Source organism: Glycine max, chromosome 18, assembly GCF_000004515.6.
Source record: "Glycine max cultivar Williams 82 chromosome 18, Glycine_max_v4.0, whole genome shotgun sequence".
NCBI classification, from domain to species: Eukaryota; Viridiplantae; Streptophyta; class Magnoliopsida; order Fabales; family Fabaceae; genus Glycine; species Glycine max.
In genome coordinates this window covers 17,289,598-17,433,776 of record NC_038254.2, presented here as the reverse complement: position 1 = coordinate 17,433,776, position 144,179 = coordinate 17,289,598, and the positions used below count along the sequence as shown (strand labels likewise).

The following is a 144,179-nucleotide window of genomic DNA, read 5'->3' as shown; positions in this document are numbered from 1 at the left end:
CGACAATCTGAATAATTTTCTTCTTTGTCCTACTGTCAGAAGCTTCAAGGATTTCAAATTCCGCCTGACAAACAATAAATTAGGTTTTATTGTAAGTAAATAACAAATTTAGACTATTAAAGAAAATCAATGAAGAAAACTCAAATACCTGAATATCCTCCCATATCAAATCCTTCTGAGCAGTAGGGACTTCCTTCCAGGTGTCATATGTCACGTCAACCTTATCACGAGTGACAATCCCCAAATATGTTCTTAATTTCTTCTTGTGGGGACCGTCGGCCTTGCCAGTAGCAGGATTGACGTTGACCACAGGTCTTTCTGCCCTAGGTGGTCTAGTGGCCAATGATCATAGCCGTGTCGCCTTGCGTGTCCGCTTCAACGTAGATGGAGACGCTGATGCGTCTGCAGGAGGAGGAGGAAGAGGAGGAGGAGGCGAGGCAGGTGGAGTAGCCATGGTCCTTTAAAGAGAAAAAGTTGAGTTAGTTAATATTATAAAAAAAAAACTGTATGAGTTATGTAAATGAATGTACCGAAATGAAATATTATATTAGAAAATTACGTTAGACGATGTTAATTAATTCTCCATCATCATGATCATTACGATTAGCATGAACGTCGTCAGCTTCTTCTTCTCCGACGCTGTTAGAAGTCATTTGTGTAGACAAAGGACTAACATAAGTGTCCATGTATGAATCATCATCTTCTACATTAACACCAATTGTTTTCCCGTGTAGAACCACAGACCACCTTTCATCACAAGGGTCTTGCACATAAAATACTTGCTTAGCTTGTTCTGCCATGATGAAAGGGTCATTCTGGTAAGCTAGTTTCTTTAGATCTACCAACGTAAATCCTACATCATCAGTCCGCACACCGGTGTTGCTGTCAACCCACTTACATTTGAAAACACAAACAGTAAATTTGACATAGTTAAGCTCCCATATTTCATCAATAAAGCCAAAGTAAGGGATTGAAGCTACACAGGGATTGTCATCATGTACAGTTGCAAAGTGTTGAGATTCAGCCCTTAGGGTGACCCCGCTGTTTTGCATTGTACTTTTGTCGTCTTGTGCTTTTGTGTAAAAGGAATACTTGTTTATGTCGTATCCTTGCCAAGTTATAACATTTCTTTTAGGCCCATGAGCTAGCTTTCTTAATGTTTCAGAAGCATTTTCGTCAGCAAAGATTGTATCTTTAAACCAATCAGAGAATATCTTGTTATGATTTTTCAAGACCCAGTTCTTTGACATTTTTGGATTACTTTGTTTGACTAAACATTCATGCTGAACTATGTATGGCAAAACTTCATTACTGTTGTTCAACACATACAAGTGAGCTTGTAACAAATCTTCTACACTTGGAGTGATAACATGCAGTCCTCTTGAACCCTTACCGCCCACTCTGTCGTCATGGCGAGACTCAGGAAGGCCAACAGGTTTAGCCTTTTCAATGTACTCTAAACAAAATTCAACGGCTTCTTCTGCGATGTACCTTTCAACAATAGATGCTTCTGGATGATGTAGATTCTTGGTATACCCTTTTAAGATCTTCATGTAGCGCTCAACCGGGTACATCCAGCGCAGATAAACAGGACCACAACATTTGATTTCTCTGACCAGGTGAATAATTAAGTGGACCATGATGTCAAAGAAAGCAGGAGGAAAATACATCTCCAACTGGCACAGTATAATTACAGCCTCGTTTTCCAGGTCATCAAACTTGACCAGATCAAGGACTTTGCTACATATGGCATTGAAGAAAAAGCACAGGCGAGTTATGGCTAACCTGACTTTGTTAGGCAAAATGTCTCGTATGGCCACGGCTAACAATTGTTGCATCAACACGTGACAATCATGAGACTTTAACCCCACCAGCTTAAGCTCCTTGAACTGCACAAGGCTCTTAATATTTGAAGAGTATCCTTGTGGGACTTTAACCCGGCGTAGACACTGGCACAAACTGATCTTCTCCTTTCTAGATAAAGTATGACAAGCTGGAGGAAAGTATATTTTTTTACCATCAGACCTTGGATGCAACTGCGATCGTATGCCCATGTCAGCTAGATCTTGACGGGTATTTAGACCATCTTTCGTCTTGCCCTGAATGTTAAGGAGTGTCCCAATGACACTGTCACATACATTTTTCTCTACATGCATAACATCAATACAATGTCTAACATCTAGATCAGACCAGTACGGAAGATCAAAGAAAATGGACCTCTTCTTCCATATGTAACTCTTACTTTTATCCTTCTTTTGGGTCTTTCCAAATACAGTATTAAGGTGTTCAACCCGCTGGAAGACCTGCTCACCAGTTAACGGTGTCCGCGCAATTTCGTGCTCTTGACTTTCATTAAAAGCTTTTTTTAATCTTCTGTAAGGGTGATGAGCTTTTAGAAAACGGCGATGTCTAGTGTACACTGTTTTTCTACCATGTTTCAGTTGTATGTAGCTTGTGTCTTCTTCACAGATGGGGCATGCATGATGACCCTTAACAGTGTAACCGCTGAGATTCTCATATGCTGGAAAGTCATTAATGGTACAAAAAAGCATTGCACGCATTTGAAAAGTCTCCTTGTGAAACCCATCAAACACTAAAACTCCTTCATCCCACAACTTTCTCAGGTCTTCAATCAACGGACTTAGATAAACATCAATGTCATTTCCTGGTTGTCTTGGGCCCGATATCATCATAGACAACATCATGTATTTTCGCTTCATGCACAACCAAGGCGGAAAATTGTAAATTACTAGTAGAACTGGCCATGAACTGTGTTGAGTGCTTAAATTGTCATATGGATTCATTCCATCACTAGCTAGTCCAAGTCTAAGATTTCTTGATTCTTTGCCGAAATCCGGATACAAACTATCAATCTTCTTCCACTGGGAGCAATCAGCTGGATGACGGACCATTCCATCAGATTTTCTCCCATTTGCATGCCAGGTAAGATCTTTTGCGTCATCCTCATTAGCAAATAAACGCTTAAACCTTGGAATGATGGGAAGATACCACAACACTTTCGCTGGAGGGCCTTTCTTTGAGTTTTCATCAGAACTGCAGTCCTCATCATCCTTCACCTTGTACCGTGACGCCCCACACCTAGGGCATTTCGACATTTCTTCAAATTCATGCCTGTACAGTATGCAATCATTAGGGCAAGCATGAATCTTCTGATACTCCATACCCATCGGACACAATATCTTCTTTGCCTGATAGTAGCTTTTAGGCAATGTGTTATCCTGTGGAAGCAGATCGTGCACTATTTGAAGCAATGAAGTAAAGCTTTTGTCACTCCATCCATATCTGGCCTTGACATTAACCAGACTTAACACCGCCGACAATAGCGTCAAGGAATTGTTACACCCCGGATACAAAGGCTTCTTTGAGTCACCCTGCAATCTTTCATACACAGGGGCATGTGCTTGCTAGAAAGACTCTTGTCCAAGGTCACGAATCATATCCTCCAAGTGATCTCCCATTTCTACATCAAATGGTTCGGATTGTTGCCCACTCTGCATGTCTGTCATTTCACCATGCCATATCCACGTCGTATAATTTCTCTTAATTCCATCACACAACAGATGCTCTCGTATGTCATCCAGTATTTGTCGTCTTCCATTCAAACAATTGATGCAAGGACAATAATATTTTCCATCTTCATCCGGTTGACCTCTTTGTGAAGCAAATTGTAAGAATTGCTCGACGCCTTCCTCATATTCTGGGCTGATGCGACTTTCATTCATCCAACTTCGATCCATCTAAGTAATAACTCGGTCATACTCTCAAAGTTATTCGATGCATGAAAATCTCACTTTTTTATTAAAGGTGTGGCCTTATCCCATTCGGCAGGACCGTCTTTTATGGTAGCTTCATACATCAGGGTTAATTCTATTTTGTTAAATTTGACAAAATTTTGGCAGCATTTCGCATTGGCTCTAAGTACACGACATGAAATCGGTGAAATTAATTTCCCGATAATCAAGTATGCAGTCAGAGAACAACTAGAAATGCATTACCAAAATTTCATCAAATTAAACAAAATAATTTCATCAGAGGGATGATTATTGAAATTAATTAAGCCAAAAACTTATGTTAATACTATATTTTGCACCAAATATTCAAATGAGCACTTGGGTGTAGTGGTAAAGGAGTGTGTTTTTCACTTTAAGGCCTCAGACATTTTTAAATTTCTTATTTTTAAAGATCAACTTTCTAGTCTAGTCAATGTTTAAAAGTTAACCGTCAATAGTTTATGGGAACTTAGACAGTGAATTTTGAAATATAGGAGGACTCAAATAGTAAATTAAAAAAATAGAGGGACGGATTTTGCAATTAAGCCTTAAATTAAAGTCAATTTGCGATTTTAGTGAATGCATAAGTTACACATTACATCTTATTGGGTTTTGCTTAGTAGACTCCTTCTTGCTCCCCACCTCGGAGGCCCTGCTGTGGTTTGAACTCGGCACGTGCACTTGCACCACCTCCTACATGTGATCCCTGCTCATCGTTGGGTGGACACTTTGATCACATCAACACAAAACTCATCCCCCAACCCGACCATTTTGAACTTCCCACAAAGCCCTTCGTTGTTGGAGAAAGATTATGCGTCGAACTGCAACATGGCAGCGGGGATTTCTCCCTGGAGCTTGTTGTTCGACATGTCCAAGGATTTTATGCCTTACTTAAGCTCCGGGACCAAGGCGAAGAACTGGTTGTTCTCGAGTTGGAGTTCGGAGAGGAAGCAAAGATTGGTTAAGGAACAGAGGATGGGCCCGGAGAACTTGTTGCTAGAAATCCATATTTTTTTTAGGGAAGCTAATTGAGAGAAGAAATTGGAGGGGATTTGGCCGAAGAACTAGTTGTGAGCTAAGTAAAGGGCCTTGAAGGCTCCAAGTTTGTTGAAGGGAGGAATTGGGTCGAAGAAGGAGTTGTTGATGAAGCTGACTGAATGGAGAGTGGGGATTTGCGTGAGGGCTCCATGGTATGTATTCTTGGTCCATTTCTCTAATGATGTTGTGGATGTCCTATTTAATAGCTCCACAAATTGAATATTTCATTTTTGTCGTAGTCTCAGTGTTATACAGAGATTTTTTTGTGCTTTAAAGAGCAGATTCGGATAGTGGAACTTAATTTTCCCTTTAATTTTCCTTATAAAAGTTGTAAGATAGTTTTTATGTGCGTCATCTTATATATATATATATATATATATATATATATATATATACACACACACTACACTAGATGGGGTATGTCTTGTAATATCATAGCTTTCCCTTTTGTTTTTAACTAGCAACTGACTTGCCTAGTTCATGAAATTGAATATGTCAATAGTTGTAGGTATGATTATGAAAACATATGGATTCCATGTATTGAGAGTTGGTGTGGATAACTAATAATTTTTATTAATCAAAGTATAGTCTTAAATGCACATAAGAAATTGCAATTGGTTACTATTAAACATCTTTTGGTTGCAGAAACTTTCTCTTTTAATCATTGAGTCATACAAGGATGCACACTAGAAGGGTGTCCAGGTAAAAATCTCTATATTCAAGAGGAAGATTGGAAATTCATTTGTGTAAGTTGTTATTGGTTTTGGAAAACAAGTTCCTATTTAGGAATGCTGCCAGGGCTCAATGAGGGGTTGAAGTCATGACATTGACAGTGAGATGAACCTCATTTTTGCATACAAAAACCCTGTCAGAAAAGGCTTATTTGTCCTTTGATAGTGATTTTGATTTTGCAATCATATTTATTCAAATTATGAATGAACAACTGGAAATGGTGGTGAACCTTCTTTTCCCTGTTTCTTTTGTCCATGTCCTATTTTGTTTAGTGGGAAAAGTCAATTTTATATATATATATATATATATATATATATATATATATATATATATATATATATCAAAATGGGTTTTTTTTGTCCATTTTGAGAATAGTTTGAATCTGAATCAAAGTCCGAGTTGGATGAAGAACTCCTCTTTTCTTGCTTACCCTTAATCTTTTTCCTTAACTTGCCCGTTAGATGATCATATTGTGCATACAGTGATTGGTATTGATTGTGGAAATCTTCAATCAGTTCAATAAGTGGTTCCTTCTTAGAATGTTCTACTAGGGTACCATCCTCTTCACGGCTGTCCTCTTTAATAAGTTTCAATATCCTTTTCACTTTGTCTTCAATTTCTATAGGAAAAGTAGAAAAAAATTAAAATCATACGTATGATCATAAGGTGATACATCATACATGCAAATCATAGTAAACTCTTCATCACTATTTTCAATGATATCATATCATGATGTCATGGTAGTAGCTGAATTTAATTTTTCATAAAAATTGTACCTGTTTTAGCTTCCTGGAGTTGCTCTTCTTTATGGGTTGTTAGCTATATTGAATTATGTTTAAGTAACTTTATTGCAGCTAATATTAATATATAAAACCAAATGATTTCTAAGTTAATTTTGGGTAATGAATAGTAGCTGATTCTATACCAGCTTATTGTTTTTTATGTTCACTTGCGGTGGATTTGCTTTGTACCAATTACAAGTCAGGATTTGATCTCCGTTTACTCACCATTTGATCATGAGAGTAGAAATTGAGTTGGTCCCTGTAATTCTCCACATGATATGGATTGGTGAAGAAGACAAAACATCATCTCCTCCCCTATTTTGTGTGCATGACCCTGAAAAAGTTCAATGTTGGACATGCTCTTGGCACAATTGACATTACCTTAGTACGTTAGATGTTCAGAGTTAGGTCAGGTATTCAAATTCTATTCCAATATGCATAAAAAATTTTCACGCACCTAATGTTAAAAGAACTTCTACATATCAATTTATTACTATGTACCAAAAAAATGTGGAAGCAAAGCTTCCAGGATTATTTTGATGATTCCAAAGACTCAAGTCAAGAATCAAGAGTCAAGCAAGTTTCAAGAATCAAAAAGTCATTTAATCAAGAATCAAGATTCAAGTAAAGAATCAAGAGAAGACTCAAGATATGCAAGAACCATTAAGATAAGTATAAAAAGAGTTTTTCAAAAATATTGAATAGCACAATTTTTCCAATAGAATTTTTTCAAAGAAAAATCCTTTTACCAGAGTTTTTACTCTCTGGTAATCGATTACCAGAAGCCTAAACAGTTTTATAACTGTTTTACAAAGGAGTAATCAATTACCATGGGCATGTAATCGATTACCAATGTTTTGAACATTGGACTTCAAATTTCAAGAGTCACAACTTGTGATAAAACTTTTTCAAACTTGTGTAATCGATTACACAACATTTGTAATCGATTACCAGTGTTTCTAAACGTTGGTTTTCAAATCTAAACATGAAGAGTCACAACTATTGATGTGTAATCAATTACACTATAATGGTAATCGATTACCAATGACTGGTTTTGAAAAATAAATTTCCAAGAGTCACGATTTTTAAAGTGACTAGTTTTTGAAGAATTTGCCAAGAGTCACAACTTTTAAAGTGACTAGTTTTCAAGAGAGTCACAACTTTTAAAGTGACTAGTTTTGAAGAAATTGCCAAGAGTCATAACTTTTAACATGGTTTCTTCAAGAGCCATCAAATGGCTATAAATATGTGACCATGGCACGAATTTCAAAAGATACTGATTACTGATTTCATTCTCAACATCTTTCTAAAAGTTTTTTTTCAATACCTGCTTTGTCAAGAAAAGTTCATTGGGCAAAAACTTGTGCTATTATATTTTCTTCCTCTCCTCCATTCTTACAAAAAGATTTTCAAGAGACCTACTTTTGGTGACTATTTTTCAAGAGAAGGTCTTCTTGGTTAAACACTGGACTTAAAAGGTTAACCGCTTTTGGGTTCATTGCAAGAAGTGGGTACAACTTCTTGGTTGTTATCACTGGACTCAAAAGACTAACCGCTTTTGAGTTCATTGCAAGAAGTGGGCATAACTTCTTGGTTGTAATCACTGAACACAAAGGAGGGGATTCCTTTGTGGTTCATTGCTTGTAAAGGATTTTACAAGGATAGTGAAAATTTCAAGTGGGTTGCTTGGGGACTGGATGTAGGCATAGGTTGTGGCCGAACCAGGATAAATCCGGTTTTGCATTCTCTCTTCCCTTATCTCTTTTACTTTTTGTTGTCTTTACATTTCCGCAAGTTATTTTCCTTCATTTATTATTTCAGTAACTTGCTAACAAAGAAATAATTGAATCTAGGGAATAATTAAGAAAGGGAAAATTTCAATTAGGAATAGTCAACGAAATCTTAATTCAACCCCTCTTCTTAATATTTTCGAGGCCACTTGTCCATCAAAAAAGAATTATCAATTTATTTCCTTCATAAGTTGGGAAACAACTATTCTTTATATAAAGGACTCATAAAACCAAGAAACATCAAGTAGCACGCAAGTCATAGTAGCAGCTCTATAAGACTTTAAATTAACATGTATAAGAAATTTGAAAGAGAGATAAAGAGAATGAAGGACTCATAAGAGCAATGCATTAATGCACCAAAGGCCTACAGTCTAAACAAATGTTTTGCCTCTCTAATAAAACAAACATTTACTACAACAAATTTGTTTGTTTTGTAATTGATTGTTCTGCTTCTCAATGAAAAATGTTGTAAATAGATTTCATACACTAAGTGACATTCCATACATATTCCATGGTGCTTCTGGACAGATGCTATGTGTTTTTGGTATGGTATCTACTCCTAAATTGATACTAATAAAATGCACAAATGTTAATAGTTTAAATTCTCTAGTCTAGTATTGCAAATGATATAGTTGACAGTACAAAATGAGTAAATACTAAATTTGAGTAGTGTGTACAATACAAGACCCTGCTCAGTTGCTCTAAATGATAATTATGGTTAGAGTGAAAATTTTGCTTTTGTTCAGCCTAATGGTATCCATTAATCCATGTATTTGATAATGAATAGTAGAATAAGGTTAGGATATAATCAATGTATTTTGTGTACAAGATGTCTTTTAATACTTTTATTACTAGCCATTGGTAACTAGAGAGTACAGAAAAACTGTAATAGTTGTCAATTTCAAAATTTATGAATGGTATTGGTTTGAGCAGTTCTTTAGAGAAAAAAGATTACAAAGAACTACAAACTCAAACATTACAAGTAGATATAATTGTTCACAACTGACTTCGATAGATGCAGTCCTTCACATGCAACATTAAACAGTTGGTTAATGAATAGTAGCTCATATAGTCTTCTTTTATAAAACTATTACCTCTAAATTAGACTACTGATATTGTTTTAAAATGATGTGTCATACTTGTTTTGTTTATTGCTGAATTGAACATAGTCTGTCAAGTATAACAAAGTTGTGTAGAACTCTAGATGATTTAGTTAGAATGTGATTTGGCACCAATTAAACTACATAAATTTGGTGTAATGAAACTTTGATGCGAAGATGCCCAATGAAGATATTTAACCATCAAAGGGAATATTGTATTTGGATTGGTGTAATGAAACTGCACATATATGTATTTGATTCTAATATACTTTTTTTCACTCTAATCTTGAAATTATGGTTTTGGTCACTATGCTTTTAAATTTTGGTTTTTAGTGCCATAGGTTTATAAATTTTAAACAATTATATACTACTGGATTGAAATTATGCAAGTTTAATCTTTCTTTAGAATTTAAAAAGAAATATGTAAATGAAGAACTAGCAAAAACAAGCCAACAAAGATATGACAAAGAAGCAAAATTTAAAGGATTTTTTAAAAAACACCAGTTCCGGTAGTTAAGCCTATTCCAAAACCAATTCCAATTGTTAAGCTAGCCTATTCCTATTCCAGTATATAAACCTATACCAAAATCAATTTTCATAATCAAGCCTATTCCAAAGCCGATTATTACACCAATTCCTAATGAAGAAGAAAATTTTAAAGGACTTTTTCCAAAGCCTACTCCCATAGTGAAGCCTGTTACGAAACCAATTTTTATTGTTAAGATAATACCAAAACCAATTCCTATTTTAGTATACAAGTACATACCAAAAATCTGTTCCTATTATTAAGCTAATTTCTATTGTTAAGCCTATGCCAAAGTTAATTTCTGTTGTTAAGCCCATTCCAAAACCCATCCCCACTGTTGAGCTAGATTCTTGGATTTTCTTCCTACACCATACATAATCTTTCTACACCCAACATTTTTAATAAAATTCCAAAGTTACCCCTGTTAACTACTTCTTCGTTTGTTGGTTCTTTAATTTTCTTCATACACCATTTATTTTTGTTTTCTTTTGGCTGAGCTCCTCCTTCCGTGTCATGGTTGGTTTGGTCGAGGTGAACTATTGTGGTGGTTCGTTCGCAGTTTGTGATTGTGATCATGGTGGGTGTTGCGGTGCAACGGCGGATGAGGTTAGTTTTTTTCATCTACAACTTCAATTTTGATCTGTGCAAATCTGTAAGAAACATACAAATTTCCAATTCGTAAGTTTTCAATCCGTATGAACCTTACGAAATGTCAATCCGTATGGTTCTTACGGATTATCAATCCATATGAAACTTACGGTTTGTCAATCCGTATGAATCATATGAATTGTCAATTCATATAAGTTATACGAATTGTTAATCTGTATAACCTAAAAAAATTTAAAAAATAAAATAAATTTTATTTTTAATGTTTTTTTAATAAATTTAGTTATATTTTTTAATATATTTCTATAAATATTATTACATTAAATAGTTTATGCAAGTGTATAAAATGTGAAAATTTAGATATAAATTTTCATATATATGCTTATCAATTTCAATGTAATATATTAGTATATGCAGTAAAAAAATAATAAAATTGTGTGATAGTATATGTTAAAAAAACATATTTATTGATATGTCTGCATACTTATCAAGTGTGGAAGATTTTAAAATAAATTTCAACATGAAAGTTTTTTAAAATAAATAGATTTATTTATAAATAATTAGAATTATGTATAGTGTCGTTAGTTGTCGTTAGTTTGTCATTGAATTTTTTTTAATATTTTGTTAAGATGGATGAAGATCAGTGGATACACGAGAGCATGATTTTTTAAGAAGTTAATATGAATGAAGACAATGAAGAGGAACTTAGTGTGTTTGAAAATATTGATTGTTCTGATACCTTCAATACTTCTCAGGTACTTATACGATTTTTTATTTTGGTAAAGTAAGTAAATGAATGTCCCTTGAAGACTAAACATGTATTATCCCTTTTATAAGTGTTTGCTACCCGTGATGATGTTTTGCATTAGGCTCACTCTATTGCATATGATATTGGTTTTGTGGGTATGATAATGAGGTCAGACACAGCTACTGGAAAATATAGAGCATATAAGAAAGATTTAGTACAAACGGTGACTGACAATAGAAAATGTAGGTGTCCCTTTAAGCTGCAAGCGAAACCAGTCTTAGGAAGTGAAGGGTAGATGGTAAAGTTAATATGTGAGACTCATAATCATGCATTGACTAATTCATTCTTTGGACATCCATATGTTGGTCGACTAATTGAGAATAAGAAGATTATTATTGGTGATATGACAAAATCAATGGTCAAACCAAAGAATATTCTTCTCACTTTGAAGGAGCACAATTCCAATAGTTGTATAACAATGAAGCAAGTATGTAATGCAAGATATGCATATTGTTCTTCTATAAGAGGCAGTAATAGTGAAATGCAACAACTAATGAAGCTTCTTGAACGCGATCAGTATATTCATTGGCATGAAATGAAGGATGAAGATGTTGTGCGTGATATATTTTGGACTCATTCAGATGCAGTGAAATTAAGCAATGCCTATAATTTGGTATTTTTCATAGATAGTACCTACAAAACAAATAGATATTGGCTGCCTTTACTTGACATTGTTGGTGTGACACATATTGGGATGACATTTTCAGCTGCATTTGCCTATTTGGAAGGAGAATGTATAAACAATGGTGTTTGGGCTCTGGAACATTTTTGAGGTATTTTGCTAAGACGTGATGCAATCCCTCAAGTTATTGTTATCAACAGAGATTCAGCATTGATGAATGCTGTGAAAATTGTTTTCCTTGAGGCAACTAACTTGTGTTGGTTTCATAATGATAAGAATACGAAGGTAAAATGTAAAACCCTTGTGGGTCAAAAAATGCATGGGATTATGTCATGGAAGCATGGGGGAGTCTGGTGGATTATCCTTCTGAGCTAGAGTTCGATGATTGTCTTATGAAGTTTAAAATTGCTTGCTCACCATGATCAATGTTTGTTGACTATGTCAAAAAAACATGGTTGATTTCCTACAAGCAAAGATTTGTTAAAGCCTGGACGAATAAGGTAATGCATCTAGGAAACACAACAAGTAACACGTATGAAAATTGTAAATGTATATTGGTTTTACTAACACATCAATGGATAAAAATAATTGTTTGTGTTTTGCAGATGCAAGGTTGAGTCAGCACATTAGGCCTTAAAGAGACTACTACATAATCGCCTTGGAGACCTATGTAGTGTTTATCTAAGCCCGAAGTTTGCATAACCAAAGAGATGGAAGTTGTAACACCCTGAAATTTCAATAATTGAAAATAGATGTTTGATGTTTTTATTGTGTTACTTTATTACTTGATTAATTTGGATGAGTTAAGCTATTGTGTGAATTATCCATGTGCGATCTGCTTGATGTGAATGTTGAGTTATGTGGACTTTTATTGACTTAGGTTGAAATTATGAGATTTCAAGTTTTACTTAAACCTGTTCCACTAAAACCACATCCTGGATTCGTTAACCGTTGGATCTCTTCCAAATATGGATTGTAGGCTCGCAACCCAATTTTGCACATTCTTACCGTTGGGATTTACAATATAACATCTTAAGTATTAGATATGATATTTTAACCGAAGTAGTAAAATTTAAGTTGGATCAGCTCGCCCAGGCAAGCCAAATTTTGTCTGGGCGAGTCTTGTAGGCTATAAATAAGTCTAGAAGCATAAAAGAGTCATTTCTTTCTCCTTATCTTCCATTAAACTCTCCCCCAACACCCCGAACCTCCTCCTCCACCACCACTGACCACTGGTGACCGCCCCGAGCCGCCTTTGCTTGTCATCAGACCACCGCACGGAGAAGAACAGTTTAATCGGAGCGGAATCTTCAAAATTCAACTCTTCTGACTTGGGTACCATTATTGGATTTTTTACTTACTTTGAAAAACCCTTGAAAAAAAAACATTGTAAAGTTGCCTTTTTATAAAATAGACTTTTTTTTGTAACATTTTTTGAACCCTGGTCACAGTGGCATGATCAGAATTTCAAAATGACCTCTCTTTGATATGAATCTCAAAACACCCCTTTAGCCCCTTTTTAAATTGAATAGGTATTTAACCCCAAAAATTAATATTAACCTTGTCTTTGAAATCTATATTGAATTATCTTTGATTTGGTATATAGAGCTCTGCATTTGGACGAACGGACGTGAACCTAAGAAATCTTAGAACAATGCCACAAGGAACTAGCAAAGAGATATAGATAGGTGAAGGAAGTTTATTGTTTGTTTACAACTTTTGATACCATAGTTGGGGTCAAGGAACCCTATTATGGGGATGTATGTTTGTCCCTGTGCATGATTGAAATTGTCAATGATGTTGTTGTTGTATTGATTGGAATTTTTGGGAAAAGTCTTAACTATAGAGGAGACTGCCCAAAATTTTATGTTTTTTCTTCTAGTTACTTCTTTATTAAATTTTAAATGGGCATAAGAATTTGTTTTGAATACCATAGTTTTCCTCTTTAATTTAGAATTTTCCTTAAAAATATGAGTCTCGTGATACCATAGATTGTTGTTGTGTGAGGTTTATGTTGCCTGAAGACCTGGGGAATGTGAATCCCGGGCATGAATTTGTATGTATACATGTAGAATGTGATTGCTTGTGATGTTGATGATGATGTTGAGATGAGATGATGTTGATGTTGATGATGTATGTTATGTATGTACATGGGGGGTGTGGTGACCATGTTGGATATCCCTAGAGGAGGAAATAAAGTGTTTTAAAGAGTTTTAAGCATTCCTGGAGAGAGAAGGGGATGACTTAGGGTGTGTTTGGTTTGTATTTTCATTTTCTGTTTTCATTTCCTGTTTTCATTTTCTGAAAACTGTTTTCATTTTCAAAAGATTAGAATTCTGAAAATATGTTTGGTTTGACTTCTTGTTTTCTGTTTTCATGAAATAAAAATACTGAAAATTTATGATATATTGACTTCTTGTCTTTTTGTATTTTTAGATTTGCTTAAAATTACATTCATTGTCACCACAATTTCATTTTACCCGAAATGAGGTTTCTGTTCTCAACTAAAAACACTGAAAACGGAAATTTATTATTTTCATTTTCTGGTTGTTTCCTGTTTTTATTTTCACTGAAAATGTTTTCAGAAATCTAACCAAACACATTTTCATCACCGTTTTCTGTTTTCAGTGAAAATGAAAACAGAAAACAACCAAACCAAACACCCCCTTAGAATCTTTAACTATCCATGGTCAGTGCATTGATAATGCTCATGTTTTATACTTCATATTGCATGGAAATAGTACAAACTTTGTCAATAAGTACTCGTAGTTTTTCATGAGGAAAAATACTTGTACTTGGGGGCATGTCACTCGGTTTGAAACTTCCTTGATATAAGGTTAGAGACAAAATCCGTAGCCACTCTGCTAATGGAGACATTCCATATGAGAATTTAAGTTATGGTCAATTAATCTCTTATGTCCAGAAAGTGGCCCTAAAATTCTGTCAAGATGACAAAATTCAAAGACAACTAGCCAAAGAGAAAGCCCAAACAAAGAGAGATTTAGGATCCTAAAATTCTGTCAAGATGACAAAATTCAAAGACAACTAGCCAAAGAGAAAGCCCAAACAAAGAGAGATTTAGGATCTTTCTGTGAACAATTTCGACTACCAGCTTGTCCCAAACTTAAGAAAAAACAAAATTTTAGGAAAAAACCCCCCAAGAAAATAAAACTATCCATAAAAAGAGATTTTCGAGAAGGAGATACTCACACAAACCATCGACTAGTAAAGAAATGGAAACTCTTAAACAGAAATTAAAATCCAAAATAACATGTTACAACTATGGAAAACAAGGCCACATTAACAAATACTGTAGGTTAAAGAAATAAATTAAGAAACCTTAACCTAGAACCAGCCATTGAAGAGCAGATTAATAATTTGCTCATAGAAACTTCGGAAGAAGAAACAGAAACTTCATCCTCCATACTCTTCGATGAAAACCTCAACATGATTCAACAAGATGACCTACTATCATCTGCGAATGATGATAATGAAAAGCAAATCAACACTCTAACAAGAGAATAAGATCTCTTGTTTGAGGCAATCAATTCCATACTTGACCCCCAGGAAAAAAAGATTTTTTTAGAAAAATTAAGGAAAACCCTAGAAACTAAACCCAGACAAAAAGATTTTATTACAAATAATAAATTTGATGTTAGTCACATATTCAAAAGATTAGAAAACACTTTAGTAAAACCAACAACAATTCAGGATCTCCAAACAGAGATTAATAATTTAAAAAGAGAAGTTAAAGAACCTCGTCAACAACAAGAAATTCATCAAATCATCCTTTGTCAGCTTGAAGAAAGCAGTGATTATGAAAATACTGAAAAGGATATAGAAAATGAAAATGAAAATTTAGAAGATGAAATGTTTATGGGATTAATCAACAAGATTAAAATCCAAAAATTGTACATAAACATTAAAATCATTATTAATGATTTTTTCTTAGATATGATGGCCCTATTTGATACAGGGGCTGATTCAAATTTTATTTTGGAAGGATTAATTCCTACAAAATTCTTTGAAAAGACTTCAGAAAAACTAAGTACAGCAAATGGATCAAAATTAAAGATTAACTATAAGTTATCTAACGCAATTATTGAAAACCAAGGCCTTAGGATTAATACAAACTTTCTTCTGATAAAATACCTTAAGAACGAAGTGATTCTAGGTACTCCTTTCATTAGAGCTATGTTTCCTCTTCAGATATCTAAAGAAGGGATAACTACAACTCATTTAGGCAAAAAGATTACATTTGATTTTTCTACTAAACCAATATCTAGAAATACAAATCTTATAGAAATCAAAATTAACCAAATTAACTTCTTAAAAGAAGAAGTATCTTTTAATAACATCCAAATATAATTCGAAAAACCTCAAATAAAAGAAAAAATTCAATCTTTATTGCATCATATTGAATCAACTATCTGTTCTGATTTGCCACATGCATTTTGGAATAGGAAAAAACATATTGTTGATCTTCCTTATGAGAAAGACTTCAGGGGAAAACAAATTCCTATGAAAGCTAGGCCAATTCAAATGAATGAAGAACTCCTCCAATACTGTCAAAAAGAAATCAAGGATCTGCTTGACAAAGGCCTGATAAGAAAGAGCAAAGGCCCATGGTCTTGTGCTGCTTTCTATGTCAATAAACAGGCTAAGCTTGAGCGGGGTATGCCTCAATTAGTCATAAACTATAAACCTTTAAATCAAGCCTTACAGTGGATTAGGTATCATATTCTCAACAAAAAAGATTTACTTAACAGACTAAATTCTGCAAAAATATTTTCCAAATTTGATATGAAATCTGGATTTTGGAAAATTCATATCCAAGAATCAGAAAGGTACAAAACAGCCTTCACTGTACCTTTCGGGCAATACAAGTGGAATGTAATGTCATTCGGTCTGAAGAATGCCCCTTCAGAATTCCAAAAAATCATGAATGACATTTTCAATCCTTATTCAAAGTTCGTCATTGTCTACATAGATGATGTTCTAATCTTTTCTCAAAACATTGATCAACATTTCAAACACCTACAGACCTTCATCCATATCATCAAACAAAATGGTCTGGTAGTTTCCAAATAAAAAATCAATCTTTTTCAAACTCGAATTAGGTTCCTTGGTCATAATATATATCAAGGCACAATCATTCCAATAGATAGATCAATAGAATTTACCAACAAATTCCCTGACCAAATTTTGGACAAAACCCAGTTACAATGATTCTTTGGTTGTCTGAATTATGTAGGAGAATTTGTCCCATATTTAAACAACATTGTCAAACCATTGCATGATAGGCTGAAGAAAAATCTGCCTTCCTGGTCTAACCACCATACTCAAATAGTCAAAGATATCAAACTCAAAGTCAAATCCATAAAATGTATGTATCTTCCTATCCCACAGGCATTCAAAATTGTTGAAACTGATGCATCCAACATAGGTTATGGTGGCATCCTCAAACAAAGAGTCCATGGCCAAGAACATGTCATTGCATATACATCAAAACATTGGAATTTTGCACAACTAAAATATTCAACTGTCAAAAAGAAGTTTTTGCAATTGTTTTGTGCATTTCCAAATTTCAATCGGATTTGTTAAATCAATTTTTTTTAATCCGGGTTGATTGTAAGTCAGCCAAAGATATTTTACAAAAGGATGTTAAAAACCTTGCCTCAAAACAGATTTTTGCAAGATGGCAAGCAATTTTAAGCGTTTTTGATTTTGATATAGAATATATCAAAGGCACCTCAAACTCTCTACCTAACTACCTTACCTATGAATTCTTACAGAAAACCGGTAATGCCGCCTAAGGCAGCAGGGAACTCCCTGAGGGGAAGCAGGAGTTCAGGCAAAGGTTTTAAGTTGGCTCTACCAGATCCAATTATCAAGAAAAGTCCTTCAATATCCTCTAGGTCACCAACCTAGGCTAGGTCTTCCACCCAGATAACTAAAAAAGAAGGGTCATCGACCCAAATCATCACTATAAAACCTGAGTCATCCACTCAGGCATCCCCCAAATCGGCAACCGCCAAACAAACATCGGCCGACTATGCTTGGTCAATTCAAACACTTCAGGCCCTCCAAGAAATGGGTCTGACCAAAGTTCCAAGGTTAACCAAAAAGACTTGGGTAGATATGGCCTCAGAATCCGACGATGATTCTGAAACAAACTTACAAAACATTATTCAAGAGGCAAAAATTTCAAAAACAACCAATTCCAAAGGGAAACAGGCCCTAACCCAAACTCAAACACCACCCACCAAACAAACCAGCAGTTATATCTATAAAAATAAATTTTCAACTGTTTTGCAGATGGAACCTGAATTCTGGATAAAAACCCATTCAAGGCGACAGCCAAGGCTTTCCCGTCAGGATTTCATTTCAAACCAATCGCCATCAATAAAACAAGAACTTTTTATGAACTTATATTGGTAGAATCAAATTCAGTGTCTATCAAGCACTTCAAGGACCCAATGGATCAATCGTTGAACATTCACTCAACAATTCAAATCTTAAAAGTTCTTCAACCGAGACATTTTGGTCCAGACCTAAACAAAGGCAAGAAATTCTCAGTGCCATTTGATCCTGTAGGTTATACCTATTAGGATTACGTTGATGCTTGGACCAAGGTTTTTTGGCACCAGAACACCCGCTTCAAGCACTCATGGCTGATATATTTTAAGACTAACACAGTCAATAACTTCCCAAACTGTTTTTTTCAATGGTGGGATTTCTTTGGCCCAATACCAGAGATCTTCCCAGAGCAGGTTCAACAAGGATTTGCTCAATTTAAAAAACAATTCAATTCTCAAGAATCACAAATTCCAGTAGACCTTAAATATTTTTCTAGTTTTGCTCTGTCATGGATTTTTTCATGGCAATATCGTTACAGTAAAACAAAAAGAACAAATCAATTTCCATCACTACAGAGGCATGCTTTTGTGAAATGGTGGACACAATTTGATTCATCAAAGGCTGACCCAGAACAAGTCAAGCTTTGGTTCCAATCACATCCAGAACTTCTCAAACCAGTTGATCCAGAAACTACGATATTTCTAAACCAGAAGTCCTAACTTGTTGTGTTTTTAGCCGGCTCAAAATCTAAAGAAAGTCTGGCTAAGAATCTTAAAGAAGTTCTCCAAATGTTACAACAAGAAGAAGCAGGCTCTTCCTCAAAGAAGGAAGAAACAAGTTTGTTAGAAGAAGAAGAAGACCCTTGTTTCGCGGCAAAAACTTGTTTGTGAATAATAATCTACGAATGATAATCAACAAGTGTACTGAGTCGCACAAGTAATATAAAACGGTAAGAACAGAGTATCGAATCACAGGGAACTTGTTTCATTCAGAAAATATGCATTCAACTGAGCAAACATTTGTCTAAAGCTAGTAAATAATCAAAAAAGGGTTTCTGTCTACAATTCTAATTAACTACAAACTAAAGTATCTAACAGTGAGAGGTGAAAACAATTAAGTAAAAGCGTTGGGTCATTCTACTGAACCTACTTTGATGTTACTAAATATTTTTCTCTATTTAACGTTGTTTTAGCGTTCTTATGTTGAAGCAACTACCCAAACCAAGATCCCTCAAGTGAATGGGCCTAACTTTATTTAAACTTCGTCCTTGATCCCTCAAAAAACTTGGTCTAAACCAGTTGCATTAAGATTATAGCATAATATAAACTAAATCACTGCACTTCGTCCCCAGACATACAGTTCTCTAGCCTGCTCTATCAAGTTCTAAGGTTTTAAAGCACTTCCCAGTACTAAAAATCCTAACTTTACATACAAATGGGTGATCAAGCCACAAGCATGCAAGAAATAAGCACAGATAGAAGCAATGAACACATAAAAATAACTATAAATAGATAGTAAGAAGATATTACATCAAGTGTTCAACATAAATCCCCAACAAGAGGTTTAGCCTTCCATTGCAAGCTAGTAACTTTCAGCACAAAGGATAGATTCTTGAAGAAAAACTAAGGTTACAAATGGATGAGGATGTCTCCTCCACCCCTAGAACCCTAAAATCACTCCTAAAACCTAAACTCTCTTGAAGGCTGGAGCTTTGCTTTGTTTTTCGTCTCTCTTGGTGTGTCTCTTTGTTTCCTCCCTCTCTGTATATCTTGTCTTACGCCAACTTCAGTGTTTTAAAGGCTCCTTGACGTTTCAGATTCTGAAGGCTCGCTTGGCTCCATTTTCTCGCTAAGCGCGAATTAGTGAATTTTCGCTTAGCGAGCTGGGCGTGCTAAGCGCGAGAAGGGACAAACGACTGGCTGGGTGAGCTGACGGTGCGCTGAGCGCGGACATCTGTGACTGATCCTCTTCTAGGGTTTCCCCACGCACTAAGCGCGGACATCTGTGACTGAGTGCCTCGCTTAGCGGATGTCACTCGCTAAGCGCATATGCCTCGCTTAGCGAGACACCAGTTGCTAGACCTTCTCTTCATTTGGCCTGAAACTGAAGTTGATTCACATTAATTCACAAAAATGGGAGTATCTGCTGAGCAAAATCAAACTAAACATGAAAATATGTACAAATCCTACAAAAAGAACCATAAATTGAGGGAAAGATGTTAATTTCATATAACTATTCAATACAAAAGTTAGTCGTAAATGACGACTAACAACCCTTTCTACCAGAAAGAACATGATTGTTTTGATATTTCTTTGAATGATGATTAAATTGTTAATTGTATTATCGATCACATAACCTATTATATGTGTTACTGTAGAAATAGTTCCGGTCAAGTAACCGGTACTGTAGCAAATAGTGAATTTTTCAGCTATAAAATGAGTCATCAGCCATAATGTAAGACACCCTTCCAGATAGCCATTTTCCAAGTTTTTAGAGAGAGGTGCTCTGCATTAGGAAATCTTTTGTAAGCTCTTCTTTCAATTTCTATTCGAATAAATTCAAAGTTTCTTTTATTTCTCTTCTCCCCCCTCACAGATCCTGTGCGGCTCTGTTGCCGCTTCTGTTTCTTCTAATGTTTTAATTTATCTTACTCTTCTATTTCTCTTTTGTTTTCAAAAATCTAAGATTTGTAAGCCTGCAAAAGTGTGTCCTTGATATCTGCTCTTGAAACTGTATAATGCATAATCTTTCCATTATATTGCATTCTTACTTCCTATCTGTTCGTTTGATCCCTTCCACAATATATATATATATATATATATATATATATAAACACACATTCTATTATTCTATAGATTATTTTAAAATACACTAATGTAACAATTATCCTAAAGAAGTAAGGATCTATACCTTAATAAATGTTAATGGATTTGCTAACCTACGCATCCTTAATGTTAATGAGTTAACAAATCATAATTAACGGATATCTTAAAATATATTAATAGTATAACTTTTTAATATATTCATACTAAAAAAACATAAATGTATAAGTATGTACATCAGTAAATTCACATATATAGAGAGAGATTTATTAATATACACGCTCTTCATTTTTAGGTGAGTTGGAGTGCATTATCATTATGCAACAAAATATGTATGAAAAAAAACCATTGTTTTTATTTTAATTTATTTATTTTAAGAATAAAATAGTAATTTATGTTTAATTTAATTTAAATTAAAAAGTCTCGTTTCTCTTTCTTTTACATGCTTCACACTTTTCAACCCATTTCCTTTTTCTTGTTTTCATCTTCTCTCACCACCACGACTTGCACATGCCACCGTGCAACAGTAGCCACTCCAACCCATTATAATTAAATAAAATGATAGAAAACTTTAGTCAATTGAATGAAGATGATGAGCAATTTACATATACGAATAAGATCCCAACGAGAACGATAACGCAGCTTGCTTTTAGCAACTTTCAATTCTGTTGTACAATCTGCCTGCGTCGACATCGCCACTTCCATGTGCTCTCCGATCACACCGCCGTCGTTATGCATCACGTTCCTACAACCACTAATGCACGCGTTGGGGGCAGGACCATGATACCAATGCTCAAAGTCAGATCGGCGTTGCATTGTGCGTAGTTGGGGCTTAAAAAAATAATATATATATATATATATATATAAACTTTCTAATTCTCTAAAATATAACGACTATATTAGCACTTTTAAGCAAAGCCAGCTACCATTGAATCTTAGAGAGACACTGCTATTGAAAATTATTTTTAGCGATTAAAGAACTAGTTCGGTGATTACAACGACGAACAATATCAGCACGAAAAAATGGTAATAGGTATGGGTATTATTATAAGGAGAAAGAGAGGCATGGAGTGCTTCTTTACATTTTTTCAAAGTACAAATAAAATAAAAAAGGAAGATAAAGGAAGCTAAATAAAAAGTGAGTGTACAATTAATTCTATAAGAAGAGAGAGAAAGAGAGTTAAAGCAAAATAAATTATTGAAAAACATGGTAGTTATTTAATGTAGGGGTTATTTAACCCAACCCGTTAATTTGGTCTGATATGGTCTGATATGAGGTTGATTTGAATGAGTTCAAAGCTTTGAATTTTGAAAATGGATCCGATGCATTTTTTTTAAGACGAGCAAGGATTAGGTTTTGGGTTGTCCTGATAAAATTAGTATGTCTTAAAAAAATTAGTCAACTTGGACTTTTCTCATGTATTTTAGATCTTGATCCAATTCAATCTAGTTTGAGCAAGGATAAATCTAATCCAATCACTTAATGAGGCCAATGCTCACACCTAACTCAAAGAGAGGTTTATTTAATAAGAATAAATGACAAAAGTGTTTAGTAAAAAGTGGACATCAAATTGAGATATACCCATTATAATTATAGTTATTAAAAGACAACATGTAATGTAAACAATTCTTCTTGATCCAAATATGATCATTATGAATAATAATTTTTCTTAATTTATGTCACTTCAATTTTAAACAACTTAATTAATTTTCTCTCCAACAGGTATGTTTATTAACAAATTGATTAGCTCACAAATATTTTATTTCTCTCCTATATTCAATACAAAGTTAGCAATTCATGAGCAATAATTATTTATATAAGCAACTCTCTAATTTTAAGCAATTCAAAATCATATGTGACACATTAAAACAATTTTTTTTTTATTAAACAACCCATTAATCAACACTCATTGTGGATGTTCTAACGCAGTCATAAGGATGCCCTTGTCAACCATGATATGCTTGATAACAATATAATGGATCATCTTTACATTGTTTGATAGGTTGAACTGGAATGAAAAGAGGAAGAGAGTGAAAGTAAAAGAATGTTGGTGCTTAATAGATTGAAATGTGAAGAAATTAAAAAAAGCAAAAAAAAAAAAAAAACATGTGGATCACACATAATTTTTTTTTTCTATGCAAAAATGAGCAAAAGTGCACAAAATTAAGTTTCAGACACTACTAGTACTTCATCCAGATTATTCTATACCATAATAATAATAATGTTTAAATACATTTTTCATCCTAACAATTTAATATTTTTTTATTTTCGTCCCTAGAATTTTTTTTTCCGTTTTAATCTTTATAAAATGTGTTTTATTTTTCATCCTTAAAACACTATTTATAATGCTTTAAACAATAAAAAAATATTTTGAGCAACAAAAAAATTATTATCCAAAACACGTTAAAGATAAAAAATAAAACAAATATATTTAATAAAAATTAAAACAAAAAAATATCAAATTACAAGAACTTCTATTCAAAAAATAATAATAATAATAATAATATTCAATATTAATTTCTCTTTACTTTTTTTTACCACCAAATAACTTCTATTCAAATATTTTCTCTCTATTCCACTTTTAAACCAAACCTTTATATCTAATATTCTCACCTACTACTCTTGTTATTTTCCCCCCGCATATTCCCTTCCTTTCCTTCCTCATAACCACACACCATTAATTTAGTATAGAATGTAAAAGTCATTCTTTTACTAGCACAGAAAGAAAGGTTATCATAAATAACACTTTGTGCATGAATTTCAACAAAACAATCCGACATTGCAGATATCCAAAAACTAATTAGGTAAATCCAATACAAAGAAAAGTACTGAACTCCACGAATTAAGGCACAAGAAAAGTACTGAACTTCACAAAATTGACTATACTAATTGCTGAAATATCCTGGAATGTACATCTGACGAATCCTGAACTAATCCCCCTGTCACCCAAAAAGAAAAAAGGAAAGAAAAAAGAAAAATATATCCTAAATGAAAATGACTAAATATTTAATATGGCACATCCTAATTTTAGAGAATTCCTAGGCTGGCTCTCAAGGTGGAAAACCGAAACTATGCAATGTACAATGATCCTACTCCAGTTATTTTTGCTGCCCAATCTTTGGCCGTGATCTCATGCTAGCTCTTCTTGCTACATCCCATGCCTTGGGTGGAGCATATACACCGAGCTGTGAGGCAAAAAAGGATTCATACCCAGGTGAATCAAAAGCAAACCCAGTGTGCTTTGATATTTCGCGTGGGAGTTGAGATATAGCATGACTCCTTGCCTCAGCTGGTGTAAGCTGGTTCCCTATCTCCAGCAGCTGTGCTCTACCAGTGCTATCTACCTCATCTCTATGCATTTCTTGAATAATCTGATAATCATAGGGGAAGAACCATCTTTGAACCCTGTAACCAAATGAACTAAAATGAACAAAGCAGGATGAATACAAAAATATTGGTGGCAGGAATAGATGCCACCATTTCATAAGGGAATATAGTTAATGAATGTCAAGTTTTTTACATGCTCTAAAGCTATCGGTCACACACACACAAATAACATAGGATACTCACTTAAATTCACTATGTTCACCTGTCCATAAAATATGTTTCCATTGTTAAAATGCAAAATATTTCAAGTACAATGAGAGATGATGCCGCAGTGTCCATTTTATCAAATGAACATTATAAAAGATTAACATCTCTTGAAATTGAGATCCTTTTCCTGTATTAACAGTTGTACTTCCAGAGCATGACAAAACTTAGATATTTATCATTGTGTTTCTTGATCTTGAGTTCTGATAGCATACTGTTATCTTTATCCATATTATGCATAAACAAAAAATACAAGTTCTTCAAATCTGAACCTTACCCTTGGTAAACAAAGTCACAGAAAAGTGCAGCAATAGGAACTAGAAGTAGCATGACATAGAAGTAGAATGTACTCATCAAGACATATATGACAAAATAAATATTCTCCTGCAGAAAATGAAACAGAACTCAAGTTAACAGCATTCTTAATGGGTCATAAGAAAATTGCCAGAGTTTCTTTTTCTACACAACACACCCAGAGTAGAAAGGGAATTCACCTGACGATCATAAGGAGTGCTAATCCCTGAATATATAAAAATAAAAATAAACCAGGCTAATATACTTCCACCAACACTAATATAGTGCCATCTAGTGATCGAATTACAAATCATAAGCAGTCGCAAGTTGACGGTTATTACAACACAAGTGAAGGCCATTGTACTGACATCCCAGAGTCCAAATACCTTGCCTGCTGAGTTTTTAGCACTTAAATTTGTAGTACTCACAAAATAGAAGAATATTAGAGACTGGTATACAGAAAAGAAAGCCCATATGGCCACAACTTTCCATTTGAAGAAAACATTTCTTATTCCTTCCATGTATAGTTCAGGATATTTCTTGGATAGAGATGAACTGACATCCTGGCAAAGGCACAAGAAACTAATCAAAACATGCCATCCATGAAGAAAAACTGTAATGTAACAAGTGAAGCACAACTGCAAAAGTAACTGTTGGAACAAATATCCTACCTTGTCAAATAATCCAACAATGATTACAGGAAGTGCTGTGAAGATAACATTATATAATGACTGAAACCAATCATCATAGAATCTCTGACCAGAAAACCCAGTTTGAAATGTAAACCAAAACTGAGTAAGAGTGAAGGTGAGGTTCTTGTAAAAGAAGTATATCACAACCTGCAATAACCAATTTGAGTGTTATTACAAATAAACAGTAACACTAGCATACATTGCAGTTAACAAAACATTATACCTTGCATATTCGCAAATATGACCATCGGCCATGAACAAGAAGCAAATCTGCAAGGTAACGGAACTGTGCAATGGCAAAATCGCTGGCCATCACAGCTTGCATTCCCTCCATCCCACTTATGCCAACGCCAACATGAGCAGCTTGAATCATGCTAACATCATTGGCTCCATCACCAATACTAAGTGTAATTTTTTGTGCACCTTTCTTGACCATACTCGTGACCTGTAAGCAGATATAGTGAACAAATAATGGAAAATTTTCATAAGCTAAACAACGCCAAATTCTACTAGGCAGTTACTTTAAGCAACTCCTACTCACTAAGCCAAAAATTAAATCAAAAATAGCTTCTTGGACAACATAAACACTCTACATATAAGCAAGATTAGTAACTGAGCAATAAGTCAACAAATAAGTTATTGACACAATACAAACTTTACCTGTGCTTTCTGTAAAGGAGAAACTCGGCAGCAAACTACAGCGTGACAATTCAAACTTAGATTCAGCAGCATCACTCTCAAACTTGGATCCAATGCATACATTAGACATTTTCCATCAATTACAAGTGCTAATTTTGGTCCAGATAGGGACTGAAAGGAGCTCTGTGCTTCCTCGAGGCATTTCTTCAGTTCTCTTTTCACTTCTTCTATAATAAACCGTGCAATTTCCACTTGGTCACCCTAAATAAATTACAAAACAATGCAACTATTGCAGTCAGAAAAACTAAGAACTATGAGCAAAACATGATAGCGAAAAGTGACAGTACCCTGTCTTCAACTTCTCTAATTGCATCAGTTTCTGAACTAATAACAAATTGCTTCATCTCATTGTTTATCAAGTTGCATGCTGCAGCAAGGTGGAAAAAAGATATAAAATGAGATAACTGCTGCTACACTTTTGGGCAGATTAACATAAGCATAAAAAGAAGAAAAAAAATGGGTCTAATTCAAAACAGTCTCACCATAGGCTATGTTTATCGCTGTTTCAATCTTGTCCCCTGTAAGAACCCAAATTTTAATACCAGCTCTTTGCAGAGTCTCTATGCAAGCTGGTACTCCCTCTTGAAGCTTGTCTTCAATGGCTGTGCTACCAATTAAAATGAGATCATTTTCAATAAGTTCTGCCACCTGTATCATTTCTAGACACGTCAGTAAGAGAATAATTCACATTAGTAACTTAACACAATGAAATCCAAGCATTCTGCACTCAAGTTAATCTTTTACAACTAGGGATTTAGTAAATTGATTATTGTTATAATTGATTGTGACATAAGTCTTATTCTTTGGAGGTTTGTAAAAAAATGGTTTTAAGATAATCTATTTCATTTGAATTGTCTAAAAAAAAATGTTTTTAGTAAAAGCAAAAATACAAAAGAGAGTGTGAAGTTATTTGTCGTAGTTGATTTTGTATTTAAACTAATTAACTGTTGGGAATCAAATGGAAAAACAAAAGTTAACTCAAAAATAATCTGTTAGCTTTAATAATCATAATTTCCAAAAATTTTGTTTGTCATAAAAGACCCTTTTTCTTTGTTAGACCCTTTTTCTTTGTTAAGATTATAATCTCGGATTCCAATTTAAATTATCAAAAACTTTGAATAGTAACACTGACAGTTATTTTCTATCAATCAGATTATAATCTTGAAAACAAAACACATCCAAACATGCAAGCAGTTTCAAAAAGGAAATCATTACCATAAAAAATATGGTTGCAAACTGTGTAGCTAAGAATATTAAGAATAGCATAATTTTTTTTTTTTCTAATCATCATATTAGGATTTCACTCTCTGGTTGCAGCATTTAATTTAAGAAACAATGAAATGAAGCAAACTATTATCAATTATTACTTCAAGAAATTAGAGAAATTTAAGAGAAGGTAAGATGGAATTTTTAGTTTCTATGTTTTGGTGATGTATTCTTAAATTTTCATACTGTCATGGTTTAATGTTTTGTAGTTTTTTAATAGGGTCCAAGTGGAAAGTGCAAAGTTTATTGATTGTTAAAACTAGCTCAATAAGTAAGTGCCTTGTGGGCACAGGGCCATTTTCACTTTATCAGAACCAAAATTAGCTCAGGTAACTGGTGGCAAATGTCTAATGTATGCATTCTGTCCAAGTTTGAGAGTAATGCTACAGAATTTAAGAATCTGCTGAATAGCATAGTTGTTCCTTTCTTTTGTTCTGTGGCTAGTGAGGTTTGGTTTAGGGTTAAGGGTTTAAATTAATAAGACAGTGCATCAGTTTCTTTTTAATCTTAACTCTTTAGAATCCAATGATGTTGGACTGATGCAATGAAAAGCAAACAAGCTACCTAACTTGACAAAATTTTACAGAGAAATCATCAAAACAATATTTTAGTGAAATTTAACTACTTATTGAGGTAATCCATTCAAAAAATATAAATTGTTTGATGCTAAATATGCATATAGAAGCTTCTGTGCAAGTAGGATAAACTTAACCTCATCCAATTTCTTTTCACGATCATTTAGAGAAGACTTGGCCTGGATAAACTTCTCATTCCAGCTTTCATAAACATCAGGATGCAATTCTTTGTAGGCTAGGCATAAGGTGCGTAATCCAGCAGATCCAAATTGTTCCAAATGCTCCCTGGTGACTTTCTTGATATTATTATTACCATCAGCTAGTCTCTCATAGACTACATTATCAGCACCCTGCGAAAAGCAAGCTCCATGTAAGATGTCATCATAGCCAAATCCAAGCAAATTTTTGAGAGGAAGCCTCAAGAAATTATTACCTTACAGTATAGTACAAGCCTTCCATCAGGATAACGACAAACAACAGACTGACGCTTCCTTGTACTATTAATGGAACAAAGATTACAATGTTCAGAAGAAAATATAAAAACCATAAAATTTAAAGTGTACCAGTAGGGGGGACGGTTACCTATTAAACTCGAGCACATTTAAAATCTCATAAGACACATCTTGAACTTTGCCCATTTTCTCAACATGAGATTCACGAACATATATCATTGTAGGTGTGCGTCTGACAAAGAATCATAATGATTTGCATCAACTCAAACTGAAATAACTTTAAATCTAACAGTTATATAGATAAACCAGTGGCAGAAGCAACAATAGAAAGGCATATTTGGCATTGTAAAAGGATTCATGCACTCATGTTGCCACTTTGCATATCAAATAACAGTTCAACTCAGATTTCAGAGTATAAGATAGACGAATAACTAAACCGGAAGAATAATATAACACTGTAAAATTTGGGTCCTACAATGCAGTATTGGTCAAGCTAACTACATTTTCAAGACATCCAATCCAAAAATTCAACTGAACACCTAATGTACTCAAGAATATCTCTTTTATATTCTAAACAACGTATTAGTATTTAGTACTTAGTAGCACACATGCCCACTAACTAGATGTTCTCCTCATATCTAGAGTACCATTCATTTCTGGCATCTAGATATAAGGATTGTATATCCCTTTTGTATTAGTACCTCTGGTACTGTTTCATTTATATATATATATATATATATATATATATATATATATAATACATTTATTTTGCTGATCAAAAAACAAAACACATGCCCACTAACAACTCTGGATTATATATTATCATATATGCCTACAAACAATTAATAGCAGATGAACAATAAACAAAGTTCAACCATGGAGTTTTCCTTTAACATACAACTCGATATGTTCTCTATTGATCTCTCTGTGTAACTAACTGAATACAGTTCATTTAGCTGTCAAACTGCCAGTTATGAGTTAGTTTTCTCTATAAATAGCTTGTTCTGGAGTATTATAGTTGAGTTTTTACATTTTAAGCTCAATACACATTTATGATTCACTTTTCATTTCTCTCATACCCTAATATGTTCCAAGCGTATGAATTTTTAAAATGATAAATACAAAATTAAGAAAGTGAGGTGTTATGATAAATCAGTTAAAGAAGTTCAGGGAACTTCAACTTAACCAAAAAAAAAATCCTGCATTCCATGTAATTCTCATTATAACTTTTTACGATCATTTTGTCCCTACTAAAAAGGATGCAGATTCTGTGTCCCAACTGTGACTCTTCATGCTCATTACTCACTCCGTAACAAGTCTTTTCTTTTATAGCCACTTAAGCAAAAGACTATAATATATCAAGATTTTCATAGAGAGTTGGCATCAACCAATCAACCTTTCATGTACTGTTCCCATCAAGCTATGTTTGCTGCTCCTATAGAAGCATGCAATCCTTATTTTGTTGGAAACATGTATCGACGAGTAATTAGTGATGTCACAATTTTCATCCAACAACAAACCATCCAGCATGAGTCTAAAGGCTCACTTGCAGCTTTAATTTAACTTCTTTATTCTCTGATTTCCAACTTTTCAGTCAACAACAGAGTATAATGGGACTTCATGTTATAATTTTGAAATTGAAATTTGGATGAAAGACAAGTGGCAGGATTACTGAAAATCTATTATGTTGAGACAGAAAAGGTGAACACAAGATCTCCATCCTATTAACATGGGGATACCACCAATGAGGTTGTAGCTGGTTGTGAAGTGAATGTTGGAGGCTCAATACTTAACCATACCCCCCCCCCCCCCAAATTTTTACCTAGATGTTATGAAGATTAGAACATAATCAAGAAGTTTGAACATTGAACCTGTAGAAAAAGAAACCAAAGTGTTTTGCAGCAATAACCAAAGCAGCCTCATCTGGTGATGCAGCTTGATATCTGATCTTTTCAGGGGACTCATCACCCTCAGGCAGTACAGTATGGCATATAGCAAGGCATCTGAAGAATTCCTACATAGCAAAAAACAAAAAGGAATATTACATTGTTTTACATAACGTACTAATTACTAAACCATGGCACAGTTCATATCATGAGCATATTGTAAAGAAAGAAAATGAGAAACATGGTTAAACAATATGAATATACATATACTTCTGTTCCAAAATAAAGAATCTAGACTTCGCCAACAGTGCTTGAATATTAGGTTTATAAATATAAGATCTGATGATTACCTAGGAATCGTGGATATGACACAGGACATGCATAAATCAATACGACACAAACATTTCAAGAAACAATCTTTATATTAAAATAAGACAAGCTAAGATTTAAGCCAACTATTTGCCATTATAAAAGAAATATATTAAGAAAAGTAAATGGATACATAGAACCTTTTTAGTCAGCAAGGGTCATACTTACGAAGCAAGAAACCCAGAATTGAGTTGAGAAAATGAACAGACACAGCCACTAATACAAAGTAAAGCAGCAAATTCATTTTTACCTTGCAGACATCAGGATTCGGTTCATTCCTCCAAGCTCCTCTCATAATCCTAGCATCATCAAAATTAAAACCCCTCTCGTGCACTGCATTGGGAGATCTATTTTCCTGTAGAGAAAATACAATATAACCACAATCCCTTGTTATAGATGAACTGCTTTTACACAATGCATATATATTTTACCTCAATCTTCATTCCATTACGCTCTGCTAATCCTCTCTCAATTTCAGTCACACCATTTCCATAGACCTCTCCTCCAATTGAACACTTAAAGAACTCCATCAAATTTCTTGTCAGAGTCCCAGTTTTGTCAGAGAAAATGTATTCCACCTACTCAAATCAGAATGTAGAATTGAAGTTAAAATTGTTTCTTTTATTTTTAAAAAAAAAAAAAATCATTCCCATTTCGAGCATAGTTTGTACTCTCTCTTTCACTTTCTTCCTTTCTCATTGTCATCGGTAATAATTGTTTTTCTTTCAAGCAATAAATGAGGCAGCAACTTACCTGCCCAAGTTCTTCATTCAGATTTGAAGTTCTGGCCAATGCAGGTGTATTGGTTTCATTATGGTACATGCACAAGTCCTTGTTGATAAATTGAGTTGACTGAATAAATTTTATCATCTGGTACAATAACCAAAATAAATTACATTTTCTCTTTATAATCATGACATTGGCATTTATAGGGTATAAATAAATGAGTGAGACACAAACCTCTATGGACACATAAAGTGAAATGGGAATGATAGTCGAGTATAGTGTGATTAGGGTAAACATAGTTAGGAGAAAAACCTGACAACAAAACATAGAATTAACAATAATAATTTAAGAGAGAAAGCAAGAAAGGAGATGGCTATTCATCCTGATGGAGTAAGCACACAGTACCAAAAATCTGTTTTTGGGGTTGAACTGTGCTGAGCCCTCCTCTGATGAATCAAGATGTAAGTAAAAATATTTTTTGTTTACGAAGATAGCACTGCAGTTTACACAAATACAATAATGTCATTTAGAAATAAACTATACTATTACACAATAAGGGATTACCTGTCTCAGTTTAAGTTGTCCAAAATACCATCATCATTTAATTCAAAATATATAAAAAATGGATACAGTCCTCCATTTCCCACTTTGTAAATTGTAATAACTGCTTTTAATAAGATTTTATAGTTAGAAAAGGTTAATCATTATTCTTTTATAACACTATCTAAAGATTGAGGAACTACATGTAGTGTCTTAGATTCTTAGAATTTAAGTTTAGGCCTAACTCAACCCCAAAAGCTAGTTCAAGGGGTAAGGGTTGTCCCTCACTTATATACTCTAACTTGGCTTTATTTTTAGCCGATGTGGGATTTGGATTTTTCCCAATACAACCCCACACGCCCAGCATTTCTTGGGCTTGGTGCGTGGATAACAATGGTGGGTGGCCCTTTGAATTAATCTTGGATATGCTCTGATATCATCTTAGATTCTTAGAATGTGAGTATAGGCCTAACTCAACCCCAAAAGTTAGCTCAAGGAGTGAGGGTTGCCCCTCACTTATATACTCTTACTTGGTTTTATCTTTAGCCAATGTGGGACTTGGGTTTTTCCCAATATAGTGTCAATCAAAACACATTAACAGTAATAAATACACTAAATCTAACGCAGGGTTTAAACAAATCAATCGCAGCCTCATACTAACAATGTACTTGAACATTAAAGCCCAGTAAACATTAGCAACAGATTAGAAGGGTCAAGGCAAACTCAATTGTCTAACTCGCCTGCCTACGGCTCCAATGAAACACATCACAAAGAGAGTTGCAAATAGAGTTAGTATGAGCTTGTCAAGTTTCCTCTCCAATGTACTTCTTTTGGAAGGAACATTCATTGTATTCATCATCACCTGCAATGTTATTACAAATATCTGTAAAACAGTATCCATGAACAATCACAGTAGGAAAATACAAAGCAACAAGAGAGTAAACAACATATCCTGGAAAGGCAAATATATAATAAGACCAAGTTAAACGAATCTGAGAGAGAGAATTGAAGTTTAGGGAAAACTCTGTTAAGAGTTTCTGTTATTGAATTGTAAAACCCAATGATTTAATACAGTTTACAAGTACATATAGTTAGACTAACTGTCTAACTATCCTAACTAACAACAGCTGTCATGACAGCTGTTGTGTAGTTAAGAAACTAACTGATAACTAACCTAAAGGGTTAGATAACTAAGGAAAGCAGTAAGGGCAAAATAAAACTACTTCCCCCCCCCCCCCCCAAAGCTCATGAAGGGTTGGCCAAAGGCTTGTCAACAACTCTGAGCTTGGACCTGTACACAATGAAAGTGGGGAGTGAAAGGGCTTTGGTGAGAATATCAGCTCTTTGATCCACTGCTAGAGCAAGTACAACCCGAACCTGCTTTCCAATAACCTTCTCTCTAACAAAAAACAGATCCAGCTCAATATGTTTGGTTCTGGAATGCATGACTGGATTGTGGGCAAGTACCATAGTGCTTTGATTGTCACAGAAAATGACAGGAGGAGCATGAGGCACTTTGAGCTCAGCAAGCAAGGACTTGATCCAAGGCACTTCAGCTGTAGCCAAGGCAAGACTCCTATATTCAGCCTCTGTGCTGGATCTAGACACAACAGACTGTTTCTTGGACCACCAATACACCAAATTAGGGCCAAAGAAAATAGCATCCCCAGATGTAGACCTTCTGTCATCTGGATCCAATGCCCAGTCAGCATCACAATAGGCATGGACAGAATAGTGGGATTTGGAGAAACTAGGTTGTAGAAACAAACCAAAGTTGATGGTGCCTTTGAGATACCTCAAAATTCTCTTTACAGCTTGCCAATGCTGATCTGTTGGAGCACTCATAAAATGGCAGACTTTGTTGACAGAAAAAGCTTATTTCTGGCCTAGTAGTTGTTTCATACTGCAGTGCACCAAGTACTGACCTGTAGAGTGTAGGGTCAGCAAAATCTTCAGAACCTGTCTTAGATAACTTAGAGCCACCAACCATGGGCGAAGAGATAGGATTAGCTTCATCCATTTTAGTCTTAGTTAACAAGTCCTTAATGTATTTGGATTGTGTAAGTAAAGGAGAGGCATTGGACTGACTCTTGACCTCTACGCCCAAAATATAATCAAGGTCACCCAAATCCTTGAGAGAGAACTCCAAATTCAGCTTTGAGACCAAGGATTTGATGAAAATGGGATTGCTGCCAGTGACAATAATGTCATCTACATACAACAACATATAAACCACAGTAGATGAATCATTGTGGACAAAGAGTGAGGGATCACATTTGCTAGGTTGAAAATTGTAAGAGAAAAGAGTGCTCTTGAGCTTTTCAAACCATGCCCTTGGGGCTTGCTTTAGACCATAGATAGCCTTGTTGAGCTTGCAAACTAGGTCCTTGTTAGGGTGCTCAAAACCAGGAGGTTGAGTCATATAGACTTCCTCCTCAAGAATGCCATTTAAAAAGGCATTGTTGACATCTAATTTCTGTAGCTTCCAATGATTTGTCACAGCAAAAGTGAGGAGAATCCAAACTGTACAGGTTTAATAACTAGGGAAAAAGTTTCATTGTAGTCATACCCCAACCTTTGATGGAAACCTTTGGCCACAAGTCTGGCCTTATACTTATTGACAGACCCATCAGGGTTTTCCTTAACCCCAAAAACCCATTTACAGCCAATGGGATTTCTAGAAGAGAGCAGATCAGGGTCCAAGTGCCATTCTTGATGAGGGCATCATATTCAGCTTGCATAGCTGCATGCCAAGTGGGGTTGGAGAGGGATGACTTGGCTGACTTTGGTTCACCATGTGTGAGAAGCAAAGTGGGTTTAAGTCTAGGCTTGAAATTCGAGCCTTAGCTCTAGTAGTCATAGGATGGTTGTTATCTTCTCTGACTAATGCAATAGGTGAGGGTACTTCAGAACTAGAAGAATTAACTGAAGAGGTGGTAGATGATTCAATGAAAGGGGAATTAGGTGATATAGGTGAAGCTGGTTCAGAAACAGAATTGGGTGGCTCAACAGGGACAAAAACAGGTGCAGAAGCTGCTGACTGAGTAGTGAAATCAGAAACAGCAGCCTCTGTAGGAAAAGATTGAGGTGAGGCTTGTGGTGAGCAAATAGGATTAGTGGCTGGGTGAGAAGAAACAGAAGGAGCAACAGTGGTATGCTCAGAAATTGTGGGTGGGTAGGCATTTAGAACAGCTAAAGGATTGGTGAGTGTAGGCGGGATGGAAGGGGAAGTAGTGTCACTAGGGAATAAATGAGTATAGTACTCTTTGAAAATAACATCCTTGGAAATGTAGATTTTACCATCAGCTGCAAGACACCTATAACCTTTGTGGGACATTGAGTATCCCAAGAAGCCACATTCTTGAGACCTTGGTTGAAACTTGTGAGTGCTGTGGGGCCTTAACAATGGAAAGTATTGAAGAGACTAGAGGTTGTGAAATGCTTGAGTGCTTAACCCACTCAGCTGATCTATATTTATATAGACTTAGGGAGTAAATACAATGTGAAATTTACAAGAATATTAATGAAGTTATAGTACCTATGTACATACATGTGAATCCCTAAATACATGAATATGTGACTAACTAGGTACATTAATAACTATTCTTTGTTGGAAAACAACTACCCATACTATGTGTGTAATTCTAACACTCCTTAGAGATTTTGAATTCTTGGAACAAATATTTTGAATTCTTGGTCCCCTTAGAGATTTTGTAAAGATGTCTGCTAGTTGATCATTAGAACTAACGAATTCAATAATAACTTCCTTAGAAAGGACTTTCTCCCGGACAAAATGACAATCAATCTCAATATGTTTAGTTCTCTCATGGAATACTGGATTAGAAGTTATATGTAGGGCTGCCTGATTATCACAACATAACTTCATTTGTTGAGTATTTCCAAACTTCAATTCTTGAAGAAGTTGTTTAATCCAAATGAGCTCACATGTGGCTACAGCTATAGCTTTATATTCAGCCTCTGCACTAGACCTTGCAACAACATTTCGCTTCTTACTCTTCCATGAGACAAGATTTCCTCCAATAGGCACACAATATCTTGAAGTGGAACACCTATCAATGGGTGATCCTGCCCAATGTGCATCGCAAAATCCAACTATTTGAGTGTTTCCTTTGTCTTCATAGAGTAGTCCTTGTCCTGGGGTAGTCCTTTTGATGTATCTCAAAATTCGAATTACTGCATCCCAATGATCGTTATGAGGAGACTGTATGAATTGACTAACCACTCCAACTGCAAAGGAAATATTTAGCCTTGTAATAGTGAGGTAGATAAGCTTTCCAACCAATCTTTGATATCTTTCAAGATCAGAATAAGGCTCCCCCTGATTGGGTAGCAATTTTTTATTTGGATCCATGGGACTATCAGTTGGTCTACAATCTGACATACCAGTTTCTTTAAGTATGTCTAACGCATACTTCCTTTGTGAGATGAAAATCCCATCTTTTGACTGAGCAACTTCAATTCCAAGAAAATATTTAAGTTTTCTCAAATCCTTAGTCTAAAAATGACTAAATAAATATTCCTTCAATTGAGCAATTTTACCTTTGTCATTTCCTGTGATGACTATATCATCTACATAGACCACCAAGTAAACACATGTACTTGATGAGGTATAACAATAAAAAACTGAATGGTCTGCTTCACTTCGTTTCATCCCAAAAGCCTGAACAATTGAGCTGAATTTTCCAAACCAAGCTCGTGGGGATTGTTTGAGTCCATAAAGAGACCTCCGAAGTTTGCAAACCAAGCTAGACTCCCCCTGAGCAACAAATCCCGGTGGTTGTTCCATATAAATCTCCTCTTCTAATTCCCCATGTAGGAATGCATTTTTAATATTGAACTGATACAGTGGCCAATGACGAATGGCAGCTATGGCAAGAAAGAGTCGAACAGAAGTAATTTTAGCCACAGGAGAGAAAGTATCTCCATAATCTAGGCCATAAATCTGGGTATAACCTTTGACTACCAATCGAGCTTTGAGGCGATCAATCTGTCCATTGGCCCCAACTTTTATAGCATATACCCATCGACAGCCAACAGGTTTCTTGCCTGGGGGTAGAAGAACCAGCTCCCAAGTACCATTATGCTCCAAAGCCTTCATTTCATCAATCACGGCTTGTCGCCATCCTGGATGATCAAGTGCTTTACAAAGATTTTTAGGAAGAGAAACTAAAGATAAAGAGGAAACAAAAGAATGGTACGAAGAAGAGAGACGATGATAACTTAAGAAGTTATAAATAGGATAAGGATTACATGTAGACCGAGTACCTTTCCTAAGAGCAATGGGCAAGTCAAGATTCTCTTCAGGTAGGTCCATGATCGGGTTGTCTGCTGGAGTAGGAAGTGATTCAGCTGGTCTTTCATTACCTTCAAGTTCTGTGTCAGGAATTCGAGGACGACGTCAATATACGATGGGTGATCTTTGAGTCTGCTCGAGTGGAGGATTGTTAGGAATATCTATGGTAGAATCTACAGTTGACTCTGATTCCTGCAAAGAAGGTGATGGACCAAGATGGGGAATAGGAAAAACTTCTTGAAGAGTATTGGACTCAATCATGGAGGGAGCAAAGTATGGTTTTTCTTTAAAAAAAAGTTACATTTGCAGAGATATAATAACGATTGTGAACAGGAAAATAACATCGGTAACCTTTCTGTAATTTGGAATATCCAAGGAAAACACATTTGATGGCTCGAGCAGCAAGCTTATCAAGACTTGGAGACAAGTTATGAACAAAAGAGGTGCATCCAAAAATACGTGGATCAACACGAAACAACGGTTCTTTAGGAAACAAAATGGAATGTGTTATTTTATTTTAAAAGAGGAAAAAGGCATCCGATTTATCAAAAAAACAGGCTGTCAAAACTGCATCACCTCAATGCCGGACAAGTACATTGGCATGAAGTAATAATGTCCGAGCAGTCTCAACAAGATGCCTATTCTTCCTTTCGGCAATGTCATTCCGTTGAGGAGTATGAGGACAAAAGGACTGATGGAGAATGCTCTACACTGACAAAAAAGAAGAAATAGCAGAAGAAAAGTATTCTTTCGCATTATCATTCCTAAGGATCTTAATTGTTTTACCAAACTGAGTTTTAATTTCATTAACAAAAGAAGTGAGAATGGACCAAATTTCAGATTGTTCTTTCATTAAGAAAACCCAAGTACATCGAGAAAATTCATCAATGAAAGTAACGAAATATCTATAACACAGACGAAACACGACTAGGATCCCATATATCAGAGTGAAACCGAAAAAGGGGAATCAACACGACTTTCAACATGCCTAAAAGAAGAACGGACATGCTTTCCTAGTTGGCATGACTCACAAAATAGGTCCTTTATTTTTTCAAGACTCGAAACCATTATTTTTAAATTAGATAAATGTGGGTGTCCCAAACATTCATGAAAGAGCTTTGGAGATGTGGCAGCACTGCAAACCCATGAAAGATTAGGCTTGAGGTAGTAAAGACCATGAGATTCATGTCCTACACCAATCGTCCGACCCATACCACGTTCTTGTATGACAAAGGAGTTAGCATCAAATGTCACTGAACAATTACGAGAACGAGTAAGCTGACAAAGAGATATTATATTGAAAGGGCAACCAGGTATGAGCAAAACAGAGTTTAAAGACAAAGAAGAAGTGGGTGATACATGGCCAATTCCTGTTGCTGCAACTCTAGAACCATCGGCTAAAGTAATGAAATGAGGAATTTTAGGAGGAGAGAGGGATGAAAATAAAGAACTATTACCAGCAATGTGATCAGAAGCACCTGAATCAATTATCCATGGACTTTGATTATTATGAGATTGGAAAATGCAGGCAGTGGAGTTATGAACACTTATAGTAGAAGATGTTAGAGATTCCTTGACAACTTTTAGCTGGAGATACTCTTGATAGTCAGCCTTCGAAAACTTTATCTCAGATGTTTCAGACTTTGAAATATTCACCGATTTTTCGGGGAATCCGTGAATAGAATAACAAGTGTCTTGTGTGTGGCCCACTCTCTTACAGTAAGACCATTGAGGGCGACCTCCTCTTCCAGCTCGTCCTCCTCGATTTTCACGACCACCTCGTCCCCCTCGATTAGATACCATGACAGAAGTTTCAATACTGTCAACTGAATTTTCTCCTATTTTTGGTGAGGGGACTCGAAGGAGTCGGGTAATTAAATTCTCTAGAGAAGGAACTTCTTGGCCAGTTAAGACTTGGTCACGAATATGATTAAAATCTGGATGCATCCCACGTAGTACCAACACCATATATAGATTATCAAGTTTCGTCTTTATGTCTTCAAGTTTATCGGCTTCCAATGATAATTTTAACTCCTCCACTGCAGATTGGGCTTTTGAAACATAGGCAACCATGTCATGATCAATTTGTTTAAGAGTGGCCAATTTCTGAGTAGTATCATACAATTGTTGAATGTCATTAGCAAAAACACTTTGTGCCTTTTTCCAGAAAGAATAACAAGTTTTGAAGGCTCTGATATTTGTCAATATAGTTGGCTCAACAGACTGCCACAAGAGAGCACAAAATTGATAATCAAGTTTCTTCCACTGCTCGTGTTTGTCTTCTGAAATCGTTTCTGAGGATTGCTCTAGATGTTCATGATAACCTTGGCCAAGAAACCAAAGTTCAACAGAGGCTGACCATGCCAAAAAATTTTTCCATTCAATTTTTCTGAAGTGATTGTTGGTGTTCCAAAGATAGAGAAGGTAGAACCATCAGTTTTCTGAGAGTCTAAAGCCATTTCAGCACTTGTCAAAGAGTTGTCTAATCGAAGAACTGATCACCTAGGAAAGAAGAGGAGAGGCCGGCGATTTTTGGTGAGGGTGACCAAGGCGGCCTTGGATAGTGGGCAGGTCGGTGGAAGGGACTTTTGGATATTGAGGTTGCTGTTTGGACAAAGGGACAAAGACGGGACTTTAGGTTCTGCTGACCAGATGCAGAAACCTTTAAAGAACAAACAAGGTGGCTCTAGATACCATATTGAAGAGATTAGAGGTTGTGAAATGCTTGAGTGCTTAACCCACTCAGCTGATCTATATTTATATAGACTTTGGGAGTAAATACAATGTGAAATTTCCAAGAATATTAATGAAGTTCTAGTACCTATGTACATGCATGTGAATTCCTAGATACATGTGACTAACTAGGTACATTAATAACTATTCTTTGTTGGAACAACTACCCATACAATGTGTGTAATTCCAACAGGAAGCCAGAGCACCCAAAGACTTTTAGGAACTTATAATCTGCCAGCTTCTTAAACAACCTCTAATAAGGAATCTGCCCTTGTATAGCAGTACAAGGCAACCTATTAATCAAGTAAACACTGGAAACAACTGCATAGTCCCAAAATGTTAGTGGCCAAGATGCTTGAGACAGCATAGTAAGTGTCATTTCAATAATATGCCTATCCTTTATCTCAACCACCCCATTTTGATGATGGGTATGTGGGCAAATTAGGCGATGTACAATGCCTAAATCAGCAAAATATTTAGTAAAGGGACGATATTCCCCTCCCCAATCAGATTGAATAGCTTTAATAGGGAAGTTGAATTGAGTTTGCACCATAGTTTGAAACTGTTTGAAGACAGTTAACATCTCAGATTTGGCTTTCAACAGATATAGCCATGTGAACCTAGCGTGGGCATCTACAAAAGTAACATAATACTTGAAACTACAAAAGTAACATAATACTTGAAACCTTGATCAATGACATAAGGCGCCGGTCCCCACAGATCAGTAAACACCAATTCAAAAGGATTATAGTAAACAGAATTAGGAGAGAAAGGTAATTTGTGAGACTAGCCAATACAACAGTAGGAACAAAAGTCAAGTTTTGTTTTATTGATAGGAGAGATATATGGAAGTTCTCAGCTTAATCTTTTTTTTTTTGCACAGCAAAAGTATAATATTTATTAAAAATAAGGGTCAGTACTAGGTGTACTGAAGTGTACAGCAGATAACATAGGCAGTGAAAAACCAAGCCCAAATAAAAAACGAGTACAATACAATAACAACTGACAAGATATGTCAGACCCCACTAAGAGAATTCCTCCCTCAAATTAGTTCACCAATGGTTAAAATGAGTATCAAAACCCTTCTCCATACACCTTAGCCATGACCAAGTATGGAATAAGGCTTCATCCATGACTTTTTCGGGGATGAAGAGCTGGTTATGGAATAAGGCTTCATCCATGACTTTTTCGGGGATGAAGAGCTGGTTATTAAAGACCACGCTGTTTCTGTGATTCCAAATAGTCAAGGACAGTGCTATCCATAAGGCCTCCCATCTCTTGTCTGTGCTTCTTTTCGAATTCCAATGTGAGAATTGCAGGAAATGATTCATTGGTTCTATGGGGAGAGGACCCACTCTATTGACCCAACTCATAGCCTCCCACCAGAGATTCCTTGTTTTGGTGCAGTTGAACAGAACGTGACTGGCAGTTTCCTCTTCAGATTCACATAGAGGGCAGCTATATGAAGGCATCTCCACCTGTCTCCTTCTCAAATTAGCCCTAGTGGGTATCCTATTTTCGAGTAATCTCCATGAGAACGTAGTTGCTCTTGGAGGGATTTTCAAAGACCAAATGATCTTCGATGCACTGTCCTCAAGAACCTCCCTATCAGCTTCCTGCAGAAATGTATAAGCTGACTTTGTAGAGTAAATACCATTAGGGTCAGCTTTCCAAATTAGAGAATCCCTGCTGGACTGATTAATGTGGACATTCTCAAGCTCAACCAAGAAAGCTGCTACCAAGTCAATCTCATGGTCAAAAAAATGCCTCCTCCATTTTAGCTTCCATTCCCAACTCTCTTCGACAAATTCCCCCATTAGGTTGATTGTAGAAGGCTGCTGACTACTCATTTGATACAGAGTAGAATATTTTTGTTGGAGAGTTAGATTATCATTCAGCCACTTGTCCTTCCAAAAGCTGATTTTATCACCAGAGCCCACCTTCCACTTCAAATGATTACTAATGGTGTTGCTGTTCTGCTGCTGGAACCTGGAAGACAACCTTGAGATCTTTCCACCAAGGAGAGGATACACTGTTGTTTCTACCAGAAATCAAATCCTTCCATCCACCATATTTAGACAATAGAATTCTGGCCCAGGGTTGATTTTGATTATTTGCCAGCTCCCACCCCCATTTGCCAAGCAAAGCCTCATTGAATTTAGTCAAATCTTTAATCCCTAACCCCCCTTTACTCTTAGGGAGGCAAACTGTGTCCCACCTCACCCAAGGGATCTTGTTGGCCTCTTAATGACTTCCCCATAAAAGTTTCTTTGAATAGAGACAATCTTTTGCACCACATGTTTAGGAATCTTGAAGAAGGACAACAAATAGATGGGTAAAGCTGTTAAGACTGAATTAATGAGGGTTATTCTACCTTCTACCCCCCATTGATAGATTTCTTTGCTTCCATTTTGCAAGCTTGGCCTCAAACTTCCTAATAATAGGCTGCCACACAATCCTGCTTTTAGAGCTCACCCCTACTGGAATTCCAAGATAAGAGAAGGGAAATTCCAGTTGACTGCAGTTGAGAGAAAGAGCTGCATCCCTACACCAGCCTTCAGATTTACCCAGGCACCCGAATTGGCTTTTATTGTAATTTATCTTAAGACCAGAAACCAACTCAAAGCATTTCAGAATACATTTTAAAACTCTAGCATTATCATTAGTGGCAGCCCCAAAGAACAAGGTATCATCTGCATATTGTAGGATATTAACTTCCTCTTTTTGCCTTCCCACTTGATAGCTGCTGAAGAGATTTTTTGCTACAGCTGACCTCATCAACCCGATAAGGCCTTCCACTACTATATTGAAGAGCAAAGGTGCAAGGGGATCACCTTGCCTTAAACCTCTCTTAGCGACAAATTCCTTAGAAGGACTTCCATTAATTAAAATGGATATTGTTGCTGTGGACATACAACCATTTATCCATTTCCTCCATCTTTCGCAAAAGCCCATCCTCATCAACATATAATCTAGAAAGTCCCAAGAAACCGAATCATATGCCTTTTCAAAATCCACTTTAAAGATCATGCAAGGTTTTTTCCTTGATTTAGCCTCACCTATAGCCTCATTAGCAATCATAACACCATGGAAAATGTGCCTCCCCTTCATAAACGTTGTTTGCCTTTCATCAATCTGTGTTTGAAATAGTGAAGAGCTGCATTTTTAACACTGCTAGGATCATGCACCCACACACCATCTATGAAGAGCCCTTGAATAGCATTTTGTCTCCTTCTATGATTGATCAATCTATGGAAATATTTGGAGTTGTTGTCCCCTTCTTTTAGCCACTTCACTCTAGCCTTTTGTCTCAACATAGATTCAAATGCATAGGCTGCATTCCAAAGTTGGTCCTGAAGTGATTTCTTAAGGTTGACTTCATCTTGAGATAGAGTTCTGTTGGTGAGACCAGCCTCCAAAGCATTCAGCTCCCTTTTTAAATTGATGACTTTTCTAGCACTGATATCGCCATTAGATAGACTCCACTGCCTTATGCACTCTTTAATGAACTTTATTTTCTGTTTTAGAACAAAACCCCCCCATCCCGGAGGGTGATAATTGCCCCATTCAAGTTTCACCAAGTTCTGGAACCCTTTATCCTTTAACCACCAGTCCATAATTCTGAAAGGTTTAGGCCATTGGGTAAAATCCGAGGTTCTTTAATGAAAGGTTTAGGCCAATGGTTCTAGACTTCAACAGGATAGGGCAATGGTCAGAGAAGTCCCTTTCCAACACAAATTGGGTAAAATCCGGCCATTGGGACAGCCACTCATCAGATAGTAAGAACCTGTCCAGTTTGCTCATAGCACTGCCATTAGGTCTACACCAAGTGAATTTTCTCCCAACAGACCTAACCTCCTCTAAGGCCATATCTGAAATCCAAGAGTTAAATTCAGATATGCTTGATGATGTACCCACTGTCTGAGACGAACTCAGCCTCTCTTCTCGGTGCCTTATGGAGTTGAAATCACCCAAGACACACCAAAGGCCTTCTTGATAGGATGATTTCAACTGCAATAGCTCAGCCCATTGCTCTCTCTTCCCTTGAAGTTCACAGGGAGCATATACATTAATAATGAAAACCCTCTTATTCTCTTTAATCCACGTGCCTTCCAGCATTATGAAACCTCTCCCCAGCACCCTCCTATCTACCAAGAAAGATCCATTATTCCAAATGCATAATAGTCCTCCAGCAGCATTAGAGGAAGGAACACACTCCCAAGAAACACTGCTGCCACCCCACAGGTACTGACATAACTTTACATCGACAGATTCCTTTTTGGTTTCTCGAATGCAAAGAATGTCGATGTTGTTTGCCAAGGTCAACTTTCTGATGCCTGACCATTTGACACCACTACCCAGCCCTCTAGAATTGTAGGACAAAATATTCATGAGGCATTAAATTCATTTCCCAACACAGCTGCTGATGTTGAAGGATTTTCACTGTTGTCCATGTCAATCATCATCTTTACAACATTGCTTTTGTTCTCTGCGAAAGAGACTCCCAATTCTCTGGCTAAGTCCCTATAAGCATCATCCTCATCCTCCATGTCTTTTTTATTGAAGCTACTTGAAAGGGAAGGGCTTTGTTGGAGCTGGCCCTGTTTTGGAGACACCAAGGCTTCATCCGAACCACATGAAACAGCACTGCCCTTGTGGTTAATGGGGTTGTCTGCAAAATCTAGTGTCTTTGGGTTGATCTCTTTCCCCCTATCCTGAGCCAATTTCTTTGAACACCCCTTTTTCCTCGAGTAAACCTGCAAGGCACTTACAAGTTTTTTCTGCTGGGCATTTTGCTGGTTCGTTGGGGTTGTGGGTCTGTAAGGGCCCATATTAAGGTTGGGCCCAATTAAGTTCACGTTAGTATCACGTGACTTATTTAAAAAATCCCCCAGAGGTCCGTTGCTATGGTTTTGAAAGCTCTCCCCCATATGTCCTTGGTCCAAGACAGCTACCTCCCCTTTTTGGCTCTCCCCTGTGCTGGCCGATAATCCTTGTAGGTTATCTTTACTTTTTTCGTAACTTGACCTACTGCCCCTGCAGGTTGACTTTCCATTTCCTCGTACCCTGCTCCTGGTAATGTCGGGTTACATTCCTCAAGGTTAGTCTCCTTTTCATTTTTAGCTCCTGGGTGGCTAAGTGCTCTGCTAGGTCCGCGTGCCCTTCTGCTACGGGCAATACCCAATGGAGTACTAGTACTGCTTTGACTGTTGGTTTTTGCCAAGCTTTGTCGAAACGTGGTACACCGTGCATTATGAAGGTGGTAGATGGCGGCAAAGTATCAGTCTGCCACGACTGAAAGGTGCCGGAGTCTTCAACGTCAGAATAGATTTCCTCCGATGACCCCCAAACACTCCGGCGGTGTCGCGTGCATACTAACCCCGCGTTCTAGTTCTCCTCTACGATTGAAATTTTGTGGACGTCTCCGTCTATATGGGTTGTGACCATGTGCTCTACTGTCGGTCTCCATGGTGTTCTGACCAGTACCCGTGCTCTATCAAGCCACTGCATGTCTTCGAAATCATTGTTGACTTCAACCAAATCGCCCACTGCAGCCACGATTTTGCACAAATGATCAATACTCCATGCAACTAAAGGGATACCCCAACATTGCACCCAAATCAGCCTATTGCCTGGTTTAGTCTTCGAGTTCCATTTCTCCAAGCCATAGAACGCAGATGTGCCGTGATTGATTTCTTCCTTAATCAGCTCTTGGGCCTTTGTGTCTAAAAGCCCGATAAGGAGAACCATGTCGTCTCCGAGATATTTGGGCGATACTTCTGAGCCAAGGATCCATGAGAGTTCATCTTCTACTCGATCAAACACATGTTGTCTCTTCAGTCTTCCTACCCATGTATCTGCGTATCTTTTCTTCACCTCCTCTGAAATCTCGAGTATGATCGAGGAGTGTGTTCTCCCATGCACCGCCATCAGGGAGGAGGTGCGTCTTCTTCGTTCCTTGTTCTCTGTGTGTGAAGTCACAACCTCCACGTACGACCTCTTCATGTTTGGATCTGCAGCCACGCTGCGCCTCTGATTACCACCCTCCTTCTGCCCCCCTTGCTTGGTTGTGTTTAGTTCTTTTATCTCCTTTCCTCTCCCATACTTTGGGATGTTCACGTGCAATTTGAGACCCCCTGCGATAATGTTATCTAACTTTCTTTCCATGTAACTCGCGTTTGAGACTCCTTTGTATCTCACGAACCCGTACCTCCTTCCTTCTTTGTTTCTCTGTTTAGGGATGAAGATTTCTCTCACGTCCCCCATCTGCTTGAAATGGTACCACAACTCCTTGTCCGATGCATCCTCCGGGAATCTAGTGAAGTAAAGCGTCGTGATATCAGCTCTGTCACGCCAGTTTGCTTGATGGTGGTTACGTTGTTGTCCAGTCTGTCATTGCCGCTGTCCGTCATAGTATTGTCTGGGACCCACCGTCGAGTGCTGCCGACCTCGCTGCCTCTCTCTCTTTTAGTTCCTCACGATTGTCCACTCTCTCTCTCTCTCTCTCTCTCTCTCATCTTGACTTTCCTCCTAACCCTACTCAGCACTATATCATCTTGGGTGTGTGCTATGGTGGGACTGCCTAGCACAGACACCCCAAGCATCCCTTAGTTACAGCAGCTGGCGGAGGCAACGCAAATCAAGGAACTGGCAAGTTCTTCCGCAGAAGTCAGGAAGCTAGTAGACCACAATTTGAGTACATTTTTGAAAATTTCAGAACTAGGATGACCTAGTCTAGAGTGCCAAATAGAACAGGAATCATCACTAGTAGAAGCTATATTTACAAAGGAAGAATTTAGCATTCTATTTACAGAAACAGAACTCAAATTGGTGGGATTCACAGGGGTATGAACAGAAACAGTGGCTGGAGCAAGCTTCCTTGGAGGATGTAGAAGGTTGGGAAAGTGATACAGGCCATCTTGCCCCAGCTTTCCTTGAAGGAGTACCTCTTTAGAAATCTGTGATTTGACAACACAATAAGAGGGATGAAATTCAAAAAACACCTGAGGAAATGAAACAGAAGAATTAAAAGGTGAGGAAAAGGAAGCAAGAGCTGAGGAATTGATGTAGAAACCTTGACCATTTCCAATGGTGATTTGATCAGGGCCCTCAAAAGGAGTCACTTGCTAAATATTTTGAGGCATTAGTAACATGGTGAGAAGCCCCTGAATCGGGGTACCAGCTATTAGAAGTAGAGACAACACTGGCCACATTGGCCTGAGAGACAGAATTGGAATGGTAGTGTTTGGCTGGGTTTGATTTGGTGGAGGATAGTAGAACGGTGGCATAAAAGGAAAGTATGGATAGTAAGAGTAACGTTGGTTTGATGGAGGATAGGGATAATTGGGATAGGATAAAGATGTTTGGTTTGTAGGCTTAGAAGTGTTGCTTGGAGTGGGATTTTGTGTGTGCTGGTTTGAATTGGTGTGTTGATTCTGAGAATTAGACTTAGGCTGAGAGGGGACATAGTTATCATCATGACAATGATAACAATATGATACTTCATGCCCATATTTGAGGCAGATTAGGCACTGAACATCAGCAAAGCGGCCATGGTCATGCCACCTAGAGAGAAATTCCGGCCACCACCTCGTCCTTGATTACTGTTATACCCACTATCATAACCAGAACCAGAAGAAGCTTGCGTAAGGTGCACCCTATGCTTCAAAATCTTGCGTCTCAGAAATTGAGGTAGCTTCAGCCATATTCATAGTACCTAGGTTCTTTTTGCAAGACTTTTCAAGGCAAGACTCTTGTGCAAGCAACATCGAAGTGACTTCATCAAGAGTCAGGCTCAGTTTTAGAGCCAAGAATAGTCACAATCGTCTCATACTCCTCGTGCAAGCCATCAAGTATGATGTCAATATGCTCATTCATTGATACAGAATCCCCAATCAAAAGCAAAGAATCGAGCAGTGTCTGAATATGCAGCAAATATGCCATAATTGAACAATTATCGAGGGAAATGGAACGAAGTTCACCTTGAATTTGCTTCTTCTTGGCGCAAGCAATGGAGAGAAAGTGCTCATGGAGCTTATCCCAAAGTTGCCACGATGTCAAGCAATAAATCAAACGAGGGAGAATGGACTCAGAGACGGTGGATTGAAGCCAGGAGAGGATTAGTTGATCCTGTTGCTCCTAAAACTGATACTCAGGAGTAACAATATTATGATCCCGATCATGAATAGAAGCAAATTTCTGAGGAATTTGCAGTGCAAGTATGTAACTAAGAATACCAAGGCCCTTAATCACAGGCTGAACCTGAGATCTGCATAAAAGATAGTTCGAATCGGTCAATTTTGCAGTAACAGTGTGCAAAAAAGCCATCGAAGTTGAAGACCCAGTCGCCGCCAGCAATGTAGGTGGCGGTGTGGGAGGAGGCGGAGAAGCACCATTGTTGGTTGCGGAAGCCATGAACAGAAGATAAGGATCGAACCTTGCTCTGTATACCATAAATGAATCTAAGAGAGAAAGAGAGAATTGAGGTTTAGGGAAAACTCTCTTTAAGAGTTTCTGTTATTCAATTGTAAAACCCAATGATTCAATACAGTTTACAAGTATATATAGTTAGACTAACTATCTAACTGTCCTAACTAACAACAGCTGTGATGACAGCTGTGGTGTGGTTAAGAAACCAACTAATAACTAACCTAAAGGGTTAGTTAACTAAGGAAAGCAGGGGAAAATAAAACTGTACAATGGAGTTGAATACTCCTATACAGGTTAATTTATTTTTTTTTATCAACAAAATTAATGTATTATATATATATAGAATTAAACAGTACCAGAGGTACTGATACAAAAGGGCTATACAGTCCTTATATCTAGAAACCAGCAATGAATGGTATTCTAGATACTAGGAGAACATCTAGTTTGTTCTATTTGTATCACCCATTACATATACAAAACCTTGTCTAATATTGCTTGACCATTGATTTAGATGAATTGAGAAGTCTTTCTCAAAATGTCTAAGCCAAGTCCAGGTCAAGAAAATAGCTTCATCAAACAATCGATTAATACCCATAAGTCGTAGTTACATCTTTTGAGCATGTTTGGTTTGTTTTCATTTACAGCTGATATGTTTTCAATTTTTCCTTGACAATTACAAAAATGCCACCTTGCTTTCATTCAGTTTCCTGTGTTCAAAATTTTGTATAGGAAATGACAGAATATCCATGAACAATCACAGAAGGAAAACCTGTAAGCAACAGTCACATTTTCTGAGGAGGGCGTTTGGTTTCTTATTTACATTCAGTTTATAATTATTACAAAAATGTTGCCTTGTCTTCATTTTGTTTCCTTTTATCAATATTTTGTGAGGAAAAGGATGTAAAGAAACAGGAAATTCATTATTATGTACAAAAATTTTAAAACCTGGAAAGTGAACAAAAACATGGAGACTTTTTATATTTATTAATTGAAAGCATATTAATTGAAAAATGAGAACTATAAACAGATTAAAATAACACCCCCTTAAGTTTCCATTTTCCATATACAAGGAGATCAATTCATAGTCATCAAAACAAAACTGATTTTCAGTTGTTTTCTTTTCCCATATCCCTGGACACCAAGGATAATTTTCTTGGTATTATATCCAAATTAAATATTTGAAATGCTAATGATTTATGAATGCATAATAAGTGCAAAACAATATCAGTTTGTCACTAGCAACATATTAACAATCAATGCATTACTAGCATTACATGTCTTTGGACAAGATGCAGACCAAGGGCTACGAAATTGATACAGGTATTATCATTAGGCATCATTTTATAAAGCAAACCTTTGTTTCATGTCCTGTAAATATAACAACCCCAACAATATACTCTGTATTCCTGAGACTGCAACCCTGAAAAGGCAGGATACTCCAAGTCAATGCAAGTTCAGATTCACAAACTAAGTAAACAAAATATTGGCATATAGTACAGAGAAATTTGTGTTGTTTCAAACTGAGGGAAAATATCATTTTCGTATAACCTAGTTAATTTTCAGTTTCTGCCAGCAGTCTCTTATTTGCTTTGAAGCATGGGTACTTCTAAAATCCTACCATACACCTACCAGGTACTTGTTGGGTACTCGTGGGTACGTACCAAAAATATTTTTCAAAAAAATAAAATTGGGTACTTCACTTCGGTACATATAGGTGCCCGTACCTATGTCTGTATATCACGAAAGAAATTGAACCACATATTTCTTTATCCATCATGTGAAAAAAAACAAATAGGCTCAATCCAAAGAGAGATGAAGATTTAGTTCTTATACATACAAATCTTCATCTCCTCTTAAAAAAGAGTAAGAGTTATAAAGAGGTCAACATTCTTAAATTCAAGTTACTACTCTTTATCTTGACAAACCAGCTATAGAGACAATTCTTTTAAGTGACGATAGACAATATAATGATGAGATTGAAACGGTTAAAATGTTGTATCATAATACTATTAAAATATGATATAATATGTATTATAATTTTTTATTATGAGATATTTTTTTGTCATATTGAACAATTTAATATCCTTTTATATTATGAATTATGCTTATCTGTGTTTAGTTTTACCACTTATAAGATTTAGTCATACAAATTAAATTCCATTTTTTATATACATACATGTTTTTTGAAATATATTAACGTACATGTACCCTAAATTTTTGAAAATTTCATCCATGCAACATAGCTTATTTGTAATTCTGTTAATCAGTTGTAAGACAGTTATAACTGTCACAGCTGCAATCTGTTAGGATCTGACGCCTCTGTTCTATAAATATATAAATCATAGTTGTCAATCCTGTCATCGCGGCGCGGAACGGTCAACCCCTAAAGTGGGATAGCGGATAGTTGGATGACCTCAATTTTAATATATATTTTTTTACCTATTCTGAATTTTTAATATATATATATATATATATAATTGTAGATTTTTACATACATTATACATATAATTTATATTTTTTAATAATATTTATGTTCTTTTTTTAATAATATTTATGTTCTTTTTTTACTGCATTTATATTCTTTTTTACTTATGATTTAAAAAAATTTATTATTTAGTTTTTTATATTATATATTATGTTTAATTTAGTTTTTATTACTATTATTAGTTTTTTTTTTTGGAAGGCGAAATATATATTATATTATTGATTTAGATAAAACAGTACAAGTGGTACTGAACAAAGAAAATACAAAGCACCTCTGGTGCTGCCTCCCAAAATAACCCAAACTAACCCATCAAGAGAACATCACCACATAGGTTAACCAAAGGACTCCGATATATTAGAGGACCAATGGTTGAAACTACTGTTGAAACCTTTCTCTCTAGCTTTTATCCAAGACCAAGCTGTAAACATAGCCTCCTCCATGACTTTAGAGTAATCAAAAGGTTTTCCTTGAAAGATCAAGATATTCCTATGGTGCCATATGGTACTAGTTAGAGCCACCCACCACCCACACCATCTGCTTTGATTTATATTAACACCAAATCCTTCACAAAATTGAGCTAAATGGCTTGCTGGGGAAGCTGGAAGAGGTCCTACAGCCCTGACCCATCCCATGGATTCCCACCACAGGGGCATTATCCTTTTACAATTAAAAAAGAGGTGACCCACTTCCTCCTGCTCTTGACCACAGAGAGGGCACCTTTCATCTTGGAGAAGCACATTTCTTCTTAGCAGATTACCCTTAGTGGGTAACCTGTCCTTAAGAAGTCTCCAAGTGAAGACTGCTGCTCTTGGAGGAACTTTCAACTTCCAAATTAATTTGAAAATGCTGACATCCGAACCTGAGGCATTGTTGTTCAGCATTAATCTATAAGCTGACTTGGTGGAGTACACACCATTAGATTCAGCTTTCCACCTCATAGTGTCCTGCAAGTATCTCTGGATAGGAATAGAATTAATCTCCTCCATAAAGTTGACTGCCAAATCATTTTCATGGTCAAATAAATTCCTCCTCCATTTAAAATCCCATCTCCAGCTATCTTCATAGAAGGTCCCCATTTTTGAAATAATACTATGCTGCTGTCTGCTAATCATATAGAGTGAATTATACTTCTGCTGCAGATTGAATTCTTCCCCTAACCAGCTGTCTGTCCAGAAGTGTATTCTATCACCCCCACCAACACTCCATGCCATGTTTTGATGAAAAATGCTGTGCTCAGACTGATGATAAATCTTCCTCAGATCCCTCCACCAATATGAGCTTCCCCTCTTATCTCTGCCCATCTGGAACTGATTCCAACCTCCATATTTGGAGTTTATGATTCTAACCCATAACTGCTGCTGATCAGTAGCTAATGCCCAAATCCATTTGCCCAGCAAAGCTTCATTGAATTTAGGAATATCTTTAATCCCTAAACCTCCTTCCTCCCTAGGTAGGCAAACAACCTCCCATTTTACCCAAGGGATTTTCTTGTAGTCCTTATCTCCCCCCCACAAAAAATTTCTCTGCAGTGCTACCAATCTATGAACTACCTTTTGGGGGATCTTGAAGAAGGATAGAAGATATATTGGTAGAGCATTAAGGACCGAATTGATTAGGGTCACCCTTCCTGCCATGGATAAATTTTTCTGCGCCCATTTAGATAATGTGGATTCACATTTAGTGATCAAAGGCTCCCACACAACCCTGCTTGAGGGTTTAGCCCCAACAGGAATACCTAAATAACAGAAGGGGATTTCCAATTGTCTACAATTCAGGGTTTGAGCAGCCTGACTTATCCAATTGACCCTACCTCCTATAATCCCAAACTGACTTTTAGCATAGTTAATCTTCAGACCTGAAGCCAATTCAAAACCTCTGAGCATAGCTTTCAAAACTAAGACATTCTCCCAAACAGCTTCACCCACAAAGACTGTGTCATCTGCATATTGTAAAATATTAGTGGGTTCCTTTGTCTTCCCAACCATGTAACTTCTGTATAAGTTTTTCTGAATTGCTTCCCTCATCAATCCTGTGATGCCTTCTCCAACTATATTGAAAAGTAAGGGGGCTAAAGGATCCCCTTGCCTCAAGCCTCTAGTAGGAGCAAACTCCTTTGTAGGGCTGCCATTAACGAGGATGGAGATGGTTGCTGAACTGAGGCAGGTTGAAATCCAGTGTCTCCATTTGGGACAAGATCCCATTCTTTGCAGCATGTAGTCCAAGAAACCCCATGAGACTGAGTCGTAGGCCTTTTCAAAGTCCACCTTGAAAACCATAGCTGGCTTTTTGCTTCTACAAGCTTCCTCAATCACCTCATTGAGAATTACAATTCCATGAAGGATGTGTCTGTCTTTGATGAAGGCTGTTTGTCTCTCATCAATAAGGTCAGATATAACATTCCTCAATCTATTTGCTAATAACTTAGCTATCACCTTGTACATACACCCAATCAAGGAGATTGGTCTGTAATCATCAAAGGTCTGAGGGTGTTTAACTTTGGGAATTAGGGCCAAGAAGGAAGCATTACTGCCTCTAGGGAAGCAGCCATGCACATGAAATTCATCTATAAATCTTCTAAAGTCAGTTTTCAGCACTCCCCAAAATTCTTTAATGAAATTGAAGTTGAAACCATCGGGTCCAGGGCATTTGTCCCCACCACAACTCCACACTGCTTCTTTGATCTCATGATCCAAGAAAGGGGCAATCAATTCCTCCCTCTGCCTTTGATTAATTGAAGAGAAATGAACTCCATCAAGGGTGGGTCTGCGAATATGCTGTTCAGTGAATCTGCTGAGGAAAAACTTCACAGCTTCATTCTTAACTTCACTGGGGTTCTGAACCCATTCACCCTGAATGAGAATTCCATGAAGGCCATTACAATGTCTCCTGAAATTTATCACTTTGTGGAAGTAAGAAGAGTTGCTGTCCCCTTCTTTTAACCATTTAGCTCTAGATTTCTGCCTTAAAAGAGATTCAAAAGCATTTGAAGCCTCCCACAACTCTTGCTGCAATTCTCTCTTAGCCTTAATCTCAACCTCGGACAGACTTCTATTAGATGCTATATCCTCCACTTCATTTAGCTTCTTCTGGATTTTGTGAATCCCCTTATCATTGATAAACCCAGAGTCTTTACTCCACTTCCTTATGGCCTCTTTCAGATATTTCAGCTTATTTTTTAGCACAACTCCCCCCAGCCCCCCTGCTGAGCACTACTCCAAGCCTCCTTCACCACTCTTTGGTAACCCTTTTGCTGTATCCACCAATCAGCAACCCTAAAAGGCTTAGGGCCCCAATCCAGCATCTCAGTTTGCAAGAGGGTAGGACAATGATCCGAGAAATCCCTTGGGAGAACATATTGACAGCAATCAGGCCAAATAGACTTCCATTGGTCTGAAACCAAGAATCTATCAAGCCTACTCTTGACACTTCCATTAGGCCTAATCCATGTGAATCTGCTACCAACACACTTAATCTCCAGGAGTTCCATATCTGATATCCACTGATTGAAATCTGAAATGCTCAAGGGATCAGCTGTTCGATTAGAAGAGCTAATTCTTTCCTCCTGGCTTCTAATACTATTAAAATCTCCTAAGAAGCACCAGGCACCAGGGGAATTAGAATCTCTAAGCTGCTTCAGATCCTCCCAGAGAGCTCTCTTCCCAGCAAGGTCACACGGGGCATAAACATTCACAAGGAACAGCCTCTGATTGTTTTTAAGCCACCTGCCTTCAAGCATTAAAAAGTATCTACCTTTCACCCTCCTTTCTACTTCAAAAACAGAATTATTCCATAGACATAACAGTCCCCCAGCAGCCTGTACAGAAGGTACACTGTCCCAAGATGCAGATGGGTCTCCCCATATGGACTGACATATACTTTTATTAAAGCTCTCTTTTTTAGTTTCTTGGATACAAACAATATCCACCTTATGCTTTGAGATAGTCCTTCGAATAGCTGTCCACTTAATCCCCCTCCCCAAACCTCTGGAATTGTATGATAGGATAATCATGTAATCTGTTTTTTACAACCCATCTCAGCTGCCACCATATTATCTCTATTCTCCATGTCTAGCATAAGCTCCTTGAGCTGTATCTCATCTCCCCCAAAGCTGAGGCCCAAATCTCTTACTAAAGCACACTGCTGTTCTATGTTATCCCCTTGGGTTGAAGGCATACGGTCTGTTTTTAGATAATGGGCCTTTCCATGACTTAGAGGTACCTCCTTTCTTCTAACATAAACCTTTGTGGCTGACTTACTTGGGCCCTTTTGCTTCTGGCCCGTTTCCCCCAAAACTTCCTTTATATCTTGTTGACCAGATTGTAGGGTGACTGTGCAATTAGGCGTGTTAGTCCTATGCATGTGGTCATCCTCAAGATGTCGAAGCACCTCACTGTCCCCCTCTGTGCCTGTGTCTGAGTTTCCTTTATTAGCCATATAAGCCAATCCCGTCTGCCCCTCATCACCTATAACGTTCTCTGAAGATTTTGCTACATGCATGCTATCCCAGTTTCTTCTTTCCCCTTCATTAATAAAATCATTGCTATTCAGAGTAATGTGACCGTTGTGGGATTCGGGAACCACACCATACGAGGCGTCTGAGTTTTTCTTTCCGTTGACCACGTTGGAGTGGTCCACGTCATCCGTGTCGCTGGTGGACCGGTCCAAAGCGGAACGACCAAGGGATTTTATCCAATGGTCACGGCGAGCTTGGGACGAACGAAGGTTGTTGCAGAAACCATCGTCCATGTCGGCAAAGCCGCCGTCACTGTCCTCGCTGCCGGAATGGCCCCCAGGAGTTTCGTCTCCGGGAAAAGCTGGAGTGTTTGGCTGCGTCGATAGAGGTGATGGCGGAAGCCAGTTACTGTTCCGATAACTCTTCATTTTCGCACCTATACCGCTCGTATCCTCCACCACAGTGAGCTCGTATTCCTCCCCGTCAATGGTAGCCCATAAGTTCTCCTGAAAGCCTAGACTTCGATTTGTCCGAACAAGAATTCGTGCCACATCCATCCGTTTACGTTCTTCCACATACTCGTCAACCTCCACCATCTCCCCGATACCCTTCAACACCTTCTGCATATATTCAGGTTTCCACACAACCAGCGGAAGACCCCCTAACAGAATCCATGTGAGCCTGTGAGTTGGTCTGATGTGCGGAGACCATTTCTGAAGGTCCGTTATGGGTGTGGAACCGTTCTTCAGTTCTTCGTTAATCAGTTTGGCCGCATTGGAGTCATCCATATAGGGGAGAATAACCCAGTTGTCAACCCAGTAGCAGGGGTAGACTTCGTGGTCAATCACCCACCTTAACTCCTCTTCTATCTTTTCGAACATCCCTCTATTAGTTAGTTAATTATATTTTTTTATTACTATAATTTTTAATTTATTGTATCATATATTATGCTCTATTTGGTGTATTATATTAACAGTTTACAGATTTATTTTACCAGAGCAGTTTAGGTATCAAGTTAAAAAGTAACACTTGTAAAAATATCTGGCAGATAAATGGTGGACTTGAGACCCAAGGTCCAATAGATTAGAAAAGAGCAAAAAAAACACCCTAAAAGGTTAAAACTCTAAGGACCCGATCCATCTACCCATGTTCTGTTTGCTGAACCGTCACTGTTAAAGTGAAAAATTGAAAATCACGACTCTCAAATGGAAGGGGGAGGTCGGCGATGGCATAAGGGAGGTCAGAGGTCGGCTACAACTGCACGAGAGAAGTCAAAGACTGTCCGGCACGGCGGTGGCATGAGGGTGTTTTTGAGTTTTCTTTTGAAATCCAAATCGCAGTTGTGAAACTGCTACAGAGCCCACAATAGCACTGTCCCGCTCCGGTGCACTAGCGGACGCGACAACCACTACTTCAATCTGCCCCACAACAAAGGTCTTCGTCACAGCCAGGGGCCTACGGCCTGATAGCGGCCGCTATTGACTACATAGATATAAATGCAAGCAGAAGCTTCCACTGTACGATTTACTCTCATCAGAAATGCAAAATATTATCTCTATTTCCCTCTCTCTCAATCTAATACAAACCAATCCAACAAAGAAAAAGCACTCTAATTGCCTTATCAAATGAGACAATTATCACTAGTTTATCAATAAACACAGTTCACCAGAACAAAAAAACAGAAAATGTCATTTTGGGGGGGATAACATACCCGCAACAAAATTTGATTTGGACTGAGAGGCAGTGTTTGCTTTTGAGTTATAAGATTTCCAGTAAAGGTATACAATGAATTGTTTGGTTGTTCACATTGAATTTCACCTGCACATAGTTAGAAAACTAGTCAGAACTTGGAACAGACAAACAAGAAATCAAATTTTGCATTAATCATTGGAATTGGCATTCATCAACCTGATATGAAATAAGTCTTGCATAGACTTCAGAATAATTTGCCCTAAAAAAATTAAAATTTAAGACAATCCTTTCAAAGAGTCAAAAAGTTCTATGAAGACCAATTACAAATTAGGAATTTTTATTCAAAAAAAAAAATACCACCAGTTGACGAACAATTAAGCTCACAAAATACATCAATTTATCATGAACATAAATTTACTAGTATCTTCCACGATTCTCCTGCTTAAATCCAGTTGTGATCCCAAATTTAACACTTCCATCTATTTGGAGGATTTATTCAGTTGGATATATGACACAATCAATTACACAATTTTATAATACTTTTACTCAGCCTGAAATCTGAATCCTCAACTGTTCTAATGCTGGAGAATAGTGAATGTGAACATTAACATTTGAATATACAAATTGGAAAATGAGATTATAAATTTATAGCAACTTTCAGGGAACGTACAAAAACAAGAAAATTGGAGTAAAACAATGAAAATCCAACAGTAAGTGCATTTTTAAGTAACTAGAACATATCTATAAGATACTAATATACCATTTCACCAACTAAACTTTCCATACAGAGAAGAGAATGCCAATTCAAAAGAAGATTTACATTTCTGTAGTCATACAACATATGAAATTAGAAGCAGAATTACAACTCAAAGAAACCAAAGCATGTAGCCAGTCCATAACAACATACAACCCAATGGACTGAGTAATGTGAATCCTTGTTCTCATTACTCAGATGAACCAAATTTATAAAATGCCACAAAATATTACAGTAAGCTTAAAATAAAATTATTAAAAAACAATAGCTGAAATGTTGTCATTGTAAATCCATGTTCACATATGTAAAATCACTCTAAACAAATTAAGTAAAGGTTAGAGGAACTGTATAGATTATAGGTAAATCAATTAAAAAATACAAACCTTTAAACTCAGATGCCTTCTCTGGAGTCACGTAATCCCAAGTCTTTTCCAATGCTTTCCTAATCTTCAAATTTGTTTCCCCATCCAAATTAGCAGTCTGTCACCCAAACCAAAGTTAATAAACTGCACACACTGTTAAAGAACATCAAGAAAACACCCATACCAGATTGAAAATTAAATAATAAACCTCAATGTAGCAGACACCATCTGCATTAGTGCTAGCCAAGAAAAGCAGATCTGCAGGAAAGAATGCATCCTGCTTAACCTGCAACATATAGTAAGTATTGTAACTAAATAGCAACACCCACAATGGAATCATGACAAACAGCTCAGGAGTACAAACACAGGGGTCTTATATTACACACAATCTGCAAACCAAACTTACAGTTAAAAATTAAAATCATATATAGACAAAGCAAAATAGAACGGTAACAAGAATTGGTGAGTTCCCTGCACATCTTTCTAAGGAAAAAGAAAATTCCAAAAATATAATTCAGCAGCTCAGAAATATAAAAAGAAAAATAAAATACATAAAAATTGTACTATAGAGAAAGAAGCATACCCATCTCAGCCACATATATTTAGGAATCCAAAATAAGAATTTAATGGAAAATGTGAGCAAACTTAACATTATAGGCAAAATAAATTAGCTACAAAATTCTGAAACTAAACAGAAATAAATGAAGGGTACTAGAGTAAATTATTAAAAAAACAATGATATTGTCATGCCATGTTGATGAATAATAAAATAAAACTAAATAAATCATTACTATTTAATATTGTATAATGCAAAGTAGGAAACCTATTGTTATCTAGAAATGGATCCATGATGCAAAAAATGAGTTCCACCTATTAACATCACCATGTCAGTAATGACATATTTATGGAATAGAAGGGGCAATAGCGTATTTAGAACATATGCAAGGAAAGATTGTTGCCCACAATCACAACATATAATAACCAACATCCAGTGACAGTTTAAAACTACAATATGAATTGTAGATATCCTTCCTTGTAAGTACTAGTTCAAAACATAGACACGTCAAAATTAAACTAGCACATAAACATATAGCACACTCACCTTAACAAGGTCTCCAACCTGCAACTTTTTCCAGGGTATAGACCCCCACTTTTGATCTTGCAAAACATCTATTGTATTATTGTTTACAGACATGTCATTTTGAAAACGCTTCTGTTATACATAATTTAAAGGGGGGGGAAAGAAATTAGTAAGAAGAATACACATACAAATCTATTGGCATAATACAATCTGTAACAAAGTGTGGACAATTTCCAATTAAGGGTGCCATTAAAAAAATGAGAAGACCATAACTGCATTCTTCAAACAAAATATGTATAATGTTTCACAAAATTGTAAGTACATTGTACAATAAAATGCTTATTTCTACATTATACTATAAAAAATATCTCCAACATTCCTCTATAACATCCTCAGCCAGAATTTCTTTAAAATTCCATCTGAAAGATGAAACTTTAATCTCCTTGCCTTTAAAAAGTAAAATGTGTTAAAAAGAAAGCAATGTGCAAGGAGAGCAAAATATATTCTTACCCAGTCCTCAAAAGCTTCCTTAATAAGAGAGACAAGAAGCACCAGAGATAGAGGAAGCACATTAGTTATTGGAGACACAGGACTACAACATCACAAAATTTATAATTAGACTTAGTCTAACTTCTTTTTTAAAATTTATAAAATTAGCCAAAAGTATAAATGAAAAGCATTCAGCATATGAAGTACATATTACTGATAACAAACTTCATCATAATTAACACAAGGCAGGAAAGTAAAGCAAATGCAATATCCAAGAAAAACAAGATAAATGATACCATAGCCATTTGATGAGAAGTTCGTCGTAATAATAAGAGTAATTAAGTAATTAACTTATGAAAGATTAATAAGAATTTTGTTAGAGTAGGACTCCACTAATAAAAAGCTAGGCTGTTAAGAAAGTCAAGCTAGATCTAGTAGGTTTAGGTTGTCCATGTTAGTCTATTAATGTTTCCGTTGAATTTCAGATTTTTTTCTCTCACCCAAATACTTTTCTTTTCCTTCCACCCTCTTATGGTGTATCTATTTAGCATGTTAGTCTATTAAAGTACCAAATTAGATATAGCACGAAAACCATAATCAGGTGCTAAGAACAATAAATTGAATGGGAAATTTACATGCTAACAAAATCAATATAATTCCTAAAGAAATTGTTAGGGGGTGTTTGGTTTGACTGTTTTCTGTTTTCATTTTCACTGAAAACAGAAAATGGTGATGAAAATGTGTTTGATTGGACTTTTGAAAACATTTTCAGTGAAAATGAAAACAGAAAATAATCAGAAAATGAAAACAATAAAATTTCGTTTTCAGTTGAAAACAGGAACCTCATTTTGGGTAAAATGAAAATGCGATGACAAGGAATGTAATTTTAAGATAATCTAAAAATAAAAAAAATACAAGAAGTCAATATATCATAAATTTTCAGTGTTTTTATTTCTTAAAAACAGAAAATAAGAAGTCAAACCAAACATATTTTCAGAATTCTAATCTTTTGAAAATGAAAACAGTTTTCAGAAAATGAAAATGCAAACCAAACACACCCTTAGAAATTCAACATGACACAAAACAGACCATGCAGAGAGCATTTCAACAATTACAACTTCAACCAAATTAATACTTTGTCAACCAAAATCCTCAAACAATGCAGAGAAAATTTGAAAAATCAAAAAACTAAAAAACAAAATGAAGAACCAAAACCTTAGCTATTTCTTGCTTAATTTTACCCAGACCGAAATTCTAATGTCATAGCCTCACAGGTATTATTCACAGCTTTCTAATAGCCACGAACTTGACCCTTAAATCCATCCAAAGGCTTCCAAATTACCCTAATCCTCTGATTACATCAATTTTCACCAAGAATTAACCAAAAAAAAATCCTGAATGCAACCAATTAAATCCTAAAACTTTCACTGTCCTATATAAACCATGCATGCATTACAAAATATAAATTCCCATATCAAGATCTACGAAAAAGATTAAAATCCAATGCAGCCATAACATATCTTGTCCATACAAATACTCTAATAAAAGGTACCTAAGTATTCGAGAGCTACTACCACCTTCACCATACAGATAGCAATGAGCTTAAGAAGATAATTTTCATGAAAAAATAAGATGGTACAGTGCCCCTCCAGTGAGTACTGATTGCTCACTTATCTCAATAATGCTTGCAAAATGCAAAATAATCTTCTAAATTGTTAAGTTGACTAGTATTTACATACCTAATTGGTGTGGTTGACAAAATTGAGATCATAAGAAAGTAGAGATTGGCCACCCGTCTGAACTGCAAGACAAATAGGAATTTCTATCTTCTGAGTAACTTTAGTCAATAATATACGAACTTACAAAAAATACCAGAAAATTAATTTGAGCACAAGATGCTTTAATTTCACAGATTGTAAAGCACAACACAAGAAGAGCCAATTCATTTTTCTTTGTGCACAAAAAAAATCAAAAAGCCTTTTGACTCCACCCCACAAATTTGTAACAGAACTGGTGGCAAGAATGCTAATTTAAAAGGAAAAAGAATGACACAAAATAAAACAAACATAATCAGCAGTGTAAAGAATGTCTAAAACAATTACATGCCAAAAAAAAAAAAATTACTCCTTGATTAGGTTGGTAGTTCATACCCTCAAGACAAACAATTATATGAACAATCAATCATGCATATTTAAATGTTTATTAGAAAAAATGAACCTATAAAAATGTAAAAAGTGCTCCACCATAAATGTAACAAATCATATAGGCCAAAGTGTGCCATCTAAAAGAGTCGCAATGTACTTTCAAAAAATACTGAAGAATATTAGTTTCCAGAAAATGCAACCATGTATGGTAAGAAAGCCTCATTTTTTTTAAAACTGGAAATCAATTGCATCTCACATGCTCTCCAAAATCAGAAGCTTAGAGTAACTTACCTGTTCAAATAATCCTTTTGGCAAAAAGGTGAAGAAGTTATATTTCGTAGTTGATATAGAATTCCCCTGTCATAATCAATATTAACTAATAAAAATTACTAAATATAATCAATAATATCTCAAAACGGAAATCTCCAATTTCTTAAAGCATGTAAACAGAAAATTAAGAAATATTCTCAAGTTGTGCGCATAACAGTAAAAATACAAGAAAAAACAGAAAATAGAATCAATTTGAATCCATATTGATCAATCAACTGTAAGCCATACTGTACTAACTTCCTTAACTAGAACAACAGACATCCATGTTTAAAGAAAACTTATGAAAAGGAGTAACATTTCATAGAACTGTCATTTTCAAATGTCTGACCCATGCATGATGGCAATGTTATACTTATACATTGCAATCTTTTTATGTAAATTCTTCCATCCTAGAAAATCTGAAAGCTCCAAACTGGTAGAAACTATGCTGTCTAGGAAATAAAAAATCACTCACCAATAACCTACATGTTATGCTTCACAAGATTTTAACTTCTTTCATATCAATTCAACACTTTAAAAAACTCTTTAAGAATTTGCAATCAAACATTTGCAAGTCCACTTCATATTGCATATCTCATTACACAATGTCATAATTATAATACCACCTTTTGAATAACTATAATACATTTTCCTTGTATTTTTATTTCCTGTACATGATAGTAAATTACTTTTTAGGAAGAAAAAAAACTATGTTTTTATTCAGAAAAAATGCTACAAAAGTTTTAAAATGGAATCAACTGCTATTCCTACCCTGCTCAATCTTAAAATTGAGAAAAAATAGAACAGTGCAATCAAAAGGTGTAGTTGAACCCATGGTAGTTCAATTAATCTGTCTTCCTCCACTCTTCCTCTGTTCAAACCTCAATTTGCTGTACAGGAGTGGGTTCACTTTTGGGCTTTGTTGTTCTTGTTTGTTCGAACTTCAAACCCATCCTCACTTCTTGTTCAAACCCACACAGCCACACACCAACCTTTATGACATGTAAAGGAAACTTGAGAGAGAATTTCGAAAACTGAATTGAGGTGAAAAGAATGATATTACTCAACCCAAGCGGAAACAGATTACACCTCAGTTTTTATAATCAGTTACACAACTGTAACTGTCAACTAACTATAAACTAACTAGTAACTGTAGTTTAGCCTTTATAGATTAGCTAAGAAAAGAAAACTACACTACCGAGTAAGTATACTACTATACCCCCCCGCAAGCTCATGAGGGGTTGGCAGAATGCCTTTCAACCACTCTGAGCTAGGACCTGTATGTAGTAAGATTTGAAGGAGTACGAGCCTTAGTCAGAATGTCTGCTTTTTTATCAATAGCTGGAACATGGATGACTTGATGTTGTTCAGCCATAACTTTTTCCCTGAAAAAAAACAACTCCAACTCCACATGTTTAGTGCAAGAATGCATCACTGAGTTGTGAGCAAGAGCAACAGTGCTCATGTTATCACAAAAGATAACTGGTGTGGCATGAGGAATGTGAAGTTCAGATAGAAGAGACTTTATCCATGTAACCTCTGCTATGGCCAAAGCTAAGCTGTGATATTCTGCCTGTGTTTCTTGGACCACCATGACACCAGATTGGAACCAAAATAATATGGCAGCTCCAGAAGTAGACCTTCTGTCATCTGGGTCAGAAGCTCAGTCAGCATCACAGTATGCATGTAAGAGAATGGAGGTCCAGTGGAAGAAGGAAGAAACTTCAAACCAAAGTTAATGGTGCCTGCCAAGTATCTGAGAATCTTTTTTACTGCTACCCAATGCTGTTAGTTGGATCTGATATGTACCAACAGACCTTGTTGACATAAAAACTTATCTCAGGTCTAGTAATAGTTGAATACTGCAAGGCTCCCACAACAGACCTGTAGTGTGTGGGATCAGGGAAAGATTCATACCCTGACTTAGTCAATTTGCAACCACTAACCATTGGAGAAGAGATGAGATTAGCTTCGTCCATCTTTGTTTTACTCAACAAATCCCTAATGTACTTGGACTGAGTTAGAATAAGAGCACCATTGGGCTGAGATCTGACTTCAATTCCCAAGAAATAGTCAAGACTTCCTAGGTCCTTAAGAGAAAACTCAGAATTGAGTTTAGTAACTAGTGATTTGATGGAGAAGTTGTTTCCAGTGACAATGATGTCATCAACATACAGTAGCATATAAACCAGTGTTATTGGAATCAGTGTAGATGAATAAAGAAGGGTCACACCTGGATTTGAAGTTAAACTGAAGTAGAGTAGCTTTTAACTTCTCAAACCAATCTCTCGGAGCTTGTTTAAGACCATAAATTGCCTTATGCAGTTTACACACGAGGTGCTTGTCGGAATTTTCAATCCAGGAGGCTGAGTCATGTAAATATCTTCTTCAAGAATGCCATTAAGGAGGCATTGTTGACATCTAATTGCTGAAAACTCCATTTATGAATAATTTTTTTTTGATCGGCAAAGATATATATATATAAACTGAGTACCAGAGGTACTAAAGTACAAATATTTGATTGCCCGTGCTACTGGTTCCAAATCAGACTAAATTAAGTCTAGATAGCAACCACAGCCAGGCCACACCATGGTAGTAAAAGCTACTGCTAATCTATGTTTCTGTCCTCTACTGATACACAAACCCTGCTCTAAGATTACTAGACCATTGATTGAAATGAATTGAAAAATCCTTCTCCAAATTTCTCAGCCATGTCCACAGTAGGAAAGTTGTCTCATCCATCAGTTTGTTGCTGTCAAAGGAGTCATTGGAGAATATTATCTTGTTCCTTTTCTGCCAAATAGTCCAAGTCACAGCCAGCCACCAACATTTCCACCTATTAGCCCTTATCCCATATTATCGATCCATGTTGGAGAAAATGCTGTCTTGGGTCTTGCGAGAAAACTCCTGAATTGTTCACCCAAGACAAGGATTCCCACCAAATAGGGATGATTCTACTGCAGTGAAAAAACAAGTGTCCTGCTTCCTCCTCCGAGCTTCTGCAAAATGGACAACTCCTATCAATGACCTCTACTTGTCTCCTGTGTGGGTTTATTTTAGTTGACAACCTATCTCTAAGTAGCCGCCATGCAAACACGGCAAATTTGATTGGAACCTTCAGCTTCCACAGCTCCTCAAAAGCCCGATCCTGGATCCCCACTATTGCTTCCCCCCTCAACATGTTGTAAGCACTTTGCGCCGTGTATTGCCCACTTGGATCTGCCGTCCACACCCACTCATCTCTTCTATGTATCTGGATAGGCTTACTTTCAATATCTTTTAGGAAATTAACAGCCATTGGTATCTCATTGCCAAACAATGGCCTCCTCCATGATAAATTCCACTCCCACGCCGCTTCCGTAGATTCTCTCATCTGCTGGATAAGATGGTTTTGTTGGCACGAAATTAGATACAGTCTAGGGTATTTTGCTACTAGTGATACCTCTCCATCTATCCATTTGTCCTCCCAGAATTTGATCTTGTCTCCACAGCCAGCCCTCCACTCTATACTGTTTTGGACATCCTCACCCAGTTGTGAGGTTTGAAAAACCATCTTTAGGTCCCTCCACCAAATGGACTCATTGTTATCACAAGGTGTTTCATCCAAACCCCTCCAACCACCATATTTAGACTCCAGAACCCTAGCCCACAGTTGTCCTTCATGCTGAAATAGATTCCACCTCCATTTACCAAGCAGAGCAAGATTGAAAATGTTTATGTCCTTGATGCCCAAGCCCCCTTTTTCTTTTGGAAGGCATACTGCCTCCCATTTAATCCAAGCAATCTTGTTTTGATCTGTTCCGCCTCCCCATAGGAATCTGCGTTGCAAACACACTAACTTGTCCACCACCTTCTTAGGAATCCTGAAAAAAGACAAAAAATAAATGGGAATGAAAGTTAAGACCGACTAGATAAGAGTCACTCTACCCCCAAATGAAAGGTGTCTTTGCTTCCACTTAGCTAATAATCTCTCACACTTTTTGAGAATAGGATCCCACAACTGACACCGCCTAGGATTTGTCCCTATAGGAATTCCTAGGTAAACAAACGGGATGGACAGCAAGCTACAATTCAAACAACTAGCTGCATCAAGCTTCCACCTATCCGACATTTCAATTGCACCAAAAACAACTTTTTGCAAAGTTAATTTTGAGGCCTGATACTAGTTCAAAGGTCCTCAGAATTGCTTTGATTGCACTTGAAATGAAGGTGAGGAGGAGTCAAAACCTCACTTTCTCTCACACCTTTATTAGATTCAAAATGTTACATATATATAGGATACAAAAAAGAGAGAGGAGAGATGACAGTGACATCTCACTGCTGCCTTCTGAATAAGGCTTACAGATTAAGCTACCAAACAAGGCTAAAATACAAAAGAAATATTCAACATTCAACACTCCCCCTCAAGCTGGAGCATATAAATCATATGCACCAAGCTTGGAACATATAGTCTGAATTCTGGGTCCTCTTAGGGACTTAGTCAAAATATCCGCTGGCTGGTCATTAGAACCAATAAACTCAGTGACAATCTCCTTGGACAGAAGCTTCTCTCGAATGAAATGACAATCAATCTCTATATGCTTAGTCCTTTCATGAAAGACTGGGTTTGAGGCAATATGAAGAGCAGCCTGATTATCACAATACAACTTCATTTGCAACTCTTCACAAAACCTCAATTCTTGCAGAAATTGTTTAATCCACATGAGTTCACAAGTAACCATAGCCATCGATCGATATTCAGCTTCTGCACTAGACCGAGCTACAACCGTCTGTTTCTTGCTTTTCCAAGAAACAAGATTTCCTCCAATGAAGACACAATAGCCTGATGTAGACCTCCTATCCATGGGACAGCCAGCCCAATCAGCATCACAATATCCTGATAATTGCGTATTACCTTTGTCTTCATACAACAACCCTTGTCCAGGAGCTCTCTTAATATACCTCAAATGGTCCAAATGAGGATTTTGCATAAATTGGCTAACCACTCCCACAGCAAAGGAGATATCAGGTCTAGTGATGGTAAGGTAAATGAGTTTTCCCACAAGCCTCCTATATCTCTCGGGGTCAGGATAAACTTCACTTTGATCTGCCATGAGCTTCAAATTAGGATCCATAGGACTTTCAACAGGTCTACAATTTTGCATACCTGTTTCTTCTAAAATATCAAGGGCATACTTCCTCTGAGAGATCACAACACCATCTCCTGATTGAGCCACTTCAATACCAAGGAAATACTTCAAAGATCCCAAATCTTTGGTCTGAAAATGACTGAATAGATGCTCTTTTAGCTGGCTGATCTTAGTAGCATCATTCCCTGTAATCACTATATCATCAACATAGACCATTAGATAAACACATTTTTCAGGAGATGTATGACAATAAAATACAGAGTGATCAGCTTCACTTCGTTTCAGTCCAAACATGTGAACAACATGACTAAATTTACCAAACCAAGCACGAGGAGATTGCTTCAACCCATAGAGAGATCGATGAAGCTTACACACAAGGCCATACTCCCCCTGAGCAACAAACCCAGGTGGTTGCTCCATATAAATATCCTCCTCAAGATCACCGTGGAGAAAGGCATTCTTAATATCAAGCTGATGGAGGGGCCAGTGACGAATAGCAGCCATAGCAAGAAACAGACGAACAGTGGTGAGTTTGGCGACAGGAGAGAAAGTATCACAGTAATCAATGCCATATACCTGTGTGTAGCCTTTAGCTACCAAACGAGCCTTAAGCCGATCAACCTCACCAGTGGGCCCAACTTTAACAGTGTAGACCCACCTACAACCCACAGGGGTCTTACCAGGGGGAAGAGGAACAAGCTCCCAAGTACCATTATTTTCAAGGGCCTGCATTTCATCAATCATAGCCTGTCTCCAGCCAGGATGATCAAGTGCCTCACGGACAGTGGAAGGAATGGCAAGGGAAGACAATGAACAAACAAAGGAACTGTATGAAGGAGACAAACGGTGATAGCTTAAGAAATTATAAATAGGATGAGGATTACGAGTAGAACGAGTACCTTTTCTGATGGCAATGGGCCAATGTGAATCAGAATGAGGAGAAGAAGTGGAAGGAGAGGGCGGATCCATGAGTGGAGAACTGGTTGAAGAAGGACGAGAATCACTAGGAGAGGCTTCAGGTACTGGAGATCCAATCTGCCTTGTCCTGTGTTGATCTGTAGTCAGAGGTGGTAAGATGACTTCAGGTGAATTTGGTGAGGAAGATGGAACAATACTGACATTTTGGCCTGAGTTATCTAGGGGATAAGGAGAAGGAATAGGAAGAACTTCCTGAAGAGATGAAGAATGGTCCACGGAGGGTGAAAAGAAAGGTGTGTCTTCAAAGAAGGTTACATCTGCAGACATGTAGTATCGTCTCATGGTTGGAGAGTAGCATTTGTAACCCTTTTGAAGACGAGAATAACCCAGGAAGACACATTTGACTGACCTAGCAGAGAGTTTATCTAAACCAGGAGACAAATCATGAACAAAACAGGTACAACCAAACACTTTAGGAGAGACATGAAATAAAGGATCATGAGGAAAGACAAGTGAGTGAGGAATTTGGTTTTCAAGAGAAGAAGAAGGCATCCGATTTATTAGGAAACAAGCAGTAAGCACCGCATCTCCCCAATGATGTATCGGAACATTCGAATTTAGCATTAGGGAGCGTGCAGTTTCAAGAAGATGACGATTCTTCCTTTCTGCAATACCATTTTGTTGTGGTGTGTGAGGACATGTGGATTGATGTAGAATACCTTTGGAAGACAGAAAAGAAGAAAGATCATGAGAGAAATACTCTTTAGCATTATCACTTCTGAAAATTTTAATTGTTTTTTCAAATTGATTCTCAATTTCATTGTAGAATGACACAAATATAGGCAAAAGTTCAGATCTGTCTTTCATTAAATAAACCCAAGTACATCTGGAGAATTCATCAATGAAGGTTACAAAATATCGAAAACCAAAAGATGTAACACGACTTGGTCCCCAAATATCAGAATGAATGGTAGAGAAAGCCGAGTTACATCTTTGTACAGTTTGAGGAAATGACGACCTGACATGTTTTCCTAGTTGACAAGACTCACAATCTAAGACTCGAAGATTCTTAAGACCAGGGACCATCATCTTCAATTTTGATAAACTTGGGTGTCCTAGACGATCATGCAAAAGTTTGGGTTTTGAGATTGCAAAACAAGACCCAGGTGGACTGGATTCCAAATAGTAAAGTCCTCGTGATTCATGTCCTTCTCCAATCAGTCGCCCCGTCCCATGTTCCTGAATAACAAAAGAATTAGCAGTAAAGGTTACTGAACAATTTAACGAACGAGTTAATTGACTTAGTGAGATTAAATTATAGGGACACTGTGGAAGGAATAAAACAGAGTTTAATTTCAAGGAAGGAGACAATGAAACTTGACCACTTCCTTGAGACGCAACCTTGGAGCCATTAGCTACAGTGACGAGGTGAGGAATTTTTGGTAAGGAAAAGGATGAAAAGGAAGACTTATTACCAGAAATATGGTCAGAGGCACCTGAGTCGAGTATCCAAGGACTAGGACCTTCAATTGATTGAGAGATACAAGCTGTTGAAAAACATGGTACAGATGAGGATTGAGCTTAGTTGCTGGGTCTCTCAGATTTGAGCTTCAAATACTCCTGATACTCCTCATCAGAGAACTTAGACTCTGCTTTCTCTGATCTAGAAACCTGTGCAACCTTGTCAGGAAACCCATGCAACGAATAACAATTCTCTTGGGTGTGACCCATCCTCTTGCAGTAGGTGCAATGAGGACGTCCACCCCTTCCATTGCGGCCTCCTCTGCTGTTGCGACCGCCTCCTCTACCACGTGATGCAACCATTGCTGACGTCTCCACACTATCAGTAGGATTTTCATCCTTCGATAAGTGAGGCACACGGAGAAGCCTAGTGATGAGAGAATCCATGGATGGAACCTGATCCCCAGCGAGTACTTGATCACGAACATGATCAAAGTCTGAGTGTAAGCTTCTCAGGATAAGGACCATGTAAAACTTGTCCAGTTTCCTGTTCACTTCTTCTAATGAATCAGCCACAAGAAACTTTCTCAGCTCTTCCACGGCAGCCCGAGCCTTACCCACATGAGCAATCATGTCATGGCTGGTTTGCTTAAGGGCTGTAACCTTCATGGTTGCATCAAATAAGCTCTGAATATCATTGGCAAAAATTTCTTGAGCCTTCTTCCAAAAGGAACGACACGTTTTAAATGATCTAAGGATATCCAAAATATCCGGCTCAACTGATTGCCATAACACAGCACACAGTTGATAATCAAGCTTCTCCCATTCGGCTCTTTTGTCACTTGAAACAGAATCGGAAGCTTTCTCCAAGTGGTCATGGTGTCCTTGACCAAGAAACCAAAGTTCTACGGAAGCAGACCATGAGGGGTAATTTTTCCAATTGAGTTTAGCAGCTGTGATGGTTGGAGTCCCGGAGAAGGAGAAAACAGGTCCAGGGGAAGCCATTTTGACCCACAAGGTGAAACCCTAAGGGAGCAAAAAGGTGGAGAGAATAGGACTGTAGCGTTCCAGGTGACGAAACTGGAAGCTGAGGGCTGGAACGGACTCAGGAGAAGCCGACCAAGAGAACGGCGGAGGCGCGGCGCGATTCCGGCGCCGGGACGGCGGCGCGTGGACTGCACGCGCCGGAGGACGCGCAGGACGGTGGCGGCGCGTGGCGGCGCGTGGCTGCTCCGTTGCTGACGCGAGTTGGCCGGCTGGCTCGCGCTTCCCAAGGCGAGCCTAACCCTGGCTTCGCCGGAGAAATGGCCGCCGGAAAGTGACGGCGGCGGCGGCAGACGGCGGCGGTTGCGGCGGACGGCGGCGGCGACGGCGGCGGGCGACGGCGGATGACACCTGCTCTGATGCCAACTTGAAATGAAGGTGAGGAGGAGTCAAAACCTCACTTTCTCTCACACCTTTATTAGATTCAAAATGTTACATATATATAGGATACAAAAAAGAGAGAGGAGAGATGACAGTGACATCTCACTGCTGCCTTCTGAATAAGGCTTACAGATTAAGCTACCAAACAAGGCTAAAATACAAAAGAAATATTCAACATTCAACAATTGCCTTGACATTCTCCATTGATGCCTCTCCAAAAAATATTGTGTCGTCCGCATATTGGAGGATGCTAATATCCACATTGTTTGTGCCCACTGGGAATCCCCTGAATAAGTTTTTCTTCACAGCCTCTCTCACCAGCCCATTCAATGCCTCAGCAACAATATTGAAGAAAAAGGGTGCTAATGGATCCCCTTGCCTAAGCCCTCTCTATGGAAAGAACTCAAACGAGGGACTGCCATTTACCAGTACCGCAATAGATGCAGATTTTAAGCACCCCTCTATCCACTGAATCCACTTGGAACAAAAGCCCAACCTTCTGAGCATATAAACCAGAAAGTCCCAAGAGACTGAATCATATACCTTCTCGTAATCCACTTTGAAAACAATACATGGTTTCTGCCTTCTTTTAGCCTCCTCAACCACCTCATTTGCTATCAATGCACTTTGTAACAGGTGTCTGCCCTCTATGAATGCGGATTGTCTTTCATCTATTATGAGTGGCATGATCTTCTTCAATCTATTGGCCAACAGCTTGGCCATTATCTTGTACATACATCCAGAACTTGTGGATTCATCACCTTAGGGATTAAAACTATGAAAGAGGCATTACAACCCCTTGGAAAAGTTCCATTGACATAGAACTCATCCAAAAACCGTAGGACATCAGGTTTGATTATATGCCAAAAACTCTTGATGAATTTAAAATTAATTCCATCTGGACCTGGGCTTTTCTCATTCCCACACCCCCAAACTGCATCTTTTATCTCTTCCTCCTGAAATCTTCTCGATAGCATGTCATTTTGATGATGTCCAATGGTCTGAAAGCAAATACCATCTAAACGGGGTCTATGTTGGTCAACTTCTTGGAATCTATGGAAGAAAAATAATTTGGCTACCTCTTTTACTCTTGCCGGTTCTTCAATCCATGCTCCATCAATCCACACCCTATTCCAAGAGTTGCTTCTACGACTTGCATTAATCATCAAGTGGAAATAACGAGAGTTGCAATCACCTTCTTTAACCCATCTAGATCTCGCCTTCTGCCTTAGTAAAGATTCATGAGATTGTGCAGCTACCCACAAATCTTCTTGGAGCTGTTTCTTGATTAACAATTCTTGAGGAGAAAGTTGTCTATCAATTGTGCTCACTTCCATCTTGTTTAACTCATCCTCAATCTTCTTGTATCTCTTAAAAGTATCACCATACCGGTCCCTATTCCATATCTTCAGTCTTTCTTTCAATCTCTTTATTTTTTCTTTAAGCATGTACCCTCACCAACCCCTTTGCTGGTGAGATAGCCAACATTCCTGCACAATTGAATTGAATGATTTGTCCAGGAGCCAGCAGTCAAGGATCCTGAACGGCTTTGGGCCCTAATCTATAAACTTGGACCTAAGCAAAATCGGGCAATGATCAAAAAAGTTCCTATCCAGTGGGTGATGTGTACTTCCAAGCCATTTGGCAAGCCATTCTGGGGATATTAGAAATTTGTCCAACTTGCTCCTAGCAGCTCCATTGGGTCTGAACCACATGAATTTTCTTCCCACCCATGGCACGCCCTCTACCTCCAGCTCTTCAATTCATTCATTGAACTCATTGATATTACTCTCCCCCACCCCCCTTTGACAAACTCCCAACCTTTCTTAATGATCTCTAATGTTGTTGAAGTCCCCCATAATGCACCATAGTCCCTCCTGATTTGATGTTTTCAGCTGTTTGATGGCATCCCATAGAATTCTTTTATTTTGAATATCACATGGTGAGTATATGGTTACAATATGAACTTGTTGTGCCTCCTTAATCCACTAACCTATCAAAAAAATGAACCCATTTCCGATAATTTTCCTTTCTAGTTTGAATATTTTTTCACTCCACATGCATAGGATTCCCCCTGTTGTGTTTGATGTCGGCTGCACCTCCCAGGACACTTCTGGATCCCCCCACAATGCCTGGCACATTGATTTCTCTATTGTCTCCTTCTTAGTTTCCTGGATACATATCATATCTGCACTCTCTTTTTTAACCAATCTCCTTATTGTTGCCCATTTCACCCCCTTCTCTAACCCTCTCACATTATATGTGATAATATTCATGGGTTATGACTCTTATTCCCCAATCTCTCTACCTCTTTCCTGTCTCTATCCTCCATTGTCATGATTTTCTCAACCATCCTCCCCTGGTCTGCAGCTCCAGTTGCCCCCAACTGTTTTGCTAATTCCCATATCTTTGTTACATCTTGCATCTTATTTTCGCCTAATCTTGTATCCTCCACTGCATCCTGATTTGGTATTACTCCTTTGTGACCAGTATTGTGTTGGTGGCCCAATCCTCCCTTGTCTCTGTCCGTTACTTGTTTTTGCTGTGTACTTATTTTATTTTGTTGTTGTTGTGTGCTTGTTTTGTGTAATCTTGAGTCAATGTCTTAGGCTTCAGATTTTGCACATCCCTCCTTCACTTGCTTTTGGTACCTCCTGGTTCGAGAATACACCTTCCAGGAGGTAGCTGTAGCTGTCTTATTAATTTGTGGGTTGGAACCCTGGGGTGTTGGGGTTTTAACAGGGGTGTGAATAGAAAAGCCCATCTCATTTGAACTACCTCCCTCTTCCACATTGTGATCGCGTGCCTCTTTCTCCTTCCAGCTAAGGTCCCCTACCACACACCCACTCCTTATAGCTGACCCATTTTCACTTTTATAGCAAGTATCATGTTCTGTTGTGCATTTGTCCCTCCCGACAGGCTGCCCCCTACAAACTTTGCACCTTTCATCATTTGAATGGTTGAATTCTGTCCTCCTCGATTGGCACGCCGCCCATTCTGCGCCCATACCCTCTATGAGGTCCTCTACGTTTCTTTTCTACCTAACCTCCTTTGTCCGCGGGAAATTACTATTACCCAGTGGTCGTGTTTCGATTTGACCACTGGGTAATTTCGTGCGCTGTTCTTCAACGCCCCCACCGTCGAGTCTGGAGTTGCTCCGTCATGGACCCTCATTGTTTGCATGCGCCTCCATGTCCCACGCACCGACGTCGATCTCTGGCGCATGTGACCTCTCCGTAGTCGAAGATCCCATAAAGCTTCCGTCAGAGTCAATTTCCTCCGACGACACCGTAACGCTGCTCCTTCTACAATGGCACATGTCGGTGCTATATCCGTATTCCTCCAGTATATGCACTTCGTAAACCTCTGAATCTATGTAGACATCTACCGTGTGCTGAATGGCGGGTTTCCACGATGTTTTAATGAGCACCCGTGCTCTGTCCAACTGCCGACATTCATCGACATCATTGTCAACCTCCACCAACTCTCCCATGACACCCACTATCTGCTTGATATACGTCGTGTCCCAGGCTAGAATCGGAATTCCCCAGCACCGGACCGAGGTCAGCCTGTGGCCCGGATGCAGGCTCGGCTTCCACTTCTACAACAAGTAGAACAAGGGAGGCGTTCCATGGCTTTCTTCTAGAATCAATTGTTCTGCTCTTACGTCAATCAAACCAAGTAGCAGGACCATGTCGTCCCCCATGCATTTGGGTGAGATGTCCACTCCAATATCCCACCTCAGTTCATCTTCTACCTTGTCAAACATCGCCGGATTTGTCAATCTCCCTACCTAAGCTTCGCTGAACCATTTCTGCATATCCGAAGAGGTCTCGAGGTATACTGATAATAGCCCACCTTCGCGACTGTGTGGTGCCTTCATATTTCCTTTCCTCGCGACCACCTTCGCATACGATCCATGGTTTGTTCTTGCACCTCTTTGTATAGGACGAGATGCTTCATTCTCATTCCTTTGCACTTGCCCCTTCTGTTTATCTTCTGAAATTGTCTTTCTACCCCTCTGTCTCCCGTATTTTGGGATATTGGCGTATAGCTTCATACCTTCGATAACAATGCTGTCCAATTGCCTTTCGAGTATGTACACGTCATTAACACCTTTGAATCTAGCAAACCCGGACCTCCTACCATTCTTATTTCTTTGTTTGGATACGAATACCTCCCTCACATGTCCCCATTTTTTGAATTGATACCACAGGTCCTTCTCGGAGACATCGTCGGAGAATCGCGTGAAATAGAAGGATGATATCTCGTTTCGATCCCTCCAATTTGTTTGGTTGTAGTGTTGTTGTTGCCCATCCCTGTTCCTGGCTTGTGTCTGTTGAGAATCCACTCTCAGTCTCACTCTTTGTCTCTCGAAGACCTTGCCTCTATGCCTAACTCTCTCCCACCCTCTGATTCTCTCTCTACTCATTCTCTCGATCTTTCTCGTTGTCAAAGGACACTGAGGAGTTCCATTTGTGAATAATGGCAAGAGTAAGGAGGATTCTGACAGTAACTGGTTTGATTAGAGGAGAGAAGGTCTCAATGTAATCATAACCAAGTTTCTAATGGAAACCTTTGGCTGCCTAGCCTTGTACTTGCTGACAGTACCATTAGGGTTTTCCTTTACCCTAAACACCCATTTGCAACCAACAGCAGACCTATTAGGAGGAAGTTCAGTAAGGGACCAGGTACCATTCTTAATCAAGACCTCATATTCAGTTTTCATGGCTGCAAACCATGTGGGATTAGAAAGGGCTGTCTTGGTAGACTTCGGTTCAGAATGAGTTAGATGCAGAGTGGGCTGAAGTCTGGGTTTAACAACACCAGCTTTGGCCCTAGTACACATGGGATGAATGTTATCAGGTCTGAAAAGCACAGCAGGAGAAGAATCACCAGCTTGAGACAAGTTCTCTTGCACAGAAACAGTGACTGAAGGCAAAGTTTCTTGCACTGGAAGTGGTAAATCCTGAGAAGCAGAAGCATGATTAATATTCACTGATGTTGAAGCTGCTGGTGACTGAATAGAGGCTGCTGGAGAAGCAGATGCAGAAGGAGCAGATGTTAGAGAAGCAGAGACAGAGGAAGCTTCTGTGTGAGAAATTGGCAGAACAGTCAAAATTTGTTGACTGTGTGAAGCAATAGAAGAAGGTTCTGAAGCTGGTTCCCCCATTAACTTGGGAAAAGGAAACCTAAGTTCATCAAAGACTACATCTTTGGAGATGTAAACTCTTCCATCTGCAGCCATGCATTTATAACCTTTGTGAGAAAGAAAATAGCCCAGAAAAATGCATTCTTGAAATCTTGGTTGTAATTTGTACTAATTGTTGTATTGATGCTGAGAAGAATACTGATTATATTGGTTGTGCTGAGGTTGATTAGAATTCTGATTGGGATAGCAATTAGGGTTCTGATTTTGATCCTGATTGGGAGAGGGATTGGGATTTTGGGTGAAGGCAGAGATTGAGAGTAATTGGGGTATTGGTTGGGGTAATCCATTGGTTGAGTGGGAACATAATCATCATCATGCCTGTAATAGCAGAAAGAAGCCTCATGTCCATTTTTATGGCAAATCTGACACTGCACATTGGAGTAGCAACCTCTGCCACGGCCACCACCACAACCAGAGTTAAAGAACCGATTTCCACCATTATAGTTGTTGTAATTCGATCCAGAGTTTGATGAGGAGCTAGACTGGCCCTGAGCAACTTAAGCTTGCAGATTTGCAGAAGTAGAGTTGCCAGAAAACACTTGTTGAGAAGAATTAGGCTAAAACTAGATTTATCAGCTTTAGTAAGATTAATCAAAGTAAGAGCTTTCTTGCAAGATAATCGAGTCTCATGAGCCAAAAGTAGGGTTGCAACCTCATCAACAGAGAGAGATTCAAACTTTCCACTAACGAAAGTAATAAGAGACTCAAATTCATCAGGCAAACCATCAAGTACTATGTTGACATTTTCGGATCTGAAACATATTCTTCAATCGACAAAAGCGAGTCGATTATAGTTTAAATACAAAGCAGATAATCAGAAATTCAACTATTATTGAGAGAAATGTTACGAAGATCATTACGAAGTCGACACTTCTTTGCACGAACAATGGACTGAAAATGCAAATGAAGCTTGTCCCAAAGATGTTAGGACGATTTGCAACCAACGAGTCTTGGAAGAACTTCGCCGGAAATGGTGGATTGTAGCCACAAGTGTAGGAGCTGATCTTGTTGCCCCCAAGGTAAGAACTAAGGTGAGGTATTTCCAATATCACAATCGGCAAGAGTGGTGTATCGAGCGGAATTTGAGGATTAGTGAGAAGATGATGAAGACGATGGCCTTTGATCACAGATTCAACCTGTTGACACCTTAGAAGGTAGTTGGAGTTTGTCAGCTTCTCCAAGATCCAGTGCGAAAACTCTTTTGTAGTTGCGCCAGTTAAAGTTACACCGGAGTGCCACCGTTCCTTGGTGGAGGAGGGGGAGGAGGAGGATTGGAAGCAGAAGCCATGAAAAATCTAGAGATCAAAACAGAGCTCTGATGCCATAAAGGAAACTTGAGAGAGAGAATTAGAAAACTGAATTGAGGTGAAAAGAATGATATTATTCAACCCAAGAGGAAATAGAGTAAACCTCAGTTTTTATAATTAGTTACACAACTGTAATTGTCAAGTGTCAACTAACCTAAGTTAGTTAGTGACAGTTGTCAAATAGCTGTCCTAACAGTTAACTAACTAACTATAGACTAACTACTAACTGTAGTTTAGCCTTTATAGATTAGCTAAGAAAAGAAAACTACACTACCGAGCAAGTATACTCCTATAACGTGGCACATTTGTTAGATTAGACATTTAGATTCTAGGATTAGAGTATTACTATTTGCTTTTGGTATTTAAGTTTTATGCCTTTAATGTATTTTGTACTTGTGTTTTGGAATTGTTAAGTTTCTTACTACTTTGTTGGTCATGACTTATGAATATGATGCTTGACATTTATGGAATATGGATTATGAATTTCATATCATCCTACAATTCAATTTACAATTTTAAGATTTACCTCCAACTCACCTCCTTTTGTCACGAAAACTTTAAATCCTACACATTGTATTCATAAAAATAAATACTTCAAAAACGATGTCAAATCACAAATGTCATTCCTACCAGTTTGGATTATAGGGATTTAAGTAAAGGAGGAAAGAGAGAGCAAACTCTGAATATTAGAATATGATAGTGATATATGGCTTGTAATAATATGTTGCAAAATACAAAGAGCATCAATCCCTATTTATTCTAATACCGGATTCCTAATGCTAATTAAATCTTTTTTTTGGTAGAGTAATGCTAATTAAATATGAAATAAACTAGGAAATAAAATGAAACAAGGAAAACATTCCTAAGAAATCATTTGAGGGCATATTTGGTTTAACAAAATGTTTCAGTTCCCAATTTTAAGTTTAAAAAATGACATTTTATTTCTTATTTTCAAAGGTTTTTATTGATTTCAATATTTCCTATATAAATATGAAAACAACTTTTTATTGATTTCACTATTTCCTATACAAATCTTAGAAAATAAGAAACAAAGTTAAAATGATTTGGCATTTTTATAATTAAAATGAAAGCAATTAACAAAAACATAAACCTTTTTCTCAGAGAAAACAAGCAGTTAGATACTCTAAAATATTCCAATAAGATATAACAATGATATTATGACTTTGAGATATTTTCTAAATATTCTAACACTCACACTCAAGCTAAACTTTACTAAGCTTTAAGCTTGTTAATTAGAATTTAGCACACTAAAAGGAAATATGCTGAAAATATTCGAGTGGCTAGAGATGTGGCCAACATCTATGACTAGAGAAGTGGATACAAACTACAAAGTCCAGACTGCAATGGGAAAAAGATGGGGAGCAGACTGCATCTGCGACATTTATAGTAAACCTCTGAGGAAAATTTTTGTAGACCTACTTTGGATGGGGTTCACTTCAATAGAATCACTCACAGCCAAAGAGAGGAGCTGACTGCTTCTTTTTCAGATCAAGAACTTCAAGCTGCTGTTTGGAGCTGTGGAGGAGATAAATCTCCTGGACCGGATGGATTTAATTTTAATTTTATCAAGGAGTTTTGGGGGGTAATAAAACCAGAATTTAGGAGATTCATGGACGAATTCCATGTGCATGGTAGCTTCCCTAAAGGCAGTAACGCCTCTTTTCTGGCCTTAATTCCAAAATCAAATCAACCTCAGACTTTCAACGACTACAGACCTATATCCCTTATAGGATGCATGTATAAAATAATAGCCAAACTATTGGCAAATAGACTGAGGATGGTGGTACCTAGCCTTATTGATGAAAGACAATCAGCTTTCATAAAGGATAGACATATCCTTCATGGAACCTTGATTCTCAATGAGGTTGTGGAGGAAGCTAAAAGATGTAAGAAGCCAGCTTTGATCTTTAAGGTAGACTTCGAGAAAGCGTATGATTCTGTTTCATGGTCTTTCCTGGATTACATGTTGGATAGGATGGGGTTCAATTCTACATGGAGAAAATGGATCAATGCCTGTTTACAATCTGCCACTATATCAATCCTAATAAATGGCAGCCCCACAAAGGAGTTTGCTCCCACTAGAGGTTTGAGACAAGGGGATCCCCTAGCCCCCTTGCTCTTCAACATAGTGGCTGAAGGCTTAACTGGAATGATGAGGGTTGCAATAGAGAAGAATCTGTACACAAGTTTTCAGGTAGGGAAGCAAAATGAGCAGGTTAATATTCTGCAATATGCAGACGATACAGTATTTGTGGGGCATGCTTCATGGGATAATGTTATTGCTTTGAAGTCTATGCTGAGGGGTTTTGAATTGGCATCTAGATTGAAGATTAACTTTGCAAAAAGTCAAGTTGGGATCTTTGGAGCTGAGGTCAACTGGATTCATGAGGCAGCAGAATTTTTGAACTATAGACATATGGAGATTCCTTTCTATTATCTGGGCATTCCCATTGGGGAAAAGTCCACCAACAGCTTGGTGTGGGAACCGCTGATCAGGAAATATGAAGATAAATTGTCTAAATGGAACCAGAAAATTTTATCCATGGCTGGAAAGGTTACTCTCATCAATTCTGTCCTCACTGCCCTCCCTATTTATACCTTATCTTTTTTCAAGCCTCCTCGAAGAATAGCTCTCAAGCTTGTCTCCTTGCAAAGGAACTTCCTATGGGGGGGTGTTCAAGGGCATAAAAAAATCCCTTGGGTGAAATGGGAAGTAGTGTCTCTCTCTAAGGAGGATGGGGGTCTAGGAATCAAAGATATTTCTAAATTCAATACAGCTCTGATGGGTAGATGGATATGGGCTTTATCTTCTAATCATAATCAGCTGTGGGTTAGAATCTTATTGTCTAAATATGGTGGATGGTCAGATCTTAGCAGTGGGAGGGATAAATCTTGGCAGTCTCATTGGTGGAGGGACCTCCGAAAGTTATATCATCAGCCTGAATTCAGTATTATCCAGCAGCAGATGGTTTGGAAGGTGGGAGGAGGGGAAAAAATAAAATTCTGGAAAGATAATTGGTTGGGGGAAGATTATAATCTTGAACAGCAATTCACTCAGCTATTCCTGATTAATGAGCAGCAGAACAATACCATATTCAACATGGGAATCTTTTCCCAAGGCAAGTGGTGTTGGGACTTGAAGTGGAGAAGAAATTTATTTGACCATGAGCAGCATACAGCTGTCACATTCATGGAAGCAATTACTGGCATTCAAATCCAGCCTCATATGCAGGATATTCGAGTTTGGAAAGCTGATCCCAGTGGTATTTATTCTACTAAGTCTGCGTACAGACTTTTGAAGACCAGCACCCCAATTATGGAGGCCAACATCTTGAAGATTGTATGGAATCTGAATGTACCCCCAAGGGCTGCGATTTTCTCTTGGAGACTTATCCTAGATAGACTGCCCACTAGAGGAAATCTCCTTCGAAGAAACGTGCAGATGCAGGACACTTCTTGCCCTCTGTGTGGGAATGCTCAAGAGGAGGTGGATCACTTGTTCTTCAATTGTGAAATGACCTTAGGACTGTGGTGGGAATCAATGAGCTGGAATCAGATGGTTGGCCCCATTGCATCATCTCCAGCAGCACACTTTATTCAATTCTGTGAGGGCTATGCAGTAGGGCAAAATCAATCTTGTCGATATGGATGGTGGGTAGCTCTGACTAACTCTATATGGAAGCATAGAAATCAGCTGGTTTTCGAGGGTAATCACTTTCAACCATCTAAAGTGATGGAGGATGCTTTATTTCTCAATTGGTCGTGGTTAAAGACCAGAGAGAAACACTTCAGTATTTCCTTCAACCAATGGTCTTCTAACCTTGTGGCTTATTTTAGTTGATATGGGCTGGGTTTATTGTATATCTGTTTGGGTTGGATATTTTATCCTTTGTAGTGGATTTTTGGAGGGTTTGTTTTGGTTGGGAGGCGACACTCTTAGTGTCTTGTATTTATGTGTAATTCATCAGTACTTCTGGTACTGATCTGATATTATTAATAATATATATATCTATGTTTGCCTTCCAAAAAAAAAACACTTCACCTGATCTATTTTCTTTGCGAGGGCTTCTACAGGTCTTCTCTATACATGTTTAAACCACCTAAGGCAAGCTTCTACCATCATTTTTACAATAGGTGCTCCCTCAACTTTCTCTCTAACATTGTCATTATAAACCTATAGTCTAGTAGTAAGAGAAATTTATTTCAGAAGAAACTAGAAAAGTAATTTACTCTTTAAAAAACTTGAAAAGAAAAGGACACATCCAGCCGGACCTTACGTCATCTCATAATCAAAACATTCAACTAAGAATCTCCTTCAAAGAAAAGGAAAATGCCAAAACCAAGTAATCCCTGCTTCTCTTATTATTCTATTTGATTGAAATTTGAAACGCTCAACCATCAAGGTGGATGAATTTCACTAAGTATGTTTGGTTTTCCATTGAAGCCACCAAGTGTACGTTAAAAAAAAAGTGAAAAATCCAAAAGCTACATTGTGTTGCTTCACTATTAACTTGAAATTTTGAATTAATTTTGCTAAAAGTTAATCTAAACTAAACATACTAAGTAATTGTCTCTTATTAAGTAACTGAAAATGCATTCCTCAAGCAAACCCCACAGGTATCTTCTTCCAACAAATAGATCCAGTAAAAACAAAACATTAGTTTGTTTACAATTTCGAAGTGCAAAAGAATACATCCACATAGAAATTCTTCAACCAATTTGAAGATCAATCAAAACAAACACTTGTTTAATCCACAAACACATCTACTCACCAAAGCTGAACTAACCTCAACCTTCGATCTTTTTTCTAATCATACATAAACAAAACTCACTAAAACAAACACTGAACGAGACATCATCAACATCAATTAACCACAAAACACAACAACGAATTGAAATATATTTGAAATAAAAAAGCAATCAGAAAAGTCAGTTACTCGCAACAAAAACAAAAAAAAAAACGAAATCGAAGAGAAAAATGGTGGAACCTTGAATCGGATGGGAAGATTGGCCTCGCGATCGTTGCAGAAGATGGTGCGGTGAGTCGGAGCCTGAGGCTGAACTCGGCCGAGTCGAACCGTTCGCGAGGGAGGTTGTTGTTGTTGTTGGCCCAACGTGGAACTCGATCGAGAAGAGAACGAAGATTGAATCCCATCCCATCCCTTCATCCTTCAATTTTTCATGCGATCGCTTCTTCTTCTCTCTCTCTCTCTGCGAACGAATCAACCAACCAATTTCGCTTTTAAACGCGAACCAAGAAAGAAGAATGAAGAATATCTCGGGCGCAACGCAAACGCTACTTGGGTTGGGTTGGTGCTTCTTCTTCCAAACAACGCTGAAACCAAGAGATTCAAGTTCAACTTCAACCCCCCAAATTCTTGTTTTGACGGTTTTGCCCTCGCGTATATTTTATTTTTGTTTTTGTTTTTGTTTTTCTTATTTTCCGGAACCCTCGTTCGCGTAATTAGGCGTGCTAAATTCCCTCCGGGCCCCGCTAAATTCCCTCGTTCGCATCATCAAAAAATTCACGCGTCCCCTTAAAACTAAAAATACTGCAATAATTCCTTAAAAAAAAGTACTGCCATAATATTTGAATTTTTTATTACATTAAATTATAAAACTATTTAGTGTCCCGTTATATTATATTAATTTATAATTTATACTTTTTTAATGTATTTATCTATCATATTTTAATTAATAAAAAATATATATTAATATATATATATATATATATATATATATATATATACACACACGATAGTTTTATTTTATAAAATACACACAATAGTTAATGATATTAATATTTAACAAAATATTAAATGTTATAAAAATCATACCAAAATTTGGTATGATATATATTATGTTTTTATATACATGTATCAAGTTTGTATTTTTATAAAATTTTAAACTTCATAAAAATTCTATCTCATAAATTTTATTTTCTATTTAATATACTTTTATATTAACAAATTTATATTTTTAATTGAAAAAATTTGAACATTAATCAAATTGTTAATTTAAAATATAAAAATATTCTTGAATTAAATAAATAAGGAATAAAATTGATTTTAACTAAAAAAAATCATTTCAAATGGACGAACATTCTTATTCAACTTCAAATGTTCTTTAATATTTGAAAATATTTTTATTAATTAATATTTAAATATGGTTCACCGATTTAATATTTCTTTTTTATATTTCATTTTTATAATTTTTAATTACATGATGTAAAACATGAGTTTATTCTTATTTTGTAAAATTGATATAACTTAATATATATTGTCTAAAAAAGATATATTGTTAATTAAAAAAATATTAAAAAGGAATAAAATAAATTGATCGATAGTTTTTCCTAGTATATTATTAAACAATATTACAATTGTTATTATAAATACATAAATTAAACAAATAGGATGATCATGTTTTTACCTAAATAAAATAAGTACCATACATATGATCGATATATATTACGCGATGAACAAAACAATTTCTTGGTGGTTGACTTTTAAGAGAAAAAATGTCATGCTTTGTTGGAGAGAAAGAGAAACAAGGATGACATTTTATCTTGATGCAATCACATATCCCATGTTAGTTATATCCATCCACTTATCCATGGTAACCTGCATGTAACAGTTATAATTACATTTATTTAAACCAAATTTAATCCAACAAAACATAACAAAAATTATATACCATGGATAATCCATCAACAAGTAGGGACCGCTTTAATTCATCAAAGTTGTCTATGCTACTAAGCAGGTTGATACACTCATCAGATCATTTTGCAAGTTCTTTAAGCAAATAGTTGTGCACCAAAGACCATGAATTTTCACCCATACCTAATAAGGCAACAATTGCACGATATCCACAATTACCATTAGCTTTGACATCAATAATGTTTTCAATGGAATCATGAATGCATGGATGAAATTGATCCAACATCGGCATGGTCCTTCTTGGACTTGCTTGCTCAGATGATGATGCACTACGTTTGACTGAAGAATTACTATTTTGCACAAAATGTAATGCATCAACATACTCCCAGTAAGACGAATCACGCTTTGTTGATCTTTGATGTTTGGTCATCGGTTTCTTCTGAGCACCTTTTGTTTTGACCTTTTATGGAGGAGGACACATAGGGTTTAGATTTGGGTAAGCAATTTCCCGAAGTTTACTCTTTAGAGTAACTTTGCCACAAACATCAAGTTCTTCAAATCGCTTGGATATGGTTTTCATCTCTTCGATTATGCTGACTTCGGACTCTGATAACCCTTGGGCTGAAAAACTTAGCCTTTGCCAAAACATATGGATTACACCTAGAGGTATGCTACCGACAATATATCTAACTAGCTCGCATACACAAGGAATACCATGAGTATTTCTCATTACACATCCACAACGAGAACTATCAATACCAACATAACTCACATGCTCATACTCAACATCAATCTAATTTAAAGCATACCTTGATACCATGCCAAGTAGTTTCTTATATAAGGTAACTTTAAAAACATGTCCAACCACATGTGTACTTGTCTCAAAAGATGCCTTAATTTCAATTTGTTGCGGTGTGATCATGTTGTTCATGGCTTCCCGAACACTATATAGGTCTCCAAAGCTATTATGTAGTAGTCTTTTTAAGGCCCAATAAGCATATTCAACCCTAAATATGAAATACACAAAAAAATAAACAGAGACAACTATTTTTATCCATTAAGTCATAAATCCTAAACAACAAAAAAGGTTTACAATTTTCATACCTGTTAGTTATTGTGTTTCCTAAGTGCATGACCTTATTCATCCAAGCTTTAACAAATCTTTCTTTGTGGGGAATTATCCATGTTTGGTTGACATAGTCAACAAACATTGGCCATGGTGAATAAGCAATTTCAAACTTCATAAGGCACCCATCAAACTATTCCTCAGAAGGACAATCAACCAAACTCCCCCAGGCTTCCATGACATAATCCCATGCATTTTTTTACAAACCAGGGATTTACAATTTGTCTTCATATTTTTATCAATTTGAAACTGACACGACAAGTTGGTACACTCAGGGAATACAGTTTTCACGACATTTATCAATGTTAGATCTTTGTCGGTAACAATAACTCCAGGGAGGGCATCACGTCTGAGAAAAAGACCTCGAAATCATTCTAAAGCCCAAACAACATTATTTAGATGTTCTCCCTCCAAATAGGCAAAACCAACAGAAAATGTCATCCCTACTGGTGTGACACCAACAAAGTCAAGTAATAAAAGTCTGTACATGTTTGTTTTATAGGTATTATCTATAAAAAAAAATACTAGATTACAAGCATTGCATTGCTTGACTGCATCAAGATAACTCCAAAAGATATCACGTACGACATCTTCATCCTTCAATCTATGCCAATGAATATACTTATCTTGTTCAAGAAGCTTCACTAGTTGTTGAATTTCAGTATTATTGTCTCTTATGGAAGAACGATATGCATTTGTTGCATTGTATACTTGCTTGATTGTTGTATAACTATTGGCATTGTGCTCTTTCAACGTTAGCAGAATATTTCTTGATTTCACCATTAACTTTGTCATATCGGCAATAATAATCTTTTTATCCTTAGTTAATTGACCAATGTATGGATGTCCAACTAATGACTTGACCAATTCATAATTGTGACTCCCACACATTAACTTCACCATTCATCTTTTGCCTCTAACCACTGGTTTCCCACATAGCTTAAAGAGACACCCACATTTTCTATTGTCAATCCGTATGATACTTATGGATTGTCAATTAGTAAGTAACATACGGATTGTGAATCCGTAAGTTACTAATGGATTGTCAATCTGTAAGTTGTATACGCAACAAAAAATCTAGATCTAATAGAAGTTGTAGCTTACCTTCATCGCTAACAGCCACACCAACCAAAACCACTTGTCGACATACCACCGTAACACTTGCAACTCGACCAAAGCGAACATAAAGCACCTCTCCTCTCACGAGAATGAACAAAAACACAAAAAAATAGAATGAATGAGTGAACAACGTAAAAGGAAGAAGAAGAAGAAGTAATACAAGTATTTTTGGAATATTAAAAGATTGTGGGGTGCATAAGTAGAATGTTAGGTGCACAAAGCAAAAGCCTTGATTTTATTATTTTGTTTAACCAACCTTTTTCGATCAAGTGCACATGTGGACAACAAGACAAGATGCTTCCTTCACCCAATACTTACTATTTACACCTCTCATTTTTTCTATGTACATTGCCTCTCCCCCTTTTTATATTTAAATTACTCATTATACCTTTTTTTCTTAAAGACATACACCCCTTGGATCCCCTTAACAAAAATATGATTCCATTATGTTTTTCATTTTTTATTTTTTATAATTATTTATGTTATTGTTTAATTTTTTTCTCTTAATTTTAATTTTTAATTAGCCTTTTAAGATGGTTCGCACAAAAATAGCTTCTCATGTCTTAGATGCAGAAAGGCAAAGGTAGTGACATGTGACTATGTCAAGACAACGTGATGCAACATGCGGCTCGGTGACAACAACAACACAACCTGAGGGACAACATGAGGCATAGCTTGAGGTACATGCATAGCCACAAATATCGCCTGTTGACCGTATCATCGAACTGTCATTTGGAGGTGGCCCTAGGGATTTGGCGTTGCTTTAGTCCTATAAGGACTGTGTAGTTGAGCATGTTTGGATCAGTGAGCCCAGAGCAAAGTTGAAGCTGGTCAACCATGGTGGTAAGGTTATGCCTTATCCTACCCAAGCAATGGTGAATGCTTACGTGGATGGGTCATGCCTTTCGAGCTTGTATGATGCGCGATACACGACTGCAAATAAAGGCATAATGAACACCTTTATTGAGAGATGGGACAATGAGACCTCTTCCTTCCACCTATAATTGGAGAGATGATCATCGTTCTCAATGTTGTGTCATGTCTTTTGCATTTACCTATCATAGGCCAACTCCTTGGTTACACACAGACGAGGTACACTAAGGAGGAGATTAGAGCATTGTTGAGGTTAGAGCTTGGTATTATGATGGACCACAAGGCAAATGATGTGTCATCAACAGGAAACAAGGTGCAACTGACTTGGTCACAAAGGTTGTATCACACATATGTTGCTAGTCAGTCTTATGTCTAGACCACTAGGGCATATTTGCTGCATTTGTTTGACAATATGGTATTCACCAACAAAAGCTTGACACATGTACACATATGCTACCTAGAATACCTTAATGATCTAAATTACTACAAGCAATATGCTTTGGGAGTAGTTGTAGTGGCATTTCCTTATGATTAGTTGTCATATGCGAGCTTGTATGACAACAAGCAAATGGGAGGTTATATGACACTACTCATGGTAAGAATTTTTTTTTGTATACATAATTGTTTTGTTTGTTAATATCTACTTTCTCTATAAGAATACAAACCCTTATGAAAATTACAATTCTAACACCTCAAATTTTGACACCTGCCCAATTTTAGGGTTAAAATGTAATTTACACACTTTTGTCATTTTCCATCATCTAATTTCAAGCAAATGAGTTGAGGTTGGGAAAGCAAAAATCAACTTTTTTCTCACACTCTCCCATCATGAACATAAATAAAGAGAAAGGGTGATAACAACTGTCGAATTGTTCCAAAAACAAATAAAACTAGGAAATTTTGTAGTACAAAATTAACCTAGGTCGACTCAGAAATATGATTCAATATGTTCATTCACTTACAAACAGCAAGGGGGGGGGGGGGGTTTCATCGAATAGTTTGTAAGCGACTGTGAAGGAATGCGAAAACACAAAAATAGAGATGAAGAAATAGAACAAAACAAAAACATAATACTAATCAAGTTTAATAGCATCAATCTAATTCACCAAGCCAATGCAAATCAAATTATCATAGTTACTACGAATGATGTTCAATTTGAAAGATCATTCAAATGCACTAGAGATAGTTCAATCAAATCAATCCCTAAATTGTTTGAGATCACAAATTAGGTTGGAAAATGATTCGAACAACCTGTGATTAAATTTCGAAATTAAGAAATGAATCCATGACCTAATCCGTTTTTAATCCTAAGCATAATCATAATCATGAAAATAAAAAATAGGATTAAAGAGAGAGATGAACATTCACGAAGATTGGAAATACTAAACCATAACTCAAATTCAGCCTTGCTTGAAGTGGATCCTTGAATTGATTAAGTATTCAGCCTTCCATGATCATCACCAATGAAAAAAACATGAAATTTTGTGCAAGAAAATGGAAGAATAAAAGTGAAAAGAGGAAGAAGAATGAACAACAGTTGAGAGAAAAGAGTTTGATCCTAAAGCTTGCAAACAAGTAACTAATTCTGTTTTTTACAAAATGAAGTAACTAACTAACTAACTTCCACTAATATATAAAGTGAATACTCAAAAGGAAGGGATGTTCCTTGATTAGGCCCATCTAATATACCTAATTAAACTAATTACACAAAACAAATCCTAAACTCGCAACCCAATTATTCAAGTGCAGAGGTTCTAACTTTCAAGCTTAATTTGACCCTCTAAATTGAATAATTGGCCAAATCTTATTTGTGATACAATTGAAGATATTTTTCTTAGCTTTCTAGGACTATTCACATGCTCCATTTTGAGTTTTTTAGTGTCCTTGAGGCCCTACACAAGGAAGATAGGTCAAGTAAGCACAAAATCTGAAAATTAACTACAATTCTCAATTAAGCTCAATCATTTGCATAAGACCAAGACTAAGTTAAGCTAAGAAAATAAGGGTCAAAGAGATGTCAATTAAGCTAAGAAGAAAATAAAAATATTAAACTACAAATGCTCGATCAAGGGGTTAAAGGTTCCCAAAAATCATATTGACAAGAAGGGACCGAGTACCCTAAATTTCAAATTTGACAGAACCCTCTTTCTCTTCTCCCTCACACCAAAAATCCTTATTTTCTCCTTATAACCCTTTTTCTCTTCTCTTTTCTAAAAAATCATTTTTCTCTTTTTATTAACACTAAAAAACCCACATTACTTAGATGACCCGGATTTGCAAGTGAATGAGCACAAGCGAAAGAAGTTCGAGGGAGAACACAAGACATTGAGGTAGGGAACTTTTCCATTGTCCTTCTCTTTTTTAGGTTTTAGGGGATTTTGAGATGCATTTTCTTTTTTGGGTTAGGGGTTTGGTTTGGTTTTTTGTTCTTGTTGTTATTTTCATTTCTTTGTGTCTTTTTAAGAGTTATGTTTGTGATCTAAGAAAGATTTGTTTCTTTTGGTTGGGGTTTTGGTGTTGTTTGTTTGGCTTATTTTTTGTACTTATTGTGTTTTTTTCATCTGTTGCTAGGGTTTTGTTGGTGAAGAATTGGAAGCAGAAAACGTGAAATGAAGGTAGCCTATTTTTTGTTCTTTTTCTCTTCTATTTTCTTTTGATGGTGATAGGAATATGATTTTATTTCGGATTTCATAATTTTTGTGTTTGAGAAAAAAATTAGTGTTGTCAAACACGGCTCGCCCCGACCAGTTCGACCCATTCAATCAGGAACCATACTAGTCGTTGAGTTGGTTCCCTTGTTCGATCATTTGTGCTACTGGCTTGGTGACACATCATCAAATTGGTCTCAACCCGATGTTTGACTCAGACCGAACCGAGACAGGTCAAGTAAAAATAATCTACCACTAAGCTAAAAATCTATTTTGTATTATTTGGTGCAAACACAAATATTTATATATTTATTCGTAATATTATAATTTAATTATATTTTATACTGAGTCATGCAAGTCAACTAGTTACTCATTGAGTTGACCCCTGACCCAATGACCCGGTACTCCACTAAGTGAATGACTTATCCGAGTTTAATAACTGGAAAAAAAATGTTGTCTTATTTCACCATTTAGTTAATGTTTACGATTCATGTTTTGATATTTCACCATTTGCTTGCAATGTTTAATGCTTCAATATGTCTTATTTTTAATTTTAAGTTTGTGGTTTAGTTCATGGTTTTGTTAGGGTTTCATGTTCTATTAATGTTATGAGATGTTTCAATTTGTTGTGGTTTAAAATGGATAAACCTTTCATTTCCATTTTTGTGTGTGTTAGAGTTGTAGTTTTAAATGGATAGACCTTTCATGTTCTATTATTTCTATGTTAGAGGGTTTTCTACAATCTACAACCTTAGGAAATATAGGATTATGATTTCTCATGTAAAGTTAGCAACATAGAAACCATATAACAATATTGTTATATTTATAGTAACAAATGAACATAACAGATATTGTGTTTTGACTTTAGCAAAAATGATTGATTGGTTTTAACTTTAGTGCAAATATGTTAGATATTTCAATATCATGTAGGGTTTCATGTTTTGTTATTTGGTCATGAATTTGTTTGGTTTTGATATTTCAAATCTGCTTGCATTGATTGATGTTTTAATGTGTCTTTATCTTACTATGCACTATTGTGGTTTAAAATGGATAGACCTTTCATGTTCTATTGTTTCTATGTTGGAGACTTTTCTACAACCCACAGCCTTAGGAAATCTAGGATTATAACACCTTTTTTGTTGTCACATTATTACAGGGAATGACACGCAACTTTTATATGGTCAAATAAATTGATAGCAAAAGAGAAACATTGAACTAGGAGTTAGAATAATAGATATGTGCTACGTCCAAAGCCGTGAGAATCCAGTAAAGTATCTCGAAATGATTCTCATGGATTGCAAGGTATTACTTGAACACCATGTTTAATATTAAAAATTTGAGGTATGTATATCTCCTAATATATTAATATATATATATAAGCATACAATGCTTCTTTAAGTTGTTTTAATCTATCTTATTGGAGAGTCATGTTTAATGCTAAACATTTGATGTATTTATATTATATTTCCTATATCCTACATTTTGAAAAAATGTTTTGCTATTAAACTAATCTTTTGATTTTTGTTACTCTAATGACAATGTAGTGGCAAGGTTCTTAGTTGTACTCTTTGGAATAATCATGCCAACAAATTCCTTAATTATTATAACCAAAATCAAAATACTGACTTGGCGATCATTTTGTTGTCCTGAGCACGAATTAAGGCCACTACAGGTTAACAAATATTTTGTTATCTAATTGTTACCATTTTTTTCGTATCCAAGTTATGTACTATCATTAAGTCACATTCATGTTTATGATGCTAGGGTGACCAATGTCAGTATCAAACTCCTAGCATGGCACTAAGCAGCTAATCAATGAAGATCTACTAGAGATACAAGACTTGAAAAAGAAGTTCAAAGAGTAAAGTTTTGTTCTATTGAATTACATGATTTTAATAATTCTAAGTTTTGTGTATTATTTATATCTTATAATTATCCATTGTAGGGATGGTTAAAATGAAATGAATCCAAGCTAGGACCTAACCCAATTCTTTGGAAGTTCCCAATATTCTGAATAGGAAAATTTCATATGTAAGGCCCAGGTCAAAAACATTTCTCAGATAAATCGGATTTGAAAGGTATCTCTTTGTGAAGCTAATATATTGTTCTCTACCAATTTTATAATCCGTTGTTATTCTTTATCAATATTTGTCATAAATATTTGGAGTAGGAGACACAATTTGTGACTATAGGGACTACTACAAAGTTGATAGTGGGAAACAAAGACTTGCATTATCAGGCTTGCAACAAATGAAACAAAAAAATTATGAAATTGCAACATTAACCTGTAAATGTGGGACAATTAATGAGAAACATGTTCTGAGGTTGTTATAGTATTATTTTCTTCTTACTAACTCATAATGCAAGTTTGTTATAGTATTATACTTTGATTAATTACTCATAATACTTTTATTTCTAATTCGTTATTCATTAATTTTCTTTACTAAGTACAAGTTAGACATTGAGGTGTGGCATGGTAAACACAGTGCAAGATTAATTGTTTGGGATTGTGATTGTGTTGAAATCATCAACAAATTAGTTGTTGATCTTAGAAATATAATTATTGAAGTATGTATGGAGAAATTTACCTCTTCAATGTTATGGGTAATGCAATATTATCTAATTTGTTGTCATTTGTATTATCATTAACTTATAATTGTGACTGCATTTTTTTTATTATTTATTTATTTAGGCTGGTGAAGATGATCCAAAATAGTATCCATAGGACCTGGATAATACGATTGGTTTGACCTTAGCTTTGAAGGTCAATATTGTACCCATCTACAAAAGTGCATCTACAATGAAGTTGTCTTTTGATGCACAAGTCATTCAATAGATCAAAGACCAGCTTGGACCAGAAAAGGTATATACTAAGGAATGTACAATGTTACATTACTTTTTACTAGCACACAACTACAAAATCAATGTTCACATCTTGGATGGATGCAAACAAAATGTACCATAAAGTAAGGAATCTGATCTATAGTCAATTTGTATCCAAGTTTCTCTATGTAAAAAAGAACAAATGTTGAAAGCCACAAAAGGTGGGTTATACTATTGAAAGGTTTATATGGGTGCCACCAAGTATCGATGAGCATTTTTACTTAAGGATAATGATAACTATTGCAAAAGAGCCTTTATCTTATGAGGATATTAGAACAATTGCCAACATACAATATCCCACTTTCAGAGAAACATGTTTTGCATCAGGATTCCTTGATGGTGATAAGGAATACATTGAAGCTATTAAAGAAGCCAGGGACTTGGGTTGAGGACACTATTTGAGAAATTTGTTTATTGCAATGCTTTTATCAAATGGTATTAATAGGCCAAATGAAGTATGGGAACAAACTTGGGAATGCCTTTTAGATGGGATTCTATATGAACAAAGAAGATTGTCTAGCATACCAGATATAATTGTTTTAAATAACCATATTTTTATTTTTAGCTACTATTTTCAATTATAGACAACTTTTATTAATTACAATTATTTTCTATATGTACTTGCATTTAAACAATGAGGAGGTGCATAATTTAACTTTGGTAGACATTGAAAATATATTGCAATCAAACAGGAAGAACTTAAAGGACTATCCGTCAATGCCATATCCGAATGGTTTTGTCATTTCTCATTTAGGAAATATGCTCGTATATGCATAACTTGATTATGATATAGTTGATTTGAAATCCTAATTCCAATCATACTTTCATTCAAATTATAGGTATACAATTCAATTTTACACCTATCAAATTTCTACATAATTCAATTCAATAAAATTAAGGAAATATAATTTAGATAATTCTATTTTTTTATTTGTTATCTAGATTAACAAAGAAACATATTTGACAAGATCATGAAGGTAGTAAACAAGCAACAAGGTGCAATATTTTTCTTATATGGCAACAGTGGCATGGGAAAAAGTTTCATGGGGAAGACATTAACTTCCGCCTTACAATCTCAGCACCAAATTATATGAACTTCTTTTTTTTTTTTGAAAGGGAAAGGTGTGAACTTTCATAAAAGGCCACAAAATGTGGTCCTAAAAGTTAATTACAGTAGCTCTAACATGATAAAGTGCCTAAAAAAATTCAAGATAAAATAGGCTGCCTAATCCTAAGAACATCCTTAGCCTAGCTACATTGTAATATGTCTCCATAGAAAGTATTATTATATCCTAAGGCACTCTAGTGGGTCAATACACCAATTTGCAAAAGGCAAATCTCTATTACAAGGTCCTGATAGTAAGAACCATGTCCATGATAGGTGTTGAATATGTGATAGAATTGAGAGAGTATGAGGCTTTACTCCATGAAAATAGATTTATTCCTTACCAACTACAAGCATCAACAGGTGTAGTGACTTAACATATACGAGAACTTAGTTGTGCCTTTCCTTTTAAGCAATCCCTCATGTTGTATGTAGTGTCATTGAATAGAATTGTGTTGTACAATTGTGAATCCCAACCATCTATACACTAGAGACCAAACTTGATATGAGAATTGGCATTGGATAAGCAAATTGTTTGTTTCTTCGCCATGATGTGTGCAAAAAATGCATTGCAGAGAAGACAAATTTACACCATGGCAGAACAATGTTGTCGAGTTAGAATCCTCTCCAAAATCACTTTCCAAGCGAACCCCAAAACTTTGGATGTGCTTTGAACATGTAATGACTATTCTGTATGTAGAAGCCACTATAGAAGTTCTTAATGGATCGACCTTCAATTCCCACGAATCCACCATCTCCTCCCAAGGGAAAACATCATTAAGCAGGACAACCATTTAATCTAACAATTCTTCCTCCTATGTGAATTAAATTATTCTCTAAGACCATACCTAAAACCACCCTTCCTTTCTCCTTTCCCCTTTTTGAAAAATAGTTCCATACCCAAATTGTGTTGACTATTGCCTCAAGTAGAGTAACATCTTTGATTTTACCAAGAGGAAGAACAACACACTATGAATTTAAGATTCAAGTTCCCACAATTGACAATTCGGTTTGCAACATTCACCAAGGCAATAAACTCACTGAATTATTGAAGCAAACTAAGTTGATCACATGGGATGAGAAACTGATGATACACAAATACTATTTGAAGCGTTGGATGGAACTTTGAGAGATATAATGAGAGTTAACAATAAATTTGATTTGATCTTTGGCGACAATGCCATCATTTTTGGAGGGGATTTTAGGAAAATCTTACTGATCATTCCTAGAGGAAGTCTATCAGATGTTGTCCATGTAACAATTAACACATCTTATCTTTGGGATCAATGTCAAGTATTAACCCTCACCAAAAATATGCATTTACAAGGGGGGTTAGAAAATACTATTACATCAAAACTCAGAGATTTCTCGAAGTGGATGTTGAAGATTGGAGATGGCAACAAATTGAATGATGGTTTTGCCGAAATTGATATTCTAGAAGAGTTCTTGATTACTAACTTTAGTGACCTCGTTGATGCTATTGTTCGAATCACATATCCAGGATTACTAGTTTAATATAACAATCCATATTATTTTGCAGTCTAGGGCTATCTTAGCACCAATAATTGAAACTGTTGAGGAAATCAATGAATATGTGTTGTCCTTAATTATGGGTTAATTTTTTTTACCAAGGTTGTCTAATCCTTCCTACAAGTTACATTCCATTTAATTTTTGTAACTAGAAAAATCTGTTATTCTTTGGGTATTATTGTAAGCAAAGGGAAAGAATATCTTAGTGCATATACTATTGACAATTTAGAACTTGTTGAAAGTCAAGCTTTTGATGCACTTACATCAAAATTTTTGAGTTCTCTTAGAACATTTGGTCTTCCAAACCGTAAGATAAAATTGAAGGTTGGCACATCAGTCATGCTATTAAGGAATTTGGATCAATTAGAAGGGCTATGCAATGGTAGTTAGTTGGTTGTCACAAGGCTAGCAAATTATGTTATTGAAGCAAAGATCATGTCTGGTAACACAAATGTAAATGAAATATATAAACCATGCATGTCTATGTCTTCATCATAGTATCTGTTAGACCCTAATTTCGTCTGGGAACTATCATTCACTGATGTTTTGATTCTCGCTAACTGAAAGATGTTATTCGACATTAGTTTCTGCACAAGGCGTGAGATCATTCGACGCTTTGGTCATGGATGCAAAAAATACCCAAGGGGAGGGGCAAAAGGGTCATTTCAGGTAATTTTCTAGACCCTGGCTCGCCCAGGCTAGCCTTTGGCTCACCTAGGCCCCCAAATTGCTTAGGGCTGAAGGGACTAGCTCGCCTGGGCAAGCCAGTTTCTTCAGGACTAAGCATTAGCTCGCTTGGGCGAGTTGCCATAGTCCCAAATGCCCTTATTTCCTATAAATAGGTGTAAGGGAGGCTGATGAAGGGGTTGGGCATTTAGCATTGAGTGGTTTCTGAGAGAAATTAGATAGAAGAAGGAGAAAGAAGAGAAAAATGAGGTTGAGGCGCTACCAAATTACGATTGTAATCAACTTCTACGTTGTTCTTCGTTTGGTGTTCTTCGTTCGTCATCCGGTTAGTTTGTGTTTTAAGGATTTGGATACGATCTATGCACCCTTAGGGGTCCTCTTTATTGTTTTGTGCATCTTCATCTCCTTCTTCTATCATTAGTAATCTTTTTTCTTCTTGTAAAATAAACTTCAACCGATTATTAGTGCTGTAAATCATCATTTTAAAGAGATTGAAAGTTAATGAACAAAACCAAGATAAAATCAACATATAACAGAATTTCTCTCCATTAAAGTCATTTGAGATCGTTCAAGGTCCAACGCCTTAATGACCTCTTTTTGTTCTTGTTAGTTAAAAATGAATCTTTCAAAAGCCTAAAATCAACTCAACACACAACTTTCTCGCTTTGAAGAACTACGTAGGTCTGAATTCCTCATTGTACCTGAGGATATGTAGGAGCAAGGGCAACACCCTTGTCGATCCCAAAAAAGTAAAAAAAATATAAAAAAAGGGAAAATAAATAATCTTGAAGTCACGTTGCGCGCACTCGATTAAAGGCTACCGTCCCCTATGATAGACGTGTTGAGTGCTCATACCTTCCCCGCACGTAAACAACTCCCGAACCCTTACTTTTGAAATTCACAGACCTTTTTTTTTGTTTTTCTAATGTTTTCCTCGAATAAACGTTGGTGGCGACTCCCGCGCGTTCTCCTTTTTTGGAAGACGCACTTTTTTATCTCGCCCCGCCCTTCCGTCGAAGGGTAGGTTGCGACAGTTGGCGATTCCACTAGGGACAGTTGGAGAGTTAAGCCTTTTAATCTGTGTGCAATGTATATCGTGACCTTTTCTTTATTTAGTTTCCCTTTTCTCTTTTATGTTCTTGTTTTTTCCATATTTATATAACCCTTTTTTCTATGCTTTTGTGGTTGGTGTGTGGCTGTCTACCTATTACATGCATGATTAGGAATATTTGTTTGTTATGCACACATGACACCTACACCTTTGCATAAAAAATGAGTTATTAGGCCCTATACCCGGGTCTATGTGAGACATAGGAAGTGGAGGTCGATTTGTGGTCATGTTGGGTCTCCGACTCGCTTAATAACAGTGAAGCCTCATCTAGAGTTTTCCTCTTTTGATGATACGTTGTCACTGGTAGTCCCTACCGCCACAATGTTTGATATCAAAGAGGATGATATCTCTAGAAACCTTTGAAAGTTATGTATGACCACCCTTGTGAGTTGTCACTAAATAGCAAACTTTTAATTTCTTCCATTAGGTTCCTAAACTAGGGACACGAAAAAAACGCACTATGTTTTGTCTCCATGATTTAGTCATGCATATCTTTATGATGTCGTGATTGTGTACATCATTCCTGTGTTTACCATGTTATTATGTTCACACATGGCATTTTAGCATTAAGTCATTGCGTTGTCATGCTCATTCGTTTAGCATGTTCTCTTTGTGCTGCCGACCACATACTCTTTGTTGTCATTAGTCATTACTTTCACGCATGCATACTCATGCCAAGTCATTGCTCATGCCTTGCATTTGTTTTCGTCGTCTTCGTCATGGGAAGCCGGAAAGTCTGCACCGCCTTCTTAATTGCATGCATTGGGCACCATGGTAATGACTGCAAACGAACCATGATACCCAATGCATTGTGGGTAAGAAGAGATTGTCTTATGAGCTCTTGTGTTCGTAGATAAACGCATTTGTCATGCATAGCATAAACATGCCCTAATGCATTCATCAGACCTCCTCTATGATAGGGTGTTAATGTATTGATCATCATAATTTTCATTCCCGCAAACATGGGGTCGGACCAAATGCCCTCATTTAAAAAGAGGTTCTATCATGTCAAAGTCAAGAACCTAGAACTAGCCAGCTTGCGAGAACTAGGACAGCGGATGGATCAAGTTCGACGTCAAGCCTTCAGCAAGGCGTATGGGAAAATCTGGGATTTGGTCATGGTAGAAGTGTCCGTTGAAGCCATCGCATCCCTCGCTCAATATTACGACCAATCGCTCAAATGTTTCACTTTTGGGGATTTTCAATTGGCGCCGACCATAGAAGAGTTCAAAGGAATCTTAGGATGCGCCTCTAGGAGGAAGGAAGCCATACCTTTTTCGGGGTTCTATCCTTCTATGGCAAGAATAACAAAAGTAGTCAAGATCTTGGAATAGGAGCTAGAAAGGTTGAAGGCAAAAGCTTTGATAAATCAAGGGGAGTAGACCTTGTTCATTGACATATTAATACTATTGGTGTTTGGGACCATACTATTTCCAAATGTAGATGGGGTAGTGGACTTAGCAGCGATCAACGCCTTTCTCGCTTATCATCACAGTAAGGAAAGCCCGATCATCGCTATTTTGGCCGATGCATATCATACGTTCGACCTGAGATGCGAGAAGAGCAGTGCAAGAATTATCTGTTGTGTGCCTACTCTTTATGTGTGGTTGGTCTCCCACGTTTTTGTCATGAAGGTAGGCCTGTCTGTCCTCTACAAGGTATGGTAGGAGCGTTTATTAGCTGGTTCCCTCGATGGAAAGAAGGAGGGGTAGGAGTGTTATGCTCGTGTGAAGGATTCCCAAACATCCCCTTGATGGGAACGAGGGGTTGTATTAATTATAATTTCATGTTGGCCATAAGACACCTAGGCTACCCTGTGAGAGGTGTGCCATCGGAGGAGATCATCGCACCTTTTGTCGTGCGAGGTTTCATCGAACCTAATGCGAAGATACTTCAAAGAATCCGTAAAGTGTGGAGTACAGTGGAAAGGAAAGATAAGGAGCTTAGGGGAAGTAGCAATGGCGTCATCGGTGGCTATCACAAGTGGTTGAAGTCTAGGACGCAAGGGATAACTTGGTTCCCAATGCTAAAATGCCTAAGTGGGAAAGAACCTGAAGTCCCCGAGGAAAGCGAAGAAGTGCAAGCTTTGAAAGTGGAGCTCGAAAAAATGACAGTGGTCAAGGAGAAGCTAAAGACGACAGTCACTAGGGTCAAGAAAGAGTGTGATAAGCTGAGAGATGTCAACATGACTACGATCGAAGCGTTAGAGCAGGAAAGAAAAATGGCCGAGAGGGACGAGTCAAGGATGGAAAACATGGTGTTAGAGGATAAGTTGAAGGCTTGTCAAAGGGCGAAGAGAAGTTTGACGAAACAGCTGAGCAGAACGGAAGAGAATATGTTGACAATTATTGATCAATATAAGAAGAAGGTGAACCTATCTGCTAGTCATGGGCAGAGGCTGGAGGATGAACATGCGAAGGTATCGGCTCTACAAATTGAAAAGGAAGCAAGAGAGAGGGTGATAGAATCATTGCACAGGGAAGCTATGAAATGGATGAATAGGTTTGCTCTCACTCTGAACGGGAGTCAAGAGCTTCCAAGGTTGTTAGCCAGAGCCAAGGCAATGGCTGACACGTACTCAGCTCCCAATGAAGTTCATGGTCTTTTCGATTACTGCCATCACATGGTCAAACTAATGACCCATATAATTAGGAATTGCTGAGGCGTTTGTGTTGTATTTATGCTTTGGCTTTTGCAAGATAAAATGATGTTGTTTCTTAATGAAAATGGGATTTGATTCGACCCTATGTCTTTACTGAAAGTTCTGCGTGGATTCAATACTTCAACAACTTATCATTATCATGCATTCATGTTTATTTAGTTGTCGCATTACTCATTGCATTTTGTTTTTAGAAGTCATTGTCATCATCAAAAAGTAACCATAGTAACCAAAAAGAACGAACACGTTTTACGACACCCTTACCGAACACGAGCCAAGGCTAGAATTATGAGCGAGGTAGAGGAAGTTAAGGAATAGATGAAGGCCGACATGGAGGCCATGAAGGACCAAATGGCCGCCATGATGTAGGCCATGTTGAGCATGAAGAAAATAATAAAGGTCAATGCGGCTACAAATGCCACCACAAGTGTCGCCACTGAGATAGACCTGTGTTCAATTTCCCATATGGTTCCTTTTTCTCCAATTTTTAACAAATATATTCAAGGGAAATGAAATACTAGAAAGCGCGCCGGGTCGTCAAGTATTTAAAATTAAAACGAAGTGAACCGAGTATCAAACTAAGGGAACTTTCTTATTAGACAAAGTTTTATTCAAAAGTAAGACATTGTTGGAACAAACATTGATAATTGATGGTTAAAAACAGAAATAGACTAATTCTTATGGTAAAAACAGTAAATGCAAGTAAGTAAAAGTTGACAACAATAGGTAAAAAGCATTGGGTCTTTCTAACAAACAAGTTTATGCATATGAGGATATTTCTCTAATTAATAATGTTCTTGTGTTCTATGTTGTAGCCTAAAGTACTAAACCTCGATCCCTCGTAAGTTTAGACTAATTTAACCTAAGCTTTGTCCGCAGATCCCTCTTGTAAGACTAGGCTTAACTTAAACAGCATTATCATCACAACATATTTAGAAAATGATAACCCCACAATCCATCCCTGGTAATGTAGTTATTTAGTCTTGCTTCTATCAAGTTCTAAGGCAACAATGCATTTCCTAATGCTAAAGTCACCTAACAGTACACATAAATGGGTGATCAGACCAAGGGCATTCAGTAATTAAGCATTGAAAGAAGCATTGAACACACAAAAAACAATTAATTAGATATGAAAAGTAATTTCAACTAGGGTTTTTAGCTAGCCATACACATTAACCCTAACACAAATGAGATAGAGAGTACAGAATAATTGTTGCTTACACAATAAGGGGGATCCCTCCTCCTCTTCTTGGCACTTCACTAATCTCTCTAAAAATGTAGAACCATAGGCTTCTCTGCACAGCTGCTCCTCTTTGCTGCCTCCAGAGCACTATTCTCGAAGTCTGTGCAAAAATATGCAGCTCTGGTCTCTCAAAATCCTCTGTTGTGTACCTTAGTTATGACAATTTAGGCTTAAATAGGCTCTGAAATCGCGACGTCGCGCTTAGCGCCACACTCACGCTTAGCGTGAGTAAGTGGATTTGGGCTTGGCGCCAGTCGTGAGCTGAGCCTGGCAAGAGACAAACGTCTTGCTTAGTGAGCTGATCTCGCGCTTAGTGTGTGGCCTTGATTCTTGTTTTTCCATATTCCCTTGTCACGCTAAGCGCGCTAAAGTTGCGCTTAGCGGTGGATGCGCGCTGAGTCCACAGGGTCCACTTAGCGCGACTGCTCCTTTTAGCACTTCAAGATTTTTGCCTCTTTTGACTTGAAATTGTGCAAATTTTATCATTAAATCACATGGGAGATACTCTAAAGACTACTATTCAAACAAAACAAGATTTATATACAAATACCTACAAAATAACTATAAATAGGGGAACTATACAAGTTTTAGAAAATGTTTTCTATACAAAAGTTAGTCGTATAAGACGACTAACAAACTCCCCCAAATTTATAGATTTACTTGTCCTCAAGCAAAGAAAGAACAATTCACTTGTCCTCAAGTGACAAAATACAGTGGTTAATCAAAGTGGTGTTTATTTCACAGAAAAATTTAATCATATGAAATGAATATCATGGAATGCTTCAATCAATGTCACTTCACAAAACATGCAGCTTTTCGAAGATAGGAACATATGTACTAGAGTCACAACTGAAATAAGCTAGTAAGAATGACAAATATCAAGGAAGGATCATCAACAAAAACCTCACAGTCATTATTTCACTCAAGCACAAGTGTTTAGGCTCATTCCATCATACACAACTAACACAAGTCCTAACCTTTGCATTTCATCTCATACCATATAGAAATAAACACACCAAATGAATCCGAAGGACTTTCTAGGCTTGTAATGAGGTTGGTATTGGATTTCCCCTGCAGTTACTTTTTGGTCCACTTTTTCTTTATGCAAATATGTTCAAGGGAAATCCGGTTTACTGGAAAGCGCACCGGATCGTCAAGTATTTAAAATTAAAACGGATGAATCCGAGTATCAAAATCAGGGAACTTGTATTAGACAAGGTTGAATTCAGAAATAAAGCATTGTTGAAAGAAACATTGATAATTGATGATTTAGAATAGAATTAAACTAAGCCTAAGCTAAAAATAGTAAAAATGCAAGAAAGTAAGATTAACAGCAGTAGGTAAAGGTGTTGGGTCTTTCTAACAAACCAATTGATGTATATAAAGATGTTTCTCTAATAATCATGCTTTTGTGTTCTATGTTGTAGCCTAAATTACTAAACCTCGATCCCTAGTTAGCCTAAATTATCTCTAGCTCTCCAAGTCGTCGACACATGGAGAGAGACATTAAATTGATACTAGCTCCCAAGTCTATGACAGCTTTACCCATAACAACCTCACCAATGGAAGACGATATAGTGACACTTCCAGGATCTTTGTGCTTCGGGGGAAGGATGCGTTGAATGACCGCACTACAGTTACCTTCCACTATAATAGTATCACTATGTATGTACCGATTCTTCTTGGTCAGCATGTCTTTTAAAAATTTGGCATAGAGGGGCATTTGTTGGAGAGCCTCTCCAAAAGGCAAAGTATTTTCCAGTTTCTTAAAGATGTCAAGAAATCTGGCTAAGTGTCGCTCTTTGTCTTTTTGGGAAGGTACCAAAGGGTATGGTACTTTCGTGCCTTCAGTTGGAGTAGTCTCTTTCTTCTTCTCTCAGGCAGCCTCACTCTTGCCCTTCTTTTTCTCCTCATCAACCTTCTCTTTTTCTTTTTCCTTTTTCTGATTTTTTTTCTTTTTCTATTTCTTCTTTTTCTTTGTCTCCCTTCATCTTTATTTCTATTTCACTCTCTTTTATTGGTGTCTCTCTCTCCTATTGGTCATCTTCATCTTCCACAACTTCCTTAAGTTCAACAAAATCAGAAACTGGTTCCAGTGCCGGCTCAGCTGTCAACTGTTGTTTATATCCCCCCACCTTCTCTTCAGCTCTACCTTCATCAGCCTGAATTGCCATTCTGCTCCTTGTCATTATAGCTTTACATTTTTCCTTTGGATTCTTCTCAGTGTTAGCACTAAAGTTGCTTGATGGCCTATCCGCCAACTGTTTTGCCAACTGTCCCACTTGGACTCCAGATTCTTAATGGCTGACTCTGTGCTCTTATGGTCTGACATAGATACTTGCATAAATTGAGCCAAAGTTTCTTCTAGCTTCGTTGTTCGATCATAGAGACTAAGCCCTTGTTGTTGTGGCCTATTAGATGGACCACACTGGTCTTTGTTGAACTAGTTTCCAGGGTGATTCCTCCACTGTCCCTGTTGTGCATTATATTGCTGGCCATGCTGAAACCTGGAATATCCACCTACATTGAAATTTTGTCTTGCCTGGTTCCCCATATAATTGACTTCATGAGCTGGTTCTTCATTAGGGATACAGCAGCCAGAATTGTGAGCTCCACCACAGATGGCACACCCTGCAACCTGCAAAATAGTAGATGGTAAAGATTGCGCAGAATGTATTTAAGTTGGCAACTTACTTAGTGTTTCGGTCAATGCTTCCAATTGCTTGGACAACAACTTGTTCTGTGCCTACAACGCATCTTGCGATGTAAGTTCCATAAGACTTTTCTTTTTTGGTATGTGGGCTCTATCTCTGAGAATATCAATGTCACTTGTAGCCATATTTTCAATAAGATCCATGGCTTCTTCGGGGGTCTTCAACTTTATTTTTCCCCCAGCAGAAGCATCTAATAGCTGCTTGGACTGTGGCCTTAACCCGCTAATAAAAATGTTGAGCTGAATCGGTTTTGAGAATCTGTGAGTGGGTGTCTTTCTCAATAGACCACGAAATCTTTCTAAGGCCTCACTCAGGGATTCATCTGGAAATTGGTGAAAAGAAGAGATGGCTGTTTTTCCTTTTGCAGTCTTAGACTCCGGGAAATACTTCTTCAGAAATTTCTCAACCACTTCATCCCAAGTCTTAAGACTGTTGCCTTTGAACGAGTGAAGCCACCTCTTAGCTTCTCCAGACAATGAGAATGAAAACAAGCTCAATCGAATTGCATCTTCAGGCACACCAACCAATCGAATAATATTGCATATTTCAATGTAAGTGGCCAGGTGCGTGTATGGGTCTTCATTTGGTAGACCATGAAATAGATTATTTTGAATTAGCTGTATCAGAGAAAGAGGATATGTGATTGTTTGTGCCTGAACTCTGGCTGCGCTATATTGGAAAAGAATTGTGGCACAGTGGAACTTGAGTATTCTTCCAGGGTCACTCTTCTTGGCTCTCTAGCCATAATAACTTCTTCAATTAAATCTGTATGAGATTGCCCTGGAATAGGAAAGCTAGAAGATGCCTTGGAAGATCGAGGTTCTTCTCCTAGAGTTGCTGCTGCTTCTAAGTCCTGCAAAAATTTTCTAATTCTCTCTGTGTTGCGTCTCGTGCAAGTAGCGTTAATCTCCAAATCGATGGGGATCAAATCACCTGCAGTAGATCTTCTTTGCATACAAGAGAAATAGAGCAACAATTATCCAATTCAAAAGAACAATGAATTTGTACAGTAACTAAAATATGAACAAAAAGAATCAATGAATCAAAGAGAAAAATATAAAGCAATGCCGTAAAACTGAACTGAACTCTTCTAATGAATTAAGTTCCCCGACAATGGTGCCATAAATACTTTGTTCAATTTCCCATATGGTTCCTTTTTCTCCAATTTTTAACAAATATATTCAAGGGAAATGAAATACTAGAAAGCGCACCTGGTCGTCAAGTATTTAAAATTATAACGAAGTGATCCGAGTATCGAACTAAGGGAACTTGCTTATTAGACAAAGTTTTATTCAAAAGTAAGGCATTGTTGGAACAAGCATTGATAATTGAAGGTTAAAAACAGAAATAGACTAATTCTTATGGTAAAAACAGTAAATGCAAGTAAGTAAAAGTTGACAGCAATAGGTAAAAAGTGTTGGGTCTTTCTAACAAATAAGTTTATGCATATGAGGATATTTCTCTAATTAATAATGTTCTTGTGTTCTATGATGTAGCCTAAAGTACTAAACCTTGATCCCTCGTAAGTTTAGACTAATTTAACCTAAGCTTCGTCCGCAGATCCCTCTTGTAAGACTAGGCTTAACTTTAACAGCATTATCATCACAACATATTCAGAAAACCAAAACCCCACAATCTATCCCTGGTAATGTAGTTATTTAGTCCTGCTTCTATCCAATCTTGCTTAACATAAACAACATTATCATCACAGCATTATCATCACAACACTTTTTTATCTCGCCTCGCTCTCCCGTCGAAGGGTAGGTTGCGGCAGTATCCATGGCCTTTTAAGCTTATTAGGAGACAATTCCAATAATTGTCTCATATACGATGAGAATCAATAAATCTCAAGGTCCATCACTAGCATTTGTGGGTTTGTACTTTCCTAGACCAGTGTTTAGACACAAACTATTATATATGGTAGTTTCAAGAGTTCAATGTAAACAAGGATTAAAGATTTTAATTTTTGACTAGGAAAGAAAACCATTGAAGTCTACTACTAATGTTGTTTTCAAAGAAGTGCTCAAAAACCTTTAATAGATATGTCCATAAGTGCTTCTAAATATGTTTGCATCAACTATCATTTGATTTATAGTACTTACTTATACATCTTATATGCAAGTTTCCTTTTAGAGTTGCTGCATTATTTTGGTCCTTGGTTGGAGTTACATTTCCCCCCTCTTAGATGTAGAGAGATGAAAATATCATGGTTCTTAACATAGTGCGCTAGTTGAATTATGTGGAAACAATATGAGGGTATCCGGTTTCTCCCCATATATTTATTGCTTAAATTTTTTGTCAATAGGTTATCTTCGAAATGTGGTCAAACTTAGGAAAAAGTTCAAACATGATCATATTTCTCCCCATACAATAACTTACACTTAAATTATTTTAGATTCAATCGTAACAGGCCTTATATGACCAAAAAATATAGGTTTCCTACTCAGTTTTTTCTTAGGTCACTTATTAATAACAAAATGTTAAGTGTAGGATGTTTAGTTGAAATAACTAGATCTTTAGGATTTTGCCTAGCTAAAGAGACATTAACCAGCATAGTGGTTAGTGTTTCTTAACTATATATAATTTTTTCAAGATTTATCTTCCTTTTTGATGCAATCCTACCCCGCAAGGGCATTGGATAGAAGACTCCAAGTAGATTGGGCCAGGGATGCAAAAGAAGGCCCTAAGGTTCTCATGAGCCTTAGGGCAGATTTCGGGCCCATGGGCTAAGTATGAACCCACTTATCTTTGTACATATTAGATTAAGGTTTCATTATTTTTGGGTCTTGTATTTAGGGCTCCACAATGTAGGTAAGGTACCCTAGAAATGTAGGATTTTTCAGCCCTTGTATTTTAGGGCACCTAGACTAGTTTTTGTATTAGGGGTTGTAATTTCACATGCATTAAGTGAATATTTGATGTGTGTGTTGGAAAATGAATTTAATTGAATTGGGAGAAGCTCAATCTAATTAAATTTTAGAGGGGGAGGTGAGCATTTGCTTGCTACACCCCATTGCCACATCATATAGTCATACTTTGTGCATGTCATTCATGCTTTACATGCCTCATGCCACCTAAGCATACTTAGTGGAAAATCTTGGACTTGATCTTGAATTAGTGGGCTGAACCATAGCTAAAATTAACTAATCATAATTAGTAAAAATTTGGCTCCACAAATTCAATTTCAAATTCAAGTGAAATTTGAATAGAAATTCAAATTTTCTTCCAATTTTGTGTGACAGTTAGGCTATAAATAGAGGCCTTGTGTGTGAATTTTTTTCAACTTTGAACATTTGAAAATTAAACTTCAGATTTCAGAGCTCTTTTAAAGCACAAAATTCCGTGCTCTTCTCTTCCTCTCCCTTCATTCATCTTCTTCTTCCTTCAAGCTCTTATCCATGGCCTCATATGGTGGTGAGCTTTTTCTAGACTCATCTTCTCCTTGAAGTGGCGTCTCCTCTCTCTCTTCCTTCTCCATTCCATTGCCATTCATCTTCCAAGAAGCACAGGAATCCAGTGATGAAGAAGATCCCAAGCAAACAAGCTCCAATGGAGCTTACATCACTTTTTAATTTTTGTTATCGTGGGACTTGATTATTTAACCTTGATCCATAAAATCTCTAGAAAGAACCACTTGGTCACATAACTTTTTATGGATCTCCAATTTGTATATTTAGTTCTTTTCCAATATCTTGATCCCCCATTCATATGATTCAAGATCTACTTGATTTGGTAACACAATTCTGCAGCAACAACAATATTGTTGAATTGATTACATAAATAATCAAGCCTTTACACATGAGGTTCAAAATGTTGAACACCATAGTTGGTTTTTGGTATAACCATACTTCCTTGACACATTTCAATATGCCTTTCCAATAAATTCATGTTGAACCTCCAAAAACTTGCCATAAGTGTATGCAAATTGAAATTCCCTCTCAATTGGAGATTTGATAATACAAGCCTGACTGTTACTACATGAATATATGTCAACTATATACTACTTCAACCCTTATATTGCAAAGCATTATCGTACTGATCAACAAATTGCTTTAGAGTTGTTAGCCAACATACATATCCATAAAAAATGCATGCATGCTTTATTGATCTGTCTCCTTAGCTTAGTCCCCACTACTCCACCTTTGAATGAGATCATATTCTCTAATACTTTCAACTATTTTATTCCTTATTGATAAAGATAGTTTAGCATTTTTTTTTTGCATGAAATAGGATAAAAAAACATCAATATTTGTTAGTGGCAGCTAGCACAAGTTCTCCTATTCCATACCAGTAATAAATAACCTCCACAAGGTCATTCTTTCCATTTTTCTTTTAATAAAAGAAGTGCAACGTAGCATAGTTAATGTTTCTTTTCTCAATCTACTAATTGAGCCTAACAAGAAAATAAATAATGGTAAGAACTTACACTTAGGTAGTAATGAAAGCTAATGTATGTAAGCTTAGCATGTCTAAATGAAACAAGTTTTTTCTTTATAGAAACTTTCTCCAGTAGTTGTTTTTCTTTATGTGCATTACACTCTTACACCTATAAAGAATAAGATGCATAAAAGTTAAACAGTAAATGATCAATATCAATTAAAAAATTTCCAATTAGGATTGGTAAATTGTAATGCTTCTTATGTCTTATCTTATCAACCATAGAGATGTATGATTTAAAATGTCTTTTACAAACACTCATAAAAATAGTAGCCTATACTATATTAGTATATTATTTTTCTCAGCTTTACAAGATGAACCCCAAAAGATTTAGATATCACTTTTGTTACTGATTAATGATTAGAGAATTTTGGTACAAAGAGAATGATTTTATATCTAAAGGAAATTCTAGAATATTCAATGAATGAATAGTTAGCCTACCCTGTAGATTGTTAGACAATGGGTCCAAAAGATCAAGGATATGTTCATTGTATATCTCCAACAAAAAACATTTACATGTAGATTTTATCTTTTCATCTTTTCAAGCCTATTTTTCTTGGCATAGGACAAGCAAAACAAAACAAAATTCATTCACAGGATTCTACTGCATAATTGAAAACACATGTCAAGTCAATAACATTATTTGCAATTGGTTTTTGTATACTATATACTAATAAACAATACCATTAGTCATAATGTACTCTAGCCTCCATTTCTTCTCCTTTGCTCCAGCCTTCATATCTTCAATAGAAAATACTCTACTGACAATCACTTCATTTCCAAACAACAATAAGTTCATCCCATGGCAATCTCATCAAGGTGAAGGATATGTCTCCACATATACATTCGTGGGCCATATAGGTACAGGTTTTAAAAATGTGGACTATGATAGATATTGAGTTTGGAGAGCAAGTTCCTTATTTGAATTTAATTTTCACATATTCAAAGGTATGTTAAAAGTTATTCATCATACATTATAGTTTATTACATATGATAATTTTTTATTACTTTCTTTAAGTCTTCCTATAATAATATAAACTTACACACCAAATGTTCTTTTTTTTTTAAAACAAATTGTAAGGGGAAAATCCATGTTTCAATTAGACTTTGGAAACTTATTAGTTGTCCCAAATGTGAACAACGACAAAATCATAAATCATTATTATAATTTTTTTTACTATCGACTCTATGATTACATTAAATGAGTGTTTGAGATTCACATAAATGGATTTACAACATGTAAATCTTGGTGATATCTCTAATCTGAGCCAACATGCAAATTATCTGACAGGTGATCATATGCCCAAAAAAAATTTTCAATTTATTATTTTATAATTAAAATTGGGGCTAAAACATAAAGGTCAGAAGTTAAAAAATATACCAAGTATGGACAAGATTTGTTGAAATATTGCATTGAAATATTTGATCCAATGTATGGTATCTACTTGTGTATTTTTAAATCAATTTCTTCTTTGCCTATAATGTTATTCTCTACTTACTAATCATCTTTCAAAATGGAAGGGGTACAATTGGGTGTTTTTTGAAGAGCATGCAAATATTGTACTAAATTATTTTTGTAATTGTGATGAACTTGTTCCTATCATAGCCATTCAATTTGCAAAAATAACCTCCTCTACACCTATGTGATTTGGTAAGTTATAACATAGCATACTACTTGTCATCGTTATTAAATTGCTATATCATTTTTTAAAAATTTTTTATTACAACATTTTCTTAGGTAGCACTACAATTCATCCACATAACCAACATTAAGTTTAATCCACATATCTCCCAATTTGTTACATTAAGACAAAGATATACACTTAATTAATTATAATATAGTTTTCATTGGGCTTAATTTATTTTAAATTTTAATTTTAATTCATATTTTGTAATTCAGATTGGGTGAATACTATCAACAAATAGGAGGACAAGTTCGTTATGCTCCCCAAAACCAGGTTGGATCTTCATATACAAATCGTTAATCTGGTGATGATTTCTGAATTATGTTATGTTTATCATTTGTGTATTGCTAGTTATGTTCTATTTAGGATTTTAAAACAATGATCTGTACTATATTTGATCTTAACTCAAGACTCCATGCATGACTATTGTTCTTTCATATTATATATTGTTTTCTAATACTTCAATTCACATCTTTTTTTCTCATTTACAAACCCTATTCAAATGTTATGTTATAAATTTCTTCAACTTTTTAGACATTTTCTCTCTAGAAATATAAGTATATTTTTTTATGTTGTTTCAATATGCTATAAATGATTCATTTTTTCTCTTATAATCTATTGTTCACTTTTAAAGAAATTAATTTTACACAAAAATATTTTTCAAACATGTGTGCACACAACAAATGTGTCTCGTGAATATGCACATGTTATGACTAATTAATATTATATGATGCTTAAAGTATATTTTATGTTTTATAGGAATCGGTGTGAGAAGGGTACTGACACGTGCTGATTCAACTAGGCAGGCGTTGGACCAGTTGTAGATGACTAATGTTGTCTAGTCTTCATGTGCATCACGTAAAGCCCTTGAACCTCTCGAGGACCAGAGATACTACTCCGGATACATTAGAGTTGGGATAAACATGTGGCCATATCTCCCTAAGAGGGTTTTGAGGTAGTTCGGGTATATAAAAGGGATTCCTTTGGTACCATCCCCATGTCCTCTATATGAGAAATGCAATCAAGCATTGGATGAGTGGGATCAACATTTGGTGTCATTGGGCGAGGTTGTGCCACATAGGGCTCTATAGGCCTGCACTACAAACTACTTGCCTTGGTATTGTAAGCATTCACACCTATACTTGCTTCTACCATAGGAAAGAGATGCATAACGTAATCATGTACTCATTTCGCCATAACCTGGTGGTGGTGAGCTACCAAATTATGTACCAGGTGCAAACTACTCGTGTCAGGTAATGCAAACAATAGTCATCTTTTTGTTTTAATTTTTAATAAAAAAATTAATAATTCTATTATTAAATATTTATATAGGATCGATTCCAGATGATGTGAGCATCCATGCAAGGATTGTTGGACATGAGAGTTGTACTTGAAGGTATAGATAGTCATTAGGTCATGCAACAGAATTTGTTGATGGCATAAAAGGGTCTTGTGGTTGGGTGTAGCTCAGGCGAACAGAGACCGAGGAAGAAAGCCGACAAAGGTGGTTGATCATTGTTTTGGACATTTTTTATTTGTTATTATTATTTAACTTATGATGTTGTTTGTACACTTTTTTAGTGTTCTATGAACTTATATTTAACAGTTTATGATTTCCCTATTATTATGTTTAAACAACACATATTTAGTAATGTAACAAAGAACGATATTTGATTAAATTCATAAAACAAACAAACAACAACAACTAACATAATGGCACTTGTACAAACATTAAAAAAATAACCAACATAGATTTTATTAATTAAAAACATGACTACATAGAGTTATCATCCTTATTAGAGCTTGTTGTTGACATTTATCCACACGTCAAAGCAATAATCTCCTCAGAGGATCTTGGTTTATGTAGTAGGACAAAGATTTCTTTTGCAAATTGACCAACCATTGGATACAACTTGATCGATCCTTTAGAACTAAACTTCGAAAAGATGAAAAACATCTTTCCAACATCATTATCGTCTTTAAGCTCTATACAGTCATACTCCATACAACCATCACCTACATATACAAGTTTACGCTAAAAAATGTTAAGTAAGCTTCTTCTACCTTTGATGGCATTTGTAATTGCTTTTCTCAAAGTAGGAAGCAACATTTCCTCACTAATTTTAATGAATTTAGGACCATTAGGACAATTAAACAATACCTCTTCAGAAGCTAATACCATATCCCCATCATAACACACAACAACAAATCCCTCCATCTTTAAACCAATATGATGAATATCAACATAATGCAGTGAGTTGTCTCAGACAACCACTTGCATTTATTAGCATCTTGAAATGTTTTCTTGTGAGTCAATTATTAACAATGGTCAAGATTGCATAGACAAAATAGACGGTTCAAATTGCATTGAGCTCTACAGGAGTATTGCTGGCTTGTTAGACCATCATAAATATGGTTGTTTAACCACGATATAAAACACTTTTTATATAAACAAAACAAAAGAAACACAAGAGAATCAAGATTTCATTGGGTTACAAAACAACGAAATCAGGATTCCGTTATACAGTTGAGGGTGGAAATAAAATACACAACAGAATCATGATTTAGTTGTGTTGTTTGGGGGTGAAAAAAAATGTTTGATAGAACGAAGATTTTGTTGACTTGTTTGGGGTGAAAAAAATATATACAATGGAATATGATTTTGTTGAATATAATCCACAATAGAAGTATGTTTACATGAGAAGGATAATTTTGGAAATAAAAGTCCATAGATGACATGACTTTAATGAAGATTCTTGAATTTAGGTGGAACTTGGATTTGGAGTTTCAAATTGAGTTCCTAAGTGTTTACATTTAAAATCACTACAATAGTAGCTTACAATTTGATAGATTATTGAAAGTGTAATTGTGTAATCCCCATGCCCATAAAAAATCTTACCATTTGTTAGTCGTTATTTACGACTAACTTTTGTATTGAAAAGTTTTATGAAATTTATATCTTTTCCCCAATTTATGGTTCTTTTTGTAGGTTTGTACATATTTTTATGTTTAGTTTAATTTCACTCAATAGATATTCCCAATATTGTGAATTAATGTGGTTCAACTTCAGTTTCAGGCTAAAGGATGAAGAAGAAGAAGGTTGAAACATTTAGTGTCTCGCTAAGTGAGACATATGCGCTTGGCGAGTAACATCTGCCATTCATGCACGCGCTTAGTGCGCCAGCTCGCTCAGAGAGTCATTTGTCTCTTCTCGCGCTCAGCGCGCCCAGCTCGCTAAGCGAAAATTCACTAACTTGTGTTTTGCGAGAAAATAGCGCTAAGCGAGCCTTCAGGATCAAAAAGCCCTTGTGGATTAAGGAATGACTAATTTTGATTTTAAGTTGGGATTCTGGAATGAAACCCGCACACGCTTGTGATTGTTGAAAAAAAATATATATATATATTAAAAAAAAGAGAATCCTCGAGGTTTCGCACTTGTATATTTGAGAAGAAAACTCATTCCACCAAGAGCTCGTGGAAAATGCCCAAAGATAATTGTGATAGTAAGGTACATTTGATGTTAGTTGCTCATGCAGACTCCTTAGGATTCCTTTTAAATCTAAGGGTGACCTTTGTTGTATAAATTCTTTCGGGATCAGCCCATGTCATCAAGTTTCAGTGGGATCGACAGACCCTTGGCATCACTCTACGATCTTAAGTCAAGAAAGTTTCATTTGGTCATACACCAAAGTGTAACCATCCTTCCATGGTGCATGCGATCGGTCCCAAAGCCTTATATGCTCTTGCTGTGCAAAATCGTCAAAGTTTTAAACAAAAGGACAGAGGAAAACCCTAAGATCAATATTTCGGTTGATTGATTAAATGTTAAACGGCTCCATTGCCATCACTCCAAAATTGTCAAGCGATTAAATCAAAACATACACTCTAAGGGAGTCCCCAAAGAGATTTGCAAAAGATAGGATGATGTTGCATGAGTTATCACGTCTTTCAGAAAGAGACAATCAATCTGTGTTTTCCACAAAAATAAAAATAAAAGAAAAAAAAATCAAAATCACAAAAATAGGAAAGAATGCCATGAGCATTACATAATTTTCATGATTCAAAACCTTTTGCATTACTAGCATTTCAAGATGAAGGTTGCATGCATTTGCATCCCAAAAATCATGTTCATATTAGGCTATAAGTGCATACATTTATGTTTATATACCAATTTCCCAAATCTAATGTCCTATCTTTTAAGTTTAGGATAGAGGCCCTCTCAAAGAGTCAATCTTTTGCTTCTCATAAGGTTGAGCCCTTTGGTACTAGTGACTAATGGCTTGTTTCATAGGACTCAATGTCCTTTGCTTTATCTCTCATAGGACTCAAAGTCCTCGCCTTTATCTTTCATAGGACTCAAATTCCTCGCCTTTATTTTTCACAGGACTCAAAGTCCTCGCTTTTATCTTTCACAAGACTCAAAGTCCTCGCCTTTATCTTTCACAGGACTCAAAGCCCTCACTTTTATCTTTCACAGGACTCAAAGTCCTCGTTTTTATCTTTCATAAGACTCAAAGTCCTCACATTTATCTTTCATAGGACTCAAAGTCCTCTGTCTTTATGCTTTCAAAGACTTCAATGTCTTTAGTCATTTACGCTTTCAAAAGACTACAATGTCTTCATTTACATTTCAAAGACTTCAATGTCTTCAGTCATTTACGCTTTCAAAGACTACAATGTCTTCATTTACACTTCAAATCTTCAATGTCTTCAGTCATTTACGCTTTCAAAAAGACTACAATGTCTTCATTTTCATTTCAAAGACTTCAATGTCTTTAGTCATTTACACTTTCAAAGACTACAATGTCTTCATTTACACTTCAAAGACTTCAATGTCTTCAGTCATTTACGCCTTCAAAAGACTGCAATGTCTTCATTTACATTTCAAAGACTTCAATATCTTCAGTCATTTATGCTTTCAAACACTACAATGTCTTCATTTACAGTTCAAAGACTTCAATGTCTTCAGTAATTTATGCTTTCAAAAGACTACAATGTCTTCATTTACATTTCAAAGACTTCAATGTCTTCAGTCATTTATGTTTTCAAAGACTACAATATCTTCATTTACACTTCAATGACTTCAATGTCTTCAGTCATTTACGCTTTCAAATACTACAATGTCTTCATTTTTATTTCAAAGACTTCAATGTCTTCAGTCTTTGAAAGTGTAAATGTCTTCTGTCTTTTACAATTTACTAGACTTCAATGTCTTCTTTCTTTTACAATTTATAAGACTTCAATGTCTTCTACCTTTTATAGGACTCAATGTCCTTGTCTTTGTGCTTCTTAAGACTCAACATCCTCTGTTTCTATGTTTTTTAAAAAACAAAAAAAAAAACTTCAAATGTCTTCTGCTCTACATGATTTCAATGTCCTTCATTTTACGTTTTATAAGACATCAATGTCCTCTTGTTCTTTCAGTTTCACTTCCTTAGTTTTTGCCAGTTGCCCAGTTGAATAGCAAGGTCACTTGAATGAAATTAGTGTCCTTATCTTTAATTCCCTTTTATTTCCAATAAAAGATGAGTAAAGAGGGGCAACATGATGGAAGCTTGCTTGTGGAACTTCTATGGAGGCTGGATCTTTGAGCCTCAATGAGGTCCTTTAATGGTGATTTTCCACCATGGAGATGCAGCGGAAGACAAAGGATAAGAGGTGAGAGGAGGCGCCATCCACTAGGGAATAAGCCATGAAAGAAGGAGCTTCACCACCAAGATGAGCCTTGGATAAGAAGTTTGGAAGGATGCTTCAATGGAGGAAAAGAAAGAGGGAGAGAAAGAGAGAGGGGGGAACACGAAATTGAAGGAAGAAAAAGGGAGAGAAGTTGAACTTTGAGTTATGTCTCACAAGACTCTCATTCATCAAAGTTACAACAAGTGTTACACATGCTTCTATTTATAGACTAGGTAGCTTCCTTGAGAAGTTTTCTTAAGAAAAATTCCTTGAGAAGCTTCTTTGAGAAAACTTCCTTGAGAAGCTAGAGCTTAGCTACACACACCCATCTAAAAACTAAGCTCACCTCCTTGACAAAATACATGAAAATACAAAAAAAAAGTCCTTACTACAAAGACTACTCAAAATGCCCTGAAATACAAGGCTAAAACCCTATACTACTAGAATGGTCAAAATACAAGGCCCAAAAGAAGGAAAAACCTATTCTAATATTTACAAAGAAGAGTGGATCCAACCTTGACCCATGGGCTCAAAAATCTATCCTAAGGTTCATGAGAACCCTTGGGCCTTCTTTAGTAGCTCTAGCCCAAGCCTCTTTGAGTCTTCTATCCAATACCCTTGGGGGGTAGGATTGCATCACAACTGTCATATCCTAATTTCGTTCGGGGACTGTCATTCATTGATGTTTTTGATTCTTACTAGCCAACCTGTGTGGTATAACACCAATTACTCAAAAAATGAAGGATCATTCAATGTTTTGATCAAGAATGTGAAAGATACCAAAATGAGGGGCAAAAGGGTCTTTTCATTGAGTTTCTTGGCCCCTAGCTCGCCCAAGTTAGCCTCTGGCTCGCCTGCTTCCATGTTAAGTTACCAGCTCACCTGGGCAAGCCAGTGGCTTCATGGCTAAGTCTCAGCTCGCCTAGGCGAGCTTCCATGGTCCCAAATGCTTGTTTTTCCTATAAATAGGCGTGAATGGAGGCTGATCAAGGGGTTGGAAGGTCCAAAAGGTCAGGAATTTAGAGAAGAGAGAAAGAAGAAGAAGAAAGAAGAGGAAACGAGGCTGAAGTGCTATCAAATTGCGACCGCGATCATTCCTCACTTTGTTTCTTATTTGGCGTTCTTCGTGCGATCGCCAGATAGTTTTTTTATTTTTGAGGATTGAATGTGATCTATGTACCCTTAGGGGTCCCCCTTGTTGTTTTGTGCACATTCATCTTCTTCATCTATCATCGCCAATCTCAATTTCTTTGTAAAGTTCAATCTTAAACCAAACACTAAGTGTTGTAAAGTTGTCTTCGAAAAGATTGAAAGTTAATAAACAAAACCAAGATAAAACCAACGCATAACTAACTTCTTTTTTTTTTTATCAAATATCACTTGAGATCATTTCAAGGTCCAACGCCTTAACGATTCTCTTTGTTTTTCAAGTTTAAAAGATCGTTTCAAGGTCCAACGCCTCAACAATTCTCTCCGTTTTTCATCAAACATCACTTGAGATCGTTTCAAGGTCCAACGCATTAATGATTCTCTTCGCTTTTCAAATTTTAAAACAACGTTTCAAGGTCCAACGCCATAAATGACTTTTGTTCGCAATTAAAATTAGTCTTTCAAAAAACATAAAATCAATTTAACACACAAACTTTCAAACTTAAAGAACTACGTAGGTCTAAATTCCTCATTGCACCTGAGGATACGTAGGAGCAAGGGCAACACCCTTGTCGACCCCAAAAAAATAAAAAAAAATAAAAAGGGAAAATAAATAATATTGAAGTCACGTTTTTGCACACTTGATTAAAGGTCGTCGTCCCTTGTGACGGGCGCGTGGGGTGCTAATACCTTCCCTATGCGTAAACAACTCTCAAACCCTTATTTTCAAAATTCGCAAACCTCTTTTTGGTTTTTCTAACGTTTTCCTCTAATAAACGTTGGTGGTGACTCTCACATGTTTTCCTTTTTGGGAGACGCTCCTTTGGCTTTTCGCCACACTCTCGTCGTAGGATAGGTTGCGACAAGTATAACCAAGTAACGCTACCATTTCCCTTTAACATTACTCTTCTTAATTAAACTTTTCTTTTAATTAAAACTTAGGAGTTGTACTACAACCCTCAAGTTTCATTATATAAAACACACAATACGAAATCAACAAGTGCATATGAAAGTTTACATAATAGTCTTACACAGAGGTCTTTGGCCTCACCAAAACACAAGCATAAATATATCACAAGACAAAAACATTAGAGTTGTAGAGTTCATTGCATAATAATACTAAGATCATAAGGTTCATACAAAATAATGCGATATTCATAGAATCCATACACCTTCATATTAGAAACATACAATTAAGGTATTAGCCCTCGTGTCATCCACAACACATATAATATATCATATTACCACAATAATAAAATCATAAGATTAACCGCAATACCATCAATAAGACATGTATCATATCATGTCTCCACCATTATAAGACTATAAGATTCATACATTAATTCATAACTTCACTACAATTCATAAGTCATAGAAACAATTACTTCATTAACAAATCTTTATTCACTACCTCTGCATAATTTATCACTTCCCTGATACAATTTTATAGCAACTTCTCCTCGTAATTTCAATGTCATATAACACTATTCAATAAGCATTATAAGTATAGTTCATGGAATAGTATCACAATGCACAAGTAAGAATCTATACAATTAGTAATGAACCACAAAGTAACACATACTTTGTTTTATCATAGTGTTGTTCCTCCATCTTATAAAATCATTATCTCACTTCTCTCTTAATGTAATTTCATAAACTTTATCGCTATAGAAATCATTATATGTCAAGATTTGAAAATGGTATCACACATCATTATAGTGTCACCACAAACAGAGAACTAATTATTTTATTAACACATGTAGGAACAGGACAACAATCCAAATCCATTGCATGTGCTCCTCCCCATTTTAATTAGCTTCCTAGTCATATTAGCGAATTAAATTACGAGTGACCCCAAATTTTAAATATTTTCATGTATAGTTTTCAGATATGTTAATCAAAATCATGTATAATTTCATAATCATTCTCAGTTCACAAAACAAGCAGCAAAGGTTGAAAGAAAGCATCCAACAAAAGGGTCATTTTGTAGAAAGCATAGAAAATTCATTTCTTGGGGGAATCTTATGAAATTTGTCAATATAGAAAGCTTTATGAATCTATTTTTGAAATTGGTCTCAAACATCACTACACAGAGAGAAATTGGTCTCATACCTCATAAGTACTAGCTTGAAATGCAACAAAAATGGGTTTCCCTTGTAGAGAATTTCTTCCTCTTCAACATACTTGAAATTGGATGGATGAGCCTTTGTGGTTGTGGAGAAACTTTAGAGAGAAGTTATGGAGAAATAGAGAGAAGTTAGAGAAAATGGAGAGAGTTAGAGAAGAAGGGAAGAGAAAATGATCATGAAAATGAGTGTGAGAGACGAGAGAGGCTTTTAAAAATAAAAATGACTCCCCTTACCCTTATTATTGGACAGTGCACCCTTCCATGTCTTGAGGTCCAAGTTTTGATTTCAATTGGGCCCATACGATGCCCAATTAAGGTTAGGGTTAGGGTTTTTAGGTGTTTTTGGTCCCTTTGGGTCTCAAGCAAACAATTAACTGAATTTTACATAGTACATTTTCCCTAAATTATTTTTCCAAGGCTCAATTAAACTTAATTATGTTTAATTACCTTAATTACAAATTTCTAAATCACTAATTACCTTAAACAATTAATTTCACTAATTGAAATCATCATAAACTCTTAAGCAAACTATTTGTGCGATTAAAACTCTAATTTTCTATTCTTGACAATAGTTACACATATTTATCACAATATCATTAATGAGTTGACAAAAGTCAATCCCTTCCCATTGACTCTAGTAGTCTATGGTTGACCTTGTTGACTTTTGTTGACTTTCTCTAATTCTTACTAAAAATGAGTTTTTTTTCCTCATTTTTTCTTTATTCCTAATCTATTATAACTCCATTAATTTAATAACTTCCTTGCTAAGCTATCATTACTATTATTTCTAATAGTAATACCTCAAAATTACTATAATTGAATTTTTTGGATGTTACATATCGTTCAAGTGTGTTGCTTTCCAGGTCCTCGGAATTTCCTTTCCAACAAGCTTTTTAAGTCGGTATGCTCTATTTTGCATTTTTGCAGTGATTCTAAAGGGTCCTTCCCAGTTTGGAGTAATTTTTCCTCTAGCATGGTCCTTCTGTGCTTCTCCTCTCATTCTCCATACAAGATCGCCAACTCTAAATCCCTTTTTATTCAATTTCGACTCATGCTTCCGAGTTGCTATTCTCTTACAAGCTTCTTCTTGAATCTAAGTGTGATTTCTCACCTCATCAATCAAATTAGGTTCCAAGGCTAGATTTTCATTGTTAAGTGCTTCTTCAAATTGGACTCTTCTTCCCGAGGGTTCACTGACCTCCACTGGAATCATAGCGTCAGTACCATAAGTCAAACTGAAATGAGTTTCTTTTGTTTCTGGGTCACAGGAAACACAAATTCCTCCCTCCATTCCCTCTGGATCATTGTTCTCATCAGAGGAACAACGTATATGGTACACAAACCTCTTTTCATCTTGTTCCAATGTAGACCCAAAATTCATAGATATGGAGTTCTTCTCAAATGAGAATTTTGAATGCTTCCAAGCATTTGAAAACTCCAATCTTATTCCATTCATGTCTCTGAAATTACCTGTCTATTCTTAATTAGTCAAAGCTTTCTATTCTAATTTAGAAATTCATGAAGGTATCCTAATGTCTGAAATCTATGGGATTAAGATGGTCATTGACCAATCCCTATTTTATTATTTAACAAAATTTCCTAGTGAAGGTGTGCCTTTTGAGGGTGCATTGATTGATGATTGGAAATTCGATTTTTCTGTGCATGATGCCCGCCGGTTGGTTTGCACCAACCAAGTGGATATGACCGGAAGGCTTCTTGCCGGTTCATTGGCTTTTGAGAGCCGCATCCTCCATTACCTTATTGTTCGCATCTTACTCCCTAGATCTTCAAACCTTGCTCAGGTTTCTGAAGAAGATCTCATTGTCATGTGGGCCTTTCATAAAGGTTTACAAATTGATTGGACACACATTGTTAGATATCGCATGCATAAAGCATTGCGATTGAATGCCCCATTGCATTATCCTCATCTTGTTACCCTTTTCCTTCAACACTTTAACATCCCTCTTAATTCTGAACCTTATGTTCCAATCAAGAGATCATTCCTTATAGGCGCTTCAGTCATAGCATCCTTTGGTTATATAAAGGAGCATGATGGCTCTTGGGTGAAGAAGGGTGCTAGAAATGTTGGTGAAGAAGGACACGAAGGAGAAGATTCATCTCTTATTTCGAAGATTATGGAAAGGTTTGATGGTCTTCAAACCTTTGTTGGTGAGAGGTTTGATACTTTGGAATTGCAAGTGGATATGTGCTTCAATGAAATGGAGTCAAGAATGACAAAAGTTGAAGAAGATGTATCTTACATCCGGTCAAGCTTTGATCTTCCACCACCACCGCCACCATCATCTTAGAATTATATTTTAATATTATTAGTACTTTGATTTTCAGCCTTGTATTTTGGCTATATTATTATGGTATTTGAACAATTTACTATTTCCTTATTTGCATGGTATGGTTGAACAAGTATGTTATTTGACTATGTGGATTTTATAGTTAATCTATTTATGATTGTTACTTCATGATTCTTGCTTCATGGTTTGGTTGATATTTTTCCATGAAGATTGTATGGATGTTTAAGTTATATCTGTATACTTTAAGTTTGATACGCACTTTGGCTTTTTGTTGATGCCAAAGGGGGAGAGAAATGGGATTAAATCAAGAATTCACATGAGTAATCAACTTAATTTTAAAGATAAGCATAAATTCAAAAACAAAGGGGGAGAATTTATGTGAGTGATCGACTAGGAAAAAGTGTGTGTGTATTTCTTGATTTTAGAAGTTGTCATCATAAAAAAGGGGGAGATTGTAGAAGCAAAGCTTCATGGTGAATCAAAGGTGATTCAAAGGTGTTTTGATGATAACAATGATGATAACAAAAGATGATGACAAAGGTGATGACAAAAAGCTCAAAGATCAATCAAAGAACAACTCAAGTGAATCAAAGATCAATCAAAGAACAACTCAAGTGAATCAAGAACAATTCAAGAGTTCAAGATAAGAATCAAGAAGAATTCAAGACTCAAGAAGAAAGTCTAGAGTCAAGAATCAAGATTCAAGGTTCAAGATCTCAAGAATCAAGATCAAGATTCAAGACTCAAGATTCAAGAATAAAGAGAAGACTCAATCAAGATAAGTATTAAAAAGTTTTTCAAAACTTTGAATAGCACATGAGTTTTTGACACAACCTTTTACCAAAGAGTTTTTACTCTCTGGTAATCGATTACCAGATTGTTGTAATCGATTACCAGTAGCAAAATTGTTTTGAAAAAGTTTTCAAATTGAATTTACAACGTTCCAATTAATTTCAAAAAGTTGTAATTGATTATAATGTTTTGGTAATCGATTACCAGTGCCTTTGAACGTTGAAATTCAAATTCAAATGTGAAGAGTCACATCCTTTCACACAAAAGCTTTGTGTAATCGATTACACTAATTTGGTAATCGATTACCAGTGTTTGTTTCTGAATAAATCAAAAGATGTAACTCTTCAAAAAGGTTTTGACTTTTTCAAATTGGTTTTAAGTTTTTCTAAAAGTTATAACTCTTCTAAGTGGTCTTCTTGACCAGACACGAAGAGTCTATAAAAGCAAGGCTTTGTTTTGCATTTTCAATCAATTCAATCTTTCTGACAATCCAATCAATCTCTTTGAACTTCTTCTTTTTCTTTGTACCAAAAGCTTTATGAAGTTTTCTGGTTTTCCAAACCTTGAAAACTTGTGCTATTCATTTTTTCATTCTCTTCTCCCTTTGCCAAAAAGAATTCGCCAAGGACTAACCACCTGAATTATTTTTGTGTCTCTCTTCTCCCTTTTCCAAAAGAACAAAGGACTAACCGCCTGAATTCTTTTATGTCTCCTTTCTCCCTTGTCAAAGAATTCAAAATGACACAGTCTGAGAATTCTTTTGATTCTTCCCATTCCCTTATACAAAAGTGTTCAAAGGACTAACCGCCTGAGAATTTTTTTGTATCCCCATTCACAAAGTATCAAAGGTTTAACAGCCTGAGATCTTTGTCTTAACACATTGGAGGGTACATCCTTTGTGGTACAAGTAGAGGATACATCTACTTGGGTTTGACTGAGAACAAGAGAGGGTACATCTCTTGTGAATCAGTTCTAGTGGAGGGTACATCCACTAGGGTTTCAAAGAGAACAAGGGAGGGTACATCCCTTGTGGATCTTTGCTTGTAAAAGGATTTTTACAAGGTTGAAAGAAATCTCAAGGACCGTAGGTCGCTTGGGGACTGGATGTAGGCACAGGTTGTTGCCGAACCAGTATAAAAACTCTTGTGTGTTTGTTTCCTTCTTCCCTACTCTTTTACTTTCCGCTGTGCATTTAATTTCCGCTTTTACTTTCTGTTAAGTTTCTCTTCTACTCCTCATTCTCTTAACAATTTAGTAAAAGCCTTAGAATAGTAATATTTTAATTAGTAAAGGTTTAGAAATAATTAATTCAACCCCCCTTCTTAATTATTCTGAGGCCACTCGATCCAACACACCTGACTTCTTTTCCTAATTTTAACCCTACAATCAAAGCCTTATACTCAACTTGATTGTTATAAGTTTTGAAATCAAACCTTGATGATTGTTCGAGTGAGATATCTCCAAGTCCTTCAAGGGTCATTCCTGCTCTGTTACTCTTGGGGTTACAAGCTCCTTCAACATCGAGCATCCACTAATCACCTCCATCACTATTGCTCGATTTAGGAGGAAGCTTTGACATTAAGTCAAGCAAGCATTGAGCTTTAATAGGTTCTTGTGACCGGAATTTCAATCCAAACTCAGATAGCTCCATGAACCATGTGACCATTTTTCCAGCGAGCTCTAGCTTTTGAAAAACTTGTCTAATAGGGTGGTCAGTCTTGACCTTAATTTGATGACTTTGAAAGTATAAAGTCAACCTCCTTGCTAAGTTCACTAGCGATAAAGCTAGCTTTCAATCATCTAGTATCTTTGTTTAGCCCCTCGTAAGACTCTACTAGTAAAGTAGATCGACAGTTGTTTTTTACTGTCTTCGTACATCAATATTGAACTAATAACTATATTTGAAATAGATAAATAGAGTAGGATTTTAGCTATTGGTGAAGGTTAAGTTAGGATTGGAGGAGTTGCCAAGAAATTCTTAAGTTCTGTAAACATTTTTCCACACTCGTCATCCTAAACAAAGTCACTCAGTGATTTCTTCAATAGTCTGAAGAATGGTCTTGCCTTCTCCGCCATCTTGGGCAAGCATCGAGAGAGAAAGGGGCTAGATTCCTTGTCAATTTTTTGACTTCATTCACATTTTCTAGACTCCTCATTGCTATGACAACTTCACATTATTTTGGATTTGCTTCTATTCCCCTGTAGGTTAACATAAAACCTAAAAGCTTACCACCTTCAACCCCAAAAATGCATTTTTCAGGGTTCAACCTCATGTTGTGTTTTTTGAGCTGTATAAAGATCTCAACCAAGTCACAAGCGTGCTAATCAGGAGAAAGTGACTTCACGACCATATCGTCTACATACACTTCTATATTCTTTTCGATCTATTCCTTGAAAACTTTATCCATGAGCCTTTGGCTTTGGCACATGGCACCTGCATTTTTAAGGCCGAAAGGCATTACCTTGTAACAAAAGTTGGCTTCATCGGTGATCAATGTTGTTTTTTTCTTAATCAGGTGGAAACATCTTGATTTGATTGTAGCCCGAGTAGACGTCTAGAAAACTAATTAATTTGGACCCATGTGCTTCATCAACCAATCTATTGATGTTGGGCAAAAGATAAACATCTTCGGGGTAGACTTTATTGAGGTCAGTCTAATCTACACACATCCTTCATTTCCCAGTTGATTTCTTCACCATGACTACATTTGCTAACCAAGTGGTATAGTCTACTTCATGAATGAAGTCAGCCTTCAACGATTTATCAGTTTATGCTTCCATAGCCTTTCTCCTCTCTTCAACAAGTTTGCATTTTCTTTGAGCTACAAGTTTCACATAAGAGAAAATTGCATGCTTGTGGCAAATGAAGTTGGGGTCAATGCTTGGCATCTCAGGTGCGTTCCAAGAAAACAGGTTGGTGTTGTTTAGGAGCACTTGCTCTACTTCTTTTCGCATTGCATCCTCCATTTTCTTGTCAATTTTGGTGCATTGATGTGACTTCCTGCCGATCTAGAAGGGCTCAATGTCTTCTATGGGTGCTGGTGATCGATTTTCGAAATTTGATTAGGGATCAAGATCCTCCAAGGTAGTGACAACAATGTTGATACTAGATATCAATGCCTTCTCTTTCTCTGCTTCTTTCTTTATGTTGTATGTCTCGATTTTGAAACTTTTTATATATCATTAATGAGCATTGACTAATCAACCTTGACAGTGACAATTCCCCCTACGAATAAGGGGAACTTCATTGCTAAATGAGGTGTAGAAATAATGGCTCCTAACTTGTTTAAAGTAGGCTTACCATGTAGGACATTATAAGGTATCTGATTCCACCAAAACATAAGGCACCACCAATGATTGGGAAAGCTTTCCTGAGCCAAAAGTAGTCAACAAGTCTATTTTTCCTCTAGCATGAACTCATTTGCTTGCAAAACCTATTACAAGTTTCTCATGAGATTGTATAAGATTGTGAGAAACATCTAATTTTTCAAAGATAGACCAATATAAAATGCTAGTAGAGCTTCCCTATTCAATTAGAGTTTTCCAAACTACCCAACCATTTATTACGATTGTAACCGCCATAGGGTCATCTTGTGTTGGATCATTCCCTACGAAGTCTGCATCTATGAATGTGATTGGTGGTCTGCATCTACAAAGATGTCATTTTTTGGTAGAGTTTGTACAAACTCCACCAGCAAAACCACTAGTAATTGATCACACCTCGAATAACACCAAGGGGATTTTCTTGTTGTCTTTGCTCGCCTTCTCCCTCAAGCTGTTGATTATTGTTGCCCCGACCTCCAATGTATCCACCTCTGAATTTGCCTCTGCAGCCACCTTTGACTCCTCTTTTATAACTACCACGATTACAAAATGGTTTAAACATCCTCTTTAAACCAATTCTTCAATTTTATCCTTTATAATTATGCATTCTTTTGTACAATGACCATAGTTCTAATGATATTTGCATTGTTTGGTATGATTGGCTTGGCTATGAGAATTCGCCGATGGTGGTAGCACAAGTATTTTTGCATTGAATGCTTCCTTTAGGATACATGCTCGACTTTCAAGGAGAGGGGTATATGTTGCATACTTCGACTGCCTTGGCTACCTTTTGAAATCTTTCTCTTTGATAGGCTTTAGCCTTTCTTTGTGAGAATAAGGCTTCTTTGGCCGTTAGCTTTATCATTGGTTGACCTCTTCTTGCACAGACTGTCTATGAACGCTTTTGGCTTTAGTGCCGCTATCATGGCATGAAGGGCTACTCTAGGTTCGAGATCTTGGATTCTAATCACGATTTGTGAAAATCGGGCCATGAAATCGTGTAGTGACTTGTTTATATGCTTACTGTAGGTTGATCAGTGCTACCAATGCTATGATGAGGTTGACATGTGACATATTGGGCACCAAAACATTCAGCAAGTGTGTCAAAAGAGTCGATCATTCGAGGGGGAAGTTGATGCAACCTTGTTAGTGCGGGTCCCTTCAAGGAACTTGGAAAGACCCTAAATGTAATGACATCACCTTTAGTGTATAAATTTACCTGGGCAATATATGCCTCCAAGTGTTCATCATTGTTTTTGGTTCCATCATATCGATCAATGTTCAAAGGCTTCCATCCTAGAGGAAGGGGAGCATCAAGGATTCTGTTGAAAAAAGGATGTCGTCTACGTAACTTGATCGATTGTCTCTTAGACCTATGATTGGATCGTCCAACCATTTTTGTATGACAATTGGTGTCATGTGAAGAGTGTTTTTCTTATGCTGCTACACTGTGGTTTGGAACCGTCTATTGCGTGTTCGCATGTGATTGTTGTAACTACACTTGGATGACCTCGTTTTCTTGGTACAGAGCTTGCATATCTACTTCTTGTTTTTGTCATAATGCAACCATTTCCTTTGCATTCTTCTTCTGTAGAGCCTCCAATTGCTATCTGAATCCTTGTGTTCCTGAACTTCCTTCCATGGTAGTTGACCTTAACGTTGAACTCCTGGTCGCTACCATATACTTTTGTGATTGAAGGAAATTTCACTCTGGCCCCACTGTGAGTGCCAAACGTTCTCACCAGATTCTTCTTAGTCTGATCTGTGAGTAGACTTCTCCCATTATTTCTGAGCTCCTTCTCTAATGGCGGGGTGAGGTACCTAAAAAGGGACTCTGATGCTAAAGTCAATGTCTATTTAGAATGAGTATGGTGAATGGAATGTAACTTACCTATTCATATGTCGTTCATTGTCTTATAGGGATTGACAGTGACCAAGTTGGTAACTACCCATGATGTCCACTAAGACATTGTCTGGGTAGTGGTGATTAGTTGGTGGGTATTCACTACTCACAAGTCTCATATGGTACATGTTTTAATTCTTAAAAAAAAAACACAAAGTTATTTTAATAGGTTTATTACATGTTAATATGTTATACTTACTTGAAAATTCATGTAACATGAATTTAAGGATATAAAATATTAGGGGGGAAAACTAAATCTTTTGTACTTTCTATTCACATGTCATATTTTAATTTGAATACAAAGACAGATAAAATGAAAAATAATTTCCACCCATTTATGAAAATAATATAAAACAACATAGAAAAAAACTTAATACACAACTATATATTTTTTGGGGGCCCTTTCAGTCATTACCATGGACTGTCTCACCTCTGAACTATGCCCAAGGCCGACCCTATGTTTGTTTCACGAAATGATATTATATTCCTAGGAATCATATGACAAGGAATGTTATTCCTGAATATATTTAAAAAAGTGTTTGATTCTAGGATTATTTTTTAAAATTCAAGATAATTTAAATAAAATTTACATGTGTATTACAAAATCACTTCCGATATTTCCATGAGAATATCACATGCTCATCCCTCTTAATGGGAATAAAATCACAGAAAAACATACTCCCCCATTCCTAAATAATTGTTATCCTAGGTCGTTTTACATAGAACAAGAAAAAATAATAAATAGATGAAAGGGAGTGATAGTTTTACAAAATTAACCTTATATCATTATTAATTTATTTATAGATTTTGTTGTCCATCATTAATAATATAAGGGTTATAAATTGAAAAAGATAATTAATGTTACGTTAAAAAGCTAAAATAACAATTATTTTAGAATAAATTTTTTCTTACACGACAATTATAATAAGACATAAAAAATAGTAAAAGAGGAAGTAACCACATTCCTATGAATCAATAGTCCTTGAGAATAGTTTTTTAAAATTTGTACAACTATGAGAATGTTACATTCCTATGCTTACTTTCCCGGGAGTAGATTAATTTGTGAAACAAATGTCCCCTAAACAAATCTCTGATAAAATCTATAGATTAAAAAGGGATAGAGTAATGAATATGTAAGGATAAACTAATTATTTTTTTCTCTATTAGTTGATCAACAGGTGAAGATGATCGGATACTATCATTGGAAAGCGTAATCAAAATAAAATAATAATAAAAATAATGTTACATTATCACTTAAAAATTAAAGTGAACAAAAATGACCAAAACGTCACGTGATTTTTTTTTAAGACGTTGATCTGTCTTCACAAAATTTAAGGAAGAAACTTATAAATGTTAACAATATATAAATGAAAAAAGTTCTCTTATCATATGGTAAATAGTTAATTGTTTCATCCCTCTGGTGCAAGTGTTATTATCTCAAATCAATTATATTTCTTTTTAAATTCCCAAATTTAAGAAGAGTGGATGGCTCTCCAGTGCAAGTATTGTCTTTAAAAGATAATCTTGATTGAAACAAAGTCAAGTAATTAATATAGATATATCTTTTTGCAAAAATTCCAATCTTATTCATCGTTAGAGGCTTATTCTTTCCACTAAATCTAACTCCATTCAGTATCTCTATTCCTCTTTTATGTTTAGTAATATTAATTTTTTTCCACTAAATCTAACTCCATTCTTTCCACTTTATATTTTTTAAAAATCAATTTTTTTTTCAATAATAATATCAATTTGAAACAAAAAATAATACTTTTTTTATAATTTTAATTTTTTATCAACTTTTTTTTAGTGACCAAATATTTTAAATAAAAATAAAAAATATATTAATTCATTAAAATAAATATTTTAAAATGAAAAAAATAATAAAAAGGTAGAATTCCAAGCTTCATATAACTAAGAAAATAAATATGTCAATTTAGTGTTTGTAAGAATGTTAAAAAATAAGTAAAAGTTTTTATATTGAATAAAAGGATAAAAATAAGTTTCAAATAAATTAGTGAGAATAATATTGAGAAGAAAAAAAGAATAATAACCGATAAGTTAACTTATTTTTTATAAGTTATTAAAATAAGCTAGTATAAAAAATATTTGGTCAAAGTTACTTAAGTTATAAACTCCTAAAAACCTTACTAAACATATACAAATCCCTCTGTACCAAAATAATTATTGTCTCAAGTTGTTACATGGACAAAAAAATAATAAATAGACTAAAAAAATTGTAATTTTATAACATTAATCTTGCATCATCATTAATTCATTTCTAGATTTTATAGTTTATTATTAATAAAGTGATATAAATGAAAAATATAATTAATATTACATTAAAAAAAATTAAAACAACAATAATTTAGAGATAATTTTATTCTTGCATGCCAATAATAATGGGACAGAACCGAATAACTCAATTATTTATTAAGGGGAGTTATTATATATCTCAAATAATTAAGATGAGTTATTATTTCAAATCATATAACTCTCTTATTTATTAAGAGGAGTTATTATTAGAAATAAAAAGTCTAATAAAAAAAGAAAATTCAAACAGTGTGAAATTTTGAGAAAAAAAACGTAGGAGGTATCAATGCAATTTATTTCATTATTCCAACATTAAAATACGACACCGACCAATGTCTAATATAAAAATGTTTTTTATTATTTTCATTTAACATGTACAAAGCATTTTCTTATTAGATTACCAGAAAAAGTGAAAAAATCAGCTGCTGGGGCAACCCCATTGTAATTGACGAAAAGGGTTATGAATATAGCAACAAGGCGTTGGTATTATAAGACATTTTTGGATTCACCACACCCAAATACGGACGTTGATAAAGATACTAAAAAACTTTACTTTTACCTGAGCGTGTGAAACGACGTCAGATAAACGTACAACAGCCACAACCAGTGGAAACCCGGTCCACAAAACTCTGCACCATTTTTTTTCACACGCTAGGCCAATCACATCCCTCCACGTGGCATGTGCCTCACCTACGTGGACCCTCCCCTCTCCAACCTGTGGCACCAATTTTTTGCCTTCTTCAGCTGCCAACTTTCAACGACTATTGTGGTTGTTGTATGAGAATTCCTTGTTTTGGGTGATTCGATTGTTCTTTGATTGATCAATATGAGATAGCTTTGAACTTTATCAAGTTTTGCTTTCTTGGAAATGTCAGACACACATCACACACATGTTAAAAGAAATTAAAATAGGACTAAATAGTTTATAAAATGTTACAATTAGGTTTATTTTTAAATTTAATAGGCATGCATAGAAGTTTTTACACTTTTCACTATTCACTCTTTCTATTCGTTTTTAAGTGTTAATTTTTCCAAAAAAAGTAATGTTTCTTTTTATTTGTCATTTCTAAAGTTTGAAATAACATTACTTATTTTATTTTTTAAAGAGGTTTTTTCTTTATTAATTATACTCTTACTTGCTATCTAATTTAATCATAATTACAAATGAAAGGAGATAGTAATAAAAATCATAATAATAATATGATTTTTAAAATAATTATTATAAAAATTTCATTATTCTAATATTTAAATAATCATTATAAAAATTAATAAACTTATATATGTAGTAATTTGTTATTGGAATGACTTTTTAAATAATCAATGGTACTCTTAAAAAAATAATCAATAGTATTATAGCTATTATGGAAACTTACTATGCAATTATATTAAATATTTGAAAGAAATTTTTTACCACTCATAATAATTTTACTGATTCAAATTATCTTCCATAAAAGATATCTATCCTTTATAAAAAAAAATTATTATAAAACTATTCAACTACCCTTTTGTTGATCGAAATATTGGTTGTATGTGTTCATATTAAAAGTATGGGCCGACACATCCTTTGCTTCGATTTTTTATTACTCTACACTCTTTCTCATTATTAAAAGCACGAACCAACTGTTTTCTATTCCTACCCGGAGTATGGGAGTTTTTCTTATGAATTATGATAGTACAAAATATTTATCAGATTTATTAATGATTCACGGTAAATTTACTAGACATCATTATTGATGTAATTATTTAATATATTTATTATTATTTTTATTTGACGTTAAAATATTTATTATAAAAATTAATTAGTTTATTATATATAATAAGTTGTGATTGAATAACAAAGAATATAATAAGAAAGTTAATTCTATTTTTCACGGGTCAATCTATTATTTTATTCTTACCTTTTAATAAAATTATTTTAGTTAAAATAATATTTTTCATAAATTATATAATTAATATATTTAATAATTAATTAATATTTTTTAAAATACGAAGATTGCCTTAATTATAACAGGTACAAAAAAAAGAGAGTAGAACTTCTTTCTCCAACCTTAAAATTAAATTCGAGGTTGCTTGAAGGTCCGTTTCTTCTATTTTTTTTCTTTCTTTCTCCTTCCAATGTTGTTCTTGTTGTGTTTTGTTTAATCAACCTCTAATATGTTCTTGTCACAGTCACATTTTTCTACGTGACAGAGGTGTTGGAATGGTGGTGTGTGTGGTAGAAGGCTTAGTCAGGCTTGTAATATACAGTATTAGACTAATATTCTCTTTGCAATATCAAGGGATGTTTTGAAATTTAATTGTAAAATAAGCATTTGTTGTTGGATTAGTCCCTTTTCTTCACAGATAGTTCCTCTGAAGAAGTTTAAATTAAAATTTGTAAATGGGAACTGAGTTAATTAGTGGATATCTATTTCAATGAGCTAAAAAACTATTTTCAGAAATCCTTATTCCTCAAATGTTGTTAATTTATGGCAGCAGGATCTATTGAGGAGGCATGGTTTGATTCAGTTGCAGTATTTGACTCAGACTGTGATGATGACTACCAGAGTGTTATTGATGGTATTATTTTGGATATTTTAAAATTAATTTTAGATGTGTAACATGTGTTATTTTAATGCATTGTATATGATAAGATCACCTTTGCTAATATTGATATATGCTGATGTGATATCTCTGAATGGAACTGAAGCCAACCGTGGAGTTTCAACTGAACATGTGCACAAACCTGGGGAGCTATCAAAACGACATTCTGCACATATCTCTGAGAGTATTAGAAATTCAGATGCTGAGTTTTTAGATGTAGATGCTGCAAATTCTCATGGTAAATGCGACAGAAGAGTAAATGAAGCAAATGAACCTGTTTTTCTTGATGAATTTTCCTGAGTGGATGCAGGCTCGAAAAGGGATGATGGAGATTTGCACAACTGTGGGATTCTTCCATGCAATTGCTTGTCATGTCTTCCATCTACTGATCAGGCATCATTAAGTTCTAGTCCTCCTAATAGTACAAGGAAGAAGGAAAATAAATACGAAGAAGATGTACAGTCTTGAATTAAATAACAAAATAAGAATAGCAAAATATATTTAATTGACAACACATGAATAATGCATTATGACATACAATAAGCACAAGGAAAAAAAATAAATTAGGGAAAGAAAGATATAGCCTGGGTTGAAGCGCGTAAATGCTATCCTTAGAGAGAAAACGCCTCCACTACATGGGTAAGAAATTCTGATTGCGCTCCTCTCCCAAGATACGACAACCCGTCGGTTCCGATCGTGTGCAGCGAAAGGATCCCCAAACCTTATGAACATCAATGCTCTTACTCTCAAGAAATAAATTATTTTATAAGAAAAGAAATAGAAAATTTTGGGAGAAAGAGATGAGACTGTAGCTCTGTCATGTTTTTAGAAAGGAGGAAAGAGAATATATAGGCATTTTGCAACAACAAAATATGACCGTTGGAAATATGACCGTTGGAAAATCAACCTACAGTTGTCACAACAAACATAACAAACTAGTTGACTCATTAAAACAAAATCTTAAGAAAATCTAAAATAAATATTTTATTTTATAAAATAGAATTAATATATATTTATAAATTTTAAATTAAAAACACAAATATTTACCAACATTCCCCCACATAATTTAAAATTTTAAAATATATTTTCTGAAAGATAATTTGTATAAAAATATAAGAGAAAGAGCATGTGATATTGTATTTCGGTATAAGGAACCTTCCGGGTTTGAGCCTTATACCTAGTGTTTATGAACTTCCATCCGAGAAAAATGTAGTGACTTGATTGTCTTGAACTACATATTCTTTAACCGGACTTTAGTACACAACCCCTACAATATTGGCGTTCAATTAGGTTCTAATCAGTGGTAGCATGTTACACGGCCTTGCGCTTGTATCTTGTTTCGTGAGTGTCACTTAGAGATTAGCCCATATCTCACAGTGGCGGCCCCACCACCACACTCACTAGGTGAATCCTCAAAGAGTGGGTTGTGACACCCACTCCTACAATAATTGTCATCGGATTCATTAAGAGGTATTTTTTTTACCAAAAATACACATATATAAATACCTCAACCTTAATATTGCCACAATTTATAATACACCTCGTCATAGGAATGAGAAACGGAACAACTCCGCCAAATTTCATTTTGGTGTACTTTAGTCAACAAACAATTTCGTTGTTACCCGTTGAACTTCATTCATGGGATCACCAATCACACGGAGACGGGTGTCCATTGTTGTAACTAAATAATGGGTTTTAATCTCATTCCCCTCGATGACTCAAATACTTGTTGACGCGTCAACCCTTTTGTAAGCAGATCCGTAATATTATTTTCTGACCTGACAAAGTCAAGAGAAATGACATAATGAGAAATCAAATTTCTTATAGACTTATGTCTCACTCTTAAGTGTCTTCTTTTTTCATTAAAATTTTGCTTGTCACTTTAGATATAACAATTTGACTATCACAATCCATTGGAATTGGAGGTATACGCTTATTTAACAATGACAAATCGCATAATACATTTTTAAGAAATTCAGCCTCATTAGTAGCAGTATTTAAAGCAATAATTTTTGCTTTCATGTGAAATAATAATTTGTCTAGTAGATTTTCATGATACTGCACAACCAGCTAAAAAGCAAAGACATAACCACTTGTCAATTTTATTTCATCAAAATCAAAACTTCAATTTTGTATCACTAAATCCCTCAATTACTTTCCAATCTACCAACTGCATATGCAATATCAGACAAGCCTAGAGAAGTTTGTCAAATGCAATAAAGAACCAATACTTTGAGAATATTTATGTGAAGAAAATCCTTTACTCAAATTTTTCTTTAACTTGATGGATGAGTCATAAGGAGTAGAAACATGTTTCACATCAAAATAATTAAACTTCTTTAATATATAGCTTTTCAACATAATAAGATTGGGTAGAAAAATCATACCATCATTTTTCTCTATAAGCTTAATACCCAAAATCACATCTACACAACCAAGGTCTTTCATATCAAAATTTCTAGACAAGAAAAACTTCACATCATTTATGAAATTCATTTACTACCAAATATCAATATGTTATCCAGATACAAACATAAAATGACACGTTCGTTATTATTAAATTGTTTCACATACACACATTTATCACTATCATTAATTTGAAAACCATACAAAAGAATAACTTAATCAAACTTTTGTGTCAATGCTTTGGAGCTTGTTTCAAACCATACAAAGATTTAACAATTTATTTTTCAAAAAAAATATTTTCAAAGAAAGTCACATCTCTAGACTTCATAATAGTACCATTAGAAATTTCAGATACTTCTGAATTAATAACTAAGAATCTATAAGTAGTATTATGTAAAAAATATCCAATAAAATATAATTAATATTTTTTTTCAATTTTCCTTTTTTTATTAATAGGGATATTAACCTTTACTAGACACCCCCACACTTTAAGATATTTCAGATTTGGTTCTCTTTTACTCCGTAGCTTATAAAGATTTTTTTTATAAGGTACTCTATTAAGAATATGACATGCATAATATAAAGTTTCACCAAAATGTTTATTTTATTGTTTTTGTGTTATATTTTCCCAGGCTTATCTTTTATCAATGAGTTATATATAAAGAAATAATCAGTCAACATGTAGCAACAAAATATTTGCAGTAATAATAATAACGTTAAACAATAGAAATTAAAAAAACCTAACAACAAATGTCCTGATTTTAAAGACTTGTGTTCACATGATCATTTGATCAAGTAAAAGATAACTTCCTAAGGCATGAATGAAAGTAGTGAGATGTTTTTAGTTTTTTTTTTTTCACACAAACTAATTCTAAAAGCATTTTATCTTAAACAAAAATACAATTGACAAAGAAAATATTTTTCAACAATCTCATACTAATGTAAAATTTCAGGAAATACATAATATAATAAAAACATTTTTAATGGAACATCATGCATTGTGTTTTCATCCATTAATTTTTCATGCTTACTAGAAAGGAACTTAATCATATCCATTATAGATATTTTGATACAACATCATGCTACTGCAGAAAAGACTATGCAAGAAGAAAGTATAAAACATTTTTCTTTCTTAAGACTGTTGGAAAATAAAACAAAAATGAAGGAAAATAAATACAAAGAAGATGCACAGTCTTGAATTAAATAACAAAATAAGAGTAACAAAATATATTTAATTGACAACACATGAATAATGCATTATGACATACAATAAGCACAAGGAAAAAAAATAAATTAGGGGAAGAGAAAAATGTATAGGCATTTTACGACAACAAAATATGATATGACCGTTGGAAAACCAACCTACAATTGTCACAACAAACATAACAAACTAGTTTACTCATTAAAACAAAATCTTAAGAAAATCTAAAATAAATATTTTATTTTATAAAATAGAATTAATATATATTTATAAATTTTAAATTAAAAACACAAATATTTACCAACAGATGCCACAAATTCTCATGGTAAATGCGACAAAAGAGTAAATGAAGCAAATGAACCTGTTTTTCTTGATGAATTTTCCTCAGTGGATGCAGGCTCGAAAAGGGATGATGGAGATTTGCACAACTGTGGGATTCTTCCATGCAATTGCTTGTCATGTCTTCCATCTACTGATCAGGGATCATTAAGTTCTAGTCCTCCTAATAGTACAAGGAAGAAGGATCCTACGAAACATTCCTTTAAATGGAGTGGGAAGGCTACGCTATGTGAGTTCAAGTTATTGAAACAGAATTATTATCATTAATGATCATTGTTAATTTAATAGACCTGCCATCCACTTCAAGCATTGGGACTATATCATTTGATATATATTAAATTATTAGTTATGATTCTGCATTTTGCCAAATATAATGTTAAGTTGGGAGGTATATGTTTAAGCTTTTTTTTTATGAAAGAGTAGTTCTAAAATTAAAAAAGAAAATGTCTAAAAGCTTCTATGATATTTGGTTAGATTTTTGGAAAAGTAGTAGAATCCATAAAAGAATTTTTTAGCATATTCTTAATCAAAGCTGAACGTAGCATACATGATAATTTGAATAGATGAACATTACACTATTCTAAATTCTACTTTTTATGATTAGTTACGATTCCAAATGCACCCTTACCTTCTCAGAACAATGAATCTTATAGTGCAAAAGTGAGTGTATAATGGTTCTAATACTTCTTTTTCTTTTCTTTTTATGGTATCCAGTTTCCTCAAAGACAATTCTACAAAGACCACTCGCAGGTTCTCAGGTACCCTTATGTCCAACTGAGAAGAAAATGCTTGATTGTTGGTCACGCATTGACCCCTGCACTTTTAAAGTTCGAGGAGCAAATTATTTAAAGTAAGATTAAGATTCTGTGTATTTTGTTTCATGAATACACGATGTGTACACAGATATGCCTTAATAGTTTTTACATACATATCCATAAACAGAATTATGTTTGACTTCGCCTCTTTTTAATATATATATATGGCAGGGACAAGAAGAAAGAATTTGCTTCAAACCATGCTGGATATTACCCACTTGGTGTTGATGTATTCTTATGTCCACGGAAAATAGACCATATAGCTCGGTTTGTGGAACTTCCTGTGATGAGCTCTTCAGGGAAACTTCCAGCCATACTAGTAGTGAATGTTCAGGTACTCATTTTTTTATTCTAAAATATAGTTACCCTTTTACACTTCTTGCTGAGAATTGTTCTACCACTAACAGTGAGCTCCTAGCTACATTCTAATCCTTAGCCATCTATTACCTTTTCCTGACCATGGCAAATTGTCAACAAAAAAAGTCATAAAGCACTTCTATTCTAGGTTTTATATACAGATTTTCATGTAGAAAATTAAGAATTATGTTTTACACAGACATCCAATAAGAATTGAGCATTTTACTGTGTCATCCTATTCATTAATATGATGTGGCGATAAAGTGAATTCCCTATTGGATGTTTGTGTAAAAATGTTTTACATTAAAAATGTATGTAAATTAAACTTTTTAAATATGCTCTAATGTTTTGAGATTACGTATTCTTACAATCTTATTTTATGGATTTTCAGATTCCTATTTACCCTGCCACACTTTTCAAGGTGAAACAGATGGGGAAGGAATGAGTTTTGTGTTGTACTTTAAACTTTCGGAAAGTTACTCCAAGGATCTTCCACTGAATTTTCAAGAAAACATCAGAGTAAGATGGACCCTTAATGCAGTCAATTTATCAGTTAATATCACAATGTAAATTCTGTCAAAAGTGCGTAATGTTGATGACTTGGTTTGTGTTTCTGATGAAGTAACATCTGTTTCATGCCTTTCTACAGAGGTTGATGGATGATGAAGTTGAAAAGGTAAAGAGTTTTCGTGGAGATACAATTGTTCCCTTCAGAGAAAGGTTGAAAATTTTAGGCCGTGTCGTCAACCCTGAAGATCTTCATTTGAGTGCACCAGAAAGGAAGATAATGCAGACTTACAATGAGAAACCTCTTCTTTCGCGTCCCCAACATGAATTTTACTCAGTAAGTTTCTGTGCCTTTTTGTAATGGCTTCTTTCAATAGACCTACAACTAATGCTGAGAATGAGCAATGCTTAAAATATATAATGGTGCTCATATTTCCATTAACTCATATGAATGCACCACTTTTAAATCTCCAGTGAATGCTATCTGTTGTTTTTTTAATGATAAAATGGTCTTACCAAGCATTTAATCCTCAAAACGATCATTAATCCAATATAAAAGACTGTATCACTAGTTAGACTTAAAAGTGAACATAAAATTTGTATTTTCTATGGGCTCCTTTCACTGGTTTATTTGTTATGGTACATTTTGGCTGCTACTATTTGGTACTTATATCTTTGGCCTGCAATTCAGGGTGGTGTGATTTCATTTAAAAGAAGCATAATATCCACATGCAGTACTTCAATTCAGGGTGGTGTGATTTCAGGATGGCCTGCAAGTTTTATGTTGTATTACGCTAAACAGCATTGATTATATGAATTACCAGCTACTGGGGATAACTGAGGAACCCCTCTAATAATATTCTAGCAAAAGTATTTTTTATTTAATTTTATGATCAATAATGGTCATTTCAAGATGGGTTTCAGTCTTTTTTTGTTTTTGTTCTTGTCACAAATGATAGGAAATAAGCGCGTGATGATTGGAAAAGATGGCATAGTTTTGATAGTGGCCAGGCAAGGCTCAAGGAAAGGTCACTGGCACAATAATTCAAATTTGGACCACCTACACCTACTTAAATAACTAACAAGAGGGTCCATAGTCTCGATAAGCAACCAAATTTATTCTATCAAGGAAACTAAATCAATTTAAGGGGTTGATTATAATAAAGAAATGTCTTTTTTATTCGGGTGTGAGGACAGAGGTATTTCAGCAAGTAGCAACTACTATATTTTATAAGTTAATTAATTATACCAAGTTATGGCTAGACAGTTTTTGAAGGCAGCAGGTGGGAAAAAATGTTATTTTTCCTTAGTTAAAGGTAAACAACCCGAGCAAAATATCCAATGTTTGACTAAGTTTTCAGTTAGAGATTAGTTGAATCCATCTAATGACAGGGAATTTAAGGGTTTTAAATTTTTTAATTATCTATTCATGAAGTTGTTAGGAAATTTTAGGATACTTTTTATACTTGACTTCTAAGCATTTAAGCATAACATTTCTTCCCATATTTTTGGTAATAAAATACACTAATCAATATTCCGGGAATCTGGGATCCTAAATTGTATGTTCAATGCTACTTAACGTACAGAAAATCCAATAGTTGCCTCAAATTTCTATTTTTGAAAGGAAAAATGAAGAATGAATTGAAATATGAGATCTATCTATCTATCTATTCTTTTCTAAGTGAAATATGTGAATTGAAATAAGTTATCTGGTTTTGCACCAAGCGAAAATCAAATGTTTCTGAATTCTGGCCAGAATAATAGTCTTAACAATTCTCAAACTTTACAAGGACTGAGGGGCTTTCCACATAACCCTTTATTTCCAGAATATGAGCTCTCAGGAAAGTCAATCAAAGGTTTGCCCTCTGAAATTTCCCCTTCAAGAAGATTGTTAGATAAGTTTAACTCCTTCAGCTTTAACAACTAGAGAAATCCATTTGGAATTTCGCCAAGTGAAGTGATTTTCCTGCAGCTTCAATCTCTCCAATGAGGTTAAATTTGCCAGCATCTCTGGTATGTTGGAACCTAATTCATTGAAGCTCAAATCCAGAAACTGAATTCAGTTTTCCAATTGAATTTGGTAACCTACCTTTCAGAAGGTTATGAGACAAATTCAGAAACTGAATACCACATTGCCCTCCACCAATTACCTTAATTCCACTAAAGAAGTTGTTTTCAGAAAGATCAACAAATTTTAGTGATCCCCCCCAAAACTTCTTGTTGTATGTCAAATACTGGAGCTATGGAGCCTGTTAGCCTATTTGAGTGAAGATCAAGGACAACTAAATCATGCAAATTTTAAAAGAATCAGGGATGTTTGAATAAGGAGAGTTCTTTTATTTGTTTCTTTCTTGCCAAACTAACCCAATCTTAGTTGATTTTTTTTTTTACCATTTCTTGGTGAAGGATCTGAAGACAAGGGTTCCGCTTCTAAGAGGATAGCTTAACAATGGCCTCTACCACATGCCCCACCCATCATCCAAACCCAAAGCACTTATCACAACCAACCACCTTCCATGGCATCATTTTTTAGGGCATCCATCTTATTGTATCATAAGACATCTCCTTTCCCTTCATGAAATAAAAAGCAATTCTCCATCTTGTAATTCGTGAGGTAGTGTCAAAAGTCACAAGCTACATTTTTCTACATCCTGTATCAAAAGTGTTAGGTCAAAAGACATTTATGTCTTAAGACGAATCATGACCCTTAATTATTTTGATTAGATGTAAACAAATATAAAGGTTAAAAGCTACGTCTTATGCGATTTCAAAACATGTTTCACGAAGTTTGCATCTGATGTTTCAAATGATAGTAAGATGGAATCATGATTTGATATGACATTAAAGTTGGCATTTAAGACTTCATTTAGTACTATGTGTCTAAGATCTGTTTTGCAGAGACATTCTCTTAGGATGTGATGAATCCTATAAAGAATAAACGAAGTCAAGCTTTGAAATTCCTCAATTCCCATTAAAAGAAGAGCTCTACTACACAGACCTACTCTAACACAAAAGGAAGTGGTTTCTTTTTAAAGTGTTCAACACGCTAGAGACGAAGAGTGGTTTGTCAGCACGAAGAAGTACGTGCATTTAATGCCCCAACGATCATTTTCTTCAAGCGCAAGCTTAAACAGAGGAAATATGTTTGTTTAGAGACAAATGAATATCAGAAGCTTTAAAGACATGAAGTATGATTCAAAGCGCTCATTATTTCATTCTTTGGGTAAAAAGCTCTATGTGTCTACAATGGCAGATGATGAATAACCTATGGTTTTCAGTTATCCTTAATTTTAAATTAACAATTTCTTTCATATTTATATATTATTTGATTATTATCATCATTTTACCTAATTATTGAGTTTGTGTTCAATTATAAGAAATTCTTGAACAAGTAATTCACTACATACTTGAACACACCCATGATATGAGATTTTAGTGATGTTGCCTGATGGCACTATTGAAAGATGGACTCTCGTTTGGATTATTAATGAACAAATACATTGTCACATTGGTCAAGAATGGCACGATTTTTTTGCGATTTTATCCAATTACAGTTGGTGATCATGTTAAATTCTTTATGCTTAAAGAAGATATTATAGGCATTGAGGTTAACGAATACAATGTATGAAAAAGTACTAAGTATGCATTCCCATTTGACATTTGTTATCCAATGTACACATTTATGCATTTAAAGTTTTCACATTTAAATTGGATGGTTATTTACTGCTACTTAATTGCTGGTAGATTTGGATTTACGTACAACTATTAATCGTATTGTTGCATCAAATGTTTTTTAAAGGAGATTATTTTTGTCAACAAAAAATAACTGAGTCTCCTTAAGGAGAACTGTTTTTTAAATAATATAATTGCAAATGTAAGTACAGTGTTTGCTCATCTAGAATTGCGACTTGTCAACATCTCTGACCATTTTCATTAATATCATGTCTGACTACTTTCAATTATTTTACAGTTATTTTCATGGTAGCCTTGTCATTTCAAAATTGTACAACCTGGTAACATTCAATACTATGAAATTATAATTGCGAACGTCAAATTTCCATGAGTGAGAGTCAGTAAAATCGTAAGAATTGAACACAATTTTAAACTTTAAAATGCACTCTTTTCGGGCCCAAATAAAATAATTGTGTATAACATTGCTTTTACATTATCTTTATAAAATTAGTATGGCCTAAAAATGAAAAGTTGGAAACAATTTAGTGTGATTTTTAAGTCAGCAAAAATATGGGAATTCACAATTAAGGCTGAAATTTTTTCAAAATGAATAACAAATAAATATTGGGCCAGATAAAGCCCAAAGCACGCACACATCTCACATGTGAAATAATGGCCCAACAAAATGCCCATAAATCTACCAGAAGTGTTGCTAGGTGCACCCAACATTATTGTTGGTGCACCCAACAAAGCTATTAAATGCCAAAATTATCCCTGCTTGTTTTTCTTCTTACGGATCAAGGTGATCCGTACGTTGATCCGTAAGAAGAAAAATAATTTATTAGTTAGTTTGTTATATATAGAAATCTATTTTTTTTAGTTGAGATTCTTGTAATTGAAAACGATTATGCAATACATGAATTCAAACAGTACATTAACTTCAACATAGTCGAACGAAATTAAATTTCCATCAAATACTACAACTAACTAACTCATGCTAATTTTGCGACAAGGACAACTCGTCTTCCATTTGCGGTAAAGGTTTACTGAAAACAACTAAAATTTCTATTGGCCCAATCTTTTTCCAGTAGTTAGACTCAATGAGCACCTTCATCACATCCTCGTTGGTTTTGAGTTCAATTATTTCAAATTTTATAACTTTTTCTGAATACTCTTGGTGACTTGGTTTCCGAAAAAACAATCGCGTTACCATTTGTGTTTCATCAACACCATAAGGGGGAATCCCACGAGGCGCAACTTGTTTGATCAAATCCTTCAGTTCATCCATGGTACATCCGGTGGGAATGTCAAAGTTTTTGGGATTTTTTCTTGTGAATGAGTAACCAACAAACTCATTTTGGCGTGACATGTTCCACCTCCCATTGTAATATAGCAGGGCATCATGAGTAGGGGTCATAGTAGTTTCAAGTAAGTTTAAAATACCATCTGGGGTTCTAGCAATGCTACATAATAACTCAATCGGACCAACAAACGAAAATTCATTATTACACATTAACATTGTGTTAACATCAGCATCATCTTTCAGTTGCATTCATTGTAACCGAAATTGATTACCTGCATACGTGAAAGGCTGCTAGTAGTAAATTTCATCCAAAAATTGCTTGTCAGTTAGCTTAAGGGTATTGTGTATTCTGGTTTTTAACGTTTGAAAATCACACCCGTTAGGTACTCGAATGGGAAGTGGAGTGGAAGCTTGGAAGGAAACACCACTGTCGTTGTGAACAATGGATCCATTTGGAAAAATAAAACCTAATGTGGAGTTCACAACTGTCTGACTGCTTGTCTCTCCCAAGAATGTCATAGTTTTTTGTAAGACTTGGGTTGATACTGAAACTTGTGCTTTCTTACAAGGTTAGGTTGTGCCAAATATATAGATGAGTTTTAATATTAGTGCTACATTTTTTAAAGATTGAAAATACGCATGCACATGCTTTCTGTATGTGTTGTCAACTACACGAATGACATGACATGCTTTAGTTTGCATCAGATCTGCATGTGTAGTCATGCTGTGCAGGGTCCTTTCACGCCCTTTATGTTAATGCAGACAACAATTTATCATACACGGTTTTCCACAATGTGTAGTCAAGTCAGACAACGATATATCATACATGCTTTTTTAGAATTAAGTAATAATTTTGTTGTGGACGTAACAAATAAATTACATGTTCAAAACGATCAGGCATTTATAAATTACATGTTCAATCATCATTTATGTCAACATAGTCTCTCTTGAACATCACGAAGCTCTTGTAATGTTGCATTCTGCTAATATATGGATTTGGCCATGACTTCGCCTGCGGATGACAATTGCTAGACCATAACAATGATACAGGCGGTAAGGGACAACGTTCTTTTAAATAAACCTGTTATGTATGCGAAAAAAATGTTAACTCAATCCTACAAAACTCATTGCATAATCATAAA

General features: G+C 35.9%; 1 protein-coding gene and 1 pseudogene across 2 annotated transcripts; one reads left to right on the top strand and one right to left on the bottom strand.

The window, feature by feature from the left end:
- Positions 1-23,764: 23,764 nt before the first annotated feature.
- LOC100815547 (phospholipid-transporting ATPase 3) lies at positions 23,765-83,163 on the bottom strand. Of its 2 annotated transcripts, none has more exons than XM_041011664.1 (27): positions 82,776-83,163; positions 62,297-62,362; positions 61,601-61,662; positions 59,883-59,964; positions 59,394-59,504; positions 58,500-58,577; positions 58,313-58,409; positions 57,195-57,301; positions 49,900-49,965; positions 32,809-32,930; positions 31,934-32,024; positions 31,763-31,840; positions 31,556-31,672; positions 31,234-31,380; positions 31,053-31,157; positions 30,419-30,561; positions 28,678-28,779; positions 28,529-28,592; positions 28,233-28,445; positions 26,737-26,902; positions 26,542-26,621; positions 26,216-26,455; positions 25,779-26,000; positions 25,535-25,702; positions 25,064-25,426; positions 24,847-24,950; positions 23,765-24,383 (listed from the first exon to the last, which is right to left on the bottom strand). In XM_041011664.1, exons 1-27 carry the CDS (start codon positions 82,953-82,955, stop codon positions 24,077-24,079), a joined length of 3,681 nt encoding a protein of 1,226 aa, XP_040867598.1. In that variant the 5' UTR covers positions 82,956-83,163; the 3' UTR covers positions 23,765-24,076. The 2 variants fall into 2 exon arrangements, with proteins under 2 accessions (XP_040867598.1, XP_003553212.1); XM_003553164.5 differs by having other exon boundaries at positions 24,847-24,953; positions 82,776-83,162.
- Positions 83,164-132,322: 49,159 nt separating this feature from the next.
- On the top strand, positions 132,323-139,882 carry LOC100815014 (uncharacterized; annotated as a pseudogene).
- Positions 139,883-144,179: the final 4,297 nt, after the last annotated feature.

Coding starts and splice junctions, on each gene's coding strand:
- LOC100815547 (XM_003553164.5), bottom strand. CDS start 82,955: ATGAAGGGATGGGATGGGATTCAATCTTCGTTCTCTTCTCGATCGAGT. Junction 61,663..62,296: donor CAAAAGGATTATTTGAACAG/GTAAGTTACTCT, acceptor TTTGTCTTGCAG/TTCAGACGGGTGGCCAATCT. Junction 32,025..32,808: donor TTCATTGGAGCCGTAGGCAG/GCGAGTTAGACA, acceptor TGTAAACTGCAG/TGCTATCTTCGTAAACAAAA.